General features: G+C 46.3%; 5 protein-coding genes across 8 annotated transcripts; 2 read left to right on the plus strand and 3 right to left on the minus strand.

Annotated features, from left to right (window-relative positions):
* Window positions 1-9,579: 9,579 nt before the first annotated feature.
* Window positions 9,580-24,457, plus strand: SPRY4 (sprouty RTK signaling antagonist 4). The gene is made up of 2 exons (XM_032703291.1): window positions 9,580-9,717; window positions 19,983-24,457. The coding sequence occupies exon 2, from the start codon at window positions 20,029-20,031 to the stop codon at window positions 20,920-20,922; it is 894 nt and encodes a 297-aa protein (XP_032559182.1). The 5' UTR covers window positions 9,580-9,717; window positions 19,983-20,028; the 3' UTR covers window positions 20,923-24,457.
* A 21,918-nt stretch (window positions 24,458-46,375) lies between these two features.
* On the minus strand, window positions 46,376-64,358 carry NDFIP1 (Nedd4 family interacting protein 1). Its single transcript, XM_032703094.1, has 8 exons — window positions 64,219-64,358; window positions 54,554-54,641; window positions 53,680-53,810; window positions 52,741-52,828; window positions 52,447-52,571; window positions 50,745-50,811; window positions 50,066-50,171; window positions 46,376-48,114 (listed from the first exon to the last, which is right to left on the minus strand). Exons 1-7 carry the CDS (start codon window positions 64,261-64,263, stop codon window positions 50,068-50,070), a joined length of 648 nt encoding a protein of 215 aa, XP_032558985.1. The 5' UTR covers window positions 64,264-64,358; the 3' UTR covers window positions 46,376-48,114; window positions 50,066-50,067.
* A 6,558-nt stretch (window positions 64,359-70,916) lies between these two features.
* On the plus strand, window positions 70,917-75,359 carry GNPDA1 (glucosamine-6-phosphate deaminase 1). The gene is made up of 6 exons (XM_032703093.1): window positions 70,917-71,199; window positions 71,276-71,377; window positions 72,536-72,718; window positions 73,264-73,448; window positions 73,555-73,729; window positions 74,002-75,359. The coding sequence occupies exons 1-6, from the start codon at window positions 71,076-71,078 to the stop codon at window positions 74,097-74,099; spliced, it is 867 nt and encodes a 288-aa protein (XP_032558984.1). The 5' UTR covers window positions 70,917-71,075; the 3' UTR covers window positions 74,100-75,359.
* A 2,386-nt stretch (window positions 75,360-77,745) lies between these two features.
* Window positions 77,746-85,077, minus strand: RNF14 (ring finger protein 14). 4 transcript variants are annotated; one of them, XM_032703089.1, is made up of 9 exons: window positions 84,979-85,077; window positions 84,433-84,580; window positions 83,733-83,895; window positions 83,094-83,251; window positions 82,241-82,768; window positions 80,844-81,072; window positions 80,023-80,195; window positions 79,315-79,445; window positions 77,746-78,055 (listed from the first exon to the last, which is right to left on the minus strand). In XM_032703089.1, the coding sequence occupies exons 3-9, from the start codon at window positions 83,884-83,886 to the stop codon at window positions 77,992-77,994; spliced, it is 1,437 nt and encodes a 478-aa protein (XP_032558980.1). In that variant the 5' UTR covers window positions 83,887-83,895; window positions 84,433-84,580; window positions 84,979-85,077; the 3' UTR covers window positions 77,746-77,991. The 4 variants fall into 4 exon arrangements, with proteins under 4 accessions (XP_032558980.1, XP_032558981.1, XP_032558982.1 ...); XM_032703090.1 differs by having other exon boundaries at window positions 84,433-84,572; window positions 84,979-85,055; XM_032703091.1 differs by lacking the exon at window positions 84,979-85,077 and having other exon boundaries at window positions 83,733-83,914; window positions 84,433-84,874.
* A 596-nt stretch (window positions 85,078-85,673) lies between these two features.
* On the minus strand, window positions 85,674-102,585 carry HSPA4 (heat shock protein family A (Hsp70) member 4). The gene is made up of 19 exons (XM_032703088.1): window positions 102,428-102,585; window positions 98,669-98,726; window positions 96,862-97,002; window positions 96,541-96,663; window positions 95,978-96,077; window positions 95,452-95,585; window positions 93,872-94,116; window positions 93,414-93,490; window positions 92,983-93,134; window positions 91,924-92,030; window positions 91,448-91,581; window positions 90,808-90,989; window positions 90,330-90,416; window positions 89,676-89,828; window positions 89,097-89,222; window positions 88,048-88,155; window positions 87,615-87,734; window positions 87,059-87,220; window positions 85,674-86,844 (listed from the first exon to the last, which is right to left on the minus strand). Exons 1-19 carry the CDS (start codon window positions 102,532-102,534, stop codon window positions 86,647-86,649), a joined length of 2,514 nt encoding a protein of 837 aa, XP_032558979.1. The 5' UTR covers window positions 102,535-102,585; the 3' UTR covers window positions 85,674-86,646.
* Window positions 102,586-103,720: the final 1,135 nt, after the last annotated feature.

Here is a 103,720-nt window from a genome sequence, read left to right on the forward strand (position 1 = left end):
GAGGGAGAAGGCAAGCCAGCTCCAAGAGGGATGTCCAAGGCTGGCCTGGACATGCCACTGCTGGGAAGGGCCAAGAAGGATCTGGACCCTGCAGAGAGGGGGTGCAGCAAGCCCTGAACTACCAACACCACTCACCCTGGTCCCATGTTTTTGCCTATCTGTACCTCAAAGTCAACACTACCTTCAAATACTGAACAGTTTGCTTGGATAAAGTGACACAAAGCCGACCACTTCCTATCCCCACATGGCACCAGCTTGCAGAAGGGCTTCCCATGCATCTCCCCATGTTGTACTGGGGCTTCTCCCAACAGCACAGGGGTCCTGAGCCTGAATCCTCCTGCCAAACCCCAGAACTGACATGATGCTTTCCCACCTGCCCCCCACAAGGCCAGAAAAATAGATCTTTGAAAAGCAAACTCTTAATAATTTCAAATACTATCTGCTTTTGTTCAGCAGCAGCCAGGCTAATTGCTGTGCTGAGGAAATCCATCTCCTGAAAGGTGTTGAGCTGTTCCTCTCCATGCTGCAAGTCCCTGGCATTGATAAGTCACTGACTGGCAGGAATAAAGAAAAACTCTGAAGAGAACCAGGAACAGCAGAAAGGAAGAACAAGAAGATGCCCAATAAAGAGCTCATGAGTAACAAAGCAAGAAAAAAAGGCTTTTGAGATCCATTAAAGGCAAATCATTTACATTTACTTTTCCTTCTGGTGCTGTTCTAAGTTTCCACATTACTGCACCATTAATTAGGCAAAACTACAGGAAACGATGGGTATTTTGACAGAGCATCAAGTGTTGGACTCGGCCCAGCAAAGCTGTCATAACATCCTGATATACAACATGAGGGTGCTGTGGGCTGATGGGGTTTTTAAAGAAAAAAATAAACCACAACAGAACACTAAACCCCAGTAATTTTGTCAAAGGCAACAGGTTAAGGCCACAACGAAAAGTGGGGTTTAAGTGCAAAAAAAAAATAATTTCCTTCGAAATCATAAATTTTCCATCTGTAAGTTTGTAATGGATATAATCTGGGTATTTTCAAAGCAGGGACAGGAGGAAATTAGTCAGGAAAATATTTAAGTGTTAGAATATGGTAATTATATACAATTATGTGACTCTGTAATACCCAACGATACTTCAAAGAGGGAAGGGCTGGGTTGATTTTGTTCTACTGCCATAGCCTGTGGAGGAGTAAACATATGAGGGATGGAAAAAGAGGGGGATCAGAGCTGATCCTGCAGGGAGAGGGAGATCCCCCTCAACTATGTCCATCAAGGCAATGTTGGGAGGAAAACACACTATCAACCCACTGGAGCATTCACACTAAACCTTAATTTGGAACAAATTAAGTACTTTCCTGAAGGAGCTTTAACTTGAAGGAATATTTTCACTTGCAACTTATTTCAGCAGTTATAAATCACGAATGAAATGTTACATTTCACCCTTTTTCTTTGTGATATGTGTTACAGAGACACTTGACTCCAAAAACCAAAACGAGTTAAAAATGACTGTGTGGGACTGAAAACAGGAGCCACACAAACCATATCGATGTTACAGGGCTCAAAGGAGCTCTAGTTAAAATATGCAGTTAGTTAATAATCACCAATCCTGGGGAACCAGCAAAGAGGTACAGTACTGAATGATTTTATGGTATAAAAAACCCCAGCCCAATTCTTTTTCACACAGCCCCTGCTACCCACAGCACGCAGACAATCATCTCAGCAAAGTCTTTGCATTTTAAACTTTAACCTCAGAAATAACAGAAATTACTCCACAGTAATACCATTAACTATTGCAGCAGCTATGCTGGGATTACATATGTGCCTTTTTGCTCCAAGTTTCATAAACTGCAGGCCAGAAATGCAAGAGGAAAGAGACATTCACGGTGCCTGGGCAATCTGGCTGTCAGCTCCAGTGATTTGTCCATTTGCATTGTAGGACTTCAGCTCTTTTAGAAGAAACAGCCCCAACAACTTACCCAACAAATCAAAACTAATTGGTTGCAAAAATATTTTAAAGCTGGCAATAGATTATTTAACTGAAGAGACCTCAGAGATCATTTTGATGTAGTTTGTTTTTGGGAAAAGCTCAATTCTACAGAAGGGGGGAAAAGCAAGAATATAACAGTAACTTATTTGACCTTTTGTGCTGATACATTAATTCAGTGTGGCTGTTTGTGATCAGCATCCCTGTCTATATCAGGTGGAAGGTAGGCCTTATTCCTGTCAAAACAAAGATTGAGTTGCTGTCTGTTTTTGATCACTTCAATATATGTGCAAAAAGCCAATTGATATCTAAATGTTTGCTTTGCTGTTCATTAGTTACATCATGGAGCCTGCAGTGAAAAGTTATGTGGCTTTTTAGGAAGGAATTAGAGGGTTTCATATTCAAAATGTATCTGGGTACCAGCAAGGGTTTCAGGAAAGGATGCAGCATTTTCTCAGGCTGCTGTCAATAATCTGTAGCTCTCTTCACGGGCTGGAGAAGTGAGAACAATCCCAATACTCAGATTTTTCAGGTTCAGACTGGCCTGCTATAGCAATACAGACACCAACAGGCCCGTGAAGCACTGCTGCACGGTCAACATGACTTTTAAGGTCAGGACTTTTCCACAACGTTGCTTTGTTTTCCAGAGAACACCATTTCCTCCATATGAAAATCCATTTCTTAGTCACAGGTGAAGTGACCGGGTGCTGAGAGCACTGAGCCAGCAGGTACCAGCTGGTGGCGTCAGTTCTTCCTTGGCATTTAAAAAGCAAATATACACCTATCCCAAGCCCATCAATCCATTCAGAAAGACAATTCCCAGCTGTTCCAGATCCAGCAGGGACAGGCTGTGCCCTGCCAGGGGACCACTTGCCTCCATCAAGGGCATTGGCCACCTCTGGCAGCAGCTGGGCAGATTTGCCCAAAGAGGTGGTGACAAAAGGGACAAGAGTGAAGCCTCTGGTGGGCCCAAGGGGGTTCCCACAATTTAGGGTATTTCAGGAGTAGGCTTGTTAAAACTTGCAGGGCTGAGCACTCACAGACTGGGCTATGGGAGAGAGGAGCTGGGCTGCCCATGTCCCCTGCCCATCGAGCTCCTGCATCTCCATAAAGCTCCACATGCCCAGTGGGGACATGGGACAGAGGAATTATTCCATTTGCATTACTGAGTTGCAGGACAGCCAAGCTCCCCTGGCAGACCTGCCAGGGTCCCCAGACACGGGACACTTCACAGAAGGGACCTTTGCCTTGTCACATCCCAGGAGATCTGGGGCCAGGGCTCCCAGGCACTCACAGAGAATGTGGATAGCAACACTTCCCCTGCCCTGAAAATATGTTTGCATTTGTTCACTTAGTTGCTAAAAATGCTGGAGTCACATGGGAACGCCTGGGAATGCAGCCCAGGAATTTCGTTTGTAAGCAGAATTGTGTTTCTGGAGACTATTGACCTGAACTGTAAATAAATATTCAGAAAAAAAAATAGACATATTCCCAGCTTATGGTCCTTGAGATGATCTAGTCAATCAGAAACAGTTGAAATATTTCCCTCACTGATGTACTATCAAATGCCTGAGTCCTGTAGGTTGGAAAATAACAAACAGCCCTTCCAAGAAGATTGAGCAGCAGGTCCAGTTTCAGACCTGGAGCCTAAGATGGGAAAATCCATATCTCAGACTTAGAATCTCTGCCTGATAACAAGCATTGCTGTCTGCCAGCTGGACAGCAGGAAGGATCACAGCAGCCTCAGGGTCCTGTTTAGCCATTACAACCAGGCTGTACCTGCTCTCTGCCCTGAGGATTTGTGCAAACTGCAGTTCCGCAGAGCAGCCAGTCCAAAATCCATATCCTGGTCAGGTACCAGCTGCAGAACTTGCATTTATCTCAGTGGATTTTTTGATCCCAGTGAATGGCAAATTGCTCTGATATACTGAGTTCAGATTTTGAGACAAAAAACAGCCACCACACGGCAAACATAAATCAGAAAACATCTTCAAACCAGCAAAACTCAAAAAAAACGAAAGCAAAAGATGGTGCACTCAGGTTCAATTAAAGTTGTCAGACAAGTCAGATACACTCATAAAAAATAAAGAAGTTTAACACCCAAACCCTCAAAAAAAAACCCCTTATATACCTTATATGTTCAAGGCCAGGTTGGACAGGGCTTGGAGCAACCCGGTCTAGTGGAAGGAGTCCCTGCCCATGGCAGGGGTTGGAATGAGATGAGCTTTCCCTTCCAACCCAAACCATTTTAGGATTCTATGATTTGCCACTTTTTGAGTCCAACTTTTCTGCACAGACTTTTGTTTAGGTTTACTTCAGGTATTTTTATACCACCCATAAGGAATTGGTATGGAATTTCCCACCACAGAATGTAGCTGCAGCACCAGTTCAAGACAAAAGACCATCCCTTATACCTCAGTAAAATATTCACGTCTTCCCTGAAAAGAAAACTGAAGCCAGTTTCCATTCCTTGTGTTAAAATTCAAAATAACACTGAATGTCTCCATAGCCAGGTAAGGCCACAGAGCAGAACTACAAGGGAAGGAAGGAAATGAAACAGTTGGCGTTAATTATGCAAAACAAGATGTGACTCCAAGGATGTGAGTAATGTCTGGATACAACAACAGGTGCCTGATAAGAGAGGAGGAAGGCCAGACCTTTCATCTGTGCCGCAGAAGCGGATGGCTGCGAGAGCTTCATTTAGAACAGAGATAACGATTCTTAGTCACCCCCAGGGCAGTTTACAGAGCTTATGAGGTGATTTCATAACAAGAGGGGATGCAGTGTTGGGGAGCCTGGCTGTGGGGGAGAGGCCCCTGCTCTGTTCCGGGGCATTTCAAGGCAGCAAGATAAAACACAGGAACACTTCCATGATGTATTCCTGTGCGGATGAGCCCAGCGCTTCTCTCTACCCAACACATACAGATACTGTGACATCCATCCTTTCTGGGTTACAGTGGTGGGCTTACTTCCTGCAGAGGCCAGGGGAATCCAGAAGGAAGCTCATGAGAAGTGGCATCTCCTGGGGGAGCAAAAGGCTCAATCATTTCCCATCCTCCCGGATTCCTCCAATCTTCAGCTCACACACAGCCCTGTGAGACCTGCACTCAGCCCAATATCTCCACAGCTAAACAGGCACTTCTGTTTTCTGTTTGGCATCTCTTTTGTAGCACCTGAGTTCTGTTTGGCATCTCAGCACAGACCCAGTTCAGGTTGCAACCAAGAGCCCACGATACCATTGCCAACAGCAGCCACCGTTTTCCCAACATTTTTGTCATTCCAAACCAACCCCCTCTTATTTATCTCCAGGCATGACAGACCAGTAACTGCTGGTAGAAATGTACAAGGGGAGGGGAATTCCTATAGCAACATCCAAACTACTTATCTGACTTATGTATGACAAATATTTGGCACAATACATCAGTACCTTATCAGTAGGATAATCTTTTCTACTCTCCCTATGGCTAGAGGCATCACAAGCATCTAACACCTCAGGAATATGTGCTGCTGCCCCAGAAAAATTTTGCAGCAATGCGCTTCCATGTAAGGTGCATATTGTGTTAGTGGATTAAGAGATAAACATTCAGTTTTCCGGGTTTTATCAAGTATTTCTGAGAGTTAGGTGATAAAAAACTGAAATTCTCTTTTTTCATTGTTAATAGGAAATTTTAATCTACAGTTTCCAACACTAAAATCTACACAGAAATGATTAACAAATAACGAGAAGGAAAAAGTTCTTCTCCTTGTACCACCAACAGAGGGCAAAACCATCCATATGGGCACCCTCTGGTTCCAAGGTTACAAACCACTTTTCCATAATAACTTGTACACAGTGCCAGCAAATTAGAAAATTCCATATGCAGTATCAGTTGAGACAGGGAATTAGCTACTTCCTCACGCAGGAGTGCTGCTTCCACGCCGACTTACCGTAAGCCTCCCAACACCAGCCAGAAAGGATTTGGAGGAACACGAAAACCTCAGCAGATAAAGTCTACACATCTGCTCCTGATCCAGCTTAAAGACAGTAAAATGCCAAGTGGCCAAAGATTTAAGGCAGAACATGGCTACACATTCAGAACGCCCCCAAAGCCAGAGTTACGCGTTCCCCGGGGGGTTGCACTTTCACTTTCCTAAATTGCCTGCATATTTGCTTTTTTCTGATGGCAGATTAGGAACCCTGCATTTCCTTAAACCGCCAGCTTTGGGCCAAGACACACACGCCCTGCCTGGAGCTCTGCCAGCCCACACTCGCACAGCCAGATCTGGAGAACCACGTTCCAACGTGAGCTGCTCCGAAGGGAGCCCAGGAGCCGGCTGCCGGTGACTGCCAGGCACTCACACAGACCCAGCTCTCCCAGGCCACTCGGGCTTTTCCACGGATATACAAGAACAAAATTAAAGAACTTCAGAGGGGGCAGTGCAAGTGTGGCAGTGCCACAATTCATCCCAGGGAAGAAATCATGTTAAAAAAATCTACAGTCATTTCAGGGTTTAAATGTGCATGAAATGAGTGAGCAATTCATTTCCTGCACGAGAAAGGAGTGCAGAGTTTGGTATCATGAGCACTGCCAACATGTATAAGCATATTACATGTGTCCCAGGATAAGTCTTATTCCTCTTACAGCCTCAGCTTCCAGAATCCCACAATGATAACACAGCACTCCTCCCTGGCACTCTATCAGCCCCAGAACCCTTGTTACAAGGACAGTCTCCTCCCTACAGGCACAGAAGAACTGGGGAGATTTGGGAAGCAGAGCAGAGCACCAGGTGTGCAGCAGAGGTGGGGAGACATCAGCCCTCCCAGCACTGCAGTTCAGGCATTTCCAGATCCTCCTGTTTGCAGAGGGAAGTCAGAGGAGCCAGGAGGCTCCAGAGTGCAGATTATCCACCACCCTCACACCAGGCTTCTGCTTCAGTGACCCATAGCTCAGCTTCAGAATCTTGACCCAGACCCAAATCCAAGTCCACTGATACAAACAGGAATTGGAGGAATCCACATGCAATTCCAAAGCCTGAGCGTAGCAAGCAGAGTAAGATCTAGCAAGAAAAACCTCTGTCCATAGGGCACAATTAATCAAATATTTTAAATGTGTGTTAAGGATAGAGGGAGAGGGAAGAGGTGAATTAACTCCAAGAACTACAATCTCACAATTCTGTGCTTAAAAAGGTTCCATCAAGCTGCAGTGATACCAGCAATATTCCAAGTTTTCTCTCCCTAGCCAGACCCCATTTCCTCCTCGCCCCTCCACACATGAGTAATAATTTTGATTTCCTTTTTTTCAGTTTCATTGCTGGGGTTTTCTGTCAGGAGGGCAGGGTCTGGCTGGGCTGTGCCTGGAGCTGCTGTGTAATTACAGCGTCAGCCCTCCCTGCTACCACGGAGCCGTTTGCCGTCGCCACGCAGGCGGCCGGGTCTCGTGGGGAGATGCTCAGTGTACTGCAACAAAGGACTTCCCCCCGTGTATTGTGCATCTGGCCCTGGAATACAGAACTCAGCATTCAGAGATAAAAGCCTTTAGTTCAGAGACGCTTGACTCTCCCACTGCTGCAATGTTACTGCACGCTGGCAGCACTCAAATCAAGGTGCAGAATTTATCCTGTGCCAGTGGTGTAAAATGATGGGATGAGAGATTTTTTTTTTTTTTTTTTTTGTGCTCAGGAATTCGATTCTCTCAGCTTTGAGCTGGTTTCCAGCACTAAATATAGCAAGATGTTATTTTTTAATTTTTTTCTCTGTATAAGCTTTTTTTTTTTTTAAATTGTATTTTCTTCCATTATCTATTTATTTACCAGTTTCCAAAATCATAGGCATCGAATTTCTATGCCTGGCTGTCCTTCCAGCAAAGAACATAACCAGTAACAAAGCAACATTTTTACCAACCATATTCTATTCTATTTTCTACCCATCTAGTGGATTTGAAGGCTAGTAACATTTTATGTACCCCTCTGGAAAAGCTGTTCTTTAGAGAGTCTCCATCTTCTGTCCTCTCCTTGTTAAATTGTGTTTGCCCATGACCCATAACACGGCTTCCACTTGGAAACGTCTCTGCCCTCAGAGACAAACGCAGATGTAACTAAATGATCAGCCCTAAAGCACACACGCTTAGAGGGAGAAATCTTTCTTGGAGAAAGAAATCTTCCTTGTTTCTTATCTGCAGTAAGATACATTGTTCACATTAGAACGAAAAAAAATAAAAGGTATTTTTTCAGCGTTGTGCAAGGTTTTAAATATACATGCCATAGATATGGGAGGAAATGAGCAGGGTCTTGTTTTGTACTCTGCAGATGACTCTTCAAATATATTAAAAATGCATCATTAATGCATTTTCAGCGTAAAGCAACCTGTCTCTGAGGATCCTGAGGGACTGCACGCCCCGAGGCCCCACCTGCAGCTGCTTCCGCGCCAGCTGGGAACTGAGATCTCCTTTTGCTGAACGGAACTGGAGCACGTAAAGACATTTCGGAGCTCTCGGCACACGCCTCGGGCAGGGTTTTCAGGGGAGCTCAACATGGAGCAGCAGAATAGCAGTGGTTTGCTAAGGATCATTAGAAAATCTGGCCCCGGGGACCTGCCTCCCACAGCCTGCGGAGCGCTGGGGTGAGGTCCGACAGGATGCACAAAAAGCTAAACATTGGGCAAAATTGCAAAGCTGAGAACGGCACATAAATGGCCTCACGTCCATGAAACAGATTCTCGCTCTCGATGCTTTTGCGTAACCTACACAGCTCTAAGCCCCCTCCTCTCCTTCTCAAGGGATAAGAGCCATAAAATAAACCTACAGGTTGCACACACAACACGCAGCTGGGGTTTGTGCTCGCATTTTCATCTGGGTATTGCCACAAGCCGCAAGGCACAGGGGATGGACCGGGGTGTGTGACGGTACTGCAGTGAAAGGAACGAACCGCAGGTCTCAAACAGGGAAACGAAGCCGAACGCTAAGAGAGAATCATTCTCATCTTCTTATTCACGGTCGCACACCCTTAAACCGAGGATCGCCAGATCCTCCAGCCCAACGCGTTCCTGTCCCCCGCGGCCGCACAAGCGCGGGACACCCCCGGCTCCCGCCGGGAAGCGCTGCCCGAGCTGCCGCCCCTCGCCCCGCTGCCGGCGGGGATGCGGCCGGACGGGGGGGCGGCTGGGGGTGCCCGAGGGGCCGGGGGCACCCTCACGGTTGTTCCCCGGGAAAGGGCCAGAGGGTAGTGGGGGGTGGGTGTCGGCGGTACCCCCCCGGCGGCAGGGAGCGCGGTGCCCCCCACCCCCGCCGTTACCTCCAGCCCCGGGCGGGGGGCGCGGTGCATGCGCAGCTGCCGCTGCCCTTCATTCATAAAAAAAAAAAAAAAAAAAAAAAAAATTAAAAAAATGGGGGGGCGGAAAAATAGAAAGAAAGAAAAAAAAAAACCCACCACAAAACCTCGGGAGCCGCATCCGCGCTCCCCTCCAGCCCCCATTCATAAAAGGCAGTGGAGCATGCGCGGTGCCGCCGCGGTGCCCACCCATTCATAGAGTCGGGCGGCCGCGCGTGCGCAGGAGCGGCCGCTGCCCTCCCATTCATAAACTAGCCATTTTCCCAGGCAGGCGGCGGGTGCAGCGCCGCGGCCGCCGCTGACAGCGCCGCGCTCGCAGGTCCCTGCCGCTCCTGCCAGGGCTCTCCCGGGTCCGGCCCCCCTTCGCCCGCCTCGCATTTGGGATTAACTCGCCTATGGAGAGATGGTCTTAGGTGAATTATTTAAAGTAAGTACGAGATCGGCGCTTGCGAGCGGTTGTTAAAATGTTTTAAGTAGAAAAAGCCAAGCCGGCTCCCCGAGGGAAAATCCTGCGTTCGTTCTAGATGTGTTTGGCTGCTCCTTACAGATCACCGATCGTGAGCATGTTTCTGGCTATGACTTTTCTAACAGTGATCGTCTATAATTATGTACAGTGGAGAGCTGCCTGGTGCTTCCCAACCTAAAGGAGACTTGGCATTCTGGAGAAATATCCTGTTTCTTGCAGAATTTCCATTTGTGTCCCTGCATCTCTGATTTATACCTCTTTTCTGCGTTCTCCCATCAACATCTGCATTTGCTGTACATATATGGCAGGCAGGTTTCACCACACTTGTGTCGGGTTTGTTTGCAGGGTTTTACAGCAGAATAAGGGTCTTTTTTCTGCTGATGGGGTGTCCTTCATCCCTTCTTCCTTCCCCAAAAAGGAGCATAAATGCATGGTCACCTGGCCTGACAGGTCAGAATTGGATATTTCTTGCTATGGAATATGAAAATGAATTATACGCATTTCCTCTCTTTTCCAGAGCCCTGTCTTGTTAGTGTCAAGTAGTTCTGAAATGTCTCCATAATAGGACACTTCAGAGATCAGCCACTCGTGTGTCAGACCTTTCCTGCATGACCTTTGCTCTTCAGCATTTTATTTCATACAAGTCTTTTTTCCTTTTTTTTGGCCTCAGTGCCTTATTCCATCACTGTTGTCTTCCCTGTCTTGCTGTACACTTGTTTAAAATCTGGATGGGTGATGTATTTTAGAGGCTGGGTGAGTAATAAAAATGTGTACCTGGAATAATTTCATATAATATATGAAACATACTATATGTGGAGGAAAAACCTGTCCTGGCTGCTCTTCTCTACCAACTGCGTAACAAAAATAAGACAGGATTTTATTTTCTGGTACCAGTCCTGGCGTCACAGGAGAAAGACAAGCCTAGAGACGACATGTTCTGAAAATTCATTATCAGGAGGGGAATGGAAAAAACAGAAAGGGGCATATAAAAGGCACAAAGGTCTTAGAGGAAAGCGGGACTGGGAATGCAGACCTTGGAAATGGAAGTGCAAATGAATATCAGTGTTAATCATGGGGAGAAAGGCTTCACTCTTTTTCTTCAAGTGACCAAGGGTCTGATTTCATGATTTAAATCTTTTATAGCCCAAAGTTTTTCCTTAAAGGGTGAAGGAGAGAAAGGAAAAGGAAAAGCATCCCTGCATTATCCAGAGTGGAAAAGGCATGTTCTAGATTGTTTAAAACTTCTCCAGCTGCTGCCTTTCTTCCATACCATGCCAAGGGGAGAGTATGGCAAGAATCAGCTCAGAAATTGCTCTTTAATTGGGTAAAGAGAACCCCAGCTTTCCCAATATTAAAGCTTCCCCTCTCTCCCTTTATTTTGGGTTAAAGAATAAAGCTACAATTTGTGCACGGAATCACAATGATCCTGAGGACTGGCTTCCCCCTTCTCCATATAAAAATGAATGATAGCAGGAGGAGGGGTTGTTCTCAGTTATTGGAACCCCACTGGGGATGTCTCGTTGATAAATGTGCCGTTTTCCATGGGCTACTGTGTTTTCTGTTGCTGGAAGGGACTCTATATTGGGATTATAAAATTAAAAGGACCATTTCTGAATACTGCAGTCCTTTTGAAATTCTCCATGAGGTATGTGCAGGGGAGAAATTATTTGCTCTCCTCCCGAAACAGCAAAACAAAAGCTGTTTTCCTGGAATCATGACTAATTCCCAAATCACACTGGGAAATGCAACACCTCAAAGAGCAGTTCCCATCCCCTCCCCCCCCGGCCAAGAAAAAAATTCTGGTGAAATAAAATGCACAACCTTTGCAACGCTACAGTAATAATTAATTTGCAGTTCTGACAGTTTTTGGGGAAAAAAAAATTAACCGTAAAAGCAAAAAACTCGTTAATCATATTGACATACAACTTTTCAAATTCAGCCCAGTACTAAAAACTGCCTTTTTATAGGCAAACAGTTGCACAAATGTTTGGGTTTTATCCCTTTTAAATGCAGTACAACATATTTCCTTAAGGAAATACAAAATCCAACTAATATGGTTATCATTTAGTACTATTAGCTTAATGCATCGTATCTGAACTTAATTTTCTGACCTTAAAAGAAATGTTCTTATCCAATAAAAAGCTTTGACTAAGAAACTTGAGTGCCCAGAGATGTGAACGTTAGTGGGCCAAAATGTGCTTTATTCACTCGTACCATAGGAACAGATTTCAGCTGGACAGAGACAGCTTCTTGGAAGTCTACAGGTCTCGTTTCCCAGCTTCTGAATTTCCATGCTCTGGCAAGAATTTAGTGTCTCGTTTTAAAAATGGCAGGTTTCCCTAATAAGCTTTCTAATTTTTTTTCCCCCCCTTATTACTTGTAGAGAAAATTCTAGCTGGCCTTAGCTAGATAAGGCTGCTAAGGAGGGGAACAAAAAGAATGCATGTCAATATTTTGTTAATATTAATACACACTTTACAGGAAAAAAAGCTCTTTTTTTCATTTTTTTTAAGCTTTTACAGTTCAACTCAAAATCCAGACAGCCTAACTCAGTCTTAATGAACTCCAACCTTATGAATTATTCTTAATCCCACATTAAAAACATGTGCTTGCTGCAAGGTCTCCTTTAACTCCAAGTGTTGTCTCCCTCAATAAAAGCTTTTATTGAAGCCTTTGACTTGCATCAGGAGCAGCGTGTCCCTTGTCACAAGAGGATGTCCTTAATTCCAAACAAAGGCAATCACAGAATTTGCTCCCTTATCACCAGCTCCTCCTCTGCTGGGCCTCAGGAAACGAATCCTTTATTGACCACTTGGGTGGGAGTGAGCCCTGTCCCTCAGCTCACTGTCCCTCACCATCCTGCCCAGCCCCAGCTGCCCTACTTGGTGCATCCACTCTCCAAAGCCCTGTGGATCTTCCCCTTGCTGGTAATTTTTGACAGCAAGGATTGCCCTGATACCAGACACCCTGGCTTCATTTCCAGTGCCCATCCTGGCTATTCCCTCATTTCCAGACAGCTGTAGGGAGGAGCTTTGGACCGCTGCTGGGTCCCGGCCTCCAAGCACTGTGCAGAGCCAGCAAAGGGGTTTGTGCACTTCCCAAAACTCAGGTGCAGCTGTGACCAAGGCTCTAGAGAAGATTTTTAACCAAATCACTGGAGGAGAGAGACTGGTTGTGATCATTCTGGTTTTGCACTGGTTACCATCAATTCTAAACTGTCTTGACTTGCACAGACCTTGAAATATATGTGCCTGCCCTTGGAATTATATTTCTTCAAAGTATATTGTTTTCAATTATGCTAATGTCTTCTATTAAGACTAGATATTCTATTACTTTTCTTGTTTTCTTCCTCTGGCACTATTGTTTCAGAAATTTGTGTGTCCCATACAGAAAGAAAATAGATGGGTTTCTGCAGTACATTTACTGCAGTTAATGAGGTGACTGTAATGCCTCTTCCAGAGACTGTAATCCAGCTTTTTCATTGATAAAAGAATCATAGAATGGTTTGTGTTGGGAGGGACCTTAAAGCTCATCAAGTTCCACTCCCCCTGCCTTTTCACTAGACCAGGTTGCTCCAAACCCCGTCCAACCTGACCTTGAACACTTCCAGGGATAAGGCAGCTACAGCTGCCCTGGGCAACCTGTGCCTCAGCCCCCTCACAAGGAAGAATTTCTTCCTGATATCTGATCTAATACAGGTCTAGTATCATAGTAACCAAGAGCAGGTGTGATATCTGGCTGTTAGGTACCAAGACTCAGAGCTCTGTGGTCTGACCCCCCCATCACTGACCCACAGCAGATCCCTAAATGAGCAGCTGATGTCTTACCACCATCCCAGTGCAGGGCTCCATCAGGCAGGCTCAGCCTTTCATCAATCCACGGTAACTTTTCTGTCCCTTCTTCACAAAAGCTTGTGATTCTTCAACAGTTGGAAAATTCTTGGAAACCTGTAATTGAAAAGTCTTATTGAAAACTCAGTTTTGCTTTACACTGCTTATGGTATGTTGGACTTGAGGATCTTAAAGGTCTTTTCCAACCCTAAGGATTCTATGTTAAGAAGGTGGCTTGTTGCACACCACTACTCTCCATCTCCCCAGCACCGTTATAACCATTATAATTTATAATATATATAAACTGGCCACCACTGCCCTGGCAAAGGGCAGCATGGCACACCAGCAGGTTCAGCACTCCCTGATGTTACAGGGCAGGGGTCCAGGCTCAAGAAAGGAGCCAGCAGTGATGTTACAGGACATGGAGAGGACAATTCAGCATCAGCAACCCCAGGAGAAATCTTGGTTTGCTGAGGCAAACACCTCTTCCCTGCCACTGGTGCTGTTCAGACACAGCAGAAGGGATGGGTTGCTTACGAGGTGTAATTAAGGTGAAATTAATTAGAAAGAGATAAAGTGGCCCCTGATCTGGTGCTCACAGATTACTAGGGACAGAAGGGGTTTTGGTGGCTGCATCCTGACCGTACTGGTGGTCTCTCTCTCAGCAAACACGCACCAAGCAGCACATTTGGGGCTTTGGGGTTTTTTTTTCTATGACATTTAAGGTTCACTTTAGACATTTGCGTGTCAACAACCCGCGTTGAAATTCTCCACATCTTTAACAAAAACGGGTTGGGTAAAACTGTGGTGCATTGTGCCTGGTGCTAGGTGGAGAGGAGGTGATTTTGGAAGCACATTTTCCCATTTTCCTGTTGACTTCACTGTGGGCACTGAGGAGGTATCAGTCACAGCAGCCAGGTTGTCCAGGATTGCTTCCACATGGGACCCACCTCTGTACTCGAGTCCATTATTCTCATGATTCTTTTGTTACCACAAACATCTGGAATGTTGTTAAACACGTGAGAAAGAACTTAATAAAATTAACTAATGGGCAACTGAGACAATTATAAACGTTATACATTTCTGCACTCACTGGATTTTTACGTCAAGATCCATTTTGTTTTTCAGTAATTGGAAGATGTGTTGTGCAACTCTACTTTGAAAATAAAGATGTTAGAACCTTATTGCTTCAAAAATTGTTCTGAAGACATTAATGAGAACAAACTTTCCTGGGGGTTTATATGACTTCTCATGGAATTGCCTACCAGGATGTAGCTTTCTCTAAAATTATGTAGGCAAGTCCGAAAACCCATTAAAACATAAGATGCCTTTTGTTTTAATTTCATGTGATTAAAGAATCTCACAAAACTTTCAAGTCTAAAATAATACCAAAACACTTTGCAATAACAGTTGCTTTCCTACAACTTTAGGACTTGTAATTACCCAGTACAACAGTAATTTTAAATTGGCAATATCTTGATGAAGTGATGAAACAAACACTGCAGCACGTGTATGAACTTGACTTTTGAGTCCAATTTTACTCCCTTAGAAGGAAGTATATTTTGACTTGAAAATTGTGTGTGGTGAGTCCCTGGATGGCATGGCGGAAGAGAAATTTTTCTCTGCATGGGAGTTTGTTGACATGTCTGCTTTGAAAAGAAGTTCATTGTTTCATTTACCTCTAAAGAACGAAAAATTACCAATGTAAGAACATACTCTTGAATTTTTCTTCCTATTGTCTGCTTTAAGCACACTACCTGTACAATTGCAACCGGTGAATTCATGCCTGTGTTAATGCTATATCTGCAATTACCAATGATGAAAAATTAATTAATTTTGTATTCAGTATGGCTTTTTTTCTCAATTGAAATACAGTTTACAGTCAGGCTGGACTAGTGCAGTGGACAACAAAGGCACTGCATAAAGTTTCATAGCTTTTGCTAAGTTATGGTGCTTAAGTATCTTAAATCTCCTATTTTACTATCCCTTCTCTTTCTTTTTATCTGCAAATCTCTGTAGATGACACATCTTGTTATATTAAATCTATTCAATCTGAGCAATGAATTCAATATCTGCAAGCAATCCCCAGCTGCCCTTGCCATCGTGAACTTCAATCCTTTCTTAGCACAGCCAATGAGCCCCCCCAGCAGAAATATTCTTCCCTGGGGGGTTTGACATTGGCAGTTCATCTCTAGTAACTGTCCCTGTCTTTGTGAGCCAGGGTGGCTCCACAGGCAGCTTCAGGCACTCTAGTTGAAGAGAGAGGGAGTTGGACAGCCCAGCCTGTTCTTTCTTCCCTCCCAAACCAAGTGGCTCATGTTTGTCACCACATCTACATGGGGATGCTCCACACACACTGTCCAGCTCCAGCCAGATGCTCAGTTAGGTCACTCCAACGTCTGACACAACACCAGCAACTACAAGACAGCACTGACCACTCTGAACCCCCTCCTTGCTCAACTGCCTTTAGAGCAAGAAGCCTCAAAATTATACCCCTTCGGCTCTTGCCCTTTTTCAAGGTCTAAAGTTCTGCCAGGTCATCCCAAACATTACCAGTGTTGCTGCTCGAGGGAACCTTGTCCTTGCTGGCAAACACCCCACATGCATGGTTGTTCCTGGTGGGGAGGTGAAGGGAGTGGTGTCTTGCTTCTGGATGTACAACAACCAGAAAAGGTCAAGTTATGATGTCTTGGAGGACTGTTCACAGCAGTCACCAGGGCCCATGCAGGTATCCAGGCAGGCACATCGCAGCCTGTGAGACTCCACAGGAATTATCTGGCTTCTTGATTTCCTTCTGCTCCAGCACAAATCCTTAACCTGACTGGATCCCTCCTTTGCCATGAGAGATGGAGCACTGTGTGCCCAGTGCCCTTTGCTGAAATCTTTCCTTTCGTGGGATGCAGATATAAGGCTTAAAGCACAAAGAGCTGATGGAAAGGTGTGCTCATGGCACGTGCCAGTGGACACACACAGACAAAAAACTGAAGCAACCACACCATAAAATATTGCCATTGTTGTCATCTGGGCAGATTCCAGGGGAGAAGAGCCTCCTTGCAGAATGAACACCACCCAGCTCACTCTCGAGTTCAGCACTCAAGGTGTTTGATCTGGATCTGTCACCAGTAATCTCACTGCACTGCTGGAATTTCTGGTGACAAGACCAGCAACATCAATGTAGTCATGGTCTTTAGAAAATTCCATAAATATCAGAAATATTTGTCTGTTAAGAGTAGCTTGAAAGGAGAGAGCATTTAACTGTGGAAACCCTCCAAACAGGAACAAGAGGGCAGGGCAGAAGTTGAAGGACTATGTGTCCAAGCACCAAAAACTAGTAGGGTGCCTCTCTGTGGTGTTTTAAGGCAATCTTCAGCCAGAGAGACATTGTGTCCAGAGCAGGGCTCTGGGAATTGGGAGACTTGGATCTTATTTGTCTGTCTTCATGCCAGAGGTTTTTATCCAAGTCGACCCTGTGCTCAGACACCTGCAGGGTCTTTGAGTTCACAGTGTCAGGCTTCCCTTGCCCTTCAGAAATAGTTTGCCTGGTAAAAAGACAATTTGAAACTAGTTTATAATGAAAAAAGTTGATTAATAACTTCTAATATTAACTATCCTAAAGTGTGCTGTTTAGTGCAGGGTCCCTCTCCTTTCTGTGGTAATTAACTCTGAAATCTTGATTAGCGTTATCTCAGATAAGCCATCTTTAACGTCTGCCTGCATATGGCCATGTCTGTGTGCTGGGGGTTGGATGTTTTAAGAGTGCCTGTGGCTATAATCTCTCTCCAAATTAATGGAGAGGGACATGACTTCCATGTGATGGCATTGCTGGCTCTGGACCATCGCAGACTGGGTGACTATAGAGTTAATCTAAAGCCTAAATTCCAACTCCGAGGGTGTTGCTCTCCCATGCCAGGTCGAGGGACTCCCCACAGCGATGCAGAACACCCTTAATGTGCCACCCTGGGACAGAGGTGCTGTCCTGGGGACAACCAGGTCACTGCCTGGGCAGAGCAGCTCTTCTGTGTGCTGTCACACAGGGCACCTTAAAATAAATGATGCTCCATGGATACAGTTGAAACCTGGTGAGTGGAGCAGATTCCAGAGCTGGTAACAAGTGGAAATGAGCACAGAGCCCTATGCTAGAGGTGATTTAAAAATTCTGGAGAGGCCACAAAGACAGTGCTGGTAGGGATGTGAAGGATCAGACAGGCTGGTAATACTGTGCAGTGAGCCACCATTTCCTCCAGCTACCTTCCATCTAAGATCAGCTCTGCTGCACTTACTCTTGGCAGCCAAAACAGCTGCATCTTTCTCCTTAAAAAAACCAACCCCCCAAAGACCTGTGAAATCAAAATATCTCTGCAAATGTAACTGATACAGAACTGATGATTTTGCTAAACTCTGACTTGCAGCAAATACTTTTTAGATCATGACACTGGATTTTGATGCACAAAAGAAAATCAAATTCTTTTCCCTCTGTGTGTCCCATAGTTGTCAGAATCATTGCTTGCTTTTGTTTTTTTACATACACTAACTAGGAATAGATGCTTTATAAACTCTCTTGTTCCTCCAGTCAGGATGTCAACGAGCTATGAATAATGAAATAAAAAAAAAAAAAAAATTCAAATGAATGGCTAAGACCCAGCAGAGAATTTTAACTGAGGGAAGAGAAACAGCATAAGGGCTGCATGACAATAATCATCGTTACTGCTCGATAAAGCGCTTCTTCCTGCTGGTCTTGTGCAGCGGACAAAAGGAGCGCGGCAGGCCGGACGCGGTGCCGGCATCCCCAGGAGGCATGTGCCGTCCTGCCCACGCTCCGGCCCATCCGGCGTCAGCCCTCCCTCCCTCCTATTGATCCCGGGAGAAGCAGCACATTTTCAACCCCAAACGCCAAGTGATCCATCAAAGCAAGGATTTGCAAATGTAACCGCGGACCCTCGTAGCGTTTTTCAGTGGGTAAAAAAAGCGCTTCCCTTTCTCCTTGCAAAAATGCAGAGTTAGTTCACACTCCAGTTTTTGAAGTGTTGTGTTAATTTTAGGGGGGACGTCCTCTTGCAGAAGTGCACATGTTTACTCACACACACACACTTCTCGTGTATAACTTGTTGTAGTTGGATGCAATTTTTTCCTGATATTTTTTCGGATTGCCGTGATATTAAAATCATAGAATCATTTCAGTTGGAAAAGACCTTTAGGATCATTGAGTCCAGCTGTTAACCCAGCACTGCCAAGTCCAAATCTTTCACGCTGTTGGAGAAGGTTAATTTGTTGAACACAAACAACTGGCAGTGCCTTAAGCTGTTCACTACTCCCTTTTTCTTGATACCAGCAGCTTTTCCCCTCCTGTGACTTGCTCTGAAGCTTTACTCGCCCCTTCTTTCAACTGATCTCCAGCATTATATTATTTATGAATAAAGGTCACCCCGTGAGGAAATGGCACATCTACTAGAAAACAATGTGCACTTTCTAAATTTGAACCGAGTCGTTTCCGTTCTTTGATTTAAGTTTAGTTACTTCCTGTGGTTTCTTGTCCTACGCCGCTGCTGAATCTTTGGATCGACTCCAGGATAAATTGCACTCTTTCAATGAAATTAGAAACTGCGGCAATAGACGGCTCAGCCAGAACGGCTGGTAAACAGCACTTCAGCTAAATATTAGTGCACTTAGTGGGCTGAAGAAGAGTGTCTCATTACCTGTGTGAGGTGATGGATCAAGCCAGACCCATGTGGGTGCTCTCCTGGGTGCTGCACCATTGGCTCCCACTGTGGTTTGCCACCGGAAAAGATGCTGAGCAAGCGCTTCCACCTCCCGCGGGAGAGATGAAGCAGCCTTTGGAATCAGCAGCTCCCAGTGGAGATGGGACACTTCCTTACCAAAACCAAGTCATCCTCCCACAGGCAGATTCTGGGTTAGCAAGGACAGGTGTTCAGCCCCACGCTCCGAAGCACCTTTGTACCACGCCAATGCTCTTGCAAGCCACAATCTTGCATCAGGTTTTTTAGGGATCAGAGTCAACTGGGGAAAACCCCCAAAGCTTAGATAAGTCATTTCAGGGAGTTTGCTGGCAAACCCACATGTGTATATACACCAGTAGCCCTGAGATGTGCTTTGCCTCAGCAAAACCCCTGAGTGGGCAGTTCAGTTGCTGTGACTGCAACCCTCCCAGGACCAGAAGCCAAGGTTAGGGAGAGAAACACAGTAGCAAAGGATGAGGGAGGCATTTTATACCAGGGCAAGTGTTCTGACTCCCTTGAACTCAAGTTTACCTTGTAAGACCTTCTACATAACAACCAGTCTCAGTGAAGATCCCTGTTGGGCTGGGCTTGCAGGATACCTCAATAACCATGTGCTCCTTCTCTCTCCCCATCCCTTTTCTTTCTCCTTTCCTTCCCCCAGGATACTTAAGCACAGATTTTTCACCAGTAGCCAGACTGCTTTCTCAATGGAGCCCCGGATCCCCCACAACATCACCGTCGTCCCCAACTCTGTGATGGTCCAGCCCCTGCTGGACAGTCGGATCCCCTATGGGCGGCTGCAGCACCCGCTCACCATCCTACCGATCGACCAGATGAAGACAACCCACATCGAGAATGACTACACCGACAACCCCACCGCCTCCCACCTGGCAGCCCAAAAGCGTCCTCGAGGCCCCCATGAACTGGTCTTGACCAACCAGCACCTGCAGCGCTGTGAGCAGGATGTCACCCATCCCTGGATTTCATTCAGCGGGCGCCCCAGCTCCATCAGCAGCAGCAGCAGCACATCCTCAGACCAAAGGCTCCTGGACCACATGGCCCCAGTGCCTGTGGCAGAGCAGTCCTCCCCCCGAGCAGTTCGCATTCAGCCCAAGGTGATTAACTGCAAACCCCTGGACCTGAAGGGACCCGTGTCTCAGGAACTGGACAAGCACTTTCTGCTGTGCGAAGCCTGTGGGAAATGCAAGTGCAAGGAGTGTGCGCTGCCCCGGACTCTGCCGTCGTGCTGGGTGTGCAACCAAGAGTGTCTCTGCTCGGCACAGAACCTGGTCAACTACTCCACCTGCATGTGTCTCGTCAAGGGCGTCTTCTACCACTGCACCAACGAGGACGACGAGGGCACCTGTGCCGACCACCCCTGCTCCTGCTCCCACTCAAACTGCTGTGCCCGCTGGTCCTTCATGAGCGCCCTGTCCCTGGTGCTCCCCTGCTTGCTCTGTTACCTGCCAGCCACCGGCTGCGTCAAGCTGTCCCAGAGATGCTACGACCAAGTGAGCCGGCCCGGATGCAGATGCAAAAACACAAACAGTGTCATTTGCAAGGCATTGCCAGAGAGCAAAGGGCCAGAAAAGCCCTTTTGATAGTTTGGGAGGACAGGGAATGGGAGGAGGCTCCACGGAGCAAGGTGGTGTTGGTTCTTTTTAATAACCTGTGTTCTGAGGAGAATGTTAGCCTCTCGCCTTTGGAGAAAGCAGAAGCAACTATTTCCACGAACTGAAGCACTTTGGGTTATTCAGGGTTTCTGGAACTGGTCACAATTTAAATAGATGGGGCCAAAGGAGGAATGTTAATAATGCAGAGTGAAGGCTGAAAACCTACGTACATCACGAAGTACAGCTGCTTAAAATCTCCCGGTTTGGATGGACGGCTGCTCACGGTGCCTGTGCACCGCAGGAACCATTAACTGCTCGCTTGGCAGGCACGGCCGCACAAGCAATACCCATTCCCAGCTGCGGAAAGCTGCTTTGGATTCATATTCAGGGCGGGCTTCTTGTTTCCGCTTTCCTTCCAAACTCCAACTTGCTACCAGCAGCCTGTTGAAGGTGACAGGGTAACTCCCTCCACCTTCCTTCCCCTCCTGCACACCGCTGGAAGGGCTGGTTGCACACACAGTACATGTTTCTCAAAAGGTTTCTGTGTCCCTCAAAGATTTTTTTGAACCAGAAGCGAAGATACATTTTGCTTGTTGAAGGGTCTTTTACCCTTTAGGCATATCCCACCTGGCCACGCTGATTTGGACCCTCTCTTTAAAGCAAGATGGTAGCAGGTCTGCTCCCTCCTGGGAGGAATAGCAGCAGGATGTGTTCGGGCAGTTGTATCAACACCGGGTCCTCCTGCCTGTAAGCTGATCTATAGCATCAGGTTTCACTCAATGGAATATGAATTTTCCATCTACAGTACAGACCCGCTCCAGGAGGATGTTTGCCAAATCCCATTTCTCCAAGGTGTGCACTCGTTCCCCTGATGCCAGAGCAAAGGGGATCTTAACTCACACTACAGAGCAAAGATGGTCAGTGTTTGTTTCTCTAAACCTCTGGTAAAAAAAATCACAAAACCCGAAGTGTACAGTGCACATAAGTGTATTTTTCTAGGGATCTCAATCCAGTACCTCCTCTCCTGGAACAAGCTCTTCTTTGCTCATTAAATATTAAGATTTTTATTTGGTTTTGTCTTAGGGATGAATGGCATTTGCTTGAAGTACAGCCCATTCCCCCATCCCTATTGCTGCTGTTGGACTTTTGCCTCCTCTGTACAAAAGTGTCTTTTTAAATGTAAAGAATGCATTTAATGTTTATTTTAGTGTTAACACACCCTAGGGAAAGCCAGGGGAGGGAAGAGAGCAAAGTTAACAAATGTACCCATGGTTTTCAGCATACAAATATCATTGGCTGTGTCCATGCACTCATCCTAGGGCTGGTTCTACCTCCTCTTAGGATGCAGTAACCCCCTCCCAAGGATGCCATAACCCCTCTCTCCTGACAACTACAAGGTGCTAAACAAAAATCTTTGTCCAAACATGCAACGCTCTAATGAGTAGGTAGGTACTTGTTGCATACAGAAAACTGATCTAGTCTCTTTTTGCGTTCTTAATTAGAGGAGATTTCCTCAGTAAATGCACAGCAGTGACAGTGAAATGTCATCTCTAATTAGATAAGCAATAGGCAGAGCTCATGTAGCATTTCCAGGAATCCCGTTGGCTTGGTTGCGATACGGCCACTGTGAGGGGTTGGCAGGAGTGCACTGATGGGACTCTGGTGTCTTTGGTTTTCAGCTCACCTGGATGACTTGGGGTTTAGTTAAGTTTAGTTGTAGATATTTATTGAAGGGGAGATTAAAAAAAAAAAAAAAAAAAAAAACAAACCAACAAACTTTCTATATTTATAACATTTGTTAGCTTGTACATGATAAATCATAGAAAAAGGGATATGAAGTCTGTTCCCAGATAACAGTTCCTATAATTTAGCCTCATGTTAACTGTATGGGGACACCAGGAAGCAGGTGGGGATCCAGAGCTGTGTTTATTATCTTGCACAAATTGGAGGGGAAAAGAGAACAGGAAAACCAACCCCAAACTAGCTGAACTGTTGGTTGAATGTATAAGGTATTGTATTTAATAAGAGAAATCATTTTCCTAAGATGCAAACAGACTAAAAAACACAGCAGAAGAGGTATTAACTGCTGCCCTCCTCTGTTGGGACCACACATGTCCAAATGGCCTCCACCCAAAGTTGTTTTGCTTTTTTGACCCTCTGTCCCTGGCTGTTCCTGGGGGATTTGTGCTGAAAATCCACACTAGCAAAGCCCATGGCTTGGCTGCATGGTCCTTGTGAGCAAAGACAACGCTGGAGTGGTCGCCACTGTGCCAATCTACACTCATGTACATACACCCAGCAACCCCAGATGGATTTCCTTTCATTGTACATAGCTGTAAACTATTTCTCTGTTGGTTTGTTTTAATATATAAACCCTGTTAGCTGATCCCATGCTGGAAGGCTGTAAAGCGTTAGTGGATGTATTAGAGCAGTGGTCAATGTAGCAGAGCGACCCTCCCTCTTCTCCTCAGCTCCCGGCACAGCCACCAGACTCTGCTCCATCAGCTCCCAGCCCAAGGGATGGCAAGAGGGTGCTGAGCCCTGTGCAGAGCACTCGGAAAGGGGCAGGCTCGGCCACAACTGGGGCTCTGCCGGCGGCACTGGCGGAGGGTACGGAGGGTACGGTTCCTGTCAATAATGTCCTTATTCCCCTCTCTCTCTCCACCCCAACACCTCCATTCCCCCATCCCCTTTGAAGGTACTTAGGTCTCCTGCCACCCCTGAGATGCCCTTTGGTCACGGTGCCCTTTCACCTCACCCCAGTGTGAGCACAGAGTGGCAGCTCTGCCACCCTCCCACGGGCTGGGTCCCCCCACTGACAGAGGGACAGCTGCTAATCAGCACAAACCTCGGGAGTGATGTTGGCTCTCCAGCCACGCCACTGTGGTGGGGTGACCATGAAGGCAAGAGTGGAGGTGAGGGCAGGTTTTCCCCGGGACAGGTGCCTTGGCACCGCGGCGCAGTGCTGAAGGAGGAGGGGGATGGCAGGGAGCCTGCACTGCTAATTACTGCAGCACTGCTAATTGCTGCAGCAGGTTCATGCCAGGGTTTGCCCTCTGCCCACACACAACAGCCCAGAAAGCAAGAAGGGGTGTCCTGACAGTGCTGGCAATGCCACACCACGGCCCCAGCTGGAGCTCAGCACCAGCAGAGCAGTTTCAACAGACAAACACACCCTCACTGCACCCACTGGGCACGAGGAGCACTTACCAAATTTGTTGCTCCCCAGGCACCAGCTTTGCCACCCAGATGAACCCTCACCCTTCCTCAGCACTGGGTATTCCCTTCCCCTCCCATGCTCAGACACGCTGAGAAATGTTTCCCTCTTCTCCTCTTACCACCCCTCCACATGTACACCCTGAAATGTTACCACAGAAGGTTTTTCTTTGTATAGAATATTTATTTTGAAGCTCTATTTTAATAGTATTTATTTTAGAAAGTCTACTATTGTAAGAGTTCTTCTGTTTGTGAAGAAAAACAAGTACTGATGAATGTACTGATCTAGAAATTATATATATATATAAATATATATTGTTAAATATATAAATGGCTGTTGTGGTTCTTTAAAAAAAAAATCCCAAAGAATGCTTATAGCAATTATTCTAAAAATACAAACTAAGAGTAGCCCAGAATTGGTTATTTGATGCTCTCCAGACTTGCCAAGGAACTGAGGGTGATGCTGGGATTGCTCTGCCCCACGACCTGGCATACTGGGGCTCATCATCCAATTATCCCACAAATCACCTGCAATGGGAAGAGCCAGCTCCTCAGTGAGGGGGAATACCCTTCTCTGTCCAGTTGTAGGATTAATTCTTTCCTTCCCTCCACCTCTTAAATATATCAGAAAGACTTGCCTGGAAGTCAGGCTGCTTCTTCCACAAGGCTAAAGCTCAACCCTCAGTGTGAAAATTTGGGCTGACATTAAAGAAAACCAACGCCAAAGTCAGCAGCCCCCACCACATAGAGGGATTTTGCCGACCCCCATCCCACAGAGCCTCTCTTAACATTTCAGACCCACTGCCTGCTCTCCTGCTTCTCCTTTCCAGGAGCAGAGCCTGTGCTATTTGTACACAGAGCGTTTGGCGATGGGGTCTGCTCCAACACCACCCCCACCCTCACCGGGTGAGCAAGTGGGATGGGAGTGGAGGTCAGGGGAAGGCTGGGAGAGCTCTCCCCCCCACACTGCCTTCTCCTGTGCTTGTTAACACAAGTAGTGGCTTCCAACAGGTATAATTTCCACCATTTATGAGTCTCCAGGACACGAGGGGAGCTCCAGGCTTTACACACATTTGGGCTGCCTGCACAGGGCTCCACATCCCACAGCAGCATATCTCCACCCACCCCTGCCACCCCTGATGAGGGGTGTCCCTGCACACAGGGAGCAGGAGGGGACTGAACCCCTCCTCACTTCCCCAAGTCATCAGAAACTCTCCCTGTGCTGACACCAGTGTTGGCTCTCTGCAGACACAGCCATGATCCAAATTCCTCTGGGGGAGGGCAAGGGGTAGCAGGGTGTGAACCCCAACCCCATTTACCAGCAGCACAGAGCAGGACACGGTAGCCAGACCGAGCACACAGCACACCAAGGACACTGTGAACACGAACAGCCACTCACAGCCACCTCACCAAAGAGTGGGGAATGGTTTCCTCCACAGTTATTTCATTTGAGAGATAAGAAGTTGGAGCTGCTCCTACAGCACTATTTACCCTGGTGAGGCTGTGCTGCTGACACCAGAATGGGCACCACTGAGGTCTTGGCTGGATACAGAGCATCCTCTAACCCTGGCCAGCCCACCCCAAGGTCCCTGTGAGACCCCACACACCAGAGCAGCCAAAACTCTCTCACCTCCTTGAAAAGGGTAAGAAGCTGGCAAGGTCCAACTCTCTGAGTTTCTGTTCACCCTGCCCAGCCCTTGAGCCACATCCTGGGGCTCCCACCCACCAGCACCCACCACCCTTCCTTCCCCTCCGCCTTCATCTGCTGCCTCGTGTGTCACCAGTATCACATTAGACTGCTAAAAATAAAGGATCCGGGTTATTTTTCACCATTCCTGTTATTTATTTGCACGCACTGTGGAGCTGTGACTCACTGGAAGCGGTGCCATACTTTGTGTCATCACAGAGGTAACCTGAGCATGTTACCTGGCCTGAAATAATATTATTGAAACAATAATGTCGAGTTAGTCACTGGATCAGATAAAGAGACAATAACTACACTGTGCAGATCACGGCATCTGATGCCAAAAAATTTTCAATAAGGAAAAGATACTGAATTTGTTATGCTGGTGGTGATTTTTATTTTTTTTTTTAAGAAACAAGCTGAGCCAGGATGTATAAATTTAAATCAGAGTTTGGCAACACCGAGTGATGTCTTGCACATAAAGCTTTAAAAATGTCAACGTCTCTCTGCTGGAAGTGAACCAGAGCACTCTGGTTGATTTGACTAGTAGATGTTAAACTAATATTTTTTCAATCAATCAGAATTATTAGCCTTTTTTTAAACCTCTTTTACAACATTTTCAATAATTGACCATCAAAGGAAACCAACTCTAACATCACAAGCACAGGTTATAGGATACCAAAGAGATGCAAAGAGCTAAGAGTACAACAAACTCCCCAAGTTCCAAAGCAATGTCAGCTCTTAGACATCAGACCTAAGAGGGAATTTCTAGGGAATCCAAGCCTCAAAAATACCCTTTAAGCAGCATGTTAATTCTGAGATAATAGGCTGAAACTTATAGAAATGAGTGACCTGATCTAGTGGGTGGCATCCATGCCCATGGCAGGGGGTTGGAACAAGATGAGATTTAAAGTCCCTTCCAACTCAAACCGCTCTGTGAGTCTATGAAATGAGATGAAAATCTGATTCTGAAGTTTCTTTTAAAATTACTTTGCTCAAATATGTACTCAATAAACATGTTGAGATTTTCCCAAGGGTTTAAGAAACACCCTTGATGAGATGTGAGATTTGCCAGTACTGCCAGCAGCTGGAGGAGGATATGGGGAGGACAAACAAGCAACACTGGGCAGAAGTTGCATCCACCCTCGAAGGCAAACACTGTGATAATATGGCTTCACATGAAAAATAAATTTTAAACCAATTAAAATAAAATAAAACCTAATTTGTCCTTCCCTGACAGCTCCGAGGTGGGTGTTTTGGCCGGAAAGCAGGACACATTCTTCCCTAGTGAGACGCCTCTGTAAGAGCAAGGGGAACAATAGACATGACATGAGCCAGGGAAAGGCAGTAACGGCAGCAGGCAGTGATGCTCAACTCAAAAACCAGGGCTCTGGCAGCTCAGGGTGAGCTCAGCACCCTGAGGAGGGACTCAGTCCACGTGCATGGCACCACTGACTCTCAACCCTGGACCAAGGCACAACACATGCCCCACACATGGTTCATCAAAGCCCATAACACCAACCTGCCCGAGCTGCTCCAGTAAAGGGATTTTTTTTAACTCTTTGCTGTTACACAAATGCTTTCCCACCATGTGCACAGGTGCACAAATGGAGCCAGAGGGGGGTTGTTTGGTGCTGTTCCCCTTAGCGAGCGCCTCTGCTGTTTACATGGAAAGTAGGTAAGGGATTCAAGGTCTGGTCTGTCCTTAACAAAAAAAAAAGGTTATTAAAACTCAGCAGATCTGTATCCATGATCATGCTGCTGATCCAGGAACTTTCATTTCTTGAATTTCCAGAGGTGATGTTGAGGTGAGCGTGGCAAGGAGCCGCTGTGGCACAGGAAAGCTGCACTGCTCCCACACAAGTACCACCTCCCAAGTACTTACAGAGCCCCTTTCCCAGTTAATAAATAGTTTCTCTCACTGGGATTAGTGGTGTCTGAGTGTGGTGATGATGGCTAAAACAGGAGGGAGAGCCCCACGCCCCAGCCAGATGCAGAGTTGGTTCCTCAGAGGGACCCACATGTCACCCAGGGATAAATTTTGGCCTCTTGTGAACAGGAGACAAATGGCCAGGATAAATTGCCTTTGCACTTCGTTTTATTTCCTACTGACAGTAACCTCCCATTGAGGCAGTGAATCACTGGGCTGCCCCTCTGGCCCCCAGCAAGCACCATAAAATTTAGGGATGTCCTCAAAGAGCTGGGAACAGCCAGGACCCTTCAGAGAGGACCTGTGCTCCCACACTGAGCGAGCGCTCCCTTTTCAGGGAAAAAAGGAGGTGGCTACAGAGGTCAAGGTAAAGCCTTTCAGCTGGGAGAGGCAGATCTCAGCCCTCCTCTTGCACCTCACACTAGTGCCAGGCTGAGCCTCAACAGGCTTCAGGACAGAGTCATACTAAACAGACTCCAGGGACACCAGGTTTTGAGGCAGAAGGGGGGGGGAAGAAGGTTCACAGAAGTTTCTGACCTTGCTCAGGCCACCTGTAGCCCATCATAGCCCTGGGCATCCAGCTTAGACACAACCCCTGCTGCTGCTGCTCAGGGGTTGTTATGGCAGGTAAGAAAACAATCAGCAGGCAAAGGTGTGACTGGAGGAGATATTCTTCAAATGATGTTGGTAAAAATAGAAAACAAACTACAAACTTTGGGTCTCCCTGGTGCAAGTAGCTGCATTTTTTCCACATGGGCTCAGCAGCCCCCAGCAGTACACTGAGCTGGATGAGGGCTCCAGACCCAGAGCTCACCTTTCCCAGCACCCCACCCCTACCTATTAAACCCCAAAACCATCCAAGAACCAAACAGGATTTCAAATTTCTAAGGTTTTTGTTCACTGTGCCAGACCCCTTGCCCCACCAACCTCTGCCAGGAGTGAGAGACTGGCCAGGGCAGGCATCTCCCTGGCATCTCCTTTTCCTTTCCCAGTCCAGCTGGCCTCTGCAAACCCAAGGAGGATTTGTGCTCCTAAGCATAAAGGTCCCTGAATTTCTCCATAAAAAGCCTAAAAAAATTTATTTCTCAGTATCCCTGAATAGAGGGAAGGCTGACCCCTGTGCTCCCCGTTTATGTCACACCATTGCAGCTTCCATTGACATTTCTCTCCCCTTACAACAGGGGAATAAATAGAAGTTTGTGCATGAAGAAACTCTTATGAATAAATCATACAACCCCATTCTGCTCAGTGCCAGGTATGTTTGTGATTATGGGATGCCATTATGTAACTGGGTTTTCCTAATCACAAACACAATATTCTCGGAGCACGAAACTGGGACGTTCTGCACCACATCCCTTCACTCCTGTTACAGCACTGGAGCCTCCAAACACGTGCAGAGCAGCAAAATCCTCCAGCAAGAAACATCCTGCTCTGAGCTGGGAAGGAAATGGTTTATGTTGCCCCTTCAGTGGAGTTGTTTTGTCCAAAGAGATGCTGAAACATGAATATATAAGTAAAAAATCCATCCCTGTTGGTACAGGATATCACAGAATCACAGAATATGCTGAGTTGGAAGGGACACACAAGGATCATGAAGTCCAACTCTTAGGCTGCATAATCGCTTTTCATGGAGAGGGTGAGCTATTAGCACAGAACCTCCACTTTCAACCCCACAGGGTTCTGTGGTCTAACATGTCTGGGGCCCCACCAAAGCTAAATTTTTATCATCTCTTGTGTTTGAGGATGAGGATTCTGTTTTCCCCATCTGCCCCTTCCCTCAGCAGCAGCCTCATCACGTTGACACTCTGTCGCAAATAACTTCAAGGCTGGCACAAACCAGCTCCCCTGATATTCCTGTAATCATCCCTGGGAATTCAACCATATTTATTTCTTCCTTTACATGAGTGTCTGTATATCCACTGCTAAGAAACCTTCAGGCATACTGGGGGCTGAAACTAGATGGCCTTTAAGGTCTCCCCCTACCCAAACCATTCTATGATTCCCCAAATTCAGAGTGACTGAAGCACAGCAGAAGACTCATGCCTAAGCCAGGTGGGACTGAGTTACAATGAGTTATGAACAGGAAAATTTCCACCTTACCAGGGTGCCCCCAGCAAGACACCTGCTGCCCACAGCACCCTCTCCTCAACAGAGTCAGGTTGCATCAGGAAGCAGGACTCACCTGCTCTCAAGCAGGAGAGAATTTGGCTGCACATTATCAGAGTGAATAGGAGGTGAGGGTGTAAAATAAGGCCAGAGAGTGCTCACTGAGGCGTGGAGATAAAAAAATATTGCTTGGAAGGATCCCGTGCTGCTGGGAAGCAATGGGTTTTCCTTCAGGTCCCAAAGATGGGAGTGCAAAATGTAGTTTAGAACTCCAGGGAGGCAACAATATATCCTAATGATCCCTAATGATCCCTCAGTCATCTCCTTTTCAGGGTGAGCCTGGCTGAACACTGTAAACTGCAAAGGAAACCCAGAATGACAAACAATTGTAGGAACCTGAAAAACCAAGTTCCTCTGTATTTCATGGGAAGTGAGATTTTAAATCCTCCGACCTGTCTGTCTGAGGGGAAGTGGGCAATAAATAGCAGCCGGGTTGTTATCAAGAGGATGTGAGCTATTTATAAAAAATTCTTGGGCTTTTTGAACTCTGTTTAGAGAGGCAATATCCTTCGCTTGGGTAATTGGGGGACTAAAATGCTAAAGCAAACAAGATTACTCAGCCACCTTGGGAAAGTTTAGTGCTTACTTGTGTGTTTCTGAATTTTTAAGCATATTTAAACAGCTGCATTGTTATTGTCCCCAAATCCAGAGGGGAGCAGGAAGAGGGCTTTGAGATCACAGCATACACAGGGACACACCAACATCCAAGGACTGCTCCTGGCACACAGGGATCCAACCATCCCCACTCAGATTCTAACAGCTGATGGCTACATCACTTCATCAGTTTAAAAGTCCAGGTTGGACAGGACTTGGAGCAACCTGGTGTAGTGGAAGGTGTCCCTGCCCATAGCAGGGAGTATGGAAATGGATGATCTTGAAGGTCCCTTCCAACCCAAACCATTCTATGGTTCTGTGACTAATTGGAATTACCTTACATGAATGAAATGCCTTGTCTGAAAAGGAGTTTCTGTGTGTCTAATAACACGTTGGCTTCCCAGCAGGATTAAACCCCCTCTACCTCTGAGGCAAAGAACAGGTACCAACTCATACCCAGTGCAATAGCAGAAGAGGGGGAGGTTTTGGTGGGACAACAAGGGGAAAAGGGAAATGGCACTTCATGTAAATAGGATGCACCCCACAACACAAGGATCCATACAAAGCACTAAAGACCTCCTTGCTCAAGAGAAACTCATCTCTCTGATGAATAATTGCCTTTAAATAAATTAGGAGACTGTCCTGCCTTTGTTGGGACAGCCAGCACATGGAGATGCACTCAACTTTCAGAGAATCAGGGCCGAGAGCCCACAGGGCAGCAGCAGGAGCCAGGATGGAGCACAGCCATTCTAGGAGGGGCAGTTCAATGCCCAGGTCACATTGGCCACAGTGCCCTGACCCTCCCAGCACCACATGGTGATGGATTTAGGGTCGTTCAGCTGGGAAACTTCGAGTGCAACCTTAGGAGCTGCTTCCATTCATGAGGTCCTGACCTTCTTCCATGCAAAGCAACAACTGACACACACCAGGGAAACATCCCTCCTGCCCATCCTTGCTGTCCCATGATCCACATGTCAGGATGTGGCACCAAAGGGAGCCCTGAAGGCTTTCCACTGGCTGCTTTTTTATTTTTCTGAGCCCAGCCGTCAGGCAGACAACGCTGCTCCTGTGTGGGAACCACACACAAAGTGTCCTGACAAAATGATGGCATCGTCTAAAATACACAAACATGCTCAAAAGAAGGAAAACCATGAAATTAAGGATAACAAACAACAAAGAGAAACTCATACACAGAATCTCTTAGTGTTTATGAGTCACTAAGGCCTTCCTGCCTCCTCTTATAAATTGTGGGAATCCGCTGTGGTCCATCCTCTCCTTGAAAACCACGGAGGTGCTATTTTCCTCACAGCCCAGCACTGGGGGCAGAGGGAGCCGCTGCACAAATGAAAGATCTTTTTTTTTTTTTCTTTTTCTTTTGCCTTCTTATTTTTTTTCTTCAAAGTAGGAAAGCAAATCTGAGGAGCAAATGCTGCAAGGCGCGTAAACAGAGGCGACTGCAGAAGCCTTGGCGATGAGATCATCGAGCGCCTTGGCCCGGCGCTGTTTTCCGACAGCAAAGGGCTTAACAATGGAATGGATGGGAAATGCCAGGAAAAGTTAAAGAGCTTTGGACACAAGGTCTTTGTAAAAGCTCATTCTTTATTATTAACAAACAGCTTCTCCCCATCCTTCTTCCTTTCTCCCTTCAGCAAATGGAGATTTTCTTTCTTAAGTCTATTTTTTTTTTAATCTTAGCATTTTTAACCTCTCCCAGAATGCCTGTCCTGCTCCACCCAGGCTGGCCCACCATGATGGGATGCCAACCACTGCATCACACCTTCATGACCACCATCATCATGTAGTGGAAGGTGTCCCTGTCCGTGGCAGGGGGGTGGAGCTGGAGGATTTTTTAAGGTCCCTTCCAACACAAACCATTCTGTGATACTTCGATCACCCTGAGTTGTGCTCTGACTTCAGAGGTGAGATTTCCCTGCTGGGGGGTTGCAAGAGGGAACAGTCCCACCCTTGTGCAGGGCAGGTGCTCAAGCACCCACGTGTTCCCAGAAGGAAAGACCATCACATCTCAGTCAGGCAGAGCCCGTGCAAACACTTTTTGTATCCTGAGGGAAGGATGCTCAGCCTGTGCTTCCTGGTTAAAACTGGAATGCACAAACTGGAACCAGGAACAGCTAGCTTTTGGGGATTTTTATGTGAAAACCTCACAAAACAGGATCTCAGACAGCTTCAAGAGAAGCCACCCAGGCTCACTCAAACCAGGGTCAGCCTCGAACAGCTCATTCAAGTTGCAAGTAAAACACTGGCTAAACACATGGGCACATTTAGGGACTCTCAGTACCAACTTCACATGTAGATTTAAAAATAGGATTGTAAGATCAGGAAGAAATTCTTCCCTGTGAGAGTCATGAGACACTGGCACAGGTTGCCCAGAGAAGCTGTGGATGCTTCCCTGGAAGTGTTCAAGGTCAGGTTGGATGGAGCTCGGAGCAACCCGGTCTAGTGGAAGGTGTTGGGAGTGCTCAGCAACACACCTCCACTGACATGGGCACTGATCAGTGCACATGATCCCTTCTGTCAGCTCAGAAAACACTTCTCTTGCTCCCTCTGGATTCCTTGGTTTCCACACCACAAGCATTGGAAATAAAATTATTATAATAATGATTATACTACAACAAAAAGGCTACCCCCAAAATTACATACTTTGGAAGAAACAAGGGAGTTAAAAACCCTGAAATGTCAGCTGCAAGTGTTGTAATTTTATGTTTGCACTAACTAGAGGACATGTCTCAGCAGCCCCTTTCAGCACCAATAACCTCTCCCTGTCGGAGCAGCCCCAAGCCAGGGGACAGGCAGGGATCCTGCTGCCAACAAAGCTAAAAACACCAACAAAAAAGAGAATTCAGGACTAAAAATCTCAGAGATGGAGTGGAACCAAAGAAGGATTTTACAGCTACTTCGTACTGCTGCAAGTGGCTGCAACAGGAGCAGAGCATCTCGTGGGCACACCCAAAGAGAAAATGGTGTCTATGCAAGACAGGGACCTGGAGATGGATTTTCCTATTCAGATTGAATCATTCTTGGCATAAAGGGAACAACTTTCTCAAAGTTTTTTTCCACTCCTATTTGCACTGTAAAGCTCCTTTGTGGGTACCATTGTCTACAGAGGCAGCCTCAGCACCAACTGGTGTCCAAACAGTCCAAGCAGCTATGGACACACATCCAACCAAGAGCCGGCAACCCTGCTTGGACTGTTCAGCTTCACAGAGAATGTCAGTCATTTGGAAATGTTATGGAAACCTCCCCATTTCCTCAGGAATATTAAAGAGATAAGTAAAACCACAAAGTAAATTTTTTCAGCATCCAGGAGCTGAGGGTTTGGGGTGCTGTAACAGGCACATTTCAATATATGATTCACTTGTACACAGTTGAGAACTGAGTCAGGGAGCCTGATCCTGTTACCCTGCCCCCAACTCCAACTGCCCCCAGCACTCATGTCCATGGTGAGCCAGCCACACTCAGAAGTCCTGGCTGTGGCCACATGCATCAGACATAGGAACAGCACTGGGGTAGGGGCTCTGCACCTCCTGCCTGGTACCCAGCACCAGCCTCAGCAGCACCTCCTCTCACCTCCACCTACATTTAAGCTGGACTAACAAAATCACTCCCTCTTCTGCCTCAGCCAGAGGCAGGGATGCTGGAGCACTGCTCATACACAAAACAACCCTCTTCCTCCTCTTCTAGTTTTCCTTTGCTTCTTCTTATTTCCTACAAAGCTGATCATATGTTGTTCAGTGCCTGGAAACTCATCCACCGGAAAACACATCTCCTGTTTCCTTGTCAAGCAAGAGGATGGGACAGACACAAGGGTGACATTGCTGGGGACCCTCACCCAGGGTGTTGAGCTTGTGCTGTTATCCCATCCTTGACCCAGCCTGAAATCCAAGTCAGTGCCATGTCTCCAGGCTGTGCTGGCCCTGCCAAACTGGCTACTAAGTCCCAGATTTACATAAGACCCAGTGGAAAAACCCTGGTGTGGGACCCCTGGGATCCGCCGGTGTCCCGAAGTCGCAGCATCAGACACATCCTCATGTCAGTACCTCCAGAGCATGTGGCAGGCAGTGGAAAGGCAGTGCTGACAGAGACCATGAATAAAACAATAGGTACCACTCATCGCCCTGAGGGCTTCCTCATACCGGGACCTAATTTCCCTGGAAAACAAAGAACAATTCCCTGCACCATGTATTGATGGGTCTTGGATTTGGTCCCCAGTACAAACACACACACACACACACACACAGTTTCTTCTTTTACATTTTTGCCTGATGATTTGCATGACAAGCCTAATAAAAGCCGAGACAAATAACCCAAAACACACAAAAATGTGATACTGTTTCCTATTAACGTCCAAAGCACTTCAGTGACTGTAGGAAGGAACTGCATTAAAACACCAGAACAAAAAAATTAGAAAAGAATTTTAAAGATAAACCATGCATGGAAAAAATATATACGTAAATGGGGATTATATACATATATATGTGGTAGGATAACGTGGTGCTGCCAGGGTTGCTCCATGTGGGCATCCCCATGTCGGCAGCCAGATGCTGCAGCTTCAGCCCCAGCCAGTTCAGCACATTTGAGATCTATCCTTGCCTTTGAAACCACCGTGACGGGACCCTGGAAAGGCAAAAGGTCCCCGTGATAGGGCTTGGGGCTGTCCCTTCCCATCCTGGAGTGCCTAAGAGGTGAGGGCAGTGATGGTGAAATGGGCCCTTCCAGTATAGCCCTGCACATCCCATTGAACCTTCTGTGGCTCATCCCTTCCTGACCCACAGCCGGGGCCATCACCCCTTCCTGACCCACAGCCTGCCACTGTGACCCATCAGAGGTCACTTTTCAGGAGCTGCTTCCCAGGGCATCATCTCACCAGTTACCTGCAGCAAGAGGCTGTTACAGCTGTAACCCCACCAACACAGAGCAGCAGCACAGCCTTGAGCAGCAGGAGCCATCCCCGTCCCCAATCTGGGGTCGGCCCTTGCTGAAAAATAACCCCGGTGCTGTGAGGGAGAGCGGGGCCACAGTGGGGTGAAAACCATCCGGCCTCGGCAGAGCAGAGAGGATGTTCTGGAGAGGTTTTTCTTGGCAGGAGTGATGGGGCTCTCGCTTCCTGCCCAGCAGGGGGACATCCCCCCCCAGGGACCCCGAGGCTGCAGGGACGGAACATCCCATTCATGTCCTGCCTCTCGGCCTCACTCGACTCCAGCCCAGCCGGAGGAGAACAGGCTCTACCCTCCAGCTGCATGGGTGTGCTGTCCAAAAAAACAAAAACCCCCAAAAACTACCAAAAACTGCCAACAAAACATCTCTACTGTAAAGGGAACACAAACAGCACGCGCGCTTTAAACCAGGAGTGCTCTTCTCTTCCCTCTCGTATATACCGATGATCTACCTGTGGGTCTTGCAGGTTTTTTATTATCAAATTACCCTGATGGCTGTGGGAAATAGGCATCAAAATTTAAAATTGCAATCTATACATGAACAGCTTTGTATAGAAATGGGAACAGCTCTTTCAGAAGCTGATAGTGGACTGAAAACAACCTTTTCCAACTGTGATTGTGCCAAGCAGCTGCAAGAAAGAAATACCGGCAGGAATGGAAAAATGTTTCCATGTGTTTTCCTAGGCCAGCTGCCATGACAGAGCCCAGCACAGGGGCACAGTGAGCCCCCCCACAGGTGTTTGCAGTGGTCAGGGGTAAATGTTTAAGGCATCTTGCTGCAAAGAGCAGCCACCGGCAGAGCCAGGACAACCGGAGCTGGGCAAGTGGAAACTGGCCCCCGCTTTGCGATGCAGAATCCAGTAGCTCAACTTGAAACCACTTCCTCTACCTCCCAACAATGCACAGAGGAATTTCCACAAATCCCAAAGCTGCCCTGACTTCCATTTCTAAACTTGGAAAAAGAAATACCAGGACATTCCTTTGTTGTTCCAGCTCACTCACTGTTTGATCTGGGTTTTTTGCTCCAACTGAGCCAATTAAAGAATCCCAATTTCCCTTGGAAAAAAAAGCACACACCGGTAACAAACAATGCGTTTGCTTCTTTGATTTTTAACTAATTGTTTTTGAGTTGAAGGAAAACCTGCCACCTCATTTGGGTCCATGTGGTTTGATGCTTAAATACCATTTTGGCCAGAGAGATGAGCATGATAGAGGCATTTGCAACTACATTTCTGCCCTCTGGAAGGAAGCAGTCCAGTGCTGCATTTATTGAACATGCTATTTGGGATCACAGGAGCAGCTTGAAATATAAACACCCCCACCCCAAAACCACAGTCAGTCCCCACCAGTGCCAGCACAGTCCAACAGTGCCCCACCAGCTGCCAGGGCAGAAACTCCCCAGCACTGCCACTCTCCTTGGAAATACTTCTATGGTTATTTTATATATATTTTTCCACATCTATAAAAATTCTATTTCTTTTTTATTTTATTCACTTATATTTTCAGTGGATTTGCCTTTTCCATGTGCTGTGCCACCCATCCTGATCCCTGCTGCCTGAGTCTTCCCTTGCCATGCCCCAAGACCCTGCTTTCCCTGCCCAACTCTCTGCCTGTAGTTGGATTCCCCCTCGCATCCCTGTCTACATTCCCTACCCACTGATCCCACAGTAAAATCCCCTTCCTCACTGTCCCACAGCCCCTCTGCATGTGGGCAGTGTCTGGGCCATCCCCTGCGGAGTGGTGGGACATGCAGCACAGGGACAACCACCTCCACCAGTGTCCATAACCACCTGCCATGGAAGGTCTGGACACCAGCAGAAGGAGCTGGAATTAAGCCAGTGGCACACAACAGGGCCAGGGTCCCTGCTCACCCTGCAGGGACACAGGAGTCCCAGGTGATGCACTCAGACATGGTTGGTCCCCACACAGCCCCACTGTTTGTCCCCTCCACTGTCCCCAGGGGTGTTTGGATGGAAAATACCATTTCCTTGAACTTACAAAGGATCTGTCAGTATAAATCACTGCACTGAAAAACAAGATACAGGCTCCAAGGTGAAGCACTATCCTGCAGGATGCTCCAGGATTTCCTGATGGCCACTAGAGAACATCAAAGGAGTTTAAGCAGCACCGAGAGCCAGATCCAGGTGCCAAAGCTGATCAGGGATGAACATCTAAAGTGTTCAAAAAAATATGTAGGTGTGGCTCTTGGGGACATGGATTAGTCACGGCCTTGGCAGTGCTGGGATAACAGTTGAACTTTATGATGTCAGAGGGCCTTTCCAGCCTAAATGATTCCATGATTCTACCTTGACTTGCAGAGAGTATAGCTGCTAATCACAAACTCTTTCACCAAAAATAATTCTGGCAGCCTCTTAACCACAAAAACTGCAAAGCTGGTAGGGTGACTCTTGCCTCAAGTGCAAGGAAACATCTATTCTTCTGCCAGGAAGAACAAGAGACATGAACCTTGAACTTGAGGAGGAAGGACCAGGTTCCTGTTGTTCAGCTGGAGCAATTAATTGCATGTGTACCAAGAGAAGCCAAACAGGGAAACACACACATGCTGGTCATGGAAAGTCAGTACAAAGCCAGTGCCACTGGCTGGAACTGGTGGGACAGCCTTAGAGAGAGGAGGTGACCCCATCCCCTCCATCACAAAGCAGAGCTGGTGGCTGCAGACCATGGCTATGCCCCATATCCATCTGTGAAGCTCAGTACAGCAGGAATGAGCCTCCAAGCATGGATCCAGTGTGGACAATAGACCATCAAGTCCCCATCAGGCTGGGGCCCCAGTAAACCATAAGGAAGATGCTGCAGTGCAGCATCAAAGTGATGTTGGGCATCATTAGGGAAATTTTCTTCTCATGCTGCAACAGAAGCAAAGCTCAGACCTCTGTCTTTTCCCTTTTTTTTGGTAGTATCTTATCATCCAAGAGCTCATTAGCAAGGAATTCCTCATGCTGTTTATTTTCCATTTGTCCATATGTTCCCCACAAGCTCAGCATCATCTCTGTTTTAAGTTTATACTTAGCAGCAGTAATTGGAAGGGATGAACAAAGGCATGAAGGAAGGCAACACACGCACAAACAAACTGCCCAGATGTTTTGGATTCCTGCATTTCCCCAAGAAGCAGGATCCTTAGCGTTTTGATCATGTCATCACAGTACAGAGCTACAGCTCAGAACACAACTGGCTCCTCTCTCCTGACTCCTGGTCACAGAGACAGGAATTCAAGTCACCATGAGCGACCCAAATCTGCTCATAACACAACAGAAAGCAAAAACCTGGGATGTGCCTGTTCAGCACCAATGCCTGCAGTGGGCTTGTCCCAGGGACAGATTGAGCTTCAGACTTTAAAAATTCAGGACAAAGCAAAACTCCTCAATTCACACAATCTGCTCCCTAAGCAGACCAAGAGCTCACCTGACTCTGCAAGCATCATTTGAGCATTTTGTTATTTCATGTGCTTGTTTCCCCTGAAGTTTTATGTACATTAGAAATCAATTTAAACTTAACCAAAATAAATCAGCTTTAATAATGACAAGAGAAAGGGGAATGGCCTTAAAATGAAAGAAAATAAGGTAGATTTAGATGAGGTGTTAGGAAGAAATTCTTCCCTGTGAGAGTGGTGAGGCCCTGGCACAGGTTGCCCAAAGAAGCTGTGGCTGCCCCATCCCTGGAAGTGTCCAAGGCCAGTTTGGATGGGGCTCGGAGCAACCTGGTCTAGTGGAGGGTGTCCTTGCCCATGGCATGAGGGTGGAACAAGATGAGATTTAAAGTCCCTTCCAGCCCCAGCCAACCTGTCATTCTATACATCATGAAACATGGCTTTGCACTAGTTAAATTAAAGTGGTGTTTGTTTGCTCGTAGATAAGGCCTTGGTTTTCAATGCAGTTATTGCAAAACATGGGACAACCCTGAGATACTCTACAGAATGGAAAGAATTAAAAAGAAAATATCCTGGTAGTTGTGCAAGGTCCAAGGAGCTGTGGACAGTGAGAACTACTGAATGAGGGGATGGCATTGACATTCCAGTTCCCAGTCTTCCCTTCCATTCAGAACACAGCAGCGAGAACAGGAGGGAAGATTAATGAGAGGAAAAACTGTGACCACAGCAAATAGAGTGACTCATGCCCACTCCATGGTCTTCATTTCTAATCTGGAATAGTAATTTTCCGCTGGACCAGATTAAATATATTTCTCCTCCTACTGAACCCATGGCCAACCACTGCCTGGGTGAAACCAGCCTCAAAATTATTCCAGCTCTGCCCCAGCCATGCACCAGGAACACAGGCTAGGGACAGGGAAAAAGAAAGCACAGCAAAGAAATCCCTCCTGTTCCCTATGGTTCCAAAAGGCAACAGTCTCCTCCAAACCACTGCTGCAGGATGGCAAGAATCAGCAGGATACACAGAATTAATTAAAGGGAGAGCACTAAAAGCAGACTAAAGACTGGAAATGATGTTCTAAAGCACAACTCACATTAAGATCGGAAGGGGAACTTCCCAATTTGATGGCAGAAAGCAATTTACTTCAATTAGCAGAGACATAACCAGAGCACTTGCTTAATAGGAGTATTGCATCTCCAAAAAAAAGCAGCTCCCCTAATTGCATCCCTTGGCATTTCTGTGCTTCCACAGCTCATTTTGGGAGAGATGGGGTGAAAGAACCCCTTGGTCCTTTCTTTTCAAATCTCCTGGGATCTGAACCCTGTCCCAATGAGGAGGACACATGCTGGGCCAAAGAGAAGATGGTCGAGGGGAAAGGCAGCAGGAAGAACCTTTCTCTGCCTCCTCCTCCTCCCAGCAGAGCCCTGCCTGCTCTCTCCTGCTGTCAGCTGGCTCAGGCTCTGCTAAAGTATGGATGAGTCATTCCCAGCAGCTTCAGGAAGTTTGGGCCTGTAAAGTGCTTCTTCCTCCCTGTTTCCAGCTGGGAGGTTTGGGGTGATAGATCTGGATCATCTGATTAAAGCCTGTCTACAAACCAGCAGTGCCAAGGACAAGGGGCTCTGACACCCACCCCCACCTGCTCCCCACATCTCTGCCCTGTGAGACAACCTGGCCCCAGGTTTATCCTGGGTGCTTTGGGGCCACTTTATGTCCTTTGAGCTGCTGATTGAGAAGGCTGTAAAATTCCTCCAAGAAATCAGGAGCTTTTTCTCTAAACAAACTAAAACCAACAAGATGATGACACCAACATAAACACCCACAAAATGTAGGAATTAAGCACAAGGACCTCATCCAAAAGCCCCAGTACAGAGTTTTGCATCTCACATCATGAGAAACCATCCCCTAGGAGATATTTAAAACCAAAACACCTGCCCATGCCAAGCAGCAGCCCCGTGGCAACCGGGTAACCCCTTTGGGACTGGGCAGCCCCTGTCCAGGGCTCACTGCCCAACCACCAAACCACCCTGGCACCAACAAACAGCACCAGGGTCCTTGCTCTCCAACCCCAATGCCCTGTAAGTCCTGGGCCATGGAAACAGTGGCTGGACAAGGTGGGACTGTCACTGCCTCACTGTGCCAGCACTTCTGCTTGTGCCTCAGCTCCTTGTCCTAGGGAACAGCAAGGATACAATCCCCTGAAATGTGCTTCCCACTCTCTGATAAAAGTGCTCCAGCGTATTCCACTAAATCACTTTACCTAATCAGTGCAAGATCCAACTTATCTCTCTCCTCTGAAAACTGGAAGAGAATTTACCCTTCCAGACTTTGCTACTCTCCTGTGCCCAGCCCCAGGTCTGACCCTGAAGCCAAGGGCCAGTTTGAGGAGGGACCAGTCCAGTCCCATCAAAAGCTACACCACCCAAACCAGCTCCCACACGAAGGGACAAATCTCACAGTGTTCCATGTCAGCTAGAGGATTTTGTGTTGCTCTCACTTACCTCTGTGTGAGGTGCAGAAATCAAGCAGTAACTCAGGCATGTCCTTACACGAACCAGGAGCACATCCTATGGCAAAGGATGATGCTGATGCAGGTTTCAGCTTAGTTGGGGTCCTGGAGCAGGACGTAGAGGAGACGGTTTTCTCCCAGGTAAGGCTCCCACGACCTGTTGCAAGCACAGAAGCCCCAGAACAAACAACACCCAGCTGTGGCCAGGGCTTTTGAACACCCCTGTGGGAGGGGTGATTGCAGATACATCACACCTGCCCACAGGCTCCAGCCAGAGCTGCTGCCCTGGGAGCACTGTGGGGCTCAGGTGCAGTGGCTGCAGCTGATGCCTTTCAGCTGTGACACAGCATGGCCTCCTAGGGCATCCTGCAGCATGGTATGGCAGGGCATAGCATGGCATGGCACAGCATCCTGCAGCATGGCACAGTCTCCCATGGCACTGCATGGCCTCATGTGGCAGCACCACTCTTAAACTGTTTCCATTTTCATCCCATCCCTGGAAGTGTTCAAGGGAGGTTGGACGTGGCTTGGAACAACCTGGTCTAGTGGAAGGTGTCCCTGCCCATGGTAGGGGGTGGAACAAGATGAGCTTTAACGTCCCTTCCCTTCCAACCCAAATCATTCTGGGATTCTATGAATTTTTAGCTGCTCCATGTTCCCACTGGAAGTGTCAAAGCCAGTGGCAGGAGTCACATCTGCAGCTGCCCACCAGCCCCTGCACCACACCGTTCTCCTTTTGGCACCGGAGCCTCCCTCAAAGAGGCAGTGGAAGGGCACCCTCAGCTCCTCCATCCCCTGACACCCACAGCAGGATCAGCTGTTTTGGGGCAGGATGATGCTGCACAGGGGGAGCCACATGTCACAACCCCGATGGAGCAGCTGGGGCAGCAGCTGCCTCACTGCCAGCCCAGGACCTGGTTTGTCCATCCCATGCAGGAGTGTTTGGCAAATGACCACTGCGGCAACCTCGGGGCAGCCCCAACTTCCAGCCGGCCACAGCACAGGGGCTGTCTTGGCATGGAAAAAAACCCTCCAAATGAAACCCAGGGCACAGCACAGTAACCCACCCAGACCCCTTGAATCGGTACAACGTGTGAGAGTGGGATGGCAGAGAGAGGAGCAGGAACAAAGATCCCAAAAATACTAAAATGGCACAATCTTTAGGCAAAAGTTACAGGAGGCATTGCGACAGACAGGCAGCATGTGGCAGGGAGGGACGGCCCCACACCCGCTGCATCCCGGGGCTGTTGCACATCTGCAGCCCCTTTGCTTTCCTTTTTTCTTTTTTTTTTTTTTTTCCTCCTCCCAGATCACTTTAAAGGTCCAGCTTAGGGCATAATTAGCAAAGCAGTTAAAGTGGCGACCTGGCGAGGGCAGTGACCTCCGGCGGTGGCAGGAAGCAGCAGCGGTGGGTGGGCTGGGGGGGCACAACACCCGCCGGGCGCCCAGGAATCAGCACTGGGTTGTTAAAAGCTCCTTCTCCAACCCCCATCACAGCCTCAGTGCCTTCATCTGCTCAAAGAAAGCGGGCATTTTGGTGCAATTGTGATGCTGAGCACCCATCCCACAGGCTGCACCAGCATCACTTGCTCATGCGCAAGATGTCCCATCCTCCCTCCATCCCCAGCTGGGCAGCACCAGTGGCAACCCATCACCCACAGCCAGGAACTGCCCCACCATCAGTCATGCCCCAGCACCAACATGTGCCCATTGTGTCCCAGCTGACCCTCAGCACTGGCTGTTGGGCCCATGGGACCGTGTTCCCACTCAGGGCTGTCTGTGGCTGCCGCGCTCCCTTATCACCACCGCGACCTTTGCTGGTCGCAGATTAGGGGCTGGAGCCGGTTGGATTTGTTTGATTTCTGTTGATGGTTATTAGGCAGAGGAAGTGCCAGAAGGGATTTTGACCTCGAGTTTAAACCTATTCCAATTAGAGCCACTCAGCCTTTAATTACTGCGCTCCGGCCACTTCGGTTAAAGCAACAACAAAAACAAACACAAAATCTGGTCAAAGATGGGTTTTTCTTCCCATTGTTCTCCAATCTGCCACCTACTTTGTCCATGTGCTATGTGATAGTGATGTGGGGCATTTTGGCCCACCAAGCCCCTAGTGCTGCCTCCAGACCCAGTGGTGACACTGCTCCAGGACGATGCCCACAGGCAGGAGTCACACTGCCCTCACCCACCACCTCACACACCACCCACCAGTGCCCAAAGGATGCTCCAAGGACCATCTCCTGGTGCCCAGGTGGCTCCAGTGAAAAACACCTGAGGTTACAGTTCAGTGGCCCATTAGAGCTCACTGAGGGGTGATGGATATTTTGGAAACACCGATTTCCTACTTGGCATAGCTTCTATTAAGTCAATTTTTTTTAAAAAGCAAGTCCACAGCACTGTTGTACTTCACTGCACTTGGCCCTGGGACGTGGACTGTGTTTCACTCCCTGGGACACGGTGCACTTTGACTCCTGGCACGGACCCTTCCTTAAACTCCAAAGCCTGGGCAGAGATCCCTGCCTTTTGCTTTATTGTTATATCCATTGCTATGACGTTTTATTAACATATTTTAAGTTTAGCAAAATGGGGCTTGTGTCCATGTAAGTCCTATGATTCGAAATCAGTTTCTAGGATACATTCTGTGATTGATTTATTACATATGGTGACTAAGCCCTTGTGTTATGGTAATTCCCTTCCCTGACGGGCTTTTGTTTATTCCACAGAAATTTCAGAAAAAAAAGGTAGAATGGAAATCCTCATCCTGATCAGCACAGCATCTCCATCCTGAGCTGAAATGGGATGGGGTAACAGCCCAGCTGAGCAACCAGTTGGAGCAATGAATGGATTTGGGCATTCAGAGGACCTGGGGGGAGAACAACAACCCTACCAGTACCTACTGTGTTATGTTTTATTTGATTAATAACAGGTATCACCACTAAAACAGCCCTTGTAAATGTTCCATGTTCAAGGAGTTTTTAAATAGGTTCCTTAATCCAACTGCTACTGGTTTTGGAATATTGTATGTATTTTCAAACACATTTGTTTCTCTTTCCTTCCCATGAAAGTAATGCCATCTTTTAAACACGAGGCAATGAAAACAACAGTAGGTACTATGAAAACTTAACTCTGTAACATAAAAAGACGGCACCAATTCCCACAGCCCCCCTGGGCATGGGCTGAATGGGCTGAGCTTCTGACTGAGTTATGTTTTCTGGCCTTCTCAGGTGTTTCCCACCAGCCCCTGCTCCAGGATCTCCGGCTGTCCCCTTGGCCATCACACGGATCTGAGAGGAGCAGAGTGCACCAACCCCAAGGAGAGGTCACAGCAATCCAGCCCGTGAATCACTTCCACTAATGAAGCCACTGAACATGAGTCAGTCTTTGGCTTTGTGTGGCCAAGGCACAAAGTGTTTAATTCATTGGAGCGTTTCTCTTGTGAGAAACGACTTCTGCAGTAAAGCCTAAGGGTTTAGAGAAATCATTCCTAAATCCAGCAATATTTATCAACTTCTTGGAAATATAACTGCATTAGCTGCAGCAAGAGGAGAGGGGGAAACATCTGTTTTAAGTAACTGGGAAGTCTCCCATGGACTGGTTTTATTTCTCAGCGTAATCCTCTCTTTCACATGGATGACCTGGACAATTAGCACCGATCTTTCCACTGGAGCTCCCACTGGAACAGGCAGAAGAGCACCAACAATGGGCAGATCCCACTCCTTTCCTCTGTGGTGCTCCTACCTTCTCCATAGGCACATTTGATTTTCTCCAGAACATGCTGTTCTCCCTTTAGCTGAGCCTTCTCCCCTTGGGTTCCTTTTTTTCTTTCATGGGAACTGGAAATAAGATCTCAAGATGTGCTTCCTACTGATTTGGCTTGGAAATGACCTTAAAGCTCATCCAGTTTCAAACCCCTGCAGGGACACCTTCCACTATCCCAGGTTGTTCCAAGCCCCATCCAAGTGGCCTTGAACACTTCCAGAGATGTGGCAGCCACAGCTTCTCTGGGTAATGTGTGCCAGTGCCTCACCACCCTCACAAGGAAGAATTTCTACCCAGTATCCCATCTGCCCTCTGTCAGTTTAAAGCAATTCCCCCTTTTCCTGTCACTCCAGGGCCTTGTCAATAGCCTCGTGGCTGTCTGAGCTCTCTTCCCACCATGGCACAGACACTCCACAGGTGTGTCTGCCCTCAAAGCCTCCATCCCCCCACCTGGCTGACAAGGTGCTAGCAAGAAGGCCAAAGGCATGGTCACTGCAGGTGACCACAGACCTGCCACGTAGGTCATGTAAAGTGGCCGAGCTGTCACAGACCCAAAATAACTACTTGAGTTTGGAGTTGGTGTCAACACACACCAAACCAAACGTGGCTTCTCCAGATCCCGCCACCCACCCATCCCTCCAGGTGCTCCCAGAACCACTGTCTGTGGAGGAACATGGAGCTGTAGGTGTCTGCAGCTTCAGGCCACCGAAGGAGGAGAAACAGGAATGCCAAATATTCCAGTTCTCTGAATATACAAGCCCAAATAAGGCCTAGATGCCAGGAGAGCAACCACAAGGCTGATCGACCAAGTTTGGGCAAATGTGATTCAGAGCTCCCCAGTGCTGCAGATTTTGCCTTGCAGGATAAAATGCCTAATTCTGTATTCACTTACTCCTGTTTGAAGAGAAATCTGTGGAAACTCCATCTGTGTCTGTCAGCCCCAACTGCTTGTTTGTGGGGACTGTGCATTTGAGATGTTCAGCCATGAACCAAAACCAGAGTTTCTCAAGGCAGGTAAGTCATGAAACTACCAAAAAATCCAAGAAACCCTCCAAAACTGAGTTGCCATTTCCTGAGAGGCTGGTATTGCTTGGTTACAAAAAAGAAAATGGACACATTGAAGTGGAGGTCTGTATTACACCTCCTGTGGAAAAGTGATGGAATTCCCCCAGACAATCTGCACTTGTCATCGATAACCCGGTACAATAACGAATCAAAAGTCAATTAAACACTGTCCTACAGCAAAAATTGCTACAGAAGTGACATTTATTAACGTTCTGCTGTATTTACAGGTTGAACATAGTAAAATTCCAAAGTGAGTTACCACTTGGCAGAAAGCACAGGAGTGCACATTAAATCTACATTTCGGACGCATCAGTCTCTGCTAACACAAATTATAAAAGCAGGAATTACAGGTATGTTAGGAATTGTCTCAAAAGTCCCAAGCCAAAGGAAAAAAAAGGCCTTTGTTTTGCAAGATAATTTTTTATACAAAGTTGCAATGTGATCTTTCAGTTTTACACTACCGAAGTGTTCCATGAAAACCCCCAGAGAGCCCAAAAAAGTAGGTAGTGCGAAAGGAAAGTTTAGGACAACACCGAGAATATACACTGTTAAAAATTAATACTTGTGCCACCTCTAAGTAATCCTCCCTCCTCTGACACCTTGGAACCTGGACCACAGCGACGCCTTTTCCTCCACAGGCAGCACAGGTGCTGCTGGATGGCAGGTGTGCAGCCACCGTGGTGCTGTCGCTTCAGCTTTTGAGATCATCCCTTCGCCGCCGGCGCGCACGGCTGGACAGGACAGGACAGGACATGGTGGATGCGGGCTGGACAGGACCTGGTGTGTGGGGGCTGTACAGACATGGTGTACACGGGCTGGACAGGACAGGGTGTATGCAGGGTACACGGACTGGACAGGACACTGCGCACACAGGCTGTACAGGATGTGGTGTTACACGGGCTGTACAGCACATGGTGTTATGTGGGCTGTACAGGACACTGTGTACAGAGGATGTACAGGACACAGTGTACGTGGGCTGTACAGGACATGGCCTTACGTGGGTTGTACAGGACATGGCACACATGGGCTGTACAGGCCTGTACAGGACATGGTGTTACGCTGGCTGTACAGGACACAGAGCACAGGGGCTGTACAGGACATGGCACATGTGGGCTGTACAGGACACAGAGCACACGGGCTGTACAGGACATGGTGTACACGGGCTGAAGAGGATACAGTGCACACAGGCTGTACAGCACATGGCACATGTGGGCTGTACAGGACACAGAGCACACGGGCTGTACAGGACATGGTACACACGGGCTGAACAGGCTGTGGCACAACTGGATTGTACAGGACACAGTGTTACACAGGACACTGTACATGGGCTGTAAAGGACACGGTGTGACACAGCCTGTACAGGACACGGTGTACAAGGGCTGTACAGGACGTGATGTTACACAGGTTGTATAAGAGACTCACACAGGCTGTGCAGGACATGGTGTTCCACAGGCTGTACAGGACATGGTGTTCCACAGGCTGTACAGGATGTGGCACACGGCACACACGGGCTGTACAGCACACACAGAGCCCAAGCAGCTCCCAGGCTGGAGGAGGAAATAAAGCAAGCCTGGCCCCTGCTGGCTCCGGGGACGGCTCATGCTACCAAATCACAACAAACTATCGCTGTAAGGCTTTATTAGCACGTCACAGACTCGACTGCAATAGCTGTTTCAAACATTAGCCACTAATGATTCAACAATTACAGAATTCTGCGTTAATTATTAAAATTGTACACCTAAAAACAAATAGAAAGAAATGCTTCTCCTTTTTTCTTTTTCCAACAGTACTTTTATTTATTTATTTTAAAGCAGGTGATTATTTTTTCTTCTGCTCCAGAGCCTTGATTCACTTCCTGCAGGTGTCCTGCTGCTTCTTGGGGGGGAATTCACTAATGCAGGAAGACATTTGCCAGAAAACATCTGTCGGAGAAGGATATTGAACACCGAAACTATAGTCAGAGTGTTATTTTGGAAAACAGAAGGATGTCGTTCACACAGAGCACAGGATGTCTAAAGACTTATGAAGTATCTCAGCACACAATGGCACGACTCCAGCAAAGTGCTCAGGAGTCTGTGCATATTTTATGGGATAATGCCAGGATCACGTCCATTATTGCACACACAGGTGGAATAGTGAACAGCAGCTTCCCATTGGATTCATTTCACCAGGCTGTATTTTATGGTTTGCACTAATTACTCCCCTCCTAATTTTCTAAAAATGATTCCTGCTCTAACATTAAAATGCTCACTCACCATGCCCTTCTCATCGTGCCCCTCAGAAGAAATCTCATCTTCAGAACAAGAATACACTAAAAATCAAGTCTTTTGCGGTTTCCTCACTCAGAATTTAGGATTAAACATTTATTTTCAGCGGAATTGCCAAAGTTGTAATATTTATTAATTATTCTGCACATTTATCTCAGTATATCAAAAAGAGAAGATGCTTTTTGAAAACTCTAAAATGACACATAAATAAGAATTTAAACACTTTACACCTCCATCCTCACAAGCAAGGAGTGAAGCAAGGTCTCTAAAATTGTAATTTCAAATTCCAAACACAGGAAAAGTCTGTGCAACAAGAAATCATACAGTTCCCTCAATAAATGGAAAAAGAAGTTTTGGTAAAGAAGCAAAACTTTAAAAAAAATGTTCAGTGAGGCAAACTACAGATGATAAAGCTGATTTTAAACGCTCACACTATGTGACCATACAACTGGGGCAAATAAACCCTCTGGTGACTCAGCAGGAATCAGAGAGGATATTACAAATCCTGGAGGAGGTCATAAACCAGAACTTTGTTAAACAGAACTCAAACCCGTAAATAAATTGACTGAACTATTTTTACACACTATCACCAGTGGAAAACACTGCACAAAGGCTGTTTTGTGCTGCAGGTTCTCCTTACAGACTAGAAATGAAGCAGAATCTTAGGCAATTTGCAGTTCCTAATAAAAGGAAAGTGCATTTGGAAAATCAAGGCTCAGTTTTAAAATTTGAACAATTTAATGGCCCCCAATTTGAAGCGGGGGTTGGTTTGGTTTCTTTATACCACTGGCCCAGCTGCAATTTCTTCTGTCTTGGGGAAATGGGAGTGTTATTACCATATTTCTAAAGGGAGCATCGTGTTGCATTCCCCAGCTGGGAAGCAACCTATTCCAGGATTTCCTTCCCCTCAGGGAGGGACAGTTAATGCCAGGCCATTATCTGCTGTGAGCAGGAAATTATGCTACAAGGGTTCAGCTACTTAAGCCTCCTCCTTTAAAGCCCCATTAAGGCAGCAAGGCTGAAGTTCAGCATTAAAGCAAAAGACTTGCAGGCACTCAGGTTTCTGAAAGATGCTCAGGTAGGACAGTGTGTTCAGGTGGGAGGGGTTTTTGGAGAGCAAAGATGTGCAAGAGTGTAATTTCTTCAGGAACTTGGCAGCAATTTCAAACAGCAGGCAGAATTCAGACAAATTGCTCTTTCTGTGCCAAAAGCCAAAGGCACTGGCACCTCCCTTTAACAACATTTTGTGACCTTTCCTCATGTTTAGGACACACCACGTGTTTCAAGCATGTGATTAATTCTGAAAGACACATTTGCCAAACACAGTGCAATACACCAAGGGGCAAGACTGTTCTTGCAATATCTAGTCATGGAATTAAATGAATATACAATTCCTCACAGTAAAAACTCAAGGAGAAATGTCAAGTATTCCTCTGCTCCCCATCAAGTCACAGACACAAGAGCTGGGTATGGGATACCAGGAAACAATTATTCCCTGCTGCCTTGTGTTCTAAAAATATTAAAGCAAAGAAAAGTCTAGCCTAAAAATGTTTCTACATAGAGTTAAAAACAAAGCAGAACAAATTCAGGAAAGCAGAAAGTTTACCTTTAGTAAATAAAGAGAACTCTGGTTCTGGGGAGAGTGGAAAAAGTGTCTGGCATCTTCCTAACCTTTGCATAATTAATAAATCCTCTGAGAAACAGCAGAAAACCTGGAGGGAAAAGACATTTGTCCAGTTAACATAGTGTTGCTTCTTCAGTGAGAGAGGGAACAGTTGAACTCCCCATTACTAGTACGGAGGGACCTCATCCCTGGGATGCACAAGAGCTGATTACATACAATAATTATTGTTGGTAGCAATGACATCTAATCTTTCCATTTCAGGTAATTTCAAAACCAAACTTCCCTTGGGCAATCACAAAATTTTTGACTACAAATGAGATCCAGTCACTCCCAAAGCAGGATAAAGAAATTAAAACCAGGAAAACAACAACCTACACTTCCATTTAAGATGTAAAACAGATACAGTATCAGTTACAAGCACTGTTCTTTTCTTTACCTCTTCTGGATGATAATCAGGATGCTGCCACCAAGAAATGGCAGCAGAAGGACAGTGCTTACTTGACTTTAAAACCTGAAGGCATTTAGTAAGATGAGTATGAGGGTGACAATTCAGCTGACATCTACACACACACACACATATTTAATAGCCAGGACAGCTGTGCTCACAAAATCCTAACTGCACTTACAGAGTTTTTAAGCATCTTCCCCTGCAAACACTCACCTAGTACAAGGAAGACCCACCAAAGCCAATACTGACCATCAAAGTAACCGGGAAAATAGGTGGAGAACTGAAAACCAACCAAACAAAAAAGATAAAGGTTAGAGCACATGGAAATTTCTGAATCCAAATCTATTCCCACTAATTTCAGCAATAACCAGACCAACACTGCACACAGGAGACCACATGGAATGCTGCATTTCACCAACTGCACAGACTGCAGGGAACAAGTTACCTCCACAAACTGTTATTTATTGGTTTCCTATACACACCACATCAACTCTAACAAGGGGAACGGGACAGATTCAATACCCAGCCATAATCTCTAGCAATCAGTTGAGCACAAGGGCACTACTGGGCAAATATTCCTATTTTAACTTGTGTCCTTGATGCTCATAAACCACAGTTGCAATTTCTGAAAGGGATGACCAGGCTTGCAGCAGTGCACCATGTTCATTACACTGTAAGGTTGGATGGTATAGCCATTGAAAACGAAATCCCAGATCTGTGGAACCCTCTGACATGATTTTCTATTGGGAAAATTACTGCCTATTGAATGAAAGGCACCAACACTATTAGAGCACTGAAGTTCACTGTGCCAGTGGAAAATACAGTATCATTTCTTTGTTATTATTCTATTCAAGTCTAAGAACCTAACAAAATGTAAACTTGTTATCAAAGTTTAAATCAAATCCGCAGTTAATGTCACCTCTTTCTGTCACATCTCTTAATTCAGTAAACAGTTCTTAACACCACTGTTAAAAGATGGCCCCGAAAAGCTTCACTGTCTACAGAAAAAGTTAACAGATGCTGTATTTACAAATTAGAATTCCCAGCCCCAAAACATGAGGTATGAAGTGACAGCCTAACACTAATGCTCTCTACTTCTACTTATGCACAGCTAACGACATTCTTTGCCTGAAATTCAGCCTTTCAGCCTGGGATGTCTGTATGCCATCATTTCACGGACTCCAAGTAACTTCCTGATGGAAATATTTTCTCACAATCCCTCCAAAAATACACAGTTGAACAGAACGGCAGCTTCGTCCTGGTTCCCTCCTCTTGTGCCGCAGGGACTCCACACCAGAGGGCACCAGAGGGCTTCTCCCACTGCGACTCTCCTCATCAGCTATCCCACATTTTATAGAATTCATTTATTTCCACAGGAAAGCCTAAGGAAATGAGAGTGGAGAGGCACATCCCTGTGCTGATGGTAGGGCTGGCTTTACCTGGGTAAAGGTCTTACACAGATCAGATCATTGCTGCTGCTCAACACACAACCACATCCAATACAGCGGCTCTGCCAGAGAAAGCCACATTTAGAACAAACCTCAGAATGGTTTGGGTTGGAAGGGACCTTAAAGCTCATCTCTTCCCATCTCCCTGTCAAGGGCAGGGACACATTCCATTAGATCAGGTCACTCCAAGCCCTCTTCAGCCTGACCTTAAACACTTCCAGGGATGGAGCATCCACAACAAATACCTGAGTGTGCAATCTGTACTTTCTTTTACTACAATAATACTTCCAGCACAGAAGCAGGACAAAATTATGAAAAAGCTCTGTTCTTAGTGAATAAGTGGCTCAAAAATTATTTCATTTTTAAAAACTAAATTTATCACTAACTTCAACATAAGGGAGATAAAAACAAGCTGGCTGAAAAGAATATCAGTGTCTGTGCAGGTTGTTTTGCACCACACAACTTACCCTGACAATAAGGATCCACTTAATAAGAGACAGACCAAACCCAGAAATGGCCCCATATCGTCCTGCAGCTGAAGTAGTCAGACAGAAAGACAAGAAAAATCCAATCCAGTTGAAGAGGAATGCCACTGAAAAAGCAGGAGAAAAGAAGGAGGTCAAGCCACCTTTATATTCCAAGAGAAAAAAAATCATAAACACCTTGCACACAGTTTTTTCCTGGTGCTACATAAACATAAGTGTGACCCAAACTATTTTGTGTCACTGCTTCAGAAGAAATTCATTCCATCATGTACTTACTGAAGAAGGTGAGCATGAAAATGCCATCATTTCCTATCCTCAGCTGGTCAGTGTCATCAAAGTCATCCCGTGTCACAAAGTCATCATCCTGCAAATCAGAGGGAAACACCACATGGGGGGATTTAAGTCAGTCCAGTCCATACAGCAATCCCAGTTCTGCATGTGGTTCTTCAAGAAAGGGCTGGAATCCTAAATCTAAAAGGCTACAAATGCAAGCAGGAAAAAATTCCTGCTTCTCATCCTCAGATGATGCAGGGCACGAAATGTTATCTACATAATATGAAATTTATTTTTAACATAGTCAAGATCCAGCATGTCCTTCTCACTGTAAAGAATTCCTCTACTCATCAAAAAATTATCATCTCAGCAAGGAATTTGGCTTCTATGAAGAAGTACAATGTGTAGTGGACATCTAATGCTAGCAGGGATGGACAAAAGGGCTGAACAAGAGATAATGTTGAAAAAGCAAAAAGAAATAATTCTGACAGAATGGTTTTATCATCCTTGTATCAGCTACACTGACCTCCAGAAAAGTCAACTAAGTAAACAGCAGGAGTATCAAGGGTAGATATGCCAGACAGCTGAAGAATTAATCCTAAATCTTTTTAAAAACAGAAAACCAAAACCCAAAAACCAGTGACAGAGCACAGGACTACAGTACAGTCCCTCTGTCAGCTTGCCAAGCTAATCTGGATAGCACATGCTGGTATTACTGAGATGTCTGACATCATCACAGTGCTCACAGGAAAATTAAAAAGAAAAAAAAATAGCCACAGAGCTCTCAGGAGCGTGTAATATCACTGCCTCAGAAAGCTTAAAAAACACAGAAAAAACCCCCCAGCACAAAAGAAAAAAAGTCATGGCATGTGATGGGCAGGAGTTAAACAAGAAATTCTACCCTAGAAAAGCTGGGACACCCAGGCAGGCAGGTGCACTCACCCTCCCAGGAACCAAGGGAATGGTGGCCTCAGCCTTGGTTCTCTCTGCCTCGTCGTAAGTGGGCAGTGTGGTGGCCACGTTGTACGATGGCGGCTTCGGGAATCCTGACTCATCCTTGTAGTCAAAATAAGCTGCACAAAAAACAGTTACAGAGAAGGCAACTTGTCAGTTCCTTAAAAACACCATGTGGGGAATGAGAAGTGTTCTAGGTGACTTCAAACAACTCAGTGCCTCTCCTGTCCCCTCCCCACCCTTCCAGCCTCTTGCCATCCTGAAACATTAAGTGAAAAGGACGGGAGCACCTCATCTGATGTCAAGCAATCCACCGAACACTACCTGAACATGTCTGGCTGTACTTATGTTTAAAACAACACCACTTGCTGTGTGTCTCCTGATTTGGATACTCAGAAATAGTTGTATTTCCAGATCCAAGTAGTTATAAAGTGGTTATTAAAGTTATTAGTGACACGACAGGAGGATGAATCAGAAGTACAGTTCTTATGACCAAGTCCTTAGTTAGTGGAAAGTGCAGGAAGAGTGAATTCTTTAAACACTTTTAAGTAACAAGTCCTTTTGGGAAGGGACACAGCATCATCCAAATGCCAAATAATGAGAGGAGAACCACAAATCCTCATAGCTCTTTGATTTTTAACTGTCTTCAATTTACTGAGAACACTGTGAACTGTAACTTGAACACCACTTGATGGGATGACATCAGATGAACACAGCCAAAATGCATCTCCCAAACCACAGGTACCAACAAGGCTCTCTGGATCAATTCTGATCCCTGCAGCTTGGGAAGTGCCAGCCATCGACGAGGAGAGCAAGGAACAACAGCAGAGCAAGCCCAGCCCTTTCCTGGCAGGTAAATTACCTGTGTTCTCTGCAGAAATGCTGCTGTAGGGCGGAGGGGCATCGCTCACCACCGGTGCAGTCTCACCTGGCTCCTCTTCATTCTGCAGCTGAACAGACCCACAGACAGGAGGTTAAGGGGAGTTCTTGAGTGCTGTCACATCACCCCTGCAGCTTTAATTGCACACAGCAGACTCTTCTGGAAGGAGACTGTTCTGCAGCACCACGGGACACTGAGCAGCTGCTCGGCCTCCCTCCGAAGCACTCCCACTTGGAATGATCAATATGCCACCTAGGTTTTAATGTGTTTTTAAATCCTCTCGTCACACACCTGGACTCCAATAAAGCACAGCACACAGCTTTCCAGTACCTTTCCATTTCCCTGACACTTCCTTAGCTCCCACTGCTTAGGAGCTGCAGTTGCATGTGTTTTAGTCAAAGAAATACTGTGAGATACCCAACAAAAGACTCCATTGCTGCCTGTGGCTTTGCTAAGGAAGTGTTTTTCCATGGATACATTACATAATGATGCACGTAAGTATGAATCTTGCCATTTCCCTTCAACCTTTCACACTGCATGACTGAAAAGAAGATGGTTTATTTTGTGCACTGTGCTTCCCACAGGCTCTGTATAAATAACCACGGAGCTATCACGGGTACAGTGTCACTCGCACGAGGCAGGTGTGCCAGGCCGGCTTTGATCAGGGAAGCAGCAGTACCAGGCCAACAATTCAAAGCAGAACACACCAGAAATGAGGCTACAGCTGCCATCTCATTTTTAACTTCCCTCCATTTCTCATCATCTCAGCAGCAAAGTTGCTGAGGTTGCAGAACAACTCACCTCAAAAAAGCGTCTTGGGACTGAAGCACTGCCCTGAGCAGGAGGTACTGCCCTTGTTTGCAATCACCACTGAACAACATCTTCCTGAGCTTTCCCTCCTGCACATCCAGCCAATGCTCCTGAAACCATCCATGACATTTTGCCTTCTTTCCTTTGGAAAGATATGTTGTCATTCAAGTCCTTCCAGACCTAACGCAGGGGTTGAGGGAGTGGGGCTATGTTCTTATTTCACTTGTATGTCTTACCAGAGGAAAAAACCCTAAGCAGCTCACACTTCTAAAGGCAGACTTTGGATATACAACTGTTTTGGGTTTCTATTCCTTTTGTTGCCTAAGATCAAAGGTTACAGAATCCCAGGATTGTCTGGGTTGGAAGGAACATTAAAGCTCATCTCATTTCAACCCCCTGCCATGGGCAGGGACACCTTCCACTTAACCAGGCTGTTCCAAGCCCTGTCCGGCCTGGCCTTGAACACCTCCAGGGATAGGGCAGGCACACTTCTCTGGGCAACCTCTGCCAGTGAAAGTCTATAATCTATAGCCTGTTCCAGATCAGACCATATCCACGTCCTCTGTGAAAGTCTTGACTGGTGACAACATGAGTGATTCTCCTGGCAGGTCCAAGAGGTTGCCTGAGAGGGGAAAAGGGGAGGAAGCAACACTGGGAAGTGCTGGAAAAAAAATCAGGAGCGTTGTCCAGCTGTATCAAATCAACAGAGCATCACAGCCCCGCACTCTGATTCACCATCAGCTGGAGCTCACCCTGCTCATGTGACAACAAGCCGCCAGCCTCTCCCCCTTCACGTTTTCCAAACAGAAGAGGTAGGAAAAAATAAGGGTACTGATCAGCCCCAAGCTTTCTGGATAAGAACTCCTCACATGACACAAAGCTGAGCCACTTCCTTGAAGAAGGAGAAATTCAGTGATCCGGATGAAAATTTAATCCGTGTTACGCCAGGAGCAGCTGTGGCTGCCAGTGGGAGACATCCGAAACACTGGGCCCTGGCCAGATGTGAACCACAGCAAATAATCCCTCCCTGTGCCCTGGTAATGAGGACATGGGTGTGGAGGTGGCAGGACCTGCCTCACCTGCAGCTTTAATGAGCCTCAGGGCACGAAGCAATGACAGGAGTAGCTGCAGCAACTCCCACCACAGCAATGCATCTTCCTCTTCTCAAACCAGCTCACTCAGCGTGAGCCCTTTCCAGGAAACAAAAATGCCGTATTTTATAAACCCATGGCACTCAGCCATTACAAGAAAATGCAAACTAACTTGTGAAGTAATTGTCTATTAAAATATGCTTTAAAAATTAAAAAAAAAGAGACAGCACTACTGCAGAAATCCAAAACCAGCCTGCACAGAGCACAAGGGGCAACCAAAGGGACAGAGAAACACAGAGTTAAACTACTTGGTTCAGTCTCTCCCCAGAGAAGCTGTGAGTGCCCCATCCCTGGAAGTGTTCAAGGCCAGGCTGGATGGGGCTTAGAGCAACCTGAGATAGTGGAAGGTGTCCTTGCCCATGGCACAGCGTGGAACAAGATGATCTTTAAGGTCCCTTCCTACTCCAACCATTCTGTGACTCTTCCAGCTTTGCACTCTATGAATTTACAGAAAATGTTCCACTCTGCTTATTGTCAGTCTATCCATGAAAATCCCACACTTCTTGCCTTTTTTCCTTCTGCCTATGCAAGACCCAGTCTGTTTACAGAGGAGAAAAGGTTCTGGCACACCTGGGACACTCTGGAGACCACATGCCCTGTGTTACCTGCTCTCCAGGCGAGGGGGTGGCAGAAATTAAACCCCTCATGTCTGTAAGAAAGAAGACATGTACAACCTGAGAGCGCAGTCACCAAGGAGGGGGAAGGAAAGCACTACATGTGACAACACTGGAAGAGATGAAACAAAAGAGGACACAGATAACTGAGTGGAATATTAACTCCTACCACTGGTTCTTCTTTCAATAGTAAAAATACATGTTCTTCCACCAATGTCATGTGGGAGAAAGCAGCTGAATTCACTGCTGGCTTCAAACATCACTATTCAGGTAATGACACAAAAAATGCAGCTACTTTCTAAAGTTGAGCTCGAGGCTGTAGGAGGTTACAGTTATAAAAAACAGATTTTTCTTCTAATGGACAAGGTACACAAATGCCTTCCAGCCGTTTTAATGATTCCAGGCATCTAAAATTCAACTAAGTGCCTCTTAGCAGAGCAGGGAGGGTTCATGTGACAGGAAGAATGACTCATGAGGCCTTGCAGGGCCAGCAGTGCTGTGCTGCCCTGGCCTCCTGTGTCCCACCTGCCCTGTGCAGCTCCAGGTCCAGTCTCGGCTCCCAGGAATTCCCCTTTGGGCCACTCCTGAGGCTTCAGAATCTGGAAAACCTGGTTAAAGCAGTGTTTGACATCAGTCTGTTCAGCTGAGGCTGTGGGGTCATTCTTTCCTTGATTCACTGATGGATTTTAGCTTTTAAAGCAAGATTCTGATATATGTGGCAATACAACAGTCTTTACAGCCATGCATACAGTTATTAAAAACAATTTGGCTGTGATTGCTAAAACAACAGAAAGCTGCCTGACAGAACACCCAGAAATATTTATTTTCCAAAAACCAGCATCAGAAGCCTGGCACCGAGCAGGACATCACTTCTGGCTGCCACTTCCCCCTGAGTGAGACATATCCCATGCAAATACACACAGCACAGCAGCATGAAAGTTCAAACTGTTTGGAAATATTTCCATGTAAACTCTGAAGAAAGCATTTCCAATAAATATACTGGTTAATTCTTCCAAATTTCCTAAACTCAGCATATGGGCTGCTGACACAGTTTTGGATCTTTAAATTCCCCTTCCCCAAGTCCTTAGTCTGCATGTAAATATTTTTACTTTAAATCAGCATTTCTACAAGCTTGGCCTTAGCAATATATCACAGCAATGTGTTAAGTTAGCCATTTATCATCAATGTTTACTGTGTTCCAGTTCTTACTTTATGTTCTGGCACACTGGACAGAACTGCACAAAAATCCCACAGAGGAATTCTAGAGTGAAGACAACCCTCACCAGATCTCAGTTCTGTTGTTACTATGGTTTCTCCAAGATTATTAAAAAGGTAGATATTTAGGCTAATGACAGAAAGAAAATCAATATTTTTTTTTTACAGGGTGACAGGACTGACTTTTTCCAGAACTATGAAATCATAACCTTTGCAAGCCAAATGTTAAAATAAATAAATATCTAGAAATTTGTATTGCTACTAAACTTGACAGTATTCCAGCAAGGCACCAGCCTGCCCACAAAAAGGGTTGCACTCATTCCCATCACAACACTCCTGACTCTTCTCCTTGCCTTTTGGAAGCAAATTAAAGTTGCTGTCAACTCTGAAGAGAACTACTTTTATTGACTTATGCTTCACTTTAAATGCACCCCACTGAGAAATCCTGACTTTTGCCCAATGCTGTTGCAGATTCCTATAACTCAGTATCAGCTTATTAATCAGCAGGAATAATGATAAGCTACTAGACAAGCCAACCCACACCCATCAGCCCTCTCCTTGATGAGCAAATAACTGTTTTCTCCCATAGGCACTTCCAGCTGATTTCCTGGAGCAGTGCCAGCCCTGAGGAGCCTGTCTGCCCCAGCTCCCTGCACCCAGCACGAGGTGTGCTGAGCACTTCTTAGGTGACACATTTGGCAGCTGTGCTAAGCCAACCCTCCCCTGGCTTCTCCCTGCCCCGGGGAGATGCCAATGCTCCTGTCTGAGCTGTGCTGGGAAACCGCTTCTCCCCACGGCCCTGAGCAGAGCCTGGCTCTGGCGAGTGGCCTCCAAGGCCTGTGCCAACCTGAGATTTTCTTCATGGAAGGTGCTGTCAGGCATTGGAAGGGGCTGCCCAGGGAGGTGATGGATTCACCATCCCTGGAGGTGTTCAAGGAACGAGTGGACGTGGCACTCAGCGCTCTGGTCTGTTTGACAAGGTGGGGATCAGTCACAGGTTGGACTCGATCTTGGAAGAGTTTTCCAGCCTTGATGATTCTGTGATTCTGAAATACTCCTCCATTTTAATAAAGGACTGAAAACTGTGCCTCCACTTTTTCTCCCAAAAAACCACCTTTTTTTTCCCCCAGCTGGACCAGCTCCCTGGCGCACAGTGAGAACACGTGGAGCAGAAACCAGCAGGAACACCCACCTGAGGGGACGTCCGCAATGACCCTGGGAGCCACCAAGGTAAAAACACGAACCAAAACGTATTTTACATCTGTCAAAATACAACCTGTGCTCACAAGGATGCTGTTCTTCTCTGACTCACTGCAGCCAAGGGCCTGACAACAAAGAAATACTCCTCAGTCCTGGGAAACACGCTAATGTAATTCCCTCCTTTCTGTTCAAACAGGGAATTAGACCAGTCTGGACAGACTGTAAACAAGCACTTGGGCCAGCACAAACCTGCACCCATAGACTGGTCTTAGACTTGTGTGTTCAAGGTCTTCATATGGAAGAAGCAGGTTTTAATCTTAGATAGCTGTAACTAAATTTCTCACACTTAACAAAGCATAAGGCCTTCTGACAATATTCAGGATCAGATTAATATTTTTCTGAACATTAAGGCATCACAGAAAGAATTCTGGATCTTTTAAACATTTTAAAATATCACGTTTTTAAAAACTGTCATATGAAGAAAGTTAAAAAAAATCTGATCGTGCCATCATATACCAAATTTGAATATTTCACAAGAGGAAGGAACAGAATGCTTGGATACACCTTATTACTGAATTTTTCTCAGTAGTCCCAATGACAAAGGATCAGAATTCACACACGCAGAACTTTTCATACTTGCTTTCTGTATGGCTACTTTTAAGACATGATGCCAAACCCACTCAAAGAGGTACAGCATCCACTGGGAGCCACTTAACAACTCAAAGCCCTCAGAGATTGCTCCTACAGCTGCTTCCCAGTGGGTTTACTGAGTCCCACTGAACTTTAGTGAAGAGCAAAAAGGCAACAAAGAAGCCCAACTCAGAGTTCAACACAGTCCTGATGCCTGAGATAATATTTTATTTAAAAGTGTGCATGCAAAGCTATTTTCTCCTCTTACACAAGCTGTGAAGATGACACTGGACTGCTACTGCTTCCCTGCCTTTCCCACATCCTTTTGAGTTTTAGAGATGGAATTTGTTTTAATTCTATAATTACTTCTTCACATAGAATCACTAAAACCTTGTGAACTCACCTGACAGGTACTGTTGCCTACAGAGGTGGGAGTTTCAGAAGAAAACAACCAGACTTTAGTCACCTGAGCACAGCCCAGGCTGGACACGGGACAGCTTCATCACAACCCCAGAGCAGCAGTTCTGCAAGTGATTTTATGCCACAATTTTTTTTTAATCTTTACTGGTTTTTATGTCAATGGACACCTCCTTTTCTATTTAAAATAAATTAATAAATAACAGTGTAAACAACCTACTCTGGAAGTTTTCTTACCATTCTTATCTTTAGCCAGCACATCTGCACACTAAAAGTACCTCACTGAGGAAACAGACACAGACATCTCTAATTCTAACCACTGACATCAAAAGATTTGGTACATTCTTATTTTTTAGCTTTGATCTGTGTGCCCATCTCAGTTAAAAACTTAAGTACAAGCTTAAGGTAGCCACAAGGCAGCAACTAACACCTGCCTCCCTGTTCCACTCCAGCCTTCCCAGATATTAAGGAAGCATTATGGTCCTTCATGGATTTAAACTCTATTCCCATTCTATCTTCAGGAATTCTATCTTCTACAATTTCACTGAAAGAAAAACAAACAAATGGAAAAATCTTTCTTCCCCATTTTTCCCATAGCCACCTCCCTTTATGGAATGATTCATGATCCATGTAAGCCTTCAACAAGTGGAACAGGAAGAAATGGCACTTAAAAAGGAATGTGTCTTCATTATTTAACACTCCCACCATTTCCTAGGTGGGTTTACATTACTCATACACCTCACATTTATTTTCAAATGCTTCAAGTGAAAAGCAGACCTGGCTAACACAGAGTGTAAATAAACCTGTTAAAGCTGGGCTATTTTTTCCAGAATGGAGGGTAATTTCTATTCCGAGGATGAAATACAGTTCTGCCACTGAACTCACAATCCAGGGGCTATGCTCAAAAGGCTTTAAACCCCTAATTCCAACAAAATCCCTGTATAACTTTCCGAAAGGCAGGTCAAAATGACAACAGCCTCCCAGTGTCCCTTTGTGGGACACAGTGTACCTTTTTGGGACACAGCACTGCCTGGGACAACGGTTCCAGGGCAGGCTGCAGCCCTCCATCCTCCCAAACCTCTCCCACTCCCACCTCCACAAGCACAGCCCTGGCATCCAGCCTGCAGAGGAGGATCCAAATCCTGCTATCTGCCCTGGTCACCCTGCCCCAGCCCTGCTCCACATGGAAGGGGCCAGGGTAGCTGAAATCCCTTCTCCCGAGTTTTAGCTTTATTGTACATCAAGCTGCACTTCCTCAGTTCGTGAGCTCAGACTCGCATCGCCCAAAGCCACCATCGCAGGCTATTTTTTATCAGATTATCTAATGCCTGAATAAAGCCCAAGGTTAGAAAGTTGGCTTTGGAAAATAAATCAGTGAACAGCCCTTGAGCACTGCCCGCGTTGGGGAACGGACACAGGTTGTAAGTTCGTGGGAAAGGGGCTCCTGAGGGGCACAGCCCACACTTCCACCTTCCCAACCCCCATCCACAGGGCAGCACGGGCTGAGGAAGGGGTGGGTGAGGAAACACACAGGTTTCAAACTCGGTTATCTATTTCTGTTGTTCTCAGATCATCCTCACTAACTATCACCTTTTTTTCCTGAAAATACGGGCACTTGAAGAATCTTACATATTTGTACATGTTCAAATAGTGCCCACTCCTCACCAGTGCTGCTCCTACACACACAAGGATACACCAGTAACCCTTCCTGGAGCGAGGATACACGTTCCCAGCATGTTTGGACATTTACCTGTAGAGGAACCACCTATGAGTGTAACCAAACCCACTAATCCACTACATCCACCACCCGAAAAAAAAAAAACCAAGTTCTAAAATTCCTCCACTGCCTCATAATCCAATAAGTTAAAGGACTTAATGAGTTTGTTCTGAATTTCTCCAGGCTACCCCCACTTACTGGGTCCTGTATTCACCTCTAGCCCTTACAGTTATCACTTCACTATCAATCTGTCAACATTCATTATCATACATTCACAGACACAATAAGTTTCAAAATACGGAAGAAAAATAGATACATTCAAGGCTAGAGAGAGACACTCCCACTCTCTCATCTCCTCTTCATCTAAACCCCAACTCTGCATCTTTACAGCTTGCAGGGTTTTTCAGAGCAACACAAACATTAGGAGCCAGTTCAGCAATAAGACACCTCACAACACGAATACCTGGGTTCTGGCAGAGGGCAAGGAAAGAAAAGCAATTTCTAAAGAGCTACACAAAAGTGAATACATTTACATGTGAAAATCTGACTCTGTGCTCCAGTTACACCAGTCGCTTCACAGGCCTCCATTATCTGCTTGTCTTTAGCAGTGCAAATCCTCTGGCACAGCCTGGCTCCCTAATCTCCGCAGCACCACGCACGGCTACGCTCCACAGATGAGTCTGCTCTGTGTCTGTGAGGTGTGAGCAGGAGCTGGGCAAACAACAGCTTTACACAGCCCTCTTTAAGGAAACCAGGAGTGTATCAGCCAGGAACAGGGGGACCGAAGACCAAGGCAACAGGGTCCTTCAGCAATTCTGTCACCTATCCCCACGAGCTCCAGGCGATGGGACACACTGCTAGATCCCTTGGGAAAAGGCTTTTGTGAAGACACTTGTCAGGGTCGACAACAACGGCAGGACTGCGCCGAGAAAGGCGATTAGTGCAGAGACCTGGTTATTTGTCCCTACCAGTTCCAAGAACAACACAAAGAGATTTGCCATTGTAAGTGAACACATCTGTTTAGCACAGAACGACCAAAAAAAAAAAAAGGCCGAGTTTTACTTAATTTTCACATTTTCACCACGTAAAAACACAGAGACCTCCAGCTGTCAGATGAGACAAGTATTCCATCCCATGGGAGGGTGTATCTCGAACTCTTGACGAGAGCGAGCCTACTCACGCTGGAAATGCTACCGAGGAAAAGTCACAACACAGCGATTTACTGTGAGAACCTCGGTTCAGCAGGAGCGAGCTGCGCGTGCTGCTTTGAAGGATTTCTCCCTCACTTGAAGTAAGGAATTCTCCATGTCAGAAAGGCGCCGGCCAGAACTGGGTCACACCGGGGGGCCCAGCCGAGCCCCGACCCTTCCCGAGGGGCGGGCACTGCTGACAAACGGGAGGCAGGGAGGGAAGGACTACGCCGAATGCCCGAGGGAGCTCTGCAAGGCCAGCCCCTGGCCGGAGGGGTTTCAGAGGAGCCTACACATAAAAGGTGGAATAAAACTAACGGTGACCTCAGGCCGATGCGGAACGAGCCCGTTCGCCGCGGGTCCCGGTGGGGTTCGCTGACCCGCGGGGGGAAACGACCGGCGGGGACAGCGCCCTACGCCAAGGTCGGGACCCGCCCCGGGACAGGGCAAACACCCGGCCCGGCGCACACACCGGCCCTGAGACAGGGACAGCCGGCCCCGGGCACACCCGGCCCCGAGCACACCCGGCCCCGAGCCCGCGGGAAGCGGCTCCGCGGCCGAGCCCGGCCCGGCCCCACGGAGACCCGCGGCCTCCGCCCCGGGCGCCGCCGCCGGCACAGGCCGCGGGCCCAGCCCCGCTCCCGGCCCCGCCGCCCCGGGAGCCGCCCGGCCCCGGCCCCGGCCCGGCCCCGCCGCCCCTCACCTGCTGGTAGCGGCCGGTGCTGGGCTCGGCGGCCGCGGCCGCCATGGCGCTCCGGGCTCGGTGCGGGCGCTGCGCAGGCGGAGGCGGCGGCGGCCCGGTCGCTGCTCGCTGCGGGCTCCGCTCGCTCCCGCCCTCCCCGTCACGCTCGGCCGCACCGCCTCCCGCCCCGCCCGCCGGAGCCGCCCGGGGCCGCGGGCAGTGCTCGTGGGGGAACGGAATTACAGAATCACGGAATCTTTGCGGTTGGAAAAGACCTCTGAGATCACAGAGTCCAACCTGTGACCGACCCCCACCTTGTCAACCGGACCAGAGCATCGAGTGCCACGTCTAGTCGTTCCTTGGACACCTCCAGGGTTGGTGGCTCCTCCACCTCCCTGGGCAGCCCCTTCCAATGTCTGACAACCCTTTCCAAGACGAAACTCCTCCTGATGTCCGACCTGAACCTTCCCCGGCACAACTTGTGGCCATTTCCTCTTGTCCCTTGTTCCCCGGGAGCAGAGCCCGACTCCCACCTGGCTCCACGCTCCTGTCAGGGGTTTGGGGAGAATGAGAAGGTCTCCCCTGAGCCTCCTTTTCTCCAGGTTGAGCCCCCCCAGCTCCCTCACATGCTCCTCATATGACTGACTCTCCAGCCCCTTCCCCAGCTCCATTGCCCTTCCCTGGACACGCTCCAGCTCCTTAATGTCCTTTTTCTGTGAGGTGCCTCACCAGTGCCAAGTACAGGGGAAGAATCACTTCTCTGGTCCTGCTGCCACACTAATCCTGATACAGACCAGGTGCCATTGGCTCCTTGGCCTCCCGGACGCACCTGGGCTCCTGTTCAGCCGCTGTCGACCAGCATGCCCAGGTCCTTCTCTGCTGGGCTACTTTCCAAGCAGTTCACTCCAACCAGGATGGCTCCAGCGCAGCTCCACTGGGGCCCAGAGGGCAACCAGAACCCCTCGGAGCCAGCCCGGATTGCCAGAGGGACCTGGTGTGTCACTGCCCATGGGGATGCTACAGGCCAGCAGCATGGCCCCAGCACTGCGGGAGCTGCAGGAGTGACCCCATGAGCTCCATGCACTACACAAAATGTATGTTGTGGAACTCAAGTATAATTATTCAGAGTGGAAGCTGCCACAGGACGTGTTAGCGAAACATAGGGAGTCAGAAAATTGATGTAAACCCATGTTGACAAACACTGCCGCCTCAGCAGCAACGCACCAGGGCCAGGGCTCAGAAACCAGCACTGTATGAGCCATGCTGACCAAGCCTTGGTCCTACCTATCCCTGTCCCACCACCACATCTCAGGGCCAATGTATACCCATGCAGGCAGGGAAGAGGCAGCGACTGCTGAGCCAAACACAAGATGTTGGCCAACTCTTCCAAAAGCGCCGTCAGCTCTTTCATATCCACATGAAGCAGATGGTGTTGCAGCTCAGAAATTTCTTTCCAGAAGGAGCACGTGTAGGAAACCACGCAGCGAGAGAGGTTGGTTTATTCAGGGAGTTTTTGTGTTGTTACACTGGCTAAGAGACTTTCCAGCTTGTGTAACCTTTATTTTCTATGTGCACAGTTCAGCTGTAGTCAGGCTTGCACAAAATTACCCACATCAATCCCTAAGGTTGATGAGATTTAAATATATCAGCTTTAGGATGAGGAAGGCTGAATCAGCCCCTCTGGGATTCCAAGCTGCAGATTCAGAGTTACAAGCGTTTAAGCCTGAGGACATGGTTTTGAACTGCAACTCAGTCATAAATACATGCCTCAGTGCTCATTATTCCGTACCATAATCAGGTTGGATTCTTTTTTCCCTGTATTTTGCCTTTGAGGCATAGGTAGTTCATCGATGTCTTAGTGAGACGAATGAACATCCCAGTTCTCATGCTGAAGGGACCGTGAGGGATTTTAGCCAGGAATAACCTCAAAGAGTGACTCCTCTTTGAGGAGTCATACTGGAGATACAAGGAGAAGGCAAGTTTCCTGCAACACAGGTGCCTTTGAAGGAGCTGGAACAGGAGCTGCAGGCACTGACAGACTCTGGCTTCACCTTTCCACCAGATTCACAATTTGCACTGAGAATTTTGCTGGAGTAAGGAGCTATCCAGATGACATGCATGGATTTACTTGCCACTGAGGTGGGATTACATCCCTAAGTAAGGCTGTAGCCACAGTGGTAATTAGCTGCACAGTGATTGACTTGGACAACGTAGAGACTAAAATAACATGCAACCTGTACACATTCCCAGAGAAGATGCTGGAATGTATCGTGGAGAACTGGTGAAACTGTTTGTGTCAAAGCCATTTTGGGGCCAGTGGAGGCAAATCACGGCCTAATTAGTCCGTCTAGTCTCAGCACGACTGATTCCGGAGGGGTAATGGGAATTTCTTCCAGCTGCTTTCCCTGTTATATTTTATTTTCTTAGGTGGGGAAGCTCTGTAGAAAGATAATGCTGTGGTTACAGCACATGACTGGTTCTGCTTTCATTTCCCTCATGGTTTTAGGCAAATCACTTCATGCCTCTGTGTTTTTTGACTTTTCCTCCAGTGCAAAATGTCTTTTCTCCCAAGAGACACTTGAAGCTCAAAGTCGTTGCTTTTAGTGACTTCCGCATGGGATGTGCTGTGAAAGCATTTGAAAGCAATTGAAAATACGACAGAATTGCAGTGGAGTGAGTCCTCTGAAATCCTGGCACTGTACGTGTGTTCCTTTAATTATTGTGTAGGACTGAGCAATAAAGGAAAACTTTTAATCTCACTTTGTAATAAATATTGAACATTAAAAGCTAAATAATAAAACTCAAAGGCAGGGTGTGTTAAAGCTAGATTAGTAAGACATAAGCAGGACATTAAAACTAGATCTTTCTTTTAATCTTTTAGTGCTAAATTACCCAATTAAGAAAAAAGTAAAGACAAAATATTCACATGACAAAAACTTCTTTGTCATCACTATAAAGTATTCCTGTGTCCCTGAAGGCAGAAGCACTTCATGTGCAAGAAATGGAATCACAGGCATTGAATATACATAGATGCCATGTCTTGTTTTCCCATTGTGGAATAATATCCTGAATTAGAGCTGTATACTTAGGCTGGAGAGATTTGTTAAGGATTAATAAATGCTGTATAATAGATGTTCCTCCCCAAAACATCACAGAAGACTTCTGGAACAGTGAAAAGATAAAAGCAGGACAGGGAACGGGAGGTGGATTTAGATGAGATATACAGAATAAATTCTTCCCTGTGAGGGTGGTGAGGCCCTGGCACAGGTTGCACAGAGAAGCTGTGGCTGCTCAATCCTCGGAAGTGTTCAAGGCCAGGTTGGATGGGGCTTGGAGGAACCTGGTCTAGTGGAAGGTGTTCCTGCCCAGGGCAGAGCAGTTGGAATTGGATGATCTTTAAGGTCCCTTCCAGCCCAAACCATCCTGGGATTCTATGACAGCCCCTGCCCAAGGAAGCTGCCCCACACCTTGACCAGCCTCGCCAGTGGCAGGTTCCTGGCATGGCAGACACAGGTGTGGGTTCCATACACAGCTTTAGACACACACAGAGCTGCAATTTTCAGGGAATGCTTGTAACAACAAAAGCCACTCGGTCACATCGGGTCTGCTGGAATGAGGAGAGCCCCAGTGAGCACAGCCACACGTCCTCCAGCCCGGGCAGAGTCAGGCGTAAGCAGAGCCTGGTTTACTGGTGCAGAAAATTATGCCCCAATAAGCCCCGAGTATTGTAAGGAGGGGGAATGAAAACAACAGCAGCACTGAGGTGGAAGACTTTCCCAACGGGACTTTTCTCCTGAGATCCAGCAGCAGAACCGAGGGGCAGATACGGAGTGATCCAGCTGAGTTGTGCCAACATGACGGATGGTGCACAGGGCAAGGCAGAGCTGAGCTCCAAATTGCCTCCACCTGGCACAGCCAGCTCAGTCAAGCCTGGTTTTTGGAGCCCCAACTCACTGATTTCACCAGCGTCCTTTGTCGCTCCATTATTTCTTCAGCCTACTGGAGAAATCACAATTAACCACTGGTTAATTTAATCTTGCTGTCCAGATTAAATCCCTTACTGCTTAGGCTGGCAGTTTTTATCCTGGTGAGGAGTGAAGCCCTGCCAGCTTTCCCATGGGAGCCTTGTCTGCAAAATGGGAAGGCACTGGCATGTGTGCTCTCTGGAGCTGCCTGCTCATGCACTGCCCTACACACTGGCTTATTGTGACCCCCCAAAAAACCTCCTAACTGGGATTTGAGTAGCTGCTGGGAGACCTAAGCTGTGAGCAGGGCTTGCAGAAAAGAGCAGCTCCCCTCCAGATCTATCCAATATGGGATATTGTTTCTCCTTTTCTTATAAAGTGGGTTGAGAAGGTAAGTGGAACATGCTGGAGCAGGAAGAAGTGACCGATGGTGGATATTAAAAGGATTCTTTAATTACAGGATCTGAAGACTGAGTCCTTCATGGAGATATTTTTAAATTGTTTCTTTTTTTTTTGGAAAAAAATCCCAGTGCTCCCAAGGAGTTCCCAGTAGCAAAAGCCCTGGTCTTCTGAGCATTGTTGGCTCTGATCCCTTGAAGATGGGGCAAAAGAAAATGCTGTGCTTGTTAGATCTCTCCTGTTCAACTTCTCCTGCAGAGAAGTGTTTGTTTCCTTCCATCTGCTGCTTTTGCAAGGAAGGAAAATCAGCCTGTTCAGACACCAGGAAGTTCTTCAGCATTAGAACAGCAAGCTGGAAACGCAAAACCAATAATGGGCCGAAATTATCATACCTAAAAATACTCTGCATGACCCAGCCCCAGAGCAACTCAGATAATGCAGACGGCAGGGAGTGGATCTGTGGAATGTGGGCAGCACAGGGGCACGTGCCTGGCTCTCCTGCACCGTTGCAGCTTTTTCTCTCACCAAAGCATGTTTTGCTTTTACTGGGAGCTGCCGGCTGCCTCCTGTGTCTTTGTGCTCTGTATCTGCTCAAGCCACTCGCACGGGAGATGAAAGCCAGATCCTCTACAGGCAGAGCCCCACAGCTCTTGGATTTAAACTGAGCCCATCCCTACAATGGGATTGTTTCAGGCCAATCCTCAAAGGCAGCAGCTCTCCACACCTCCGAGGGGGCGCAGGGCAGGTGAGGTGGGAGGCAGGATAGGGTGGCACTGCCCACAGGCTGCTCTGATGGCAGACAAACCACACAACCCGCAAGTCACCCCAGGGGGGACACGGTTCTTGCCCTACAGCTACCGCTGTGGGAAGTCTGTGGTGTCTCCTGCAATCAATTCCTACGAGGGCTGTGCCTCCAGTATTTGCTTTTCCTAAATCTCCGAGCCCTCGCTGCGTTTCCATGGTAACACTAAGGGATCCGATGTGGGTTATTTGGAGACTCGAGGTTCTGGTAGAGAGAGCATCTCTCTCTGCTGAGCCCTGCAGCAGTTTTGGCTTTGTACACCAGAAGCTGCTGTTGTGCTGCAATAGCGGTGATGTGGAAACTCCCGTGTGTGTGCAGGTCAGGAGTGCACTCACCTTTGGGCCAGCAGCACCTGGAGAATGGACTGAAGCAGTCCCAGGATGGGAATCGTTCAGATCTCAGCCAGGTCCCCTCCTCCTCTCCACCCCAGCAGAGGAACAGCCCCTGCTTAGCCCAGCACCTTGATCCTGTGCCTCTGAACCCACTGATAACATGATTCCTGCCAGTGTCCATGGGACCAATGGGTCTGTCACACTGATACGATCCCAATGGGACAAGTGGAAGAGCTGTTTCACACAGAGCCAAAGCCCAGGCTGCCCTGCACTGCAGGGAGCTCCTCACCCAGCACCAGCCACCAAGAGACCTGCCTGCCTGCTGGCTGACCACTGCTCATGGAAACACATGGGGCTTGGAACTTATTTAGTCTCTGTGGCTTAAAACCCTTCCTGTGTCTGACCACAGCCATCTGGCTACAGCCTGTCACACCCATCATTCCCTATCCAAATGCAAATCGTGTTCTCTCCACGATGAGACAATACCAGGAGCACTGGTTCTAGCCAGGTCATTTAAATTATTAAAATGAGAAGGAACTGCTCGGGCTGGATCCCAGCAAAGCAATTTGTATCTTATTCTTTCTTCTAATGAAAGTTAAAAGCTTTCTAACTTTGAAGTAAGGGCTTTGCATCCCAACAACGGTCCAAACCTGTGCAAGGAGAGGTTGGGCACATTTCCATCAGAGCTTAAAGGCAGCCAGAGCAACAACAGGAGGGTGTTTTGGGAATACCATTGTGCCAGGAGCAGCGTGGATACCTGCAGGTCGTGATCTCTCCATCCCACAGAACGACCCCAACATGCCGTGAAATGTGTCCGAACAGGATAGTTCGAGTGTGAGAGTGGCTTGTTATGATGTGACAAGGCTTTGATTTAGGGATGAAAGGCTGAAGGACGGAGTCGCGTGGATCCCTGCTGTGAGGGGGGCACCCCAGCAGAACCACATTGAAATATTTGCTGCCTTTTTAATAATGTTTTAATAATGTGTTTGGTTCCCGAAGCTTTATCTGGCCAACGGGCCCTCTTGCAGTGTTGGTGACGGCTTCATCCGAACAGCCGGGTGGCAGCCGCGGCGCATCATTCCTGGGTGGATTTAACCGCTTCCCCGAGTTTTACCACCAAACCTCGGCCCTGCCACCTCCCGGCTCCCCGGGGCCGAGCCCGGCAGGGCCGCGGGGGCCGGGCCGGGCTCTCACCGCCCACCGACGGGGCGGTGCGGGGGGCGGCCCGCGGAAGCGATCCGGGGAGGAGGCGGCGGTCCCGGGTGGCGGGCGGGCGATCCCGGGCGGAAGCGATCCCCGGGCGAAGGCGGCGATCCCCGGGCAGAGGCGACCCCGGGCGGGCGATCCCGGGCGGAGGAAGCGATTCCGGGCGGCCCCACCATGAAGCTCATCATCCTGGAGACGTACGCCCAGGCCAGCGAGTGGGCGGCCAAGTACATCCGCAACCGCATCGTCCAGTTCGGGCCGGGCCCCGGGCGGTTCTTCACGCTGGGTCTGCCCACAGGTGGGTGCCGGGGGGTGGGAGCGGGGCCAGGGTCCAGCCCGGCCCTTGCCCCGGCTGAGGCGGCGGCTCCCCGCAGGCAGCACCCCGCTGGGATGCTACAAGAAGCTGGTGGAGTATTACCAGAACGGGGACCTCTCCTTCAAGTACGTGAAGACCTTCAACATGGACGAGTACGTGGGTGAGTGCCCGCAGCCAGCGCTCCTGGCTCTCCTTCCCTGCCCTGCCGGGTGTGTTTGTCTCTGCCCTTGCGCCTGGTGCCGCAGCCGGACACCAAAGCAGTGCGTGGTGGGGCAAGAAATTCCACCTTCAAAGGGCTCCAGGTAAGATGGAACAACATTTCATAGAAAGGCAGGATCACAGAATCAGTTAGGATGGAAAAGACTTCTGAGATCATTGAGTCCAACCTATGACCAAACACCATCTTACCAACCAGACTGTAGCACTGAAGTGCCACGTCCAGTCTTTTCTTAAACACCTCCAGGGAATTAGCCAAGGTAATGATGGGGACAATTTAAAAACCTGTGGAAGAAATTTGAAGTTTTTTCCATACTGAAGGGTATTGGATGTTGGCTGTATTACACACACTTTTACAGACACTGCTGTATTTTACCTGCACTGACGTGCTGACCAGGTAAGGAGCCAGCTTGTCACTGCAAGCTCAGATAGTGTGCAGCGTTAACTACCACCTTTGCTCTGGGATTATAAAGGTCACTGTAGCTCAGGTCCCTTACTCGGTGTGTTCCCTGAATGCCCTTCATGAACTCCTGCTAAGATACCAGGGGACTGTTTCTTTTCTGAAGCTGTGGTGAAAGAGCCTCTTTGGAAGAAAGAGAGTTCCAAAGGTGAAAAATGTACAGGCTAAATATTTGCTAATGCTAATTTTACCCTGGTCAAGAATTTTTTCTGTGAACGATCCTAATCAAGCAGCATTAGGGAATAAGCAGTCCAGTGTGGGTTTATAGCATTCGAGGGGAAAAAATATGCAATAATGATATAATTATTATTATTTCTCAGGCTTTTGCACTTTGTTTTAATCACTCTTGCTAATATGAACTGGGAGGAAGGCTGAAAAGGTACTGACAGATGAGGCACGGTACACACCTGCTTTTCTGAAAATCTGCTGCATGTTAATATGGGCACATGTCTTATAGGAGCTGTTGTGATTGACCTTAATTCCGCTATTTAGGAAAATAAAAACAACTCATGAAAGCTGAGGGAGTGACAAAGGACAGACAGATCAGTGCTCCGTTACCAAAGCCACTCCAAGGGTATGGAAGTGCTTTATGTTATGATGTTTTTCCAGCTGGTCTTAGTCCTGTGCGTGCTCTGTTACCAGGTCTCCCGAGGGATCACCCAGAAAGTTACCATTCCTTCATGTGGAAAAACTTCTTTAAGCACATTGACATCTCACCAGAGAATGTCCACATTTTGGATGGAAATGCACCTGATCTCCAGGCAGAGTGTGACGCATTTGAGGAGAAAATCAAAGCAGCTGGAGGAATTGAACTCTTTGTTGGAGGTGAGAATTGTCAGGATTGTTCACTTCCAGTGTCTTTCAGGGGATTTGCAGTGAAAGGCACCCCACAGTCCACCACCCTGGGCACTGATGTGTGTTGGCAGCCTTGTCTCCCAATGTACTGCTCCCACAGTTTTCTGTTTTTCAGTCTAGTCAGTGAATTGTTCAGGAAATGATTAGCAGAAGAAATGGGAAGAGCTAGAATGATACAAATGCAAAATGTATTATAGTTGTCAGTGCTGACAGGAAACTCCTGGGAGTAGAGTCCTCTGAGCCAACAGGAGCACAAACTTCTCCCATCAGTTTGCCTTGAGATTCTGCCACCTACTTTGCTTTATTGTTGTCCCAGCACAGTTAGGGAAGAGTCTGTTGACTTCAGAGGGGCCTTTTGCTGTCATTCTACCAGACACAAATTTGAGCTTGACCAGAAGAATTGCAGGTGTTTTTTTCAGATCTGTGTTTCTGGAAGCACTGACTGTCCTTCTTGTGGAAGAGCTGTTAGCTCTGCTCCTACAGCTGACCCTCTTCTCCCGCTATCTCTGTCCCAGGTATTGGCCCAGATGGTCACATTGCCTTCAACGAGCCAGGATCGAGTTTGGTGTCCAGGACACGAGTGAAGACCTTGGCCATGGACACCATATTGGCTAATGCCAGGTTCTTTGATGGTGACCTCTCCAAAGTCCCCACAATGGCCTTGACAGTCGGAGTAGGCACTGTCATGGATGCCAGAGAGGTTAGGAGAAAAGCAGTGGCTTCCTATAGTAGCTCTGGAGCAGCTAAGAGTTATCCTGTTTTGAAGCAACAACCCTGACTGCCCTTCTCTGTGTCTTGGGGTGCAGGTGATGATTCTGATCACAGGAGCCCACAAAGCCTTTGCTTTGTACAAAGCCATCGAGGAAGGCATCAATCACATGTGGACAGTGTCTGCCTTCCAGCAGCACCCCAACACCGTGTTCGTGTGTGACGAGGATGCCACGCTGGAGCTCAAAGTCAAGACAGTGAAATACTTTAAAGGTGAGTGTTTTGACCAGGCCAGGCAGCTCTTTTGGTAGTTTTTAAGTGGTACAAGCCATGCTTTGCATTAGATGTTTCTGTGTAATCACCTCCCAAAGGAGTATATTCCTTAAATATACCACAGTAATCAGTGTGAAGGTAAATGCTTAAGTGCTCAGGGGTAAGGGCAAAGGAACAAGGACACCAGTAATGTCTAATTTCATCAGCATCCAATGAATGACAATTTTGCTTTATTATATCTACTTAAATCATCTTTTAACTTTCTCCATCAGGTTTAATGCTGGTTCACAACAAGCTCGTGGAGCCCTTGTACAGCATGAAGGAAACAGGAGCAGAGAGGAGCCAGTCTAAGAAGCCATACAGTGACTGATCTGCTCGGGGGAGTGCTGAACCAGCTGTTGGAAATAGCTGAAAAAAAAAGGGAATTTCTGCAAAAACTGATCTCATATTTGTTCTTAAATTAGCAGAATGGTCATATGGTTGCTTCTCTCCATTAAAGAGACAGATGCCAAACACCTGCCTTAATTAACCAAATGGATGGATCCAGTGCACTGTGTTCCACAAACTTCTGTCACTAACTCATTCTCTGAAGGTGAAGTCAGTGAAGGATGAGTTGTTTGATCTATGAACTGACTGTAATCTTGGACTGAAGGCTGCAAAACTGAAATGTGAGGATAAGTGAAAGTACAACACAAACCGAGTGGGTAAACACTTTGGGGTGTATTCCTTGTAATTAGGACAAGTACCTCGTGTGTCATTCTTTCTCCATGAAACACTCCTGCATTAGAATAATGGAAAATGGGAAGCAAACTTGTCCAAGTGGAGAAGGGAAAGCTTCACATGAGCAGCCCCAGAGCCAGGAGGGGGTCAGCGAGAAGATGAAGCCGGGAGGAAGATGAGAAGAGACAGTGGGACCTGAGTGGAGACAAAATGCTCAGACTGGATAGAAAGATAAAACCTCCCCATGGGGACAGCCAACCAATGGGGCAGATTCCCCAGAAGCTGTGCAGGCTCTGTTCTTAGGAGGTTTCCAAACTGTGACTGGATAAAGCCCTGGCTGAGCCCTGCTTTGAGCCAGATGTTGAACTTGTGATCACCTCAGCACAGGAGGCTACAGCAGCATTCACCCACACAGGGTTAATCATGCAGTTTGGGCATCTGAGGATGTTATTGATGTCACACAAGAAGCCCGTCATGTTCAGTCCCAGGGTATAACTTTCTATGCCCTGGTGCTTTATGAAGTACTCAAAAGGGTAGATTTGTTCAGATGAAGCAGAAGTGACCTCTCTGTGCTCAGCACTGTTCATTGTAACAGGGCAGAGCCTGAAGCAATACGTTCTCTCTCCTCACTGCAGAACTTTCCAGTGCTCTGAGTAAATGCCAAACCAGCCTCCAAGGAAATGCTCTGTTCCCACTGGCTTCAGCCTCTCTTTAATAACAGAAGTCCCACATGGGTGGACAACAGCCTGTACTAGCAAGACCCCACTAATTCTGATATGTGATTCCATCCAATTCTACCACAGGAGGGGCAAGAAAACTGACCAACGTTTATTTTCTTTATGCAGAAATTTTGTAAGCTGTTGATCTGTAATGCAACTTTCTAGACTAAACACCTTTAATGTTTTCTAAATGGTGGCATTGACTGTATCTGTGCTTGTGAAACCAAAGCTGTCCTGGAAGCAGTTTGGTAGGAATAGCTCCTGCTGCTCCCTACTTCCTTGCCCAGTGTCTGCTGGCAGGTTTCCACCAGACACCTGCTATGGTTCTGTCCTGCCAGGCAGCAGGCATCCCACATGAAAATGTGGGGGCCTTTAAAGGAGAAAGGAGGAGGCCACAGCTCTACCTGGTACCACAAAGTGTTTTTAAATAATTTAATTGCATGCAGAGAAATGGTGAAAGTGAGGTTTTCAAGAGGGGAAAAGACTGAGGGAGAAAATCTGCACTCTGTTGCCAGAGCTGCTGCTTTGCTCTCTCTACAGGCAGATGCTGGTTTTAGCTGTCCTGCCTTTGCAACACCAGCTGATTGTCCTACATGAGCAGTCATCTGCTTGTCCCTTCCCCAGAGGGTCTGTCCTCTTCTGCCTCGCTGCAGAAACTCCAGCCCAGGGGTCCCCGAATTTATACAGGGTGGTGGCTACATCACTCCTCCTCCTCCCTCCACACAAAGTCCTTGAAAGCTGAGGTGGTTCATTGCTACATCTTCCAGTACTTCACTATTTGTGCTCTGGTTCATCCCCAGCCATGGATCTTCATCCCCGTGTACCCTTTGGCATCCTAGCCCTTGTCCCATCTGGTTTAGGGGATCCAATGCCATCTCCTCCATCCAGGCAGGATAAAGGGGTTTATGCATATGTTTCTCCTTGTCACAAACATTCCCCATGCCCACATACACAGCTCAGCAGGAAGAAAGTCCCCTCCAAAGGCAGGCAGCTTTGTGATTCAGCCTGGAGAGTTAAAAACTGGCCAGAGGGGAAACAGCTCAGAGCTGAATCCAACATGGTGATCCCAGAGCAGTGTCCCAACAGCCACCCTGTCTCAGTCAGGGGCTTGTACCTCCAAGGGAAAACCAGGGCCCTTTGGGTGGGAAGGCACTTTGCACACATATATGTCCAAAACTCCATGAGCAGAACACATGCTGTGCCAGCTTCACCTGGGAGCTCTGAGCCCAGCTCTGGGTTGTCCCATTCCACAGCCCCATGGCACACGAGCACTGGAGCCAATGGCCACCTGGACACTGACCTGTGCTGCCAAATCCATACCAGAATGAAGACAAACAGAGAGACAACTGTGTTTACCATCTTAAAGTGAATTTAGTGCATGTGAAAGGTGCAGGAAATGCAATTCAAATCATTCACAATGTAAACTTTTCCTACACGCTGACCTACAGCCTAAACTGAGGTGAGATTCAGTCTCATCATCTCATCTTTTTAATCTCTGCCTCTTCTGACAGTACAGACTCTCATCCTCTGGGAAAGGAACTGAAGCAGCACTCATTTTGGCCACATATCCCAGTATAAATTTATGAACTATCATTCAAAACTGAGTGAGAGGTGATCACTTTGAGTTTCTGAAGAGTCTTCCATCTCCTGACCTATCCTTCCATGCCCTACTACTTTTGAACACAGCACACGTAGCTTTAATTTCCAAATAAACTTTTAGACTGTTCTGCAAGTGGAAAAACTTGTAAAAAGTTAGTGCTTCCCTCTGGTAATTACCTTCATGTTTATAAAACTACTTGCTGAGATTTTAGGGAAAACAATTTGCTTTCTGAATAATTTGAAGTCCAAAGCTAGTGGAAGTAAGGGATCTACTCCAGAAGCAAAAGTATGAACTAATCAAATTTCTTACGGGAAGAGTTCATAAAAAATAAATTACTTCATCATCTGAGAATACAAGGTAATTGTCAGTGTCTTGAAGAATCATCTTTGCCTGGTACTTTTCACCCTCTCACATCCTCAGGTCACTGCCTTAGCACTCATCACTGGAAAAAACAAGGAGCGGCAATGGGAGTGAATCCAACAGGAACACCGGGTTGAGTCACCAACCTGACAGAAATTTCTGGAAAAGGCTGTTGGTCATTTTCTGCCCAAGCACTCAGGGATGCAAAGGCCCAGGCACAACAGCCAGCGAGAAGGAGGTTGGGGATAATCAGCTTTAATGTCATTAGAAAGTACCAGTGACAGAGCCACGAGCTGCTTTTCAGAGAAACACGTCAGGAAATTCATAAAAGCAACAAACTTTGTTGCTGAATTTAGAAGAAATTTTCTGTACTGTATCAGAAAACTTCCCCAGTCCAAGCAGCACCACTGAACAGCTCCAGAAAGAGCTCTACAGCTCTAACAAACTGCCCAAAACCCCACAATATTCACGATCCAAGAGTCTCCAAATGTCGGTCTCCCTAAAGAAACCCCCAAATCTCTCCATGATTTGAGGCTTCTGTTTGCTTTTAAAAAAGGGGCATCTCTTGGTATATATTTTTCCAGTAATTTTCCAGTAATTTTCCAACTTCTGACTGGTTGTATTTAATATAGTAATGTCTTTAATAATCGATGTGATTGTTAGGGCATTCCATGATGATCCTGACCCCAGGATGGGTAAAGTGGTCTCCTTTGGCTTTGGCAACAGGCTCTGAGGTGTGAGTATCCTGCAGTGCAGGGTAGTTACCACTCTTCTATCACACAATGGAAGTGAAAAGCAAACAAAGGACACTAAAAAAAAAAGCATCTGTCTCTGGTTTGTTCACCTTTTGTTGCTGGGGAAAGCTACTGGTCATCGTCTTCAACTTCCCAGTACTCCCCATCATCGATGTGCATGGCTTGAAACAATCTGCAAGACAGAAAATTAGTGGTAATAATGCTAAATATGTTTAAAGCAATCTAAATGCAACAAAAAGTAAAAAAGCAGTAAGTTTCTCTTTTTTTTCAGTATCACAAACCACTCATGATGTCAATGTCAAATTAAGTAAAAGACTCTGCACTTCTACAGCTCGTTACACCAGAAGGTTTGATGGTACCTTACACACATCATATCCCAAGAAATCCCTGAAAATATTAATCATCCAAACGATATTAAAGTTACCCAGCAGGCTGCTGTTCCTGGGTGGTCTTTAGGCAGGATATAATCAGCAGCCAAACCTGCCTGCTCCAGACAACTCACAATCTCATTGGACACATGGAATTGGGCAAATAAAACATATGAGCATCAGTGGGGCACAGGGGGAACAAAAAGGCACTTGGCAGTGCTGGGGTAATGGCTGGACTAGATGGTTTTAGGTCTTTTCCAACCTAAATGATTCTATGATTCCCTGATTCTAAATTATTCTTTATAAAGCACAGGAGCTTAGTCAAGACAAGGGGAGGTTAAGCTACACTAAAATAAAAAAGGACAACAGGAGAAAAAGGAAAACAGAGTAGGAAGTGAAAAAATACTGTTGGGAGAAGAGAGAATGCTGAAAAAGGGCCAAGAACAAGAAAAATCCTGTCAGCCACATCTATTACAGCAGAATGGATGGTGGACTGAGAAATTTATTGGGATTTTGACTTTGGATCCAGGCACTACTATCCCAGTGATGGGCACATATCCCTATGGAATACACAAAGCCGAGAGACTGCCACTGTCACATCCCTCTGAGCTGCCTTTTCACCTGTCCTGACAGCAGCAGCACCCTCTTTCCCTTGATCCTTCCCCAGCAGTGATGATGTGAGGCAAGTCTGCAGCTGTTTAAAAGCAGCTTTCTGATCCAAAACCTTGTGCTGCACCTGAGCATCTTCATGGAAACACTTCCCTGCAGGCTGTGTGTCAGGCAGAGGCAGCACAGAAAGGATGAGGTCATGACCTTGACCAAAAAAAAGTCAGGAATAGGCCCACAAATCTCCTCCAGAATTTTGAAACAAAAAAAATCTTAAAAAGCAAAAGCACATCTTGAATCACTCCTGATTTTTACTGTTAGTGTTGGGTCCTTGTAAGGGAGAAAAAACTATGTCTTAAACTAGAGCTACAAATTTCAAGGTAAGAATCTGGGAGAGACTTAGAAAAAGTAGAAAATAAGTGTTCCAGTGCTAGAGGAAATACCTGTAAGCACCAACCTGTTAAAGCAGGGGGAAGAAGGGTCATTGAAGTGCCGGTAGGGGTTGGCCCTGGACAGAGAGCCCATGCAGAGCCAGCAGAAGTACTGCATGCACCCTGTGCACGTCATTTTGTTACAGCCATCGAGCTTCTGGGGGAAAAAACCAAGAAACAGCAACATCAGAATCTTACTGTGTCAGGCTTCAGTCTCTCTATGACAACAGCCCTCAAAACTATACCAGCCAATTAATACATTCAACCCCGACTCCATCACACATTGATTTTTTTTTCACTGTTCAACAGAACTGGGAGCTGGAATCCCAGCACTGTAAAGTGGCTATACTACTAAAAACACTGGAAATTAATATTTTTCTGAAGCTGGTTTTATTTCCTGGCTATAGTGTGAAGCAGCAGTAACCTGAATCACACAGGAAATGAAAGGATTCAGACAGATCCATAGTCAGCCTGGATCTGTTTAGTACTGGAGCCTGAACACCACCAATTGCTGGATGATCTCAAATCCCTGAGCTCCACAAACATCACCTCGCCTCCTTTTCCATGTAGCACAGACAGAAATGGAAAGTTCTCTTAATATTTCCTAGAAATTCCCCTTCCCTGGTGAAGCTGGAGGGTACAAACACACCTCTGTCCCAGCCTAAACACAGAACTGCCTTAATTTCTGTTAATTTCTGTTCCCATGATTTTCCAGCCTTTCCCTCCACTCTCACCTCTATATGAGTCCCGCAGCAAGGACAAGACTTGGAGTTCTTTTCCAGCCATTCCTTACTCTCCATCTCCTCGAGGGCTTTCTGAATCACTCGCTTGCCATAACGTTGTTCCAAAAATCTTTTAGTTGCCTCATCTGCTTCCAAATAGCTGTTTCGTAAATCCATTAATTTCTCTGGGGAACAAAACCAAAGCAAACCAAACAGCTTTTGTAATATATCATATAAAGAAGTCCAGCTAATTGCAGCATAAAGATTTTCAAAGGAAACTAACATAATTCATTAAAAATCAAGAAAAATATTAGAAAACGTAAAATATTAAAACCCCTCTGCCCCAAAATTCAAGAGTTTTACACTGTTTCATTATAACAGAGACTTGTCAATGGCATCAGGACAAGTCTACAATGTAAAGTAAAGTTTTGAAAATGGAATTTTCTCTGAACATACATTTAATGAAACTTGGTCACAGGATTTTGAGGCCAAACAGAGAGAGAAGCTTCCACCTGATTTCAGTATTAACTCTGACTACACAAAGTAGTTGATTCACATGAAAAGGCAAAAAAAAAATACATATATAAAATTATTCTTCCCCTGCTATGGCCTCTCAGCATTTGACAACCAGCAGTCTGGGGACCTCCTAAGCTGTGGAGTGCCATCAAAGGAATAATATTTAACTGCCAGCAACAGACCTACTCCAAATGAAATGTGTCTGGTCTTTTAGAAAGCTCACGGGGAGGAGTTTGCTTGCTCAATTTCTGACTATTTCACACAAGATTTAACTGCACCTCGATGCGTTTTTGGAGCACAGGGTGGAGGTGCCTCACCTGCGGTGACCTTGCACGGAGACACCCCGTGGTAGGTCATCTTGCAGAGGGTGCAGAAGGCGTAGTTGCAGCAGGAGCAGATGCCCATGGTGCAGCCAGGCTCCTGCATCACGGGGGTCTGGCAGCCCGGGCGGGGGCAATACACCACATCGGCCATCAGGTCCAGGCTGGACTGCAGGAGCAGCCGGTCATAGCGGGCAAAGAGCTCCTCTCCAACCAGCTCCTTCACCTAAAGGCCACAGAGAGATGTTAGGACAAAATTCTTCCCTGTGAGGGTGGTGAGGCCCTGGCACAGGTTGCCCAGAGAAGCTGTGCCTGTCCCATCCTTGGAAATGTTCAAGGCCAGGTTGGATGGGGCTTGGAGCACCTTGGTCTAGTGGGAAGTGTCCCTGCTTATGGCAGGGGAGTGGAACAAGATGAGCTTTAAGGTCCCTTCCAATCCAAACCATCCTGGGATTCTATGATTACTTGCATCTGAAATTCTGAGCCTGCTACCATCAGCAAAACACAGGAAGGCAATGAAAAAATCCCTACAGTTGGAATGAATCCACTTTATTCTCCAACAGGTCATGAAAATATTCCTAGAAATGCTATTCTAATAATAATTAGGAAAAGGAAAAGCATGCAGTGTTAAATGGAATGCATGCAGTGTCAAATAGAATGGGAGGCTGCTGATCAATGCCAGTACTAATAAACTGGGCAAAATGGATGCCAAGGCATCCAGTTTTAACTCCAATGACTCTGTGTCTGTGTGGCTCAGAGCATGAAGAAAATGTCCCCAGGAGTCCTCCCTCTGTGCTGGGCACTACTGAAGCACCTCCAGTCCTGGGGTCAGTTCTGGGCCCCTCACAAGAAAGACATCGAGGGGCTGGAGCGTGTCCAGGGAAGGGCAACGGAGCTGGGGAAGGGGCTGGAGCACAAGGAGCAGCTAAGGGAGCTGGGGGGGCTCAGCCTGGAGAAAAGGAGGCTCAGGGGGGACCTTCTCACTCTCCCCAAATCCCTGACAGAAGCGTAGAGCCAGGTGGGGGTCAGGCTCTGCTCCTGGGGAACAAGGGACAGGACAAGAGGAAATGGCCACAAGTTGTGCCGGGGGAGGTTCAGGTTGGACACCAGGAGGAGTTTTGTCTTGGAAAGGGTTGTCAGGCATTGGAAGGGGCTGCCCAGGGAGGTTGTGGAGCCCCATCCCTGGAGGTGTTCAGGGAATGACTGGCACTCGATGCTCTGGTCTGGCTGACAAGGTGGGGATCGGTCACAGATTGGATTCTGTGATCTCAGAGGTCTTTTCCAGCCTCAGTAACTCTGAGATTCCCAATGCTCACTATGCAGAGCCACACTCTGTCCCTGTAATTGGGGTGAGTTAGCAGGACTCTCCAGCCCTGTGTGCACACATGTATTACCTGGCCAGGAGTGGCGACAGAAGAACACTTGGGCTCGGGGCAGTTGAGGCAGTGGACTTGCCCGTCCCTGATCTGAATCTCAAAGTAGTCCTTCAGGCAGGCTTTGCAGTACACGTGGCTGCAGTCGGTGAAGTGCATGCACTCGCTGCCCAGCTTCTCACAGAAGCAGATATTGCACAAATACATCTTACTGTTAAAGCACTTCCTCCTCTGGGCCTGGTCAAAGTCCAAGATTTCCCTGATCAGACTCGACAACGACTCCACGTCCTGCACAGCTCTGGCATCCATGATTTCCTCCTCAGCTGTGGCAGAGCCTGCTGCACCCCCACAGTCCTTCCCAGCGTCGAGAGGCCCCAACGGCGTCCGACTCTGTGCTGTCGCTTGAGGGCACATTTTTAACTCATACGGGGACGAAATATTCAGGTAACTCAGTGTTTCTTCCTTCAGAAACTGCATCCAGGCAAATAGGACCACACAGCCTCGATTCTCTTCCCACACATTGTCCAAGTGTTTGCAAAGAGCGCTGAGCTGGAAAAGAACAAACAAGTCCTGATTTTGGTTAAGTTCTGACAGCTCCTTACTGGGTTCCTCTCCTCCCACGGTCCATAGTGCACACTTTGATTACAGACTCACCAGTTTTTAATCTATCCATAAAATACATATAAAATAGTTTGCCTCGATGCAAACTCTTCTTCCTCGGAACAGTGACCAAGCGAAAACAAGAAGGAGACAAAAGAAGAGCCAACTGAACAGCAATGTCATTATTTTTATTTAATTTCATTACCATTCCCCAGAACGCTGTTAATTATTAACTTGCTCAGCTCTGTCAAAATGTCAAAAATCTTCTGCAAACCTGGGCCTGGGAGAGCCATTTCCCACTGAGGGTGAACACAGGTGGTGATGTCGATGGGTAGTCGGGCGGGAGCTCAAAATTCAGCACGAGGGGAGGCAGGAAGCACACGGAGTACTCGAACCCACTGCTCTGGAGGCTTTCTGTGGAACTGCCTGAACCTGAGACAACCGAGGCAGGTTGAGAAATAACAGGAAAATGAAAACTAATGAACCGTCACTGTTTATGACAGCACCCAATCTTTTTTTAATTTGATAAGTTTCCGGGGTTAAAATTATCTGTTTGACCCTAAATAACTAAACTCAGTGCAGTAAAATATCATGGGGTTGTAGCTCTGTGATTAAAGCAGAACACCACAACTGTGAAATGTCAAATCCTGCTCAAACCAGGAACATGGAAAGACATATCCTCAAGGGAATAAAAAAATAATAAATGAACTTAATTATTCTGAAGAAATACTATTACTCATCTGTAAAGTTTATTAAAGGGTTAAACTACTCAAATACAAACCCCAACACTACCACAATCCCAGCAAAGGCTGAGCCATGGTTTGTCCAGTCACTGCTCCTGCAGGACACTCCACAACCAGCAAACGAGCTTGGTAAAACCTCCCTGGGGATAACACAAAACATCTCAACTCACCACTCACAAAAATTTTGAAGTCTTGAGGCAACTCCAGACAAATTCTTGTTTCTCCTCCTTGGGCAGACTCGGCTCTCTTAAACTCATCTTCATCATAGATGCTGGCCAGAGCCAACAGCTCATCCTCCTGAGCTTCCTTGTCCTCTGAAGACATTTAACTTTCCTGTGGAGTTACCACCACTCTGCAACATGAACTGAGTTAACACGTCCTATTCCAGTGATTAATTTGGGATATCTATGTTATACTACTATAAGAGTTAGAAACCCAAGTAACTGATCTTAATCAATGTGAAATATAATTAAAGGTTTTTTACAGGCTGAAAAAAAATGGTAGCTTTATAAAATAAAAAACTCCCACGCACAACAGAATATTGAAAAGGCAGAAAGCAAACCGAGTGTTAGTAGGTAAAGACAGATGTAAGGGAGGAAATAATGAAATACAGAGATAGCACAAGTGACACAGGGACATTTCACTGATGTTTGAAGGAGAAAATAGACCCCAAAAAACACATGAAAAAGGAATTAGTAACAGTAGCTCTTGTCCAATGTTCTAAAGCAAACAAGGAAACAGCCCTATTTGTGATTAGTTATTGAAGATGTCAGTAAAAAGGTTCAAATCCTGCACAGGTATCTTACAGATGCGCCCCTAGAGTATCTCAGTTCTAGATTTGGGAAAATAAAGCCACATTTGATGGATTACCTTCAGACTCACAGCAGCGCGGTGGGAGGGCCGAGGTGCTGGTCCGTGACCATTCCTGTTTGGGGCCGGGGTCAGGCACTTCTCATGTAAGGCACGAACACGTCGGTGTTTGTGGGAGGAACCAGCGGTTCTGGCAGCGGCTCTGGGGCTGCGGGAGGACAAACAACACACGCTCAGGAGTTAAAGGCCCCTCCGCGCTCCCATCCCCAACACTCACAGCACCGCATCCGAACGGGGGATGATTATTCCCAGCTGGATGTTTATTCCCAGCTTGAGGAGCAGTGGCCGCGTTGCGCGTCCCGGGCAGACCCGGGGGCCCCAGCACGGGGCGGGCACGACCCCACGGGGATGGGGGGGGACGGGAGGAGTTCAGGAATAACCCCCAAATTCCAGGCCGAGCCTGGCGCCGGCGGCCCCGCCGCTGTTATGGCGGTTGCCGCCGTTCCCACCGCTCCGCCTGACGCCGGGAGCCCCGCGGGAGCAGCGGGAGCACCCGCGGCCCCCGGGGCGGAGGGAGCCCCGGCCCCGCCCCGCCCGGTCCCTCACCCAGGGCAGCCGCGGCCGTGCGGGCCCGGGGACGGCGAGGGGGGCCCGGCTCAGCCCCTGGCGGAGCGGCGGCGGGGAGGGGAAGGGGAGGGAAGGGAAGGGACGGGAAAGGACGGGAAGCGCTGCCGGGCGGAGGAGGTGCCGGCCCAGCCCAGCCCCGCAGCTCCCCCGGCGGCCGGGAGGGCCGGGCCGGCCCAGCCCGGGGGTGCTCAGGGAACGGCCGCCCCCGCCCCGCCCCAGACAGGCACCGAACGGGTACCGAGCCCCCCGATCCATCAGCGATACTTCTTTACATTCATACATTCACGTTCAACACGAAGAACTTCTTCCCGTGGAGGGTAACAGAGCACTGGAACAGCTACCCAGGAGGGGGGGCGTTGAGTCTCCTTCTCGGGAGACATTCCAAACCCACCTGGACTCGTTCCTGTGGCTCCTGTTCCAGGTGACCCTGCCTGGGCAGGGGGTGTTGGACTCCAGAAGTCCCTCCCAACCCCAGCCATTCCGTGGTTCTGTGATTACAGTGGGCTTGAACCGACACCCCTCACACCCCGCCAAATCCCTGGGGGCATGGAAGCCTTAAAACCCCAGTGGTGCAGCCCCGGAGTCCCTGTACGCTCCAGTAAGGAGGGACACAGCCCTTCCATCCACCCCGACACCATCCTCTCTCTATTGGAATCAACAGCTGGAGAAGGTGATCCAGTAGAATCCAGTGCATTTATTTCTTGCAATAACTGAATGAGTGTTTTTTCAGCTTTGGATTTTAACACATACAAATTAATGTTTGCAAGTTTAATAACAATCAGTACTAGAAGCAAATCATCGTATAAAGCTCATAGAAAAAAAAAAAGCCAAATCCATCACTTCTTGGTTTTCCTGGAAAAAAAAAAACCAAACCAAAAAACCAAGCATTCCAAATGAAGGCCTCGTGGAAGCAAGCATACCCCTGCCAGAGAAAATTAGGAACAAGTCAGAATCAACTATCAGCGTAGGCAGCTGAAATACAAGAATTCACTCTTTCTAAAAGCAGCTAATTTAACTAGAGACAAAGAGTTTACAGGGCCTAATTAGCTGGGGAGTTTGCCAGAAACCCAATTCCATGTCCAGGAGCACATTCAGAGTCTGATCCGAAGTCTGGGCTAAGGAATAAAGGTGCTGATGAACCACCCACTGCTCTGCAAACCTCCTGTAACCATCAACTGTTCCAGTGCAAAATCAGAGTGAGTCCAGAGCAGGCATGAACACTAAAACACAGGCAATGGAAGACTCCACCTTGGGCTCTCCCCTTCCCTCCCTGCAGTCCCAGCTCCTGCAATCCCCAGGGAAATGGAAGAGCAATGTGAACATCAGACTCCAGGTGTTGCTGTCGCTGTCCTTCAAAGGAAGGTTGACTCACCCTGGACATTAAAAATGGAGAAGCAGGTTATGGCTGTTCCTATAGGGCTAGTTAAACTACCAAAACTTCTAAATACAATCAATAACGGCAAACACTGCTGAGCTGAGCGAGTCCTTTGCTACCTCTGTGTTCTGACCTGCTGCCCTGCCCAAACCTCTCCAGGAGTTACCAAGAGCGCTGTGGGATTCGCTTGCTTCAGTTTGGATTCAGAACATACAAAGTTGACAACTTAAAGCTTTATTGTACTTTGCAATAATATAAACAAGTGCTGAAATTCAGTCAATGTCCATTTCTGGAAGCTTCTTCTCGGTGGCTGTGGGGGCAGTGCCCTGCTCGGAGGCCTGGGCCCCGCTCCTGGCGTCTCCCTGCCCGTCCACTGGTCCGTTGGGTTCTGTCGGCTTCTGCTCCTCCTTCGGCAGTTCCACCTTGGGTTTGGGTTTGCTGACTATGGGATTACAAATACTTGCCAATTCCTACAAAACACAGAAATAAAACACTATTAGAAATGTTTTTACCTTCCCACAGTTGTACTTTAACTTTTGACAGCACCAGTGGGATATTCAAGCTGAGGGTTGATGTTCCCCAATATATTTGAGATTCTTACCTCAGTGTTTTCTGAGCACAAAAACGTAGACCAGTAAGCAGAAAAATTCATGGAAATACAGCGATTTATGTAGAAAAACTTACTTTAGTTTTAGCCTGGATGTCTTTCGCTTTTATAACTGGGTCCAAAGTAAGACTTCTCTTGTTCTGCAGATTAAGGTTATTGTTCATCCACTCCATGGCTTCATTTGCATTCTTCTCCACCTTTGCCATGTCGGCTTCATCGAGGTGCTCGTACTGTTCATCCTGAAACAGCCAAAGCAGGAGCAGCTCTGTGAATGGTTTGAGCACAAACTGCACCCTTATTTCTTCAGACTTTTAGCTTCAAAATATTAAAGACCATTGAGCCAGGAGGCTGTTCTGGTTAGCAGAGGAACTGAGCTGATCACCCACAGCTCTGTAACCAGAGACCTGAAGTTCTACTGCTGCTGGTGTTCTCCCTCTAAGAGGAAATCAACACCTAATTAAAAAAAAGAAGAGACTCAGGCTTGCAAGCCAACATCCACTTATGAAAAAACTATCTAACACTCATAAGCTCGCCAGGAAGTTGCACCAGCTTTTTGTCTGAAGCAGCTTACTAGAATTCAGGCAAGATCTGTACCATTTCCTTACATTTTACAGAAATTAAGTGTGGAAATACCTTTGCTTTGAATGCATGAACAGCTTTCATGTACTGTTGGATTTGCTTCCCCAGCTCCTCAAACGCTTTTGGTCTTTCCTCCGATTCTTGGAATCTTGCCTGAATAGGTTGACCCAGAGTCTGAAACAAAGCACAAAAGGTATCAAAATCCATGGAGCATTACTATGGGATCCTGCAAGGTTTGACAGGCTACACCAATGTTTCTAAACTCCTTGGAACTCTTGACTCTTCTCTACAGTTACAGGGAAGACTGAGCCTCCCTCAACCCTGTGTTGTTACAAGTCTGTTGAGAGCTGCTCCTTGCATAATTAAAAAGCAAACCAAGCAGTTTGTCACCAGTGCTCACCTCCAAACCAGCAGATCCGACAGCTCCTCACTGCAACAAAGTTCTCCAGCTTCAGTAAATTCCCATGGGAATGTAAGAACCACTTACCTTCAATTCTGTCAACTTATCAATGTATATTTGTTTGGGCTGGTCTTCACCATCTTCATAAAGCCAATTTTCTGTATCTTCCAGCTTCAGTGTGAAGCTGTTCCGATCCTGAAGCAACCCACACAAAATAGATGGTGAGATAATTTATTAGATGACAGATGACACTAAATGATACTTGGAACCTTTCTGGAAGAGTTATATTTTTAGAACCCAAAGAACTCTCTCTGAAACTCTTCATCCTAAAGAAACAAAATATTCTTCTGTATGGCTTTGTGGTGAAGACCAGGCTCAAGGAAGAACCATCTGTGACACTGACAGTTTAGATCAATACTGTCACATGGAAGGCTTTTTTTTTCCCCTTCCCATTTTCATCATCACTATATGAGCAAGTCTGAGAACAGAGTGAAAGATAAGCTTAGCTTATCTTTAGCTAAGATGCCATAAATGTCACCTGACATGTCCCAGTTTGGGCTCTGATGTGGGTATTGGGCTCTGCAGACACCTGGCTGGCAAGGCTCCACTGTAATCAATGGAGATCCAGTCAGGAGTCCAGTGATTCATCCTGCTGGAATTATATTAATTACACACCCAGCTCCTTCAGTACAACAGGGAAAGCTGATTAATAATGCCAAGAGGTTTTTAGGCAATCAGTCCAGATACAAATGCCCACATTTAGTCAGACTAATCCCACCTATTATGTTCCTGGGTAGGGCTGCTCTGTCTTAATTTTTTTAAACTATCCTAAATACTGACAAAGAGCCAAAATAGAACAGGTTGTCCTAAAACGATTGTGCAAGGGCTCCTAGTCTGGAAACACACCCTGATCCCATCTTAATTGCTGCAACTGTTTTGGAAGAGAACCAGCGGTTTGTGCCTGAGCCCCATTTAGCAGATTATCTTCAGAGCCAGAAAGGTTACAAGTTATTTCTTCAAATTTAAAGTCTGAATATATAAGTAAGCACAGTGTGTGATACAGGTCAAAAGTTATTAACTACAACTGCTCATTGTAACACAACATATCAAAGGACAATCCAGCAGCAGTTACTCACATCTTCACCAACGAATTTCTCATAAACACTGCAGAGTTTGTCTCTCATTTCATACACATACTCTTCCACTGCATTCTTGGCATCATTCCTCTCCTTCTCCAGCTTGTCCTGCATTATCATCTTACCCTGTGAACAAGTTGTCAAATTAGTTGGCTAAAAAGCTAATTATTTAATATTTATTGTCAGGACACCTTGTGAGAAAAGGCTTAAGTTTGAAAAAGATTTTGCAATATTGTATTGTACTCTTCTAACACAGTACATGAATAAAAATCAATTTGAGTTTTGGTGCAATATCCAAAACAGAACCCAACAATCTTGCTCCAGCTGAGAAACCTTCACCTGATGGGCCACCTGCACCTTGTAACTGCAGGTTTCCTGCAGAACAGCTCTTCAGTGAGAGTTGCACCATCACTGAACAGGAGGAATGTATTCTGCCTCCATGGGACAGTGTTGTTCACATCAGAATTTTAACTGCATGTTTTATCCCTTTTCTTGATCAGCCTTAACCTTGTTTAACGAACACCAACATTTCTGGAGACCAACTAGTAACATTTTTAGCTTGGTCAAGTAAGAGTTTACCTCATTCTCAATGAATAAGTTGAGCATATCCTTCCCTATCTGCCACACCAACTGGTTCTCAATGGGAAGGTCCACTGTGGTCGTCTTCACTTTGGCCTTCTTGGCTTGAGGTGGTTGATCCACCTTCTTGTCTTTTGAGTCAGCCTGACAAGTCTGCAATGAAAAAAATATACTCACAGTAAAAACATCATCAGGCAGTTCAAGGCGACCAGTCAAGACTTATATTCAAAAAACTGTGACTGAGTTAGTGCACCTCAGCATCAGAACTAAACACTCCCTATCATTCTGACACCTCAGCTGCTGAAGTCTGAGATAATTAATGCAACCACTGACCTTTTCTGGGCACACTGTCTGCATTCATGGGTCATGGTGCCCATAGTATAACACTTCTCTAGTTTTTAAATTATTGAAAACTAGATGATTAGTTCTTCTATGAACAGGAGAGTTCCCTCATTTTATCAGTACCAGGTCACCTGACAGGTCTGCAGTTATCAGTGCCATTTATGTTCTTTCTAAAGCTCTAATCACAATAGACTACCAGTGCACTGAAATAAAAGTTCAGCTTCCAGAACTATGACAAAGGCAGCAGATATGCTCACACTCTGCATATTCTCAGGAATCTCATGAAAATAAAGTCTCAAATGCTCACATTACCTCCATTTCTTCAGACTCTGCCTTATTTTCAGGTTGGGTCTGCTGTTGCTCTTCAGCTTTTTGTTGCTCCTCATCTACTTGCATCTTCTGAAATTCAGAGATACAATTTCAGACATTAAACAAATGCACATCATTGTTTCAGTTCCTAGGGTGATCACTTCACTTACACCTCTAATGCTCTTTTGGGCAAAAGAAACAGACTGAAAACTGAAGTAGAGTCTTAAGGCATAAATGACAAGCTCCCAGTCTTTGTTTAGGCAAGCAACATCTCCATGATTAACAGTTTCATTCACGCCTCACAGTCCTGATTTAAAGAGATTTGTCACTGGTGTAACATGCTACAATTAGTGCTTAATCTCATACTTTAGTTGCTGGACATGTCTACTAAATTATTACACAAGTCTCAGACCCTTCCCAGAACTTAGCCAGTTGTGTTTCACCAAGATTTTAAGGAGCTAAGAGCAACGAAGTCTGTTACCTCTTCCTCCTTTGCGTGCTGATCTGTCTCCATAGGCTCTTCGTTCTCATCAGATTTATGAACCTCCACTAAAGATGCGCTCGAAACACTGAAGATGCCATGGATATTTACTCTGACTTTGACTTTCACTTTGGAACTGGATCCATCTGTTTGAGGAGTGACCTTCTGAACCAAGAAGTGAGCTAAACAATCCCAGAGAGAAAAAAGCCAAACAGATTAGATAAACATAAGTGCTAAAGGCAAAGTAAAACCTGCCTGTTGCTGACGCAGCTCACTGCGATGCGCTCAGGGGATATCAAATCCTACTCAAGTCAGACAATCCAGTTTTTACTCAGCAATGCTGGGACACACAGCTTTTAGGGATTCTCTAAGGTGTGCTGCAAAAGCTGGTGTTACTTGTAACACAGCAAAAGACTGAACAACTCTCAGTGTTCCCCTTTCAGGTTTGCTCCAATATTAGGATGCTCTTCTTGTCCATAAACTTCATGTTACTTCACTTATTTTACTGTAGATCCATTTGGAAACCTGTCCCTACAGAATTTGTAGTAGGATGCACTTCCAGATTATATAATTAGATAGAAAAGTCCTGAAACATGGATAAGATTATGAATAAAGCTGAAAGCCACAGAATGGTCCTAACCTATAGCACTATCTGGGTAAGGCAGGTCCTTGGGGGAACTGTAGTACGCCTCCAGAGTAAAGGGCTCCTTTCTGTAGAACGTGAGGACCTTGGAAAACGGAGCAGGATGGTTCTTGGGAAAGACCTCACAATCACTGCGAGAGAAAAAAGAGCATCTTTTCAATATGTGAGACAGTGCAGCTGGTAAGTCAACAACACGTTTCTAGATACTCATATGTTAAGGAAAAGCGTCCTTATGAAGTAACAAAAGACTGTCCTGACCTTCCAGGTCAAGTAAGACCAACAGCCATGTAGGAAGTGCCAAACTGCCACTTGACCTTGATTTTGTTTTCTACTGTCATTAACATCATAAGTATCAAAATTTGAAGTGTCAAATGGTCACTGCTCTAAGGGTATTTACTCCTACTGTGTTATTTAATCTAGTCATCACCATTTAGTTTTAAGCTGTAAATGCAAGAAGATTGAACTATTTTTACCTTAACCCTTCCTCTGCTGGGGAATTCCATCGCAAGGAAATAGGATACGGTATCAAATCTGTGATAGAAAACTCCCTCACTTTGAAAGCCGGGGATAGAATAGCACACTGCAAGAGCACAAGAGCCACATTACAAACACTCAGACTTCAGATGAACAGTAATTTAATTCAGCAAGTAGCTATTTATGCTGCTTAATATGTAGATTTACTCTGTTAAGGGAGACTAATAATGATGGACTTAGGACCTGCATAACAAGCACTGGAAGCACTAAGACCCTTTCCTTCTCAGGTAGCTGTTACAATCTGCTCACTCTGAAAATGGAAATACATAAGTTTTACTTTAGAGTCATTGTGTTTGGTTTGCTATCATTGGGCTACTGAATTTTCAGTGCCAACGTAAGAAATCAGAAATTAAATTTAATTAAAGTTACTTTTCTAGAGTGACACAGGATGAGGCATACTAGAACACAAAGTTCTCTTCTTAAGCAGATTCCAACAGCTAGTTCATATCCCTGATGGAACAGAACTGTGAGCACATATTAGAGATGATAAGAGCAAAATTCAGGTACATTCAAGAGATGGCAGCACTAGTAACTATGGAGTATTTACTACTGCTTAAGCCATTCAACAGTGACCAAGTTCAGCTTGGGACACAGATTTCCATTAGCAAGAACTTAAGCTTTGACTCCCACCCATGTCATTAAGCAATTGCCATATCTCAAGTTTATCCGTAGGGCTGTAAAAAACTAATTTGCCCTCTAACCCAGGCCCCTGAAAAGGACTCTGGAAGAGAGAACCCTGGATGAGCTTTATCAGACTCCTTGTTCCCAGACACAGCAGAAGAAAAAGACGTTTCAACAAACATCACTGATCCACTGATTTGACTCAGACAAACAGCACAGAGGAATCACTTTATGCTGCTGTTCTCATTCTGCCCTCCCAAAGCTTATTTTCATCTATTCTACATCACACAGGAAGTATATTTCATGTTACTTGTAGACTCTGGCTCAAATATTTATGGATTTCAATAAAAATACAACTAAAACAAACCACTTTTTACCTGCAGTGCACAACCTCGTGCCACAGCTTCATCTGCATTCAAAGTCGTACTGACTTCTTTGCCAAAAAATTTACTGATCTTCTCTTTTACAGCAGGGATTCTTGTGGTACCACCAACTATCTCTACGGCATAAATATCCTCCTTCTTTAACTCTAGGAAGGAGTCAGACAATGGTTTTTATAGATTAAATGTTTCTGTTTCACATGAACAAACTATAAGTTTTATTAGACCAACCATTACTTTAAGTATGTTTTCTAAGTTTCTAAGCAGTAAGAATACCAGATCTTAGCTCGTGTGAAAGTTTTTTAAAACTTTTAACTACTAAGCAAGAAACTGTTGTTTGTGCTAAATCCATCTGCCCCACACCCAAAGGAAGCCCGTGCTCTGGCTGTCTCTGTTCTGCATGCACAACACAAGGCACACACACTTACTGGCCTGCTCCAGGACACTGCGAAGGGGCGGCTCGACTCTTGCAAGGAGTCCGTCACACATCTCTAAAAATTTGCTTCTGTTGGAAGAAGCCATAAAACAAAGCTGTAACACACCATAAGCAATGCTGCAAACACATCAGGGTGCAAAACTGAAGGAATGCCACTTGAACTGTGTACTGCAGATTTTTCTCTCCCCCAACCCCAGTTTTATACTTTAGTATATTCTCCCACACCAAGTTGGTTCCAATAATCCAGGCACCTTTGCAACATTCGCAGCCCTCCCTCCTAACTCAAGGCCACTGACCAGTCTCTAAACATTTCCATTTTGAGCAGCATTCCTGCACATGCTGTTCGTTGATTTCCCACCTCTCTTCAGTTCCAAGAGCTACTTAGTACCAAGTTTCTTTCTTGACTGAAGGGCACTCTGAAGCTCGCCCCTGTAAAGGTTCAAACGTTACCTGTTCATCATTCCAGAGACATCTATGTCGTTCATGAAGCACTCGATGTTCATGGGCAGATCAGAGGCGTTGGCACTCATCAGTTTTTTCAGCTTCTCACACTCCTGGTACAGCCTCAGCAGCGCCCGGATCTTGGACTTTATGTCTAGTTTATATTTCTTTCCGAATTCTTCGCAAAAGTATTCAACTAACACCTGATCAAACTTCCTGCCTCCAAGAGTTGTATCAAACGCTGTAGCAAGAACCTTAAAGAAATGGAACCCTTCAGTAATAGTATAATGAGCCATTACTCAGTGAAACCAATTAGCAGCTAACATCAAAGCATTGCTTTGTTTCAAATATAGTTCAACTCTAAAGCAAAGCAAGGATCACAACATTGCTATCTCAAATGCTAAACAGCAGCCCTGGTTCCCCGGGCCTCCCACCACTCTTGGAATGAGGTGACAATTGCTTCTAAAAGAAATTTAGGAAGACAGCACAAGGCTTAACAACACAATCTGTTCAGTAACTACTGCTGTGAGCAGACCATCCGTTTCCAAATTCTGCTTAGCCACTGTCAGTTTGAATCATATCCCAGTTTAATATTTGATGCCTCATAAGGGTGGAACATGCTTACACCAAGCTAAAAATAAAGCAGGAGAATAAATGATATTAACTCTTGCAAATAGGTGCTTGTTTTTGACGGAGGAGTTATTTGCAAAGAACACCTGTAGCCCATCCACCTGACCTGATTCTGATCTGGGAACATACTTGGAACTTATATTTTAAGGAACAGAAATCAGTGAAGTATCACATTACCCTCAATACACCCTCAGACTGGGTTTGGTCTCTACACTGTCTGATTGCCCTGCTGCCCAGCTCTCCAATCTAGACCCAAAAGCATCCCTTTCATACGTTTAAAAAACAAATCTGAGAGAAACACAAAGTAGGTTACGTTTCCTCACTAAACAGAACTACTACAAAACTAATGTTCTCAGAACATTTCTCTGCATTTCACTGCCCCATGCTTTCAAATGTGCATCTGTTTCTCTAGCCAATCAAGAGGATTTATTGGAACTGTAAAGTTCAGAAAAGCCATTAAGAAATGTCAGTATTTGCTGGAAAACACCAATGCTTTGGCAATGTACACTCAGGAGTACATGGCCACTTCCTTAGCTTCCATGGGCAGCTTAAAGTAATTAAGAATGTTTTTACTCTTCTACATGAGGTTAAAAAAATGTCTCACACCTTATTCTAAGAATTCCTGCTTTAATGCTCGATCTTATGACTGAAATGGAGTATTTTTTTGAAAGCAGCATGCAGTTAGATATGGTAATTTCTGAATAAACCATTTAATCCAGTTTTTTTATTCTTTGCCAAAGTCTGCTGATTAAGGCATGTTTGCTTCCTCCACACACTGCTCAAAAGCTTTCTAGTTCCCTGGCCTACTTTCTCTCCAGACAAAGTGCAATTTTAAGAACATGAATTGAGCTGTCTGGACACACTTCTGTGAAGCCAGGCAGGCTTGCCTGCCACAGTCCCTGGATGTGCTGATGAATGTGCTACAGGTAATTAAAATGCATGTGTAACAGATTGTTTACTTTCAGTTTGCCTTTGTTGAATGCACAAACAGAAACTTGATATGCAGAATGCCCCATATCCACAAAAACAACGTTCCGTGGCTTCTCTTCCAAGGCAGGCAGGTCTTGCTTATAGATCCCATATGCAAGGGCAACTACAGAAATAAAAGTATAGTTAGGACATTCAGTTTTGTAATTGCTCAAGAAGTAAGTGGTACAAGGAAATACTAATGCTGTTTACTGATGTAATTCTCAAGCTACAGACATTGATCTTATTAAACAAAATTCCCAGTGCTAAAGAAACATGGAAGAACATTAAACAGTATCAGCCCTTCCTTCCGCTGCATTAAAACAGATATTCAAGAAATATCTTTAAGCCTCTGTAAAACAATGAAAAAACCAGACCAGAGGTTAAGAAAATTTATGATCAACTCATCTATTCTAAGCTTATAAAATGAACTGTAATTCCAGAGAGTAAGGATCATAGGCAGAGAAAGAGCCCTTTTATCTAATAAAACTACAACACTGAGGGAAACAAAAGAATTACCTGCAGTTGTTTCATTTATTAGTCTCAGACAGTTGAGACCAGCAATCTGTGTAGCATCCATCACAGACCTCCTTTCTGCATCTGTGTAGAAACAAGGAACCTGCAAGGTGATCAGAGTGTCAATATTAACATTTACCACAGCCAACTTTAGTAAACAGTTACAAGTTTGGACAGTGAGTTGGTAGAGCAGAGCTGAGGCATCGTTCAAATTAAGTGTTCATTTCACTTGCAACAGAGAAAAAAGAAAAAGAAATATTACATGAAGACAAAGTTACTTTTTCTGAATCTTCTTCCATTCTGTATCACAAGCTGCTCGCTTTTGGAGCAAAGAACCAGAAACAGGTAACAAATATTATTTATGCTGCTAATTAGCATAAATAAGACCATTAATGAAGTAAGTCTAGTTTTGAAGAAGAGATGTAAGATTCAGTTAAAACAGAAAAGGCAGATACCCAGATATTCAAGTTTAATGGGCAATTTAATCACATTTAATTTAATACTGCAATCATTTCAGTTTATGATAGTAAATAAGTCTTACATATTTTGTTGTATCACATACTTACAGAAACAACACAGTCAACCACAGGTTTCTTAAGCGCATTCTCAGCAGTCTCCTTTAATTTGGTAAGAAGCATTCCTGTCACCTGCTCAATAGTAAAGTTTCTTTCTTCTTCCATATACATGGCCTTCAAATAAAAATTGTGCACACACATTAGACTGCAGTAAAACCCATGCACCATCCCCATTATTAGCCTTTCATTCCCTATTAAGACTTTTCATTGAAAAGAGAACAGAAACTACAGTGAGCAGATTTAAAATAAAGAGATAAAAGGAAACTTTATCAGTTTCTTCCTCTGGCTCTTTCTCAAACATGCCAGACTTACCTTGATGCCAGTTGAGCCTGTTGGCAGCTGGACAAGTTCATAGGCAAGGCTTGCTTTTTCAGCTTGAACAAAGGGATCTGAGAATGCACGACCATGAAATCTTTTAAAACTTTGTACTGTATTCTTTGCATTTGAAATAACCTAGAGGAAAAGAAATCTTTAATACAACGTGGCAGAGGAACATCTGAATTTCAAACAGAAGACAAGAGTTTTGTTCTCATGCTTCTCTCGCCAGAATATTTTTGTCATTTGTATCTTAATAGTGTCAGGGCAGGTGCTGGGGGGCAACTTCCCTCTGGTTGCTCAGGGAACCTACAGGAATTTGAGATGTAAGATAAATGTGTGCTAAAAACTGAGCCAAGAGTCTATGAAATATTGATTACAGTAGCGCTCAATTTTCACAGTGTACGTGTAGTTCACTCTGTAGAACTGTTAGCAAAGCCTCTCTCCCATTTACCTGTTTCCTACCCCTACCTTTCTAGTGCGCTGCAGTCAGTTATTTCCCAAACATAACAAGCACATGGGTGTAAACTCCAGCTCAGGTTCATCACGTGCACACAACAATTAACACAGACACTCTCACAAAACAGCTCAAGGACCTTGGCATGAAGCTTTAAAAAGTCAGGAGAGCCCCAAGACGGTACCGTCAACTTGATTTAACCGACAAAAGGCAGATTGTCTTTTATGAACAGCAGAGATCAGCACAAACGGAGAACTGAAAAATCGTCACAGCTTGTTTCACGTAGTGCAAATAAACTGAATTCTTTCACTGACACCAGAGCAAGGCACGTACTGAAAACCACAGTAACTGAGAGAGCAGACAAGCACCGTTCCATACAGCATTTACCTGGGATTCGGCTCCAGTCAGGTGTCTATTTCCTAAGTAACCTGGGCTGGATGTTCTCTAGGTTTAGTTTCTGCAGGACATACCTCATCTCTACTGTGCTCTGTGCCAATGGATTTCGTTAAGCTAAGCAGACACTCAATTCCAGAAAAAACAGCTGTGTTTGGTTCTAGTACAGTTGTGCTGTTCTTGAATAACACGGCTGTGTCCAGTGATTTTGGTATTCTAGATAATGAATCTTCATGTACCTCTAGGCTTTTAGGCTAAGAAAACCCAATTGTTTAACTAGTCACTTCCTGTAGGAGACTTAAAAAAAATAAATCATTTTTATAGGGGTTTCACAGCAACATAAAATATGGTACAGCAGGACCTAAATATCACAAGCAAATCCAATCAGCTTAACTTCTTCTCAGCCCTTAAATCATGTTTACCTACCTACAGCAACAGAAACTCAAGCTATGGGCAAGAACACCCAAGAGGTGTAATTTAGGTTGTAATCCAACCACAGAGTCAAGAAAGCTGTATTTATTTACACTGAAGTATGTTCCTTTTCTGCCAAAATCATGCACTTAATGGAATTCTACAGAATGTAGTCACATAATTAAAAGCCAACATAATGCACAGGAACTGGAAGAAGCTAAGGCAGGGTGGAACATTACTGCTTAGCTTTAGAATTTACATTTGCAACTTAAAAAAAATTAATTAGTATTTATCAGAATTTCTTAAGAGGCACAGATTTATTTTGTACATTTCATTATGTGCAAGGATCAACCCTGAGATTTCTATCCCAGATGACAAAGCAGCAGTACATGCTGAACAGCTGAAGGAAGGTCAGCTGTTCATTAGTATGGAGACACCAGGACAGCAGCTCAGAGACATCTGTTATCTGCAGTGATAAAACCCACACTCTGCTGAGCTGATTCTTGGCCACTGACGCTGCTTTTACCCAAACCATACGCTCACCTGGCTTTTAGCTGCAGCACCAATCGAGCGATTCTTGGGGCCAAAGGATATACAGGATCTACAAGGAGAAGAAAGAGTTCAGTCAGTGATTGGTACAGCTGCACTGCACATCTTTTTGGTAAAAAGTGTTGATACTGTTTAGAATATCACTGGTCCGGTTAGAAAGTTGGTCCCTCACTGCAATATATGCATGGAGTATTCTGTGGATTCTGGAAAAATCAGGCACTCTAATTCCAGTCACAAGAGCAACGCTCCTCACTGTAGAACAGCACTAAACCCAAATTATTCATGCTCATTCAAGTTTTCCATCTAAGTACTGACTGGGCAGACAGCCTTTATCTCACTAATTACCTGTGTATCTGAGCCACCCAAAGGTAAGTTGGTTGCTAATAACACAGGAAACATTCAGAAGACAAACAGGAGGAAAATCAGATATTAAGGAAATCATTCCTACATGTCTGTTCCAGATGCTAACTAAGCTTTCCAGTTTTAAGGCAAACCCTTCAAGGGCAAGAAGGAAAAACCTGCAGAGAAAGATTGGTGTTTGAGAGTTTGATCTGTACCCACTGAAATAATGTGGATTACAGAAAGGAAAACCATGCTTTACTCCCAGTGCTTTGTGGCAGTTGCAGTTCTGCATAAAGAAATCTTCCTTTCTGGAGAAATTTCTAGGCCGATTAAGCCTCTTGATTTACATATCTAACAAACTGCAGGAGCCCAAACAAAGTGAAACTCAGCCCTCTAATCCAAGTTCCTCATACCACTGAAGTAAACTGAGGGGGGGGGGGAAACTTGCCATTAAGCAAGTAGATCTTTCCTATTCACACAACATCCTAACAGTGTAATTAAGCTGCTCTCCATGCAGCAGGTCGAGAATCTGCTTTACAGCAGGGTGATGCCATAGGGCTGCCACAAGAAACACATTCCAGCTCAGCCTGAGGTTTGGAATTGGGTGTTCTAAGCAGAAACTGTCAAAACCAGAACTGAAGACTGGGGTGATATAATTGCAGTGGATTTATATCTTCTTCCAGTTTATTAATAACATAATAAATGAAGCAAGGCCTACCCTAAGGCACATACTGCAACAGAATTAACATTTCTGAATAAATCTGTTGTTGTTTGAAACAATTATTCAAGTCAATAAAAAGTGGGAAGTTTATGCTCTGCAGACCCACAACAAGGGAACAGGAGCTGAAAACCTCAGGAGCCCTGGAGCAGGAAGCTGATTATTAATTTACTCTGGTCTCCTGAAAGGAATTAAGACATGAACACAAAGTATTGCCTTTCTCTTGGACAAAAAAAAAAAAGCTCCACACAGCTACTTCACTGCTAAATTCACAAACCAAAGGCGTTTCACCAACACAAATCCATCACTTCAGATGAGCCTTGGGGAGCCGTGCAGGGACCCAGCACAGAGGTGAGTGAAACTGGGAGGGAGGGAGGGAAGAATTTACAGACAGTCTTATTCCTCAAATCAGTTCACAGGAACCAGAGTTAACTCATTAAATACAAATTACACTATTACACAACTTCTGGAAGCTGAATAACTAACCACTGCATTACAAGTAGAAACAATCACAGCGAAGATCATCAGAGGTCTAAGGAAACAACTTCAGAAAGCTAAAAATCTCTGCTTAAACAGACCTGCAGGCACTACCTCACCCTGCCATCCACTGTCACTTCCTGGGAAGATCCCCTGTCCCCTGACAGCTCATTTCCTCTGCACTGACAATCAGCACTGACAATCAGTTTCATAAGGGTCAGTCACAATGATTTCATTTAATCCAAGTCCCTCCATCCTTATGGAAATAATTAAACTATCTTATTCTCTCCTCACTGTTTTCACTAGCTGTCTCTCTACCACTTCTCTGTACTCAAAGACAAACATGTTTTGCTCAGCTTTGGGATGTACAAGTTCAAATTTTGCAGGATTCTGGAAGAATCCAAGTACCAGAGCTGAGAGTGGATTTCATGAGAGTGTCATCCGTGCCACTGAACTCAGTACAATGCACTCAGTGGGGTTTATTTTAATAATACAGATTATTACAGTAACACATATCTGCTAAGCCTTCCCAAAGTTTGGATGCCACCATAGAAAACACAGTGTTTAACCCCGACCATGAGCCAATTCCTGGGGAAACCTGTCACAACACTTTGCATGATTTTCCCTACTCTAAAAACTGCTCAGCACTGACTTTTTGAACCAGGTTTCTGTTTCCACAGCACTTAAAATATCATTTAAAATTTCTTTTAATAGAAAGGTCTGCTTGCAGGATGGTTCTCTGTCTTCCTCAGAACAGTACCTGGAGATTAAATCCTGACAAAAATCCTCTCATTTTCATTATGCTCATTTCTTCCAATTTCAATTCAGCCTCCCATAACTGCATTATTTCCCAAGAGACACATTATGTCAGATATTTTATTTAGCTTATCTCCTTTAATGAGGGAGATTTGTGCTCATATCTCAAATACATACATATTTATCAGCAGAACTCCCTGAGAGCCAAATACCTGGATCTATTAGAGGACAGCTTTGACATTCTCTACATTAAAGTTTTCCCAGCACATCCAACTTTAAGCTTCCATATTATTGAGAACACCAAGAGATTTCCAGATACTCGAGCACACGTGCTGAATTCAAAATTTCCTTCTCCGTTTATTCATTGCTTAGAGACAAGAGCAAGCAAACAGAGTGAGGTATTGTCTAATGAGAAGCAAGGTCATTCTCTGCCTCTGGGTTTTTTGAAGTGATGTGAGGGATCTAAAAAAAAACCCCCAAACATCCAAGATGATGCTGTTGTCTCACCAAGACAGCAATTTACTTCAGTTCTTAAACAAAGCCATACTACAACACAGGGGAAGCTGCCGGAACACTCCTAAGACAGCTTTCCTGTTTCCCTCCAGGTCTGAGGCACTGGAAGCTGTTTTCCTACCTTTATTTTGCAATTCATTTGTAGAAGAGTTTTGTTCCAGTTCACTCCTTCTCGGGAAGTTTTATTAAACAGAGGCAATGCACACTCTTCTTGAGAAATCTGTGGGGAGGGCTCATTACCTGAGCAGGGTTTGAATATAGTGATCACACTGAATCGTGGAATCCCAGAATGGTTTGGGTTGGAAGGGACCTGAAAGCTCATCCAGTTCCAATCCCCTGCCATGAGCAGGGACACCTTCCACTATCCAAGGTTGCTCTAAGCCCCGTCCAACCTGGCCCTGAACTTTCCTAGCGATGGGGCAGCCACTGCTTCTCTGGGCAACCTGTGCCAGGGCCTCACCACCCTCACGGGGGAGAATTTCTTCGTATATCTAACGTAAATTTCCCTTCTGTCAGTTTGAACCCATTACTCCTTATCCCGCCACCACAGGATGCAGAGTACCCCCCCCCCCGGCTTCCCTGCAGGTCCCTTCAGACACTGGAAGGGGCTCTGAGGTCTCCACACAACCCTCTCTTCTCCAGGCTGAACAATCCCAACTCTCTCAGCCTCTCCTCTAGTGGAAGGTGTCTCTGCCCACGGCAGGGAGTGGAACTGGATGAGCTTTAAGGTCCATTCCAATCCCATAATCTTCTACGATTCTGTGATTCTACAAAAGGCAGGAAGCAGAGCGGGTTCCCTGTGTCCGCCGCGCTTTACCGCTTGTCTCTAAGCACTTTATCCCTCCGCTCCTCACGGCCCCGCCGCTTCCCTCCCTCCCCGGCCCCGCCACGCCGGGCCCCGAGGGCGCCTTCCCGCCGCCTCAGCGCGGCTCCCCGGCTTCACTCACGGCGTGCTGCGGTCGCTGTACTCGTTGGCGACGGTCTCGATGCCGCCGGCGCGGGCCACGGCCACGTAGCAGCTCTGGAAGCCCAGGTCGATGCCCACCACGGACATGGCGGCGGCGCTGAGGGGGGAGCGCGGGGCCGGCAATTCTCGAAAGATCCCGTCGGGCCGCGGCCGCGCCGGCGCTGAGGGCGGCGCAGATCTCGCGAGACCGCGGGAAGCGCGCCGGGGGCTGAGCGGGCGGGAGGGGCTCTGAGGGGGCGGAGGCGGAGGCGGGGGAGAATGTCTGAGTGTGTGGGAGGGACGCCTTTTTCCTTTCCAAGAAGTTGTTTTCTCCCAAAATATTCCAGGAATGGGAGAAAAAAGGCGATTAAGTCACAACTTGGCAGCACTGCAGAGGTTGCTGAGTTATTTCCCTCTGGGTTAGAGGCTGTTGGTGCTACAGAAAAGCCGTTTAATGAAACTTTTTTGCCCGTATGATGTAACGACCTGAGGGGTGAGGGATGGGGATGAATGGAAACAGCTCGCCATGAGATTTTATAATAGTTAAATTACAGTTTATAGAAACAGGTTTTGCAGAAAAGCACTTAAACTCCTCCTGAGCAATTATGTTTTGTGGTTCAGATGAGTGTTCAGGGCCAGGTTGGATGGGCTTGGAGCAACCTGGTTTAGTGGAAGGAATGAGATGAGCTTTCAGGTCCTTCCAACCCAAACCATTCTGGGATTCCGTGTTCTGATTTTTCCTGAATTACAGAAGAAAATCCAAGGCTGGGTTCATAGTTCTATACTTGAGAATGTGGTTAAAAGACATTGTGGTTCCACCTATGTGGTTCCAACTATGCTCCCAATAAAATTTAGCTCATGATTGCTTTATATGCAGTAGCATTTACAGTAGGCCTGTAATCAACACATAAAATTTTAATATTATTATATCTCATTGGGCCATTCTCACTGTAGTTTGGACGTGTATAGCTACATCGTGTTTTTCAGGGCAACATTTGGCCAACTAGTGCTTTGTGGGTTTGCTGGAGAAAAGTCCTTTCAGGGATCAAGGATTCCTAAAAGACGAAATAAAATTAAAAAAAAAAAAAAGAGTCCCTCAAAGTTCCAGCACATTCCATGGTCCCAGTGGTGGTGGGAGTGCGGTGAGGGGGAAATGGACACCCAGCAGTGGTGCTGCTTCCCCTGGCAGAGCAGAAGTCGGGGAGGGTTCTGCTGAGGGGAACTCTTTGGGATGAAAACACAAGGGATTGGCGGATTCATCCGAACACAGACCTAATTCTGATACTTATATCCA

Source organism: Chiroxiphia lanceolata, chromosome 15 (assembly GCF_009829145.1).
Source record: "Chiroxiphia lanceolata isolate bChiLan1 chromosome 15, bChiLan1.pri, whole genome shotgun sequence".
NCBI classification, from domain to species: Eukaryota; Metazoa; Chordata; class Aves; order Passeriformes; family Pipridae; genus Chiroxiphia; species Chiroxiphia lanceolata.

Coding starts and splice junctions, on each gene's coding strand:
- SPRY4 (XM_032703291.1), top strand. CDS start 20,029: ATGGAGCCCCGGATCCCCCACAACATCACCGTCGTCCCCAACTCTGTG.
- NDFIP1 (XM_032703094.1), bottom strand. CDS start 64,263: ATGGCGGCCGCGGCCGCCGAGCCCAGCACCGGCCGCTACCAGCAG. Junction 54,642..64,218: donor GCACCGGCCGCTACCAGCAG/GTGAGGGGCGGC, acceptor GGGTCTGTTCAG/CTGCAGAATGAAGAGGAGCC. Junction 53,811..54,553: donor CATTTCTGCAGAGAACACAG/GTAATTTACCTG, acceptor TTTTTTGTGCAG/CTTATTTTGACTACAAGGAT.
- GNPDA1 (XM_032703093.1), top strand. CDS start 71,076: ATGAAGCTCATCATCCTGGAGACGTACGCCCAGGCCAGCGAGTGGGCG. Junction 72,719..73,263: donor AATTGAACTCTTTGTTGGAG/GTGAGAATTGTC, acceptor TCTCTGTCCCAG/GTATTGGCCCAGATGGTCAC. Junction 73,449..73,554: donor CTGTCATGGATGCCAGAGAG/GTTAGGAGAAAA, acceptor CTTGGGGTGCAG/GTGATGATTCTGATCACAGG.
- RNF14 (XM_032703089.1), bottom strand. CDS start 83,886: ATGTCTTCAGAGGACAAGGAAGCTCAGGAGGATGAGCTGTTGGCTCTG. Junction 82,769..83,093: donor AATGGCTCTCCCAGGCCCAG/GTTTGCAGAAGA, acceptor GTTCTTTTCCAG/CTCAGCGCTCTTTGCAAACA. Junction 78,056..79,314: donor TCTTCCCCCTGCTTTAACAG/GTTGGTGCTTAC, acceptor TCTGTCTTGCAG/ATTGTTTCAAGCCATGCACA.
- HSPA4 (XM_032703088.1), bottom strand. CDS start 102,534: ATGTCCGTGGTGGGCATCGACCTGGGCTTCCAGAGCTGCTACGTGGCC. Junction 88,156..89,096: donor AGAAATTCGTTGGTGAAGAT/GTGAGTAACTGC, acceptor GGGTTGCTTCAG/GATCGGAACAGCTTCACACT. Junction 87,221..87,614: donor TTCATGCATTCAAAGCAAAG/GTATTTCCACAC, acceptor TGGCTGTTTCAG/GATGAACAGTACGAGCACCT.